We start from the raw sequence: 144,179 nt of genomic DNA, 5'->3' as shown, positions 1-144,179 counted from the left end.
ACCTAAGATGTCCTCTTCTCTTTGACAAATTGGAAAATTTGGTTTTATTTGTTGATATATTTTGCAGTTATTTATATTCTAGCTATTAACCCTGAGTCTGTTGATAACTAGGAAGGATTTTTTTCCTATCCTGTAGGCTCTTCACTCTGTCTTCTTTTTTGTTTTTGCTATATAAAAGCTTCTGAATTTCATGTAATCTAGTGTAAAGACTTGAGATTATTTCCTCTACTATGAGAATTCTTGACAAAACATTTTTGCCTGTGCTTAAGTATTTTGCCTTTGTTTCCCACTAGTGGATTAGACTTACAGGTCTTTGACACACTTGAAACTGATTTTTATGCAGGGTGAAAGATATCAACCTAACGCCATACTTCCATATATGGATATCTGATTCTCCTAAAGCCACTTGTTAAAGGGGCCTTTCCCCCCTAATTAGACATCTTCGTCAAAACTTAAGTGGCTATAGATGTATATTAAGCTTATTCTGTATCTTCTACGCTATTCATCAACACACACATCTGCTTTGGTGCCAGTGCCATACTGCTTTTGTTACTGTAGCTTTATAGTATAATTTGAGCCCAGGTAGTGTGGTATCACCAAAATTGTTTTTTCTGCTTAGAATTAGTTTGATTCTTCAGGCTATTGTATGCTTCATGCCACTTTTGGGTTATTTTTCTAGTTATGTGAATAATATCAATGGAATACTAATGGGAATTGTGTTGGATTTATAGGCCACTTATGGTAATATAACCATTTTGCAATATTGATTCTGAGCAAAGAAAATTCTAAGACACCAGGCCAGACAAGGCTCACTCTATTGAAATGTACAGAATATCTACATTTCCAACTCATTTCTCTGTTCGTCCACAGCGATAATGGTATTGCAAACCTCACAATTTTAGTTGTTGTTTTAACTGGAACAACTTTTCTTAAAGTTTATGTAGTATGGCCCTATTATGGCCATAGCTACTCTGACATGATAAAGAATAAAATACAGAAAGAAGAATAGATAATTGTCTAAATTTTGGAAAATATTAAAGTCAACCAAATTCTTTTCTGAAAGATGTCCTACAGCCTTCAAGATGCCAATGCACAACAAGCCTTCAAGTGAAAGTTGGACATCACGTACCCTTCTCAAATAATTTTTATTATAAAACCTCATACCTGTAGGTGTACATTTTTGGTTTTGAAGTATGAAGATACTTGGCTTGGTACAAGTGTTTAAAATCTACAACTTCTACTGTGCTTCTGACAAAAAGTCATAAAGATGCTGTCTGCACAGATGTCACTGTTGGGAGTCAGAGATGGGCATGAGATATCTGGGAGCAGTAGGGTCCGCAGAAAATGGGGAGTGAGGGCAGTGACTAGATTCAAAATCTAAAACACTGAGTTTCAATGTCAAAGACCATTTAGGCCAGATTAGACAACTGTTACAAACGTATAGTTAACTATAATTTAAGAACTTTAGCAAAACTTAGGTAAGTAGATCAGGGTTACCACTAATGTCAGAAGGCTTAGCTATACTCAGGGATCCCTTCCAAGTGCATTCATATGGCTGTTGGCTTGGGGCTTCCATGGTTTGCCACTTGGGCCTCTATAGGACAACTCACAATATGGCACCTATTTCCTCCAGGGAAAGTGATCCAAGCAAAGACCAATCTTTTATGTTGTTTCTATTCTTCTACAATTATAGAGTAGAGTGCAGTCAACTCCACAGTGGAATACTTTTAAGCATATCATTCCCTTTGCATATTTTTGAAACTAGAAATGCTCTCACACTGCCATCATCTCTCAAATATCATGTCTTTTGAGAGGCCTTGCCCCATTTACCTGATATTGACATAGCTTCTGTCATGTTTTATGATGATGCCTGTTGGACTTTATATAGGAACATGAATGCATAAAATTATTTTAATAATTTATTAATTTCTCTTAAAAATGTAAGACCGATAAAACAAAGCTATTTTTTTAATCTTGATCCTATCTACTTATTTACTTATTATCTATCTATCTTTCTGTCTATCTAGCAATCATCTATTGTCATCCATCAACAAAGATGTTTTATTGCCACATTCCTAATATCTATGTTCAGTATATGGTATCTATTAGGTACATATTTAATAAGTAAGTAAATAATTATTTTTGTGTTTCTATTTCCCTGTTATTTTCTGAACATTGGATATTAGCATTGAAGAAATATCAAATAGATAAAAATTGATACCCTATGTCTTTGGTTATTATTTAAATTGACTTATTTTCTTTTTCATATGTTTTTCAACTTCTGTAGCTCTACATTTCAAAATCTGTAAGAGTTCTTCATGTACTGACTTGTCACTGGCTACATATGTTATGGAGGCAATTGTTCCAAATGAATTTCTTTATCTAGGTCAGCAGTGTTGATTTCCAACTCTAAGATGACAGTGACAGAGCCTCATCGTTTAAATAAGTGTGGCTGAAAGGACCCATTCTGCTCTTACAAGCATGGTTGCCGCTGCTGCTGCTATTTGCAGAATCAGAGCCTTTTGCTGCTCTGAGTCTCCTGAGTTAGCCTAAGGTCTTTAAAAGCACATCCCCATCAGGCCAGTGTGACAAAGCTGGGCCTCATCATCTGAAGCTGAGCTTCAGGGAATCCTTAAAATAGTCCCCTTGCCCCATCCTGCCCACAGACGCCCTACTTTTGCTCACAATTACGCAAGGTCCTTGAGGACCTGGTGGCCCCCTGTTTCCCAAACGGGGCCGTATCCATAAAGCCATGCCAAGATGAATGTCACTTTACTGTTGGAGTCCCTAGTCGGCCCTATCCTCTTTAATAAGTTCATAGGGAACATTGCTGGAGCTACTTGAGCAAGAGGTGAGTTCTGAGGCAGGTACAAACTTGTGACATATCCAGAATACGGCTGTAAGCTTTGAGGCCACATCCTGTCTGGTTTATCTCACCAAGTTAATTTTCTTGGTTAGGCTTTCTTCCCTGCAAACTTGGAAAATATTGAGTTGAAAAATTTTTAGCCAAGTTAGTTTCTATTTCTGTGTTACTGAAGAAACTCTTTAAATGTGGGCAGAGTCCCATGGAGGAACTTTAGCATATCTTGATCCTATCTATCTATTTACTTGTCTGTCATCTGTCTGTCCCCACTTATTCACTTGTCATCTGCCTGTTTGCCTGCGAAGAAGAGGGGATTGGATTACGACTAAATGACAATTGTGAATATATACGATAACATAACTCTGACTTTTCATTTTAGTGATGGGAAATTGTATCACATGTTCCTACAAAGAGCTTGAAATGGCACTTTGACAATAAACTCTTCTTTTTAGTAGAGCAGAGTGAGACTTTTAAAACTCCACACCAAACTGTGGTCCTGGTCATCATGGAGTAGGAAGGTTGCAGCTAGGGAGAGGCAGACTGGCTGGTGCAGGAAGGGCTTCATGTTTTCATTTAATTGGCTTGACCTCATGCTGTTCTCTGAACTTCATAAGGACATAATCACTGTGTAAACCTAGCGCATCAAAAGCAAAGTAGACTTCTATTAAAGTTCTGTATGAGAATACAGTCTTTGCTGTGCTATTTTTTTTAATTGACTTGGCCTTAGTTCAACATGTAATTGAATTGGGCCAGTGATAGACTCTTCTACTCAGAAATGATTTCAAAATTGTTCTTCTGGAATTGTTAATGTTGATGTGAAATTGAGGTCATGCTATTGAATCTTTCTTTGTTGTTGGTTTGATTGAAAACAGTATGACTTTCTGGTATTTTTTTCCAAGAAATAGCAGGGATAGACATAGTCTTTTTATTGCATTCTCTGAGAAAGCACCTTAATTGTGCTCTGGTCATTTTCCTCTCCACTTGGGCTACAGTTGAAGATCTGAAAGTTCACAGAGACCCCAGTAGAAATCTTAGTTTGGAAACAGCTAATACTAGATCTCTGGGCATCTGAGACTTGTCAGGAATATACCCTTGTACTGTCTTGGAAAACATGGCACCTTTTTCTTTGGATCAAGAGCTCTAGCATCTTTTGTAGTTCTGGCTTTATCTTGTTTACAGTGCTGTATTGTAAACAATTGTGCTCCCATAAGCAACTGATAGGATCATTCAGTGTAGGGGCAGAGGACGTTCTATCAGTACCCTATATAATAAAGGCAATTTCTTTTACTTTTTATTGGTATGTGTGTGTGTGTGTGTGTGTGTGTGTGTGTGTGAGAGAGAGAGAGAGAGAGAGAGAGAGAGAGAGAGACAGACAGAGACAGAGAGACAAAGCAGGAAGGAGGGAGAGGGAGAGAGAGAGGGAGAGCAGACAAATTTCAGGAGTCAGTTCTCTCCTTCCATGGTGACTTGCAGGGGATGAACTCAGGTGTCAGGTTTGCATGGCTAGCCTTTTTACCTATTGTCCCTCGTTACTTTATAAGCCACCACCAGGAAATCTCCGAAGGCCTTGGCTTTAAGATGTGCTGCAGTAGGGGCATCTTAAGCTAGTGGGACTTTTCTTTTATCTCCTTAAATGTGCTAATTATCTACTGTACTATGCTTAGTTCATTTCATCCATCAAGACTTCTCTCGCTGAAGTGGACTCCTTTCATCTGTAGTTCCTCCCCGTTCTCATTCTCTCATGAGCATGCTGTGTTTGTTCTGTTCATCCCATTCGGAATTGTTTGAGGGAGGACGCACAACACAAATGACAAAGATATAATCTAGCAGCATTTTGAAGCTAAACAGTGGTTAAGAATGAATGGATTTCCGAATCACATTTCAGTTCAGTGAGCTGTTAAAATATGTCTTGCTCTGGTCCCTGAGAAGCAATTGTGCCAATCTCTTCCTAATTCTACCTTTTCTGGTGTCATATTGGTAGTTTGAAATTAGCAGTAGCTAGTGTCTATGCCATAGAAACTGGCAAGCTGCACACACAACAGGTGTGTTGTTCCTCCCAGGACACTTGATGGTTCAACATTTCTCAACATGTGACTGCTGATAGTTAACACACAGGGGAAAGTTAATCATGAGAGCCAGCCATTGAAAATCGTCATGGTTGGGGATCCTGCAACTGTCGGTTAGGTGACCATCTGGGTAGATGGTCTGGAACTGTCGGGAGAAATTCCTCTGAACAGCTACAACAAAGAAAGGATCTCAAAGCGTATTTTTTAAAAAAGTATGGAAAATGCTGCAATTGTTCCTGTTAGCTGTCACTTTCCAAGTCTCTTCTGAAGTCCCTTCTTGCACCCAGTTTTTAAGGCTTACTGGGTCTATATAGCCTGAATACATACTAAGACATATATGTTAAACAGTTTCCACACTTGTTATATTTTCACCCTGTGGTATGGAGCTGGTGACACGGTCTAGCCATTATTCAATGGAGTTCTCCATTTCTCCATGTTGCTGTGGTGCAATGCATGGCTACAGGCTCTGTGTGCACCTGGGGGCTGCCTCCTCTGAATCCTACCATGGACTACCTCTCAGGGACTAGGTTCTGGTAGATTGGTGTAGGATGTGACCCGGCTGTCTCCGAAAGGCTTCTCCACTCTACTAGTTTTCCCTGATGTCCCTTGTTTCTTTCTTGAGAAGCACTGTGCAGATGAGTCAGCCAGGCTCTGGGGTGGATATGTAACAAAGGGGTGAAACATCAGCGTTGCTCCGTCATGAGTTCACTGCATCTTTGCAAATTGCAAGCGTTGTATTGCCTGCACCTTTGTTTCCACACACTGACTACCCTGTTGTTCCTTCAACCTCGCCACAGATTCTTGTCCAGCTACCCTCCTTTGGATCCAGGGAAGAAAAGTCTGTCTTCCCCATAGGAGGAGCTCCAGAGAGGAGTATGTTTTTTATTAAAAGCAAGGGTCCAGTCCTTCCCTGAAAGATGAACTCTTTGTGGTTTCCATTTCTCATCTTAAAGTGCTGGGGCAGGCTGAAAAGGGGAGGGGCATAGAAATACCTTGTACTAACACCTCAAGCCCTGGGGAGGTGTTCGAATCCAAATTCTCACAGCTCTTTTAGGAACTTAACACTTTTATTTTCTAAGCCAGGGCCAAACCTGTTTTTACAACGCACCTAATACTAGGAATCCTGTTGCAAAAATAGATTTATTTCTTTAACAGTTTTTATGCTTCAGAATTCAGAGATGCGGCAACACCTTAGATGTTGAATTGCTGTGGAAGAGTATGTGGTGAACTGTTGAGTAGGTTTGTGCATGTGAAGTCTACATGCACGGAGACCCAGACTCTACTCAGCTGGTCAGGGAGGTTTCCTTGGAGCTGCTGATGTTACTGTTCACTCATTTCACAGTTATCCCATAATCTCTTGAGGAACACTTCATCCTATCTTGGAGGTTTATCTTTTAGTAATCCTCTTTCGGCTGGGAAAGGACACATGAAAGGCTAAGAAGAGCAGAAAAGCTTTGAGATATTGTGTGATAAGTCATATCCATTCACTTTTATCCTGTTGGGAGAATCCCATTCACTTCCATTGTGCTCCTGATTCAAAACAGGTGGGCCTATTTTTTTTAGAGAAACAGGAGATACATTAGAAATCTGCTTGCTATCATAGTGTTTTCTCGGTAGGTTAGTTTTTAGCATCTGAGGGATTTGCGTTTATTTCCCCTAGAACTAGCTGGGATTTGGTCAGAGCTTCCCCATAGAAAGGGTAGATGGGGGAAAGAACATGAAAGTTGGGAGGTTGAACTGAAGTGGGTTCTTAGGATGGAAGCGATTGTAAACAAGAGCAGGGGAGAAGGGGTGTGTCGAAAGGCAGGATAAGTGAGATGAAGGGCTCATCTGGGAGAGAGGTGGTTAATTAAGCCAAACTCTAGTGTAGTCCTGCGAAGTATTGGCAGATACCGAAGGATGATTGGCTCTGGAAAGCAGACCGCTCAATTAATGATATGAGCTGACTAACACATGGTGAGGGTCTTAGGAACATACCTGACACATCATGCAAACTCAATTAGGGTGCGCTTTCCCTTCCCTTCCCTGTTCCTGATGGTGCTATCAGGTGGCACATAAAACACACGTGCAAGCCTGGGTCAAAGCATCACCGTGACAGTGTTGTCCCAGCAGCATTTCCAGTGTGGGTAAAAGATGAACTCAATGTGTGAAATGACTAAGTGAGAAAAGCAGCAGAGTCACAGGTCAGGATAGAAACCAAACCCACAGCTCCAGCTGGAACGGAGAAGGAAATAATAGCTGTCTAGCATTTGGGCAAGCAAGAGCAACTGTCAGCCCAAAGTCAGCATCCTAAGGGACCAATTGATAAGCTAGTGACCATGACCACCAGAGGGAAACTAAGCCGAGGGAAGAATGCTGAGGTCTCATAAAAACAAGCAGGTACTGTGGGCATTCAGGGATAATGAACCTTAGCATTTGGAATATGTTCAGGAATTAGATTCAGCTCTATCTGAGGAGGTCAAGATGCACAGACTGTAACGAACGGGCCTTGGGAAGGTGGCTGTTTCTGTTGTCCTCTGGGTAAGGCTCAGAACTGCAGAGGTCCAGACTCTCCAGCTAACGATTATGAGCCTATAGTGTCTTGAGTATTTGCATTTCTTTGTAGTGTTTTCTTGTAGATATGAAATTTACATCATTTAGTAGAGGTTCAAAATGAAACTTCTCATTGTACTCAAATACTTAATGCACATGCACACAGACAGAGTGTAGAAAGTCTTTGTATTTACTTGAGCTGAAAGTCCTGGATCGGATGTTACTCTCAGAAAATTTTGACTCCTCCCATGGAGTAGTTAAGCTCCTCCTGGGGGAGGGGGGAGGAGGGAGTAATTTAAGCTCCTCCCCAGAGGTAGTTAAGCTCCTCCCAGGGAGAAGTGAAACTTTCAGAACAGTTCAGGAATTCAGAAAACTGAAGCCTGTGCAAGCCCCTCTTGAAATGGCTTTGATTTCTTTATATTTGTGTTCCTTGACAGGATGGGTCCTGGTTGATTGTTTTATCCACAATACAGTTCCCTTCTGCACCTCATTTTCTCATAGAAGAATTGTCTCTGGGCATGCAGTTTTGGTAAGGCTCCCACGTATTCTCTCCCACTAGTCAAGAAGTGGGTACATAAACAACAAGGATATGTTGACTGAAATGGAACTACAACTTCATATATAAGCAGAATAGGTTTCATAAATAGATACCTAATAGATACCTGGAGCTCCAGGAATTATTTTCAGAACAAGAGTAGTCTATGGAGGGGTCTAATTACCACCAGGAAGAGGAAGAGTTGGGAAATACAGTGCTAACTCCTAATTACTCTTGTAGCTATTGGCTCCAGGAATGTGCTGTCTAGACTATTACAGGGAGATCAGAAACCATAGCCAGAATCATTGGTCCAGAGCTTTGCAAGATGCATAGAGCATGAGTGATCCCTGCCATGCATGCTTCTCATTATCTATGAAGCTAATGGCTGGTGTTGGAGACCTCAGCTAAACCTGTTGCAGAGAAAGCAAACACTCTGACATCCTTGCTATACATGGGATACTGCAGAAACAGCACACACATGCCTCCACCTTATGCCATCTATTGTGTGAGATCAGTTCACACAAATGCCTAGGATTAGTGAAAGATTAGATACATTCTGGAATGCTGATTTTAAAGACGATTGAGTTATAATTGTTACAATATATAGGAAATAATTTTTAGAATTTGTAGGAATATAAGTTTTAGATTTTTATCCCTTACAATGGTTGAAGGGATACTGAAATAGGGGCAGGATGAGAACTGATCGTCCATCTATCACATGAGTAATGGAATTCTCCCCTAGGCTTTGAGTCTTAAGCCTGAAGGGCAGAAGGCAAATGGGTTGGACCAGTTGGTCCCAACACAATGTCTTGAAGACTAACCTCTTGCATCCCCCAAAGTACTGATTCTTGTTGGTTACAGTCTCAGATTCTGTAGGTCTCCCTTTGGGTCTGTGAGTTACATTGCAGCTTTATAATTGTGTTTCATTTCCCTGTGGTAGAAGAATTGAGTTCTGCTGGTGAAGAGGCCCTCTCAACCAGGCTTGTGATCTTTCACTGTCAGCATCCCTACCTGCTTCAGAAGCATTAACTCTACTGTTTATCAGTGTGAGTAGCTCTTAGTATTTTAGGTTTTAGAATTCAAAAGCCAAAGGAAGCCACAGACATCATCTAAGGCAAGTTAACCTTTTCTTTTCTTTTCTTTCTTTTTTTTTTAAAGATGAAGAATGTGAAAAAGTCTCTAAGCTCATTTCTTTTCTTGTCAGAAGCACTCCTGTGTTACTAACATTACAGGGATTTTTCTAGAAACATTTATATAACTGTACAACCCTTTAATAAAATAGGAAGATCCTTGGGGAAAAGAATACAGACAGTTGATTTTATTTTAAAATTTAAAGTAATATAGTTTTAAAAACTCACTTTTGCAATTACACTTTTATTTGTGTGTGTCTGTGTCACGGAGTGCATATAGAGGTCACAAGACAATTTTCAGGAGTCAGTTATCTCCTTCCAACATGTAGGAATTGAACTTAGATTATGAGGCTTGGTAGCAAATGACTTTACCCACTGAGCCCTCTCTCTGACCAGCAACACAGGTTTTAAGTTATTCCTGCCATTGTTATGTAGGAGTTTTATTATAGGAATTGTAGCCAGTTATAAAAAACACCTAAATGTCACTTAGGAATCTATTTGAAACGCATACTCAGTGAAGATCTTGGGTCTTAAGTTCTAAATGGAAAGGTTTTGGGGGTTTTGAGTTTTGAGAGGAAAGGTTTCTTAGCATTTTAATGATTTTCCCCTCTTAAAATTTAAAACTAAAATGGGCCTGGGCCTGTCTATCAAAGTCCACTGGAATATAAATTTTGCAAATGGTCCAGCCACATTTTTACCCGTTATCCAGATTTCATGTGCTCTCCCTGTCCTCCACTGAAATTTATTTTAGTGACCATTATTTAACTGAGTTTTTCATAATAGTGACTCAAAGTCTTCGAAAAACATCCGTAAGAAGCTACTAAGGGATTTCAACTAAGTGAGTTTTAACAGCTGTTTCTGCCACTCTGCCTGTAAGTGGAAGTTGATTTCCCCTGGGGCAATTCCATTAATTTGTTTTTATTATTTTAGGATAGCCAATACGCTTTAGCTGGCTGGGTTCTAACCATGGAAATGATGTGGGTGGCATCGTAGCTCTGCTTCGAATCTGTGTTCCTTTAAGAGTTTTCTCTGAAGACCACCCAGATGGATGGATGAGGCAAGAGTGAGCTGAGTGGTGATGTGAGCAGCTTCTTGTTGCTCACATGCTACACCCAGGGTGAAGCCAACCTGCCAAACGCTGGAAGGGGTGTGGAGATGGGGGGACTTCTCAGGAGATTGGGGCACTCAATAGTTTTCCCAGGTAGGAGAGAAATATTCTTTCCTCTTGATTTCTTGTGTGCAAACCATCCCTCAGGCACTTAAGCCCATACCTATAAGAATGTGCCAAGCTGCAGAACTCTCTTCTTGTTACAGCTCACCTTGCTGAGGCCTGAGTATGGTTTTAGGTTATCAGTAAATTAAGGATAATGTATGTCTGACCATTTTCCTGTGCTAGTGTATGTGCAGTATTAATACATAGAAGTGAGACAAAAACACTGAAGTGAAGTTCTGCTATGCATTTATCAAGCATAGTTTTTAGATTGTTCTTAAATTTTATTTAGTGTGAACAGAAACAAATGAGGGTCTACTATGAAGCTTAACTAAAAGCAAATTTCAAAGAGGCAGTGTTTGGACATTTTCTTGAAATATCCAAGAAATTTGGAAAGCAAGAATTTCCTAAGTGATTTCATTTTAGTCCATTTAAAAATAATTACACAATGGAATCAAGCATAATACACTCAGTCGTTTTTAGCAAATTAATTTGTAAGCTTCTCACACAGTCAATTAAGGCAATCAGGGTGCACTTGAATTGATAGCGAATGATCAAATTAATGCATTTTGGTGTAAAGATATGGTTTTGGTGCGAGTATGTAAGAATTGGATCAAACTATCACATCACCTCTGTGAGGACTGTACCTGATTACATTTTTATCATAATCTATTGCTTAGATGTGCCTGCCTCATAGACTAAGTTTCGGAAGCCAATTTCTCTGCAGTTCATTGTGTTATAAACAGTTTCTTTCTGATTGATTCTAATATGCAAAGCACTCTCAGGCACTGTGCCCATGCCTGTAGGAATGTGCCTAGGAGAGTGCCCCTCCTATGAGCTCGACCATAAGTGGGGCTTGACAACTGAATGAGCAAATGTCTGTCTTCACTGTTATTTCCTTCTCTATAACCCTAGTTGCTTGATGAGTACTGTTGACTGCTAGGGTATGTGGAGCTGGTGAGATGTACATAAGAATTAGAAACTTCCTGATGAGTACAGTTGACTGTTAGGGTATGCGGAGCTGGGAAGATGTACATAAGAATTAGAAATTTCAAAAAGAAACCCCTTCCCCTGCTGTTTTCCAAAATTGTGTATGTTTACTCTAGACAACATGGAACACCACCAACGAAAATTTTAGTTTAAACACATTACTTGATATAATCAATATGTACCAATCAAAACAAAAGGAACATGAAATGATCTACTTGGAAGAGCTCATGTCCTGCTTGGGAGCTGTGCTTGATGCTCAGGGCTGCTGTAAGAGCACAGTCTGGGCTTAAAGGAAGAAATGATTTCCTCTGGGGTCTGGAGACTGGAAATCCCAGATCACAATGCCTGCAGACTCAGCTTCAGAGACCTCCTGGCTTGCAGATGACTGCCCTCTTATTGTGTCCTTAAAAGACCTTTGCTTCATGCATGCTGGGAAAGAGGGAGCCCTGCAATCGCTTCCTTGAGGTGTAAGGTCACTCACTAGTCTTATTGGCTTAGAAAACTTTTTTTTAAAAAACCCAATAAATCTAAGTTGCCTCCTTACAGAAGCTACCGCCAAATACAGACACACTGGAGGTTACAGCATTCAAGTGGATTTTGGCAAGGCATAATTAAACTCATAAGGACCAAATCACGAACATGAGTACCTATTTATTTAACTGGTGCTGTAATAAAGATATAAATAAAATACCGTTGTTGCTTAGACACATTAGGAATTAATTCTGACGAGGGTTGGGGGAAGTGTCTCAATGGAAGCAGCATTTCAGCTTGTCTTGGAAACCCCTAGTCATGGACTCTGGGGTGAGGATTTATACACACGTGCTTTACTGAGGAAGTGCTCTCAGGAGAAACTAGTGAGGAGGTAGGGGAAACATCATGGGGAAGAAACACAAGCAGAAAGCACAGAATGAAAGGAAGCACAGAAAGAGGGCCTGGGGCCACACCCAGCACAGGGGCAGCTTCAGCTGTGTGTTGTGTGGGAACCTAGAGTTTGGTGTCTACCAAGGTTGGCCTGAGTCAGAAGAGAGAGCTGGATGTCCAGACTCTTACACTAAACAAGATCTAAGGGTTGCCCTGGGGCTGGGCTAGGGCTCATAGGGCAAACTATGAACTCCCAGGCCCTCCAAGCTCTGGTCTTGCTTTCACATTTGCTCCAGGAGTTTCAGGGCAGTCCTCTGTAGTCAAAGACAAAAACAATTAGAAGCAAAATCCGAGAGGCGAGGAGAGAATCTCTAGTGGAACTATTTCCTGGACCATTCAGAGGACATGTTCATCTACAGACAATGTTCCAAAGGAGAACACTGTATCTAACCTGACAGCAGCATAAATAAAAATCCTAGACACCTGAAGACATAAGGTCATAACGAAGATGGATGGTAGGAACGCAGGCTGCGATAAAACCGTGAAATGTTTTGGAACTATTGACTGTAGAATCTTAAAATAGCCATTATTCCATGGGAACCTTCTATTTTAAGGACCTACCCTGAGAACAGATATAAAAGTTGGGAGTATACATGCTTGTGACCCTATTTCACCTCCATCCCTGGTCCAGCACTGAGTTTCTTTATGCCGTTAGCTGAAAACCTTATGCCATATTTGGTGTTCTGACCTCTTAAGCAATGGAGTAATGACTCCACCATTTCTCTGTCACTGCTCAGTTGATATGGCCAGGCTGACTCTTGAATCTTAACTAGTTTAGACCTCTTACCTAGCATTTTGAATTTCCCACCACCTTTTAAAGATCAGCTTCCTAAAGTTGGTCCTAAGGATGCCTAAAGTCCGAATTGTATATATAAAGCCCTAGAGTACTGAAATATAATGAGGTTGAGTGAGACAGAATCAGATTAATGGATCTGGGAGGCTTGAAAATATTGTTTATCCTCTCTTCCATCAATAAAGTCCCACGTTACTACCATCTCCTAACTATTTTGAACAATGTGCTATCAAAGTAAATCAAGTAAGATGTAGATTTAATAGTTATGATGATAATCTGAAAACATCAACATGTCTAAAGTAAGAGTCCATTTTGAGATAGCTCTGTATATTCTGTCTCCTAGGTCTTAGAATCACAGTGCTTAAATCCAGGATCCAATTTGTAAAGAGATCTAGGATCTTGCTACACTTTCTGCTTACCATTACTTAAGAAGTAGGTGGGTGGTGGTGGCACATGACTTGAATCCCAGCACTCAAGAGGGAGAGGCAGGTGGAACTCTGAGTTCAAGGCCAGCGTGGTCTACAGAGTGAGTTCTAGGACAGCCAGAGCTACGCAGAGAGACCCTGTCTCAAAAAACCAAACCAAACAAAACTAAAACAAAACAAAAAAAGAATTAGTATATATTTAGCACACTGGCTTCTACAGCAGAAAAGGAGTTGAATATATGGTGCCACGACTCTCGGTTAAACCCCGAGTATGGAAAACATCTTGCATAAGTAGAAAACTCACCTCATTAATCAGAATATCATAAGCATTCCAATGTTTACTGTCTATACTGTGACTCCAAAGCACTAGGCTTATAGGATGTGAACCCTTGACTTAATCAAATGTTGAAAGATTAAAAATAGCATCTGTGTCTGGTTAATTTGGGGTAGTATACCCTCAGCCAGCTGCAAGAACAACATGATTTCAAATAGGTCCTTTCATGACTGAATTTAACCCCAATATATTAGGCAAATCTTCTCAGACACATGAATTCCCCAGCCAATTCAGCCAGGTTTCACCAACCATAATTTTTACCATCATGAATGTCTTCTCTTAGGATTTTTGTTCCTTTTTTGGAATCTGTTAAATTGCACGGTGAGCTCCTTCTGTACCACACACTCACTTGTGGTTCCAGCCCACCGAAGGCCTTGCAGCATGTAGCTGACAAACAAACTCACAAAACTGTCTCAGTGATTTTGGTGATTCGGTGATCTTACATGTTACAGGATAGTTTCAACATGCAGGATGCTATTGGTAAATACTTAGGTTCGTAACTGAATCGCTGGGGGAAAAGTGTAACCAACCATATTATCTTTGCAATCCCAGACTCAGTCTTAGTATATATAGTTCTATTCATAACTCCGTTCCTTTTGGGCTTGTCAAGATATTTATTTTCAACCTGTAACTCCCTCTCCACCCCCACCACGAAGCCTTTATTGTAATATCCTGACTTCATGCCTCTGTGTGAAGTCAGCCGGGCTGCCTTGCCATGTGAAAGGGCTGAATTTTATATTTTTCACATCTCAGCACTCTTTCTAAAGGAGCATGACAGACTCCAATGACCAAAGTGGAGAAATCCCAGCCTGCAGGCAAAGCATGCCATTGTGGTGGCAGCTTCCATGGCTTCCCACATTAAGTCCCATCCATGAGAGGGCAGTATCTGTTCTCTCTCTTTCCAGTTCCTTTCCAAGGGATATAATTTTGTCACATGGGCACTGCCTCCCAAACCAGGTTGAACAGACAGTGAGTTGTATGACTGTGTGCATGGGCAAGGGATGTGAGAGGAATTTGAAGCTGTGGTACACAGTGACCCCAAAGTGGAGAGACTTCCTGGAAACTGAACTTCAGCCGAAACCCAGGAGTTTAAAAAAAGTAAGAAAGTAAATGTCAGCTTACACCACAGGAGTAAGTTATTGACAGTGGATTAGAGGAAAAAAAATCCTAGTAATTATCTACACATACCTATCAACAATGTTTTCCTCATAATTTAATAATATTCCCACTAGCCTCTAAATGGGGTTTCAATGCTCATATTTGTGTGTGTGAAAAGAGACTATTAGAAAATAAAGCCATGAAATATAAAAAGTTTGGTTGTGTTCCTGCTTAGTTTGTTCTCCTGCCCCTGATTTGAATTTATAAATCTCAACAGGAACCCTGTTACCTACTCTATGGAGTGATTTTTGTGACTTTAGAACTGTAAATGAAAGGCACACGCAAAAGATGAACTCCCACTCACTTTTTATCCTTTTCTTTATTTTGAAATTATATTCTTACTTTTAAGAAAGGCTTCTCCCACCTCTTCCTGTTTTACTTTGTCCTGTGTAGGGACCTGTAGGCTTCCCTTCCTCCTCTGGTCTTTCCTGAGAACATGCAGATGAAAGCAGGAGGACATGGGAACCCAGGCCAGAAGAAGAACCCACTCAAGAGATCTGGATTCAAACTCTAGCTCTTATCATTCATTGATTTTGTGGTCTTGGGTAAATCTTTCTGCCTTTTCCTGAACTTAAGGACAATGAAACCTATCTCACAAAGCTGTTTTGTGGAGTTACTGACATGAGGGGTTCGAGACACCAAATAAGCTTTAGCATATCACAAGGATTTAAGAGACCACTGACGTAACACCAGGGTAGGTAAACTCAAAAGGACATTTAGCACACGAATTCCTGGTTTGGGGACTCCAAGTTTGGATACCTACGTGAATAACTTCTTCATTTCTGTTACATGCTCTACCAAATACAACTCGATTAATCTCCACTACACTCTTGGGAAGCAGCTATTACTTTCCCATTTCAGAAGATAAAAATGTTTATCCAGGTGGTCCTGCCTGTATTTCTAGCAGACAGTAGAATTAAGGTTCACATCCTGATCTAAACCATCGTTCTATGCTAGACCTTCACAGTTATCTATAAAATAGATTATGCTCTCCCAAACTCCCCAATTTATCTGAGGGACATCTAAGACAATCTAATAATATTGCCATTTGTTCTGATGGTGAATGTTATAACAGAGATTTATAGAGGTTTTAAGATTCTGAGTATAATAAAATGATAGGAAGTATCCTTTTCGTGCTTATTATATGTTATGTTGCTTTAACTTACTCCTACGTGGTTTTCAGTTAATTCTTTTCACCCATGAAAGTAAGGTGTACTTTAAAACCATTCTTATTTCACAAGCAAGGAAACAATTGTACAAAAAGCTGAGCAAATTGTCAGAGTATTCAGTTGGTGAGGGAGTAAGAGGACCTGATATGTATGGTCTATCCCAAGAGGCCACAGCACCGTGTCCTTGACAGTCTGTGAAAACATATCCACAAAGTACTTCAATCTAGACAATCTATGTTAATACTTACCAATCCTCTTCAAGTCTCAGTAGAAAGAGTTTACATGTTGTATCTCCACATTCATAAGATGCCATCTCACACAATCTGCATCATCTCATCTAAGCCCCTGGTGTACTTCATGTAGGAAATGCCATGAAGATGAAAGAATCCCACAGCCTTGCCTTTTCTCTTTATTTTTGCTTTTTAGGAGTATGTGTGAGTAGAGGGAATGGCCATGGCCTTTGTAGAGGACCATCCTCAAACCCTGGCTGTAGTCAGAGCATAGGGTTGTTGATAATATATGTCTCTAATTCTAACTTTCTCACTCATAACTTAGAGATAGAACACTTAGAGGCTTAAATGAAAAATAATGAGGTGATTATGGACAGTATCTTTTTTAGAGTAGAACATCAATTCCTTCCATTTTGTCTTTATTGGGATGCATTCCAGTCAGCTAATCACTCAAATGCTACATTAAAAAACAAACAAACTCTAAAACCAGGGACTTGGACTAGATTGTGATCTGTACATAGTGATCTGCTATACAGGTAGCTGTAGATGTTATTTGATGGCTTAGAGGCTGGCTTCATGCTAAACCTATCTTAATATTATTTTGACCATTTCAATAACTGACTACTTTAGTTGACATAAGTTACATTTGTTATTAAAACTCTGAAGATAATTTATTTGGATTAATGTTCTATGTCTTGGTTGCTGAAGTCACAGTGATTGCCAAATCAGGCTTTTTTGTTTTTTTTTTCTCCAAGTATAGAAGCGGGGAATGTAAAGGAAAAATTTTTGCTGCTTTTATTGGATGCATCTTTTATTCATTTCCAAGGAAAGATTATATCCGGTCCTGCAGAAAATTCTATTGAGTAGGAAGATAGTTTCTTAAAGAGAGAAGGTGAGGAAGTCTTGGGAAGCTGGACTCCAGGGCGATCTTTGCAGGAATTCGCATCAAGGACTGTTCAGCTTTGAAAGTTTGGGGAGGAAGTTGTCTAATACCTCCTGGCACATTGACTCTCTATTCAGGAAGAACTGTAACAAGAATCACTTTCTTGTTGATTCTGGAAAAATCAAAGAAATTAGATTATGAAAGAGAGCCTGTAGGAGCTGCCGCTTTGCCAGGGTCAGGAGGAATGCAGAGCAAAATTAGAGAATTCCCATGCTGTCCAACCTGCAAAGATAAAAGTAGAGTTTAAAACAAGACAAAAAAGGGAAAGATACTGTTCCACTGCTAAAGATGAAAGAAAGAAAAAGGCCCGGGCCAGAGAAGTGACGAGTATGTGCGAACCGAGCTTCCTCCAGCTAGGGACTGTTAGAGTCAGAACGAAAGCACCAGGAACGTCTACATAACCTAAGCTTGAGGTTAAGGTTGTTAGCTGGGATGGCCAATTCGCAAACGTAGATGAAATTATCTAGGGCTTAATCTGTGTCTCCAAACCAAATAAACCTTGTATACTCATGAACTTAATTAGAGTCATGTAAACGCTGAAGACGTCCTGGAAGGTAGAAAATGGCAGAAACTCAGTTAAAGCCAACACAAGGAAGGCAGTGTGAAGATCTAATCAGGCAAAAGCTGTCCATCTCCTCGAACAACCGCAAGGGGAAACAGTGGACGTTTTGAAGCACACGGCAGCAGGCTCTCAGCACAGTTACAGAGGACGGTGGCGGCAGTGAGATGGACAGGGTTAAATTGTTATTTTTCCTCTTCTGGGCATGGAACAAGGGCCTAGGACATGCCAGGCAAGCATTCTACCACTGATTTACATGCCCAACCGTCAAGACATATTTGAGAGTAAGAAATATCCAAGAGTTTTGTTGGAGCATCCTTGATGAACCTCAATTTTTGCAACATTTTTTCCCCAAGAGAAAAATGTAAATTACATAAAACACTGACATATAAATTATATTTTAGCATATTAATAATACTCTTTTAGAAGTAAAAAACACAAAACAAAGCTTAATTCTTCTAGCAGTTTTCACTAATATTGACTAAATTCTCTATGAAGTTGGGCAATAACGTACATGGTAGACTTTTGGAGGAGATTAATTCAGTTAGAATTAGGATCACAAATTAATTTCCCAGTATGAGAGCAGTAAGGTAACTTAACCAGTTAGAAGTTTGAAAGCATTTTTTGGTTCTAAGTACAACTGTGCTTACATACACATGTGTACCTACAGGCACCCACAGATACACACATACCATACAGACACATAGACACACACATCCTGACACCAACCCCCCCACACCATCCAGACACATAGACACACACATCCTGACACCACCCCCACCATACAGACACATAGACACACACATCCTGACACCCCCCCCACACACACCATACAGACACATAGACACACACATCCTGACACCCCCCCACATCATACACACATACAGACACATAGACACACACATCCTGACACCCCCCCCACCATACAGACACATAGACACACACATCCTGACACCCCCCACACACACACCATCCAGACACATAGACACACACATCCTGACACCCCCCACACACCATCCAGACACATAGACACACACATCCTGACACCCCCCACACACACACCATACAGACACATAGACACACACATCCTGACACCCCCCCACATCATACACACATACAGACACATAGACACACACATCCTGACACCCCCCACACACACACGCACCATACAGACACATAGACACACACATCCTGACACCCCCCCACACACACACCATACAGACACATAGACACACACATCCTGACACCCCCCCACACACACACCATACAGACACATAGACACACACACCCTGACACCCCCCCCACACACACCATACAGACACATAGACACACACATCCTGACACCCCCCCACACACACACCATACAGACACATAGACACACACATCCTGACACCCCCCACACACACACACGCACCATACAGACACATAGACACACACATCCTGACACCCCCCCCACACACCATACAGACACATAGACACACACACCCTGACACACACATGCACATACACATGCACACACACATGCACACGCGCACATACACACACACACACACACACACACACACACACACACTAAAAATGGAGAATGTGGAACTGTAAGTAAAGGTGACTTAACCAGAAAAACTTCTTTCCAGGAGAAGAGGCTACTCATCAAAGCAACAGTTGGCTGGAGACTCACTGGGGCTTCAAGACGCTGCGAGAAACACCTGGACACCCTTTGAAATATTCAGTCAAACCTGACAACCAAGCACACTTAGCACTTTCTGTCAAAAAGTAGGATCGGCCCTTTCAATATTTACCCAGTTGAGGAAATACCTCTGACACGCATGAAATTTAACTTCACAGGACTAAGTGTACTCTGGCAAAAATACTGGAATTTGGAAATGCAGCATTGACATAAAAATAAATAAACCATGTTTTCTGTTGACACGAGGATGCTAGGAGGTAACCTTGATCTGGCTTTATTATAAAGTAGGTCATGCTAAACTTGGACAAGAAGGAATTTTGAAACACATGCTTTAGGCATCCGTGTTTATGGAAAAACCAGGTCTGTTTGAAGTGATGATGGGAACACTACTTCCGACTTCGTCATGAAAACCTAAAAGAAGTAATAAAGCAGTTGTGGTTGGTCACAGATAGCTTATCTTGTAGTGCCAGAGGGATGAAGTGTGCTTTCAGGGCATGTTCATCTCCGCGGGTGTCTGTATGGCGGGAGAGCAGTTCTTGGAACTCAGTGGTATCTACAAGTGTACCCTCTGAAAAACCAGGCAGCAAGCATGCCAAAGGCAGCTTTTGGGTTGTGCAATGGAGTGATTTAGTAACTCAGAACAACAGCTGGTTATCTGACTCTTGATTTCATAGGTCAGAAGCTGGGGTTAGGTTAATCAGTTCCCTTATCTTTGCTGGTCTTTGCTGGTGTTAGAGGCTGGATTATGCCCCACCTACAATCACACCAATTAGGTTTAAGTTCTAAACCCTAGGGCCTCAGATTGATATGTATTCGGGGATAAGGTGGTTTCAGGAGCAACCAAGTTAAAATAAAGTCTTTAGGCTGGCATCTATTCCCAGATGGGCCGGTGTCCTTAGAAGAATTAGAAAGGAGGACACAGATTTGAACAGAGGACGATAATGTGGAGACACAGGCAAGACATCCTGTGAACAGGGGGGTACAGTCGGGAAGCTAAGGCAAGAGGCCTGGAGTAAACCTTTCTCTCTTAGGCTGCAGAAAAAAACTAACTAGAGGGATGTGGTAGCACAGGTCTTTAATTCCAGCACTTGGAGGCAGGTCTCTATGAATTCAAGGCCAGCTTGATCTATGTATCAAGTTTCAGGCCAACCAAAACTACATAATGAGATCTTGTCTTGAAAAGAATAAAAAGAAAACAGAAAGAAAATCAACTTGGTTAACACATTTGTTTTGGACTTCCAGGCTCCCCACCCCCAGGGATAAAATGAACTCTATTTAACTCAGTCCATGGTGCTACAGTACCTATCACAGGAGCATTGGCTCATGAGTATCACGGTTCTCTCATTGCTCTTCAGGCAGCTGGTGTCTGGCCAGCCTGCTGGTTGTTAGGCCTCAGCTGGAATATGTGGAGGACTTGGGGCCTCTTTCTACATACTTGGCCCTTCCAGCCATGTTTATCCACATGGCACTGGAAAACTTCTAAGAAATAAGAACAAGCGCTCTAAGGTCTTATAAGACTCAGAACTGGGATAGTAACATTAAATTAAAGTACATTGCTGTATTTTATTGATCAGAACAAGCCCTTGGACCAGTTAGATACAGCAGGAAATAGACTCTACCTGTTACGGGGAGGAGATATGGGCTATTATGACTCCTGTCCTCTTGCACAATGGCTATTTGACGTTGCCTTACTGTAAGTCTTTCCTAGAAGAGATATGTGGAGTGAGATTATGCTCCACAATTCTGGAAACATTACGAGTCAAAAATATACACATTACTACCCAACAACTAGGACTAGGATGTTGAACATCAAGGACAATTTTAAGAGTATCTATTCTTCATTAAAAATAATGTTTTGCAGGGCTAGAGAGATGGCTCAGCTCTTAAGAGCAGTTGCTACTCTCAAGGAAGACCTGGTTTCAGTTCCTAGGACCCACATGGTAGCTTGCATCAGCTGCAATCCCAATAACTCTGGTTCTGGCCTCCAAGAATAATGTACACATTTGGCAAATACATACAGAGAAAATGTTTATCCACATTTAAAAAATATTTTTAAATGGTGCTTTCTCAGGCACACTGGACATGAACCTACTTCTGGTACAGTATTGAGGACTCATCAGGAAAGTAGGTCTGAGATGACTGATTAAAAAGTGGCCCTAGTGATGAGCAGCCTAAAACTTCTGGGATAAGAGAGGATGGGCAGAAGCTCCCTGGAACTGTCAGCCCTTCTTCCATAACTCTATGGTTCCTTGCTAAAATGACTTGCAAGGCATTTCTACCCATGCCTCTAACTTCATGGTCCCTTAGAGTGTAGCTACCTTGAGTTACAGGAGTACAGAACAGCACAGCTTCAACTGATGAATCCTCTGGAGAAACTCAGCATCCAGCATCAGCTAGAGCACTTCTGGTCCAGGAGACAGGGTTATGTAATTTTCCAGCAGACCCACCTCCCTAAGATGGGATGGTGACAGAAAGGTCTTTCATTGACCTGGAATTTGTGTCCCTCTTCCATGCTGTGCAGGTCCAGGTGAGCTGCGTACTGTTTTAAAAATGGGAACCATGGGAAGAGTAGGTTACTGTGACTCTTGGCCTGTGTCTTGGAGACATCACAATCACTAAAACCTTGGCCACTTGAAGCTAGTGGCCACAGAAACAAGCTAAATAGAGGAAGTAACTTCAGAACCCTGGGTGTGTTTTTAGCCTTGGGTACAGTTTCTTTGATGTGCTATAAATGCTTCCTGTGTTACCCTGATGTTGTCTGAGCGTGTCTCTGAAGCCAAGTTTGATGATTTTGAGGTGAAGGAAGAGTATGATCACACTTTTATTTCACTGAGTTTGAGGATGTCATACAATGGAGGCTCTTCCCTGGGTGATAACCACTGAAAATAAAGATGAAACCATCGTGAAATCAGAAGGGCAGAAAGAAAACCTAGGAGATTTTGAAGATGTAGAAACTCAGGAAGAGAGATTCGGAGAAAAAAGCCATTGGACAAAAATTTGAAGGTTATATAGACAAACTAGATAGGACTGCTAGCACGAAGATCCAATAGTAATCGGTGTTCCTGCATACATCCTGGGGGAATTATTATCTAGACATTTCTGCTTACCTGTGTCATGATCTACATCACCAAGAAAAATAACAACAGCTACTTTGCCCGGGTCTGCTATCACTCTCACCGAGAGCTTCTGGGGAGCAATTTTGCCTTGTGGGTGTTGATGGAATTAACAGAAGCCACAATAAGCACAGGAAAAGTGAGTCAGGAGAATGAGCACATCTCTAACCTGTGGCATTCTGGCCAAGTGTTTTGTAAGGGCATGTTCACCCAACTGAGGGTGTCGGTAGACAAGACTTCTTACTCAGTGTCAAGTGTAAATAAAAGTAGTCATGAATGATGGAGACCTGGGTGCTGCCTTAGAATTACCACATGCACACACTAATTGCTCTCTTCTGATTGCAGATGCAATGTGGCCAGCTGCTTCAAGCATTGCTGTGGTAGTGAACCTAAGGCAAGAGCTGTGAGCCATAATGAACCCCTTTGCCCTTAATTTTGTTTTATAGTATTTCATCACATCAACAGGAAAAGAAACGGCCACAGATACCTACCAGTCTGCTGCCGGTGTGTGAAAAGCTTTGATGCAAGTGTGTGAAGAGATGCAAGGTCTGAATGAGTTTTATAGTGATGCGTTTAAGTTTAGAGCCAAGGAGAGCCTTCTGAGCTCTTTGAACAAACTCTTAGACCCTGATGCCTGAGATGAGAAGGGGCATAAAGTGAATGATGGATGAAAACATGAATTCCTTTCTTGCACACTATCCATCCAATTCATTTTCCAGACCAGTTTTCTAGTCCAAAATCCACAGAGCAGGAAAGTCAGTCTTTAAACCTACCTGCTAAGGGGACACTACTGTTCTAATTAATATGTCTGGCTCAGCTAATGCTTGACCAAAGGTTGTGGTGACTTTGTTATCTCTGACAATCGTGATGGTTTATTCTATTGACAATCCCAACAAGTTTAAAGAAAAGACAAGCAAAAGGGTAAGAACGGCGCAGGAGTACAGGAGAAGTTTGTGGAATTGGCCCATGAACAGAGACGGGAAGCCATGCGGATTCCTTGTGAGGCCAAGAAAAGAGCAAAGAAGGAAAGAAGAAGGACTGAGGAAAGTTCCAGAAATGGCACAGTCTGGAGGAAGCCATTTTGGGAGTGAGACGGAAAGCAGATGTTGAAGAAGCAAATGAAATGGAGACCAGTAAAAGTGAAAGGCCTGAGAAGTCATGCTAGAGATCGAGTCCTGTGGCCACCTGTGAGCATGCTCAGAAAACAGAAGGCACAACCCCACCTCTCATTCAAAAGCTCTCACTCCCTTGATAACTGAGAAATCTTGACTTTATTTTCTATTCTACTCTAGATTTGGAGTTTTAAAGAGGTCGTGAATGTAATAAAAGGGCTCTATTTCAGTCATTCTCTTCCGGATAAGGATATTATTTTGATAGAATTGAATAAAAAAAAAATAGATGGCAAGGCCTTATCACTTGCAGCATTCCCTGAATAAAGCAGTGACAAAAATGGGACTTCAACTTGAACTATGACCTCATAGAACCTTAGTGCAGATCATACATCCAATTAATAAAATCCCACACAATTATGAAAATATCCTTTAAACTTATCATAGCACATACAATAAAAGATTACTCACTCAATACGCCACACTGAGTGGCTAATTAGCAGCTGCTGAATGTGGTTAAGTCCTGGGAATGCCAACTAGAATAAGTTAGACCCCCCCATTACAGTGTAAGAGACAGATAAAAGGACTAGTAAGTTAATTAAAAATAAAAAGCTGTGATCATTAGTTCTTGTGGTGAGTACACGTAGTCCTGTGAAGGAAGTATATGGATCTGAAACAGGACAAAGTTTTTACTGGTTAGGATCTGACAGTGCCAAGCGAAGGTGATACTAAGCCAAGAACTAAAGATGAAACAAATTATCGCTGCAAGGAGAAGTAGACAGGAAGTGCAAAGCCCCAGTGAGTGAAAGATCAGATATGATGGAGCAGGATTTTTAATGGGAGATCAGTGGCTAGTTACTGCTGTAGGGTATGAACCAGGTAGTGCATGAGTCAGACCATGCTGGGCCCACTGAGAAGGCAGAGGACTAGATTCATTCTAATGGATGGGAAGTCCATAAATGATTTTAAAAGTAGGAAGTGATGTGGCCTATTATAGAATACATAAAGAATAGACCAAGAAGATGAGAAATAAGGGCAATGAAAGCAAGTTTGAAGTTGTTGGTGTAATCCATTTACAAATGGATTGTAGAGTAGAGCAGGGCCTCAGGACGGAGGACTAGACCACAGATGCAGGACCTAGGTGGGAAACCATGATGTGGAATAAGAAGTTTGGTTTCAATTGAGGACAACATTGGAACAGGAAGCTTTTATTCAACTGCAAAAGTAAAAGTGAACTTAGCTCTAAGCAGGCCTCAAGTTTTGAAAAAGCCATTGCTCCACGTCCCCCAGGTATCTTAATATAATATCATTTTCACCAGCCAAATAGACAAAAACAAGTGCCCAAGATTCCACTCCCACCTCATGACTCTTCGTGATTTTACCTTTGAACTTTCGAACATCAAATTATTTTAAGATATGCTGTTGATTGTTCAAATGCAGTTTAGCAATACCCCTTAAAAGGGAAGTGGAGTGTTTCAAACAGAAATCAGGCTGCATCCAAGACCCAGGGGTGGTAGTCTAGCGACACTTATGCACTGAACTGTAGGGTAAGTTGAGTATCAGACAGTACCTTAGGAGCCAAGAAAGAACTGTGGTGGTACCTTAGAGAGCAAGAGGAGAGTAGGGGGCCCACTCAGACCAGAATGCCAGAGCCATGTTCAAGGTGTGGGTGTTTGGGTGAGATGAGGCAGGGCAAGCAAGTTTGTAGTCAGAAGCCAGGTCAGATATCTTTGGGAGTCAATTCTAATCAGAAAATGAATAGCTTCTCTACTCTATTTTTCCCCAAATAAATGTATTTTTATACCATGTCTCTGTTTTGACTGGAGAGAGGTAGCGTGGAGAGCTACTTTGTCTGGTGTGAATAAAATGTCAAAAGCAATATATCGGTCTGCTGACTCCTTTTTTGAAGACCTAAAAAATGACATCATTTTTATATTTGGAAATTCTCACTTTGTTCTGACTTGATCTATATGGTTTGCTTTAAAGACAATGCAGCAGAAACTCTGGTCTTACAAAAGCCTTTAACCAAACACATTAAATTCTGATATTGCCTGCAATAATTTAGTTTTGATTATACCAACTCACTTTTTCTTTTTGTATCCCCATTTTTCTTGACTTCCCTATTAGCTGTAAGCTCTCTTGCAGTATCTGAATTGACCAGTCCTCTGCTCCACAGGTTTTATAAGCCTGAGATGAGTAACCCGTTCATCTTCCTATCATGAGCAAAAACACTGAGCCTGCCTGCTCAGTCTGCTTGTGGAATGGAACCCAGGCAGTTGCTGTCCTGAAAAAGGTTGTAGGAGATTTGGGGGAATGGACAACATTAAAAAAGACACCCAGTGTTTAAGTGTCAGAAGGAAGCATGCCAGCATAGATGTGAGAGAGGGAAAGAAGGCTAGTTATACTCAGACAGCAGAAAGAACATCCAAAAGCAGGTGATTTCAGAGGCAAGATAGAGAAGATCAAGTGAGGCAGAGGAAGCACCAGGAAAGGGGGACCAAGACTTATTCTGAGAACACAGTTTTAAATCCTTAACTGTGCCAGATATATCAAGGAAGAGATGGAGCCCAAAGATGAGCAGAAGCAGAGTCCTGCAAGGCTTGTGGGCTGTGGCGTGGAGTTTGGACTTGATTTTGTGTGCAGTGGAATGGGGGTTGGGGTAGGGAAAGATCTTAGCAGAAATCGACATGGTCAGACTTCACATTCTGCAGAGTAAATTGTCTGCACTGTGACCTGTAGAGTGAGGTCAAGCACACCTGCAGGTGGCCTTGTTTAGTGGCCACTGTAATAGGACAGAGGAGAGACGTTTAGGACCCTGAGTAAAGCAGAAGCCAAGAAAAAGCGTGATTGGACCAATTTAAGGGACTCCAACACTGGAAGGTTTAAGACTTGATGACTGAGATGGGAGTTTGCTGAGTGGTGGGCCTTGTGGAAGGCTTGAGGTTTGTGGCTAAGGAGACAGGAAAATGATGGTGTTACCATGAGAGAAGACAGGGTTGCTGTGGGGCAATGGAGCAGACAGACAGCAAAGAGAGATAAACAACCCTTGGAGGGTGAACTGTAATACCTTTAGACATCTAGTTCCTAGAACTGTGAGGCAATATATTCCTACTGTTTTATGCTATCAGGGTAATTATACCATGTTGCTATGGTAGTCCTAGGAGATAAGAGAGCACATGTCTTGGGACAGTAAGCAGTGTAGTAAGCAGTACATAGACTCCCCCTGGGTCCACCTGCCTACGCTTGAGATGCTGTCCCTGCAATGCCTCAGATTTGCTCGTGTGTGTGTGTGTGTGTGTGTGTGTGTGTGTGTGTGTGTGTGTGTGTGGTGTATTTTAGTGTGTGAGTTTACTGCAGCATCCTTGAAGAATTTACAGTCTAGGGACTTTTGAAGAGAATATTTACAAACTCTAGCCTCCTCAGAAATTCAGTCTTGGCCAGTTCATGAAAGAGTGAAAGTCCAGTACCTGCTCAAGTAGCTGAATCATGAAGGCTTCCAGCTCGCTGCAAAGTCCATTTCCACGCAGCGTCACTAACTGATAAAAGCTGTGAGGTGCTACCTAATCTTATGCTCACACATTTAACCTCTTTGTCTTTTTTTCTCCAGCCCTGTGATTTATTCTATCAAAGGCTTTATATTTTATTTTACTTTAATTTACTCTGTAGGTGTTGCAAGGAAAAGGTTCTTGTACATAAGTTATGAAATTCTGGCTTTATCTCAATAATTACTGTATGGTGTTTGACTACATTTATCACGTTTATTTCTTGAACATTGTATTATTTTAGATGTCTTTGCTTTCACAAATTATAGTTTTCTTTACCTAATGTAAACCCATTCATCTCCACCAAAAGAATGCTACAGAGTATTTAATTGTGACAGATAACATGTGCTAGGGGTCATATAGACATGACTTCATTTGTATTCACAAACAGGCTCCGTGAGGTTAGAAAATAGAGGCAGTGACATTGGCATCTGACTCTTTCAGACGACAGAATTAATGGCCCCATCTCTTGACATTCTTGCCAAGACAAAAAAAAAAAAATCTTAGCATTCAACCTTCACTAAATACTTTTTCTTTTCAAAGTTCCTGTAAGCTTTACACTTAATTTTAATTGTATTTAGCATGATTTATTTTAATTATTTATTTAGGTTTGTAGCCTACTAAGTGGAGTTCCACAATAAATATTTCTTTGTTACCTATGTTTCAGTAAAGGTGCGTGGATGGAATTAATATTTACTGAAAGGATCAGCATAAGGCAAATGTCAGAATTTTCTGTTTTACTCTAAATACCTAGAAAACAGAGAACTTGCTTTTTTCTATTTTGATTTCTTAGATTACAATTCTGGTTGTTGAATCAATGGTATGACCAATACATGAATGGACAGTTTCTGCTATTATAAGACCTCTATGTGGCTAATTTCCCTCTGTATTTTCCAGGGTTTTAGAGCAACTGCTAAATGATAAAACAAAAGGGCCTGAAATTGGCCTCATTGCTCTTAACCACGTACAGAGTGAAGCTTACTCAGCTTCACGATGAGGACTATTATCTAGTTCTAAAATCAAGAAAATATAAGTATTACATCTGAGGAAATGCATCTTATTTCACTCATATTTTGTCTTACTCACTCGCACTTGGGAACTGAGAATCCTTCCCATAGCCCAGTGATTCTACACATTTTCTTTATTTTTTTACCTATTGGAAGGTGGAGCTTGGACAAGCTAATTATGCCATTGGCTGAAACTCGGAGACAACCAGAGTGGTAATGAACTTAAGGAATACTTATGACATAAGGAGTAATGTGGACTCAGTATGGAGCACTTCTCAGTGTGGTGTGGTCTAGGAACCATGGGGGCCCCTAGGACATTTTCAAGGCATCTGTGATGGGTAATCTTCATTGTCAACTCAACTAGGTTATGGATTTTCTAGGAGACACTTCTGTGCTTGTCTGTGAGGATATTTCTACCTTTAATATTGGTAGCATCATCCCATGGTCTGAAGTCTGGACTGAATAAAGGGGGAAATAAGAGAAAGCTTAGTAAGCAGCGGACTCCATCTCTCTGCTACCTGACAGAGGATGTACCAGGACAAATTACCTCACACGTCTGCTGGTAGACTGCATTCTTCAAACTGTGAGTCAAAACAAGCCTGTCTACCCTTCACCGCTTCCACCAGGCAACAGCAATGAAGTCAGCATCATGGATCAGAACGGCTGTCCTAACACTGAGAACTTACTTTCTTTTTTCATTCTCAGTGGAGTTTCTCACATACCTTGTGATAGATGATAAAACATTCCATTGACCATGGATATCAATACATAAATCTAGATTTTTGCATCTTTTATCAGGTCAGCCTTAAAGAGATTTACTAAAAAAAAAAAAACAAAAAAAAACAATTCCTCTTTTCATTAATTTTTGGATAACAGCTATTTTTGTGCTCATATGTAACAGTTATTAATAATAGTTATTTAAAAATGAACAAATGTTTATAAAATTTCTTAGCTTTAATTTTGAATATGATAAATATTGATAGACGTAGCCCACATAAACAAAAATATGTAAGGGTCCTTAATAATTTTAAGACTATAAAAGTCTTCTGAGACCAAAAAATCACAACCTCTGAGCTAGACAAATATGGACTCACAAGAAGTTTCAAAACCCACTGTCCACCCAGAAAGCATTACCTCCAGGCGGCTTCAGTCTTGCTGGGTGCATAAGTTGGATGCCAAAGCAGACAGGAAACCCCATCCACACCATCTACCTATATGTTTTTCTAACCCACATCCTCCACAAAGCAATTCCTTTCTTTCCCAAAAACCTGCAACCAGAACCAGAAAATATTTCATCTCTGGCCTAACCCTAAAGTTTGGTGTCTACCATCCCTGCAGCAGATCCCTCAAACTGTTCCTCTCTCAATGCTGATGGACTTCACTTCCCACACAAAATCTCAGGACGTGCCATGGCAATTGGCTCTTGCAGGAGGGATACTAATGACATCATTTTTGAAATATTCTCTTAGTAAAGGAGCTATTCAGTCATGGAGGAAAGTGAAACAACTATTCATTATGGCTGCCTAATTTCTATTAAAAACACACAATTAAAAAAAATCAATGCATGCCTCTTCCATTTTTCTTAAATTTAAACAAAAGTACAAGGGAAAAAAAAGTCATTCATCATTGATCTTACAGCTAACAAACCTACTGATATTCACATAACCATTCAAGAGTGTTTGCTGATGACCCAGTGTGTGTGTCGTATACTTGGCAAATGTCTGTAAACAGCCAGTCCGGATGCTGTGGTGCATCCTTGTGGTCTCTGAAAGCTGCTGACCTTGGCTCATACAATGAAGTAACTAGAGGAGAGGACAATCCATGCATACACTTTATTGTATGCCATCAACATAGGAGCCTGTTTTTCAATAGACCACCCTGGACAGTTAAACTGGTAGCTATTCCCAGTCAGGCTCTCCACAGGAAATCAGATGAGTAAGTTGCAAAGCTGGTAACACATAAGCAGAGGAAAGGAAAACAAAGCAAAACAAAACAAAAACAAAATGGACACCTAAGTGCTGTGGCTATCACTCTGTATGCTGTGAATGTGTTGCTCTGATTGGTTAATAAATAAAATGCTGATTGGCTAATAGCTAATAGGTGGAACAAGGAGAGAAGAGAATTCTGGGAACAGGAAGGCTGAGTCAGGAGTTGCCAGCCAAACACAGAGGAAGCAAGATATAAAAGTACCAGTAAGCCACAAGCCACGTGGCAACTTAGAGATTAATAGAAATGGGTTAATTTAAGATATAAGAACTAGATAGTGCCGGGCGGTGGTGGCACACGCCTTTAATCCCAGCACTCGGGAGGCAGAGCCAGAGAGATCTCTGTGAGTTTGAGGCCAGCCTGGGCTACCAAGTGAGTTCCAGGAGAGGCACAAAGCTACACAGAGAAACCCTGTCTTGAAAAACAAAAAACAAAAACAAAAAAAGAACTAGATAGCTAGAAGCCTGCCATGGCCATACAGTTTATAAGTAATGTAAGTCTCTGTGTGTTTACTTGGGTTTGAGCAGCTGCAGGAGCTGGGTGGACACAGGAAATCTTCAGCTACACCTAAGTTAGGTTACTTTGTAGTACTCCCATCCCCAAAGTCATGAAATGGAAATAATAAGTGGCATTTGACAATGTGTTAAGACAGAGGATTAGTTTCCTCTTAGAGCCTTCCAGTGCACCAGGCTGGCTACACACAGGTCTGGAGATGATTTATGATTTGCTGTCTCTAAGCAGATGGCTCTCCCTGGCTAATGTTATGGCATCAAATGAGTTCATTTAATGGTGCACTGTATACATGGACTGAGCAAGACCTGCAAAACAAATTGACCCAATGAAGGACTGATTCTAAGCAGGATTCTCAATTATCCTCATTTCAGGGAAATATTATTGCTTACTGATTAAATGAAACTTTTGGTGTCTTAGAGGATTTTCTGGAAAGATCAGTTACAGACAGTTTGAATTTGGGAAATGAGATGACTTTGTATCTCCAACAAGGTCCTAATGGATTTAGCTTTTCTTGGTTACATGAAGAGACAAATATAATGTATTTCAAACTAAGGTTCTGCTATCTGACTACCAAGATAGGAAAATAACTGTCCATATCCATATAGTATTATACTCCAGAAAAGCCAGTGAAAGCCAAATAATGGCACTCAAATCATTTTATCTTCCTTATTTTGGCATTAAGTTGACATTACTGCTAATGTAAATTAGTCTGTAATGACAATATAAACAGCATATAAAACAAATAAAACTTCAAAACCCAGCCAGCTGTAAAAATCAACCATGTTGCTCTACTGATTTTCAGGTAGGAATGGGTGTTTCTTTTAAATTTATAGTTGGGAGTGCCATTTATAGATCTGTGGTAACATGCCATTCCTGTTTGTTGGAGCACATGGCAGCTGGGATTCCAAACAGTTAACTCATCTCTTGTCACTGCACTCAAAGACATACCGGGTTGTGGTGGGGAGCACGTTCTCAAACCATGTTGCATTCTGGATGGAAGTTATGACTGAATAGATTTTTAATACCATTCCCCCCATAGATCTTCTCTGATTACCATGAAGGAAAGGTTGGTTTGGCCCCTTAGGAGTTTACAATTTAATCCTACCAGGTACAGGAGCATCTGGATTATAAAACTCTTTGATGGTAACGGTCATAAAGGCAAGGGCTCTGCTACGATCTAACATCATAAAAACAGGCTTGGGGGCACCCCTGATTCTGTGTGAGAAGTGTCTGGAGTGAGTGCATATTTGTTTCTTTTGTTACTCACTCCTCATGTTTAGCTTGAATGCTGCATATAGAGAGGCATTATGTCCTTTACCTTCTAATCCTCAGTGATCTCTTTAGATAAACTTATTACAAGGTTATCATTACCTCCTAGTCCAGGCCAATTAAGATCCCATAGAGGTCTTCTTACTGTGGTGCCCACCAGAAACAGGAGGAAGAGACTTGTCACCCAAACATGTGATCCCTGGACCAGCTACAATGGAGTAGGGAGCCTGGGAAAAGTGCTGAACAGGATCTCAGACAGGGACCTAGTGGATCAGGACCTGCATTTGCACACACTCCCTGGGAAGCACATGCCTATGAACATCAGAAACTTGGGCCTGAGTCCTCCTAAGATACCAGCGTGTTCCTTTGACCTCCCTAGACAAGCTACAAATGCAGCTTTCACACACTAGAAACTCCTGCTAAAGATCTGATGCTACTGAAACACCAATGCCATGAAGCAGATGGTGGCAGAACCATTTTAAGAGTTTTTTTTTTCGGGGAGGGGGCAGTTGGAGAGATGGCTCAGTGGTTAACATCACTGCCAGCTCTTCTAGAGGACTGGTGTTCAATTCCCAGAGTCCACATGGTGACTGACAGCAGTCTGTAACTCCAAGGGTTTGACACATTCTTTTCTGGCATACGTGGGCACCAGGCATGCACATGATGCACAGGCATTCATATCTACAGAGCACCTATAGACATAAAATTTAAAAAAGAACATTCTAGGCCTTATGTATTCTAACCTCCAGAGGTTTCATCTCTGTAGCATGTAAAGCACATTAACATATATTGATAGTCCAGTCAAGATAGCCACATATTTTTAGAAAAAAAATGGAATGCTTTTATAATTAAAGAACAATTTTGATATGACTAAAATACTCCTTTTGTTTCCTGATCTGAAATTGATTATCCATGTTTATGTATGAAATATATATATATATATATATATATATATATATATATATATACATGTACATATGTATGTAATCACACACACTTGAATTTCTAGTTGGCATAATTCATGTTACTCTTGGAAGATAATTCAAACCATAATACTTACTGTTATTTTCACTGTGAAAAGTCAAGGAAGTCAATTACCACAAATAAGAATGATGAAATGAACATTTGAAAAAAGGGATGAAAAATTGGGGCTGTTTCCCTTATAGTTAAGAGAAAGAAACTTGACCAGTCAGTTCAGTAGAATTGTCATGGAATATTTAGGACCTAAATGAGACTGATGGAAGGATTTTTCCTGTTGGGACTGTAATCCTGCCCCCAGCCTCCCATTTCTGAACAGCCTGTACCTCACTGATCCACACTCTCCTGTGCAGCATCCATGGACGTCTTGCTGTTCCTGGAACTCACCAAGCTCCCTCTAGCCATTGCACTCATTTTTTCCTTTGCCTTTTGGCCAGCAATCCTCCCCAGATCATCCTGTGGATGATTTCGCTTCAACATTTCAGCCTCATTCAAATGCTTCCCCTTTAGAGAGGTCTGAGAGCTGCCTCTGGAAGCAGCCCTTCACAGGCAATCTGCACCACTCTAACCTACAGTCTGTATAATACTCAGCCACATTGGAAAGCATGTTTCAGTTTATGTTCTATCTGTCCCCAGGAATTATCCCCTCCACTATTTCTTTTCTTCCAACACACCACTCCCATTCTGCTTCTTACATAGTTGAACGTTCTTATTTGAGTATTTTGTGTCTTTTATTTGTATATGTTTTTGCAAAATAAGCATTATATTTTATACATAGTTAAATTATGTTATATAAAAATTATTGGGCTTTATATACATATCTTATCTCTCTCTCTCTCACACACACATATTTCATGGTTTTAATTTTCTACTATCTTTGCCTTTTCAATATCTGATCTGTTATTTCCAAGTGTTGTCTGGCATATATTCATGAGGGGTGTACATGTTTATCTTCTCAGAGGTAGACACTGAGACTCCCTATTCTTCTAACAAATATAACAAAAGAAGTTATAATAGTGGGCAACTCTGTTTTGGGCCCTTATGGACCTGAGTGAAATGTTCCCTAGGATATACAGCATGTCTAGAAGTAGAACTGGTAGCAGGCTGTGCATATTTTAATTTGAACAAGTTCTAGCTCTCTAAAATGGTTTTTACCAGTCTGATCTTCTCTCATCGGCTAAGAATTTAGGACTTTGAGAAAGGGTTTATATCTAGCTTGTTTCACTAGCCCTCTGTTGTCTAGAAATAAAGGAATGTGAGAAGTAGACTTCCTCCAGGATGGGTAAGGTTAGGACTAAGTACCAAGAGTGTGAATAATGTACTACTTGTTAACTGTTCAGGAACTGAATAAAAACAGAAAATAAGTTAAAGTTCAAGGAAATAGATGTCTCTATAAGATCAGAAATACACAAAGGGAAAGTAACTGAGTAAGTAGGCTTAAAGGATGGAAGGTTGTCGTTACAGAGTAGAAGAGTCTCTTGGCTTGTGTTCCTGAGAAAATAGAATGCAAAGAACCCACACTTACTACCAAGACTTTATGCAAGGGGATTACTCATGGGCAGCAGGAGGGAGGGAGCAAATGGAAGCAAAAAAGTAGCACAGGGTGGTACATTACCAATTTGACCACAGCCTCTCTGCAACAAAGTTGGTTGCTGAGTCATGGAAGAGCTGCCAGAGGTGAAGAACCACTGAGTCTTCGAACAGCTCTTGGGTGGGCAGACAGGCCAACAATTTATCTGTTGTCTTCATCCTGGCTCCTTCCCCTCAGTGGTCAAGGTCAACTCCACAAGGCATGGGCCCCACTGTATTTCTGGGATGTGTTTGGGTCCCCTCCAGCCAACATTGAGGGCAGACAGAACTCCTGTGAGTTCACACAGGTCAGTCCATGGGGCTGGAGTTACTGAGAATTCCTCAACAATGAGTGTTACAGAAGCTGTGTTAGTGTGGACCTCAGTTCCAGGGAGGTTGAATTAAATGGCAATATTAGTCTCAGCATTACAACCATGGTGATAACATGAGCCACCACCAATGCTATTGTGGCTGAGAAGCAGAGCCCAAGGCCCCAGTCATGGAGGGAGATAGGTCCAGGCTGATACGGGGTGCACATAGGCTATCAGAATCAGTCATTTCAGTCACAAGTCCAAGTATGACTGCGGAAGTGGATGGCTGAAGCTGGGTGAGATGTATGTTAGGTATGAGATTATTTATGGGAAAACTGAAGGGTTGAGAGGCCAAGGTATTTGATATGTGGTCATCTGAAACAGTGCAGACTGGTGGGATGCCAGACACTATGGGCCTGATTCAGAGAGTGTGCACAGGCATGTTAGCTACTTTTTGGTTGCTGTGACTAAAATATCTGAAGGAAACTACTTGAAGAAGAGGAAAGATTTTTTTTTTTGGCTCAGCTTGGGTGGAATTGTTTGAATGCTCCATGTGCTCGGGTAAAACTCACTGAGGTAGGAATACATGGCAGAGGCAGTTCTTCACTTCCTCTACAGAATGTAAGAAGGATGCAGGGACAAGGTCCCCACTCCCCAAGGACCCACCTTCAATCGCCTACTTTTTCAAGCTACATTTTACCTTCTGAAGTTTCCAAAACCTCTCCAAATAGCACCATTAGTCTAGAGCCAAATCATGTCCAAACAACTGTGTTCTTTAATAAGTACTCACGACTAGGAAAAAAATCACTCTTTAATAAAAATCAATGCAGATAAAACCAGACAACTAAATTAATTTATAGTTTGGTACTTTGTAGGAAAACTATCTCTTGATTCCTGATTAGGCAGAGTGTTAACTTTCAGATGAAGTAATTATCATTCCAATCCATTGTCTTTATTTCATAAGGAAAATCAAGAACATTCTCCGTATTCTGTAGAATTTGAGAAGCATACGTTTAATTATCCTGGGTGATTTGTGACTGTAGGAATCAGAGTCACGGCTTGTTGGAAGAGATAAAGCAAAGGTGAAGCACATGGTGGCCATGTCCTTAGGTGTTTACAGTCTACCAGAGAGGGACAAACATAGATTGACAATGGTAATACAAAGCAGAAAATGATACATGCCATGAAAAGGGCTGAGATTAAATGCGTTTCTGGGGGTTTCTGAAGGAGGACCAGGTGTCTACAAGCAATGATTTATTATAGAAAGAGGACAGGGCCCTGGGATCTTTCAGACTGGACAGAAATTGCTGTAGTAAAAGGAAGAGATGAGCATTGTCCAGACAAAGGCCAATTTAGGTAGGGGATACAGGAAGGTTCTAGCTGTTGCCTAGGGAGGCAGGAAAAAGTTCACATGTTCCTGTAATTAATACCCATGAAGCTCACCCTTCTTCTCACTGGGATCAGAGGGGAATCCTAAGCAAGTGAGAGGCCTCGGTAGTGTCATGCTGGAATGAAACAATGGTCCCAGCGCTGGGCTTGGAAGAGTATATGACATTAGAAATAGTAATACTTCATTCTCATGGAGGAAGCAGAGACATTATATATATATATATATATATGTATATATATATATATATACATATATATATATATACACACATATATGTGTGTGTGTTTCTTTCAGGTCTTTGATATCTTGGTGAAAAACAAAACACAGGAAGAAGTTTAATTGTTAAAATTATTTTTTTTTATAAAATGAAGAGGCTTGAACTAGGTTGCTTATGGAATTGTAAAGATCAATCCTACAAAGTCCCTGTTTTCAACTCTAGTAGGAGAGGTGAGCAAGTCTGAAACTTGGAGCATCATCTTGCTGTGGTGTCAGAGAGGACCACTGTGCTGCAGTCAGGGGCATCAAGGAGGCATTGGATGGTGGTGTGGGCAGCCCAGAAGTCCTATAGCACAGAAACCAGTAGAACCCATTGCCCAGCTATTTTGTCATGCCAAGTGATGTTGGAACCCGAACACCAAAGCACCAAAGGCACCTGATAGGTTTCTGAGATTAGGAATTCGCAAAACCAGAAGAAAGAAGACACAGTTGGAATGGCTGCTCAAGAAGCCAAATTTCAAAATCGTTTGGAAACAAGTGAAGGAAGAAAGCAGGAAAGGAAGCCATCGCAGGAGATGGAGAGAAGCTTGGCCAATGAGAGGACGCAGTGTGAACCACCAGAATGCTAGTTTTGTTCCTTTCATGTCCCAGAAAGGGCTTAGAGTGTTGTGGATGCTAAGCTGGACTTTGACGCTAGCAGCACAGAGCTGATCCAATCGTTTTTGTGGAAGGGGAAGGAGAGTAACAAGTCTGTGTAATGGATCTTCAGAGGCTCCTCTGTGGAAATTTGTCCCAGGAAAACAGAACTCCATTTGGAAGAGACTGAACAGGAACGTAGTAGTCTTTAGGAGTCTGGAAGTACTCCTAGAACCTGCTCTCAGCTCAGTTTCCAATGTGGCTCTCTGTAGTGGGGGAAGCAGGAGACACTGAGAGACTTTTGTAAGACATGATGGTGCACAGGGACTTCTGTAATTGTGTGTAGAATGAGGAGGTGGGCCTTTTTGTTTTCCGAATCACTGTAGGCTACACCTGAGCTTTGACCTCATGAGGATACCTATTCTCTTGTGACTAGGTTTAAGAGAGGTCAGGGGAGCCAAGTGTAGTAGAGTCACATCCAAGAGGAGAAGACTATTTTTAACTATTAACACCTATTTTTGTGTGTCCAAGGACCAAAGACACACCTCAGAAGGAGCTTAGAGGCAAGCTGCATCCCTCTGTCAAAGGCAGAGACAAGGCAATTGATGATGGCGTTTCGCTCTCTGAGGAGACTGAAGAAGTCAAGATGATTAGCTTGTCAACTCAGTGACAAGAGTCGTTCAACTCTTTGAGCTTGCTTCTTGAGGACCTCCTGCCTGGTGCCGTGAACAGTGTAAGTGAAAAAGTACACAAGCCTTTACCTGTCATTAAGGTCAGACTTCATACCTGGGGAGTCCCTCTGCCGGCAGGTGCTTCTTCCTCACCTCCAACCGATTCTTACTCATCTCGAGTTTGAATGACATTATTTTTCCTCAGTGAAATGTCCCTGAGCTCCTCTAGCAGACCCGACATTGCCTACTCAGTATCATCGCCACCTCCTCCTCTTTTTCTTTTTTTTTTTCAGTCATCCAATTCGAGACTGCAGTCCTGAAGATTTCACGGGCTAATCCTGAAGAACTCAAGTCAAACAACCAAAGTAACATGCCACTATTCCCAGCTTCTGGAGCTGGGCACATGACCCAGTTTTGAGAAATGGAAGGTGAGAAGAAATCTCATTGGAACTTTCTGAGAGAAACTGTCCTGTTCTTGAAAAAGACACTGTGTTGCCTTCTGGCAGGGTCAGAATTGCGTAACTAGAGAGTCTCCAGTCCAGAAGCCATGGGTGCAGCAGTTCTGAGGATAAAGCTGGCGTGCTAGGGACAGCAGCAGAATAACGGAAACAGTTCACAACCCTCCCTGGAATTACTCAGTCGCTGAATTGACCAACTACAGCCTCTTGACCTTGGGACTTCTTGCTGCATGAAACAATAAATGTCCTTATCATTTCAGACATTTTACTTAGGTTATTTATTAATAGTGGCAGACTCACATGAGGACCTCATATTCCCATTCTTTTCTTTCACAGTATTTATCACATATACAGTTATGTGTTTGATGTCTGTGTCTCCCCCTGGATTATAGACTCTAAATTGACAGGGTAAGTTCATTTTGTTCGCTGTTGAATTTCTAGGAGTAAACACCGGGAGTGAGTCCGGGTCTGCTTAAAGCACTCAGAGAAAGAATGTGTGAGAGCCTCAACTTCTAAAGCAATAGTGTTCCTCCTTCCCTCTGCTCTTTCTTCTTCATTGTCCTCTCTTCCCCCTCCTCCTCCCCTCCCCCTCCCCACCTCCTCCCCACCCCCTTCCTGCTCCCAGGATTGTTTGTTTTTCTTCCGTTTCTCTGCTGTCAGTGAAGCTGACCTGAAAGAAGACTACCTGGTTGCTAGGAGAGCACCCAAGTTCCTCTTCAACTCTAGTTCTCCACCGCTGTCTGTACCCCAATAGTGGTTTCCAAGCTTTTACCTCAATGACCAGAACTCCGCTGTTTCCTGGTTGACCTAGAGCCACACACACTAGACCCAGAGTGTTCATGAAACGCATTTACTCCTACTATGTGTCTTTTTTTTTTTTTTTTTTGGTTTTTCGAGGCAGGGTTTCTCTGTGTCTTGTATTCTTTAAACATGGCAGCTTTGACTCAATGTGTCAAGTCTGACTTAAAATCCTTTCTTACCATAATTTACTCATGACTTAATTATTTTCCCATAGATTTCCCCCTTTTCTTTGGAATTCTTCATCTCCATCTTCTCTGGTTAGGCGGTATTGGAGGCCAGCAAAAAAAATGTACCAACGTGTGAAAAAGTACCTGGGCTTATTTTTTCCCCAGTTAGCAGAAAAAACAAACAACCATTTTTTCCTCCTCTGGAACTTAATGGCCCCATTCAACAAGTGTACACGGGCCTCATTCTATGTGGGTTTATGTATGTAATAGTGCATGCTGGAGTTACAGGAGACCCACAGCCTCCTGGTGGTTGATACCCCCCAGGGAGTCGGGTTCTAACATTCTCTGGATACAAATCGAAGAATAGACCCTCACTGTACTGTCCACTCCGCAGAGAAACTGCCCTTGTCCTTGTGAATGTGCCAGGACGTTCCTCTGGGAGAAGGAAGAAAGGGGGACTCGCTGCAGCGGACTCCCAGAACATTAGAGCACAGCGTACTGCGGTGGGTGAGTATATCTATTTATATTTAGAAAACTATAATGCACGCCTCGGGATACTGTGCCTAAAAGGCCACAGGAGAGTATTAAATTACCTGCTTGAATAACCAAGAAAGCTCCGTGCTAATAAAGCCTTACAGATTTTAGGAAGTATACTCTCTGCCCCTTGAAACTCGGTTCAGCCACTGTCCCCAGCATGCATCACGTACAACCGGCAGACTAGAAGCGAGGTCAGGCTCCAGAGTGCTGGAAGAGTGTGCGGCTAAGCAACCCCTGGGTCACGTGTCTTCTAGAAGGGCACCACTGTGACACCAAAGAGCATGTCCAGGATGTGTGCGTGCAGATTTGCGCTCTGGAAAGGAAGGTAGAATAGAAAGAGCCAGCCAGTGAGCTAGAGAGCAAGAGCCTGCAGTAGAGCAGGCTGGAGGCACAGGGGTGGAGAGGGAAGGCGATGATGAATACCCCCCTCAACTTTCCTCTCCCTCGGCCCACACACTTGAAATAGAAATAATAACACAACCAACCACCCGCTTGCATCCACGATGTTATCGCCCTACTTAAGTTGCCTCACTCCGGAGGTTCTAGGTATAAAGTGCAGACTGCTGCAGGCTGGCTCGGGAGTACAGGTTCGCGCCGGCGCCGGTGACCCCACCTTCAAGGAAGCGGGCTCCGGGCTCTCCCACGCCACGCCAGGCTGACCCCCGCCCTCCTCCGTCCCTCCTCTTCGCCTAGCTCCCTCCTCCCTCCCGGGCGTCTCCTTCTCGCAGCGGCCCCCGCAGACCAGCGAGGCGGCGGCAGCACCCACGTCGTCGCCGCAGCTCCTGCCCGCAGCGCGCTCGCCGCGTCCCCGGCTCCCACGCAGCGCGAGCGGCGGCGCCAGCAGCCCGGACCCCGCACGGTGCGCACGGTGCAGCGGGGCAGAGCTGAGCTGAGCCGGGCTGGGGCCGCAGGAGGGCGGCGTGGTGGAGGACGCCGAGACGCTGGACGAGCTGCGCACCTGGAAAGTTACGCGGCGGCCTGGTGAGGCTGGGGGAGCTCGGGCACCCGGGAGGCGCGCGGAGAGGGACGGCATGGGGACAAGAGGGTACTACTGGCCGTGCATTGCGCGGTGTGCGCTTCTCCCACACCCAGCCGGTCTCTCATGCTGTTTGCATGTGGACATGTGGACGCGCGGTGTTCTCTCCGTGTGGCGCCGGTGGCTCTGAACAGCGGTTGGGTTTAGAGCACAGTGTGGCTGCACCATCCTTGAGTTCTGCTGGGGCTGGGGTCTCAGGGCTGCTGTCGCGGTGTGCCATCCAGGCTTTGTTCTCCAAGGTCTGGATAGCTGATTGGGGATACAGGACTCCTGCATGGACTTTTACAAGTGCTTGTAAACTTATTTGGGTGTCCTGTCACTCAGCACCCTGAGGCGCTTTCACGTCTTTGCTTATTCTGGTGAAGAAGCAAAGAGAGCAAACAAACGCCAAGAAACCAGCCACCTTGGAGAGGAGAGAAAAATAAATGGGTTCCAGCTGAAGGATGAAAACTGAGCGCATAGGCAGAACAGGGGAAGCCAGGGCTGAGAACAGAACCAGCCCAGGGGACCCTTAGAAAGGATGACTCCTTGCCTTCTGCGCTTTCTTCTTATTTCCAAAGTTCTGTAGGAAAGGGGCAATTTTTCTTAAACAGAGTACAGCATCCACCTGCTCCCTGCCACACCCCCATACACACAAAAGCCTTAGAAACTGTTTCTCGTCATTGCAAGTTTCTATTTAGCTCAAGGAGAAGGCGATCATCCCACAGAATATACAACAGCTGTTGCTCATGTTCCTGTTGTGTTTCGCAGGCTAGGGTAATGAGGTGATGGGGTGAAGAATCTCTCTGGAGAATTAGACTGTTCTTGGCATCGCAACATGGCATAGCTAAGAATAAACGACTTGCAAGGATGATGCCTGTGAACCCACTTTTAACAGTCCTTGACTCCAGGCCTCTGAATTCACAGGAGAGAGATGAGAACTCACTTCACAGGGAAAGAAGACATGTGCTGCCCGATTGATGCCCAAGCCACGGAGATTCATATGGTCAGATTCCTCCGTGTTACTTTCCAGTTCTCTCCTCTTCTCCTGTTTTCATTTTCTCTAACTTCCTTGGCTCACTATCCTGGGCTTATAAGTACTCTTATTTCTACTATTGTAAACATTCTTTGCATGCTCCATTGATACCATCCTGAAGTCCTTTTAAACGAGGTTCTAGCTTCACCCTTCTGAAATGGCTAACCTCTGTGCTTTCCTCTCTGATCTCATTTCTTTTGATGCTTCTGGGATTTGAGCTACAGCCTGCTGGCCACTTGAAATCTTTATCTCCATGGTGTCTATCAGACTTCTCTTATTCCTACAATTTTTTCCTTATCCGTATCCAACCCAAAATGTGTTGCTTCCCCTTCTCTTCTCCCACAAATTATATTTTCCGCAGGTATGACATATGTCCACACTTGACAATTACAATGTAGGTAATTCTTTCTTATCTCCCTCAGTGGTCTCATCTAGTCATGTGAATTCAAGTCTTACCTCTGTAGAACTGACCTGAGTTTTTCCTTCTTTGCATCTGATGTAGGCATCCCCATCTTGTTGGCCTACGGGCATCCCAAACTCAGTACATCTCCTGTTTCCATAAGGCTCCTTCTGCATGCCTCTTCTCTCCTGTCTGTGTCATGGAGGGCCACTGTAGATGGTGCTCCATGGAACATGTTTCACTGGGTGAATAGTGACACAGAACGGAAGCAACACCTTCCTCCAACCTGTCCACGATCAAAATGCTGGAATTGACATACCCCATTGCCTCCTGTGCAATTAGAGACTCCACCCCAAATTTGACTCTTAATCGCCTCTGTTTTTTCGAGATTATAATGTAGTCATAACATTTCTTCCTTCCCTTTCCTCCCTCAAAAATCTGCCATATATCACGCCTGCTCTCCTTCAAATTCATGGCCTCATTTTTCATTGTTATTGTATGATATACATATCTAGACAGATACAGATATAGATAGATACGTCTCCTGTTTGGTCCATATAATGTTGCTTGTATGTGTGTTTGCTTGTGTGTGTATTTTCAGGGCTGGCCGCTTGGCACTGGACGACCGATTGGTGTGCTCTCCCCTGGGGAGGACCCCCTCTCCTGCTCCCAGCTCTCCTCAGTTGCCTGCAGTTCTCTTTAACATGTAGCTTCTTACCACAGCTCTACTCTGCTTTCCAATCTAGTTCTTAGATTTCAGTGCTACTGTTTCTTCTGTGATCACGAACCCCTGGGACCTTTTTCTGTTTCCACTTATTTGTCAACTACTGCTACAAGTCTTTGTTTCTTCCTGCTATTTGTTTTTCCAGTCCCTTATTTATGACTGCTTACTGCACTCCTGGGCTTGAAATCTACACAAGCCTCTCCTTTTGAGCATGTCCAAAATTAAACTGGTACTCCGCCTCCCAGTTCTGCTCCTCAGTTTGGCTAATGGCATCGACTCTCATCCAGCTGCCACAGGTGACCATGCAGTCTTGATTCTCTTTCTTCCTGCCATCGCTTAAATTCCATTGGCTAGAACGTCCTGGCTTGTGCATACCAGCTCACATTTCTGTGATTATTGTTTATACGCTTGTGTAGCATGGCCGCCTCACCAAAAGAGCTGAATGGAATGCTACTAAACCTTTTAGTATCTAGGATAGTTAGTATTCAAAAAATTCATGATGTGAATTCTGCTGGGGGTGGGTTCGTCCACAGGTTGCTGGTAGTGGCTGATAGTTTGGTATGACAAGCTCATATGGTTGTGAGTGGAGAGGAAAACAGTCTCAACATCGAGATGCTGTGGATAGATAAAACTGAGCCTGTTGGCCACTGTCACAGGGCAGGTGGAAATGGGCCCTGTGGAAATTGTGGCCCTGTTAGGGGAGTCAGCTGTTTGTCATGAGGTCACTGCTGTTTGGGTTGCTGCAGGGAGAAGAAGCAGGGATTTCTGTATCTAGTGATGGTTAATTATTTTCTAAAAGAGCTCTAAAGAGACCAGTAAATGGTAGCCATACAGATACACATCAGTTTCATATAATCTTAGAATTTTATCTAAGGGAGCCAGTACAACCCCCTCCTCCAATTTCAAGCTAAACTGCCAATATGATAATAATAATAATAATAATAATAATAATAATAATAATAATAATAATAAAACCCTACTCTGCTTTCCATGATTTATGGAAGGAAAGGAAATTGCAGTTACCTGTAACCATCCCTTTTGTAAAATCCTCTATAGGAATGTTTTCCTCCTCCTAGTTGCTATGGAGATAGTCTGCATTTTTTCTAGTTCAAGAAGTTTGAGTCATTAGAATAGGTTTGAGACTCTGGGCCGGCTTTAATCTCATAAGCGCATCTCACTTGGACTGGTGCAGCTGCCTTTGTCTCCCTCTCCCGAGGTTCCTTCTCTTGGTTCCACAGTTATTCCAGGAGCATTGTCTTCTAAAGGACAGCTATGACTATACAGCTTGAAAAAGAACTTGGCTTGCATTAAAACCCAGATACCATAATAAGGCTTGTGCATTTTTGGGTTCTTACTCCAGTATATTACTTTTTTTAAGCCTTATTACTCATTACTTTCCTTCCACCCATCATGCATTCCGCCCATTCCTTCAGTGAGTTTTGGGTTTTCTTGCATTTAGTTCATAGTAAGTTTTCTGTTTTCTAATGAAGAGACTCTCTACTTCCCGGCAGTTTTAGAGCTGTAGAAAAGTACAGTAACTCCGTCCCACCCCCACCAGTTTCCTTTGTTCTTAGCAACTTCGAAAATAGGTTTCCTTTTATTTCTAACATTTATTTTCATTTATGTGCATATGTATCTGCATGCATATGTGCCATATGTGTGTGGTGCCCACACAGGCCAGAAGAGGGCGTTAGAGCCTCTGGAGCTGGAGTTACAGTCGGTTTTGAGTTGCTCTGTGTGGGTGCTGAGTACTGAAGTCTGGTCTTTGGGACATGCAGCAAGGTCTGTTAACCTCTGGGACGTCTCTCTAGTCGCAGTTCTTCATGTCTTGCAGCAGTGTGATATGTTAGTTGCAATTGATGAGCTGACATGGATATATTACTAGCTAAAGTCCATCAGTTATAATTGGGTTTATCCTTTGTATTGTATATCCCATGGCTTGGGACAAGTTTGCAATAACATGTATCTTTCATTGCAGTATCGTACAGAATGGTCTCAATGTCACAAACACTACCTGTGTTTTGCTTGTTTATTCCTTTCTCCCCTGCTCTCCAGAACTCTTGGCGGATACTCATCTTTTCACTGTCTGTACTCCTTCTATTTCCCATAATGCTGTACAGTTGAACTCATAGAGGACGTAGGTTCTTCCAGTTGACTGCTTCACTTAGTAATATTCTTTTAAAGTTTCCCTATGTCTTCTCATGGGTTACTACTACTTCTTATTCTTGAATAATATTCTGTTAAATAGATGGACTTGCAGTTTCTTTGTTAACCAACAGAAGGACATGGTTGCTTCCAAGTTGCAGCCTTTATGAATAAAGCTAAAGGTGTTGAGGAAGCCGCGTGACTCATATTGAATAAACACGGAAGCATGATTAACTTAGTGACAGATGACCACTCTGTCTTCCAAGGTGCCATATCACCTCACGTACCCTCTGGTGACCCCAACCTTCCTGCTGGTCCATATCCCGTCACCTCTGTGCTGTGAACGGTCATCACTGTGTCTTGGTATCTCACTGTTGGGTTAGTTTCAAGTTATCTACCCACAGATGACTGTGTCTTCTCCTGTTCTTCTTTGCTGTCTATAAATCTTGGGTGAGGTGTCTTTTCAGGTCTTTTGCCATTTTCAGGTTTGTTTAAAATGTTGTGTGTGGAGAACACCCCCTTCATGTGCTTTCTCCCAGACTATTTCACTCTTCTTTTGCAGAGTTTTAGCAGCAGATAAACTTAACAATTTCTCCTTTTATAAGTTACTTGTGGCCTTTTATTTTAAAAGTTACCACTGAATCCAAGATCACCTTGACTTTCTTCTGTGATATCTTCTAGGTTTTATAATTTTGTGTCTTATGTTTAGGCCTGTGATCTACCCTGGAGTTAAATTTTGTAAAAAGCTGTAAAGTCTGTGCTTATGTGATTTCTTTCTTTCCCTGCATGTAGGTGTTGGGTGCCTGTTCTCCATGGGCTTCACTTTGCTTTCTTCAAGGGTCAGTTGATTGCACAATTCTGGGATGCTGTGTTCCAGTGATCTACTTGGCGATGATTTCACTAGGGCCCTCACAGCTGATTCCCTCCTCATACCCTCACAATGTTTGCAGCTTTGTAGTGAGCACAATGTGGGGTAGAGTAAGGTCTCTGATTGTTCTCCTTTGATTGTTTGCCTAATTTGGTGTCATTTTTGATCAATACATTATTTTGATTGAGATAAGTCATTTCCTATTGGTGAAATTTTTAAGGCCACTCCACGTAGTTAAAAGGGAGGTTTATTTAGTGGTATAACTTACAAATGAAGGGATAGGTAGGTTGCAGGGTCTGGGGAAGACACAGCGCAGTCCAGCGGTGTTCTCTGGAGAACTCTGCTTGGTCTACCTCCAGTGTCCAGAGTCCAGGAACCAAGAGAGAGCAGCGCCTACGGATCTCGGGTCTTCAGGGTCCTCTCTTGGCCCCGCTTTGTAGGCATGACAGTTACCGAAGCCTCAATGGGGGTTGGAATTTCCAGATCAAGGTTGGAATGGCTACCCACTACATCTCCCCCTTTTGTCTAAATAAGAAGGTTCTAACCTAATACAAAACTATATATAAGGAAATGTTATCAAATATTGTCCAGGGGTAAAGAGGGTTAATGACTTAGATAAGATGGAACTACAACCAATGTGAACAATATTAAGCAAGAAACACATACTAAAATCCAGAGAAGCCTAGAGTGTAGGTAAATGGCATATTACAAAGATCATTCCAAAAGGTGTCCTATCTAAAGAACCTGAATCTAATATTTAATATGTTCTACCTAAGATTATATGTGTGTATATATATATATATATATATATATATATATATATATATATATATATATATATATTAAGTTGTAACTGTAACTGCTGGTCTTCAATCCCATCAAAGACCTGAGAAGGAATATAATGGTACCTGAGAAATGGAAGATGGATGCAAGCAACTTTCGGGAATCTTGCAAGAGTAGACAGAGACAGCTGGCAGCCTGGACAGTCATCTAATGTTTCTCAGCATTGTTGGTGCATTCAAATTGGCTACAGGCCTAGAGTATCTGACAGACCATTTTTAGAAGCAGGAATTCTGAAAGACCATCTTACCCTGTCTTGGCAGAGTTCAGAAGTCACTTTTCCTTGTGTCCCGCTTGTCCAGAAGGACAGCACTCGTATTGTCAGCAGTTGAGGCAAGGGCAGTTCTTTGCCCAATAGGCCATTTTGTGCCAAGAAGACAAACTTCCAACTGGAAATGTCTTAGAAGCTCAACATTCTCTCGGGATCAAATTGGTGCAGCCAGGAGCAATTGTGTCTCACGTCAACAGAATTCTAAGTTATTTAAATACCATATTCTCTAGGTCTATGAAGTGTTTGAAGATTACCTGTCCATCCAACCTATGTATCTGTAAATCTGGATAACCTAACTAACGTAACTATAGAGATGACAAGCATAGGTGACTATAAATCTATAAGTCTTATCTACCGAAATAACCTAAGGACTAAGGCTTCACGTAAACAAGGTAAACAGTCTATAAGCAAATGTATGGTAAAGGACAATGACTTCAAAATTGTGACAATACACAAGATATTTATAACAGAGGTAGGAATGTATAGTGCTATACGCAATATGACAATAATCTTAAATATATATCAATATACAGAATATCCTAAACAGAAGTAGAACATACATACAGTATGACAGATAGAAATTTATATTTGTATCAATAAACAAATATTTCAAATAAGAGTAGAAATATATGTACATTATAACAAATATAGTTCTGTACTTGTATCAATATACAAATTATCTTAAACAGGGATATAAAAATAGTTTACATTTGTATCAACATATAAGGATCCATAACAGTGCAAATTATAGTGCAAATTATCTAAGGCTGCTATTTTACTAAATTTGTTTACTAGTATATACAATAATCTACCATAATATCTTATACGTACCCATTCCATTTCTTCTTTTCCCTTTTTTTTTTAAGGAGAATACTAAGTTTAATATTTTCTTTCACCCCAACCCTATAACCATCATCCATAACCCTGAGAATTATGAAACCTAAGGGAGAAGGGGCGTCGTTTTCTTAGAATTGCTTCCTGCTGTTTAGGGGGTGATGGTATCTCTGTTGGGTATTGTGAGAAAGCTCAGATAGTTAAATCTCAGTTAGACTAACTGTAGGTTCTGCAGCAAGTCTTAGAGTAATGGGTAAGATTGTCTGAAATTCTAGCAAGAAGTGTAGTATGATGATGATTACCATGGCATCATTCTGGATTGGGTAGAGTTGCTGTTGTTGGGGCCCCATCTTCCTTCTGGAGACTTCAGAGATTGCTATTGGAAAAACTTATTTTTTATCAAAATGGAAAGTTTGGATTTAAAGAGGACATAACATATAAGAAAGGATTCTGAGAAATCAAAAGTAAGCATGGAGAGAATTAGAATCTTGAAGACAATGGTCCCTTTTTATTGGTTTCCTTCTGTCCCACACCAGAGGGCTCTTCTGATATGGGACTGAAGAATCTCTCAACCTTTTCTTTTAGCAATATGCTTGGGTTGGTTCAGTAACTATTTAGTATTTATTCAGTCATAATGCCATACACCAGGAGCAGTGCTAAATTCTCTGTCTAAGTCATATGACCCTCTAAGAATTCTAAATGATATGCAAATTGTTTTATCTATTTGTCTGTCTATCTGTCTATGTGTCAATCTGTCTTTTCTGTTCTTATCACTGAAGCCTAGTAGCTGTTCTGGGGACACAGGAAAACTGATCAAAAGTACTGAGACAGGAACTCTGGCTCTGTAGCCTTAGCCAGCACTATACCACCATCTCCCATATTTATAGATATGCTTGCAACCATCCTCCCCTCCCCCTCCCTACCTCCCTCTGTATTTCCTGTCCCTGTGTGTGTGTGTGTGTGTGTGTGTGTGTGTGTGTCTGTGTCTGTGTCTGTGTCTGTGTCTGTGTGTCCATGTTCAGTATCTGTTCATGTGGATGAATTTCTATCAGACTCTAGGTGGGTAAAGAGTACATCACATATTATCTAGATCAGAGCCAAGATTTTGTTTTTAAACTCCTCTGGGACTGAAGGAAAAAACAAATTTTGGCTGTACTGACTGCAAGGTGTGAACCAGCCTGAAAGTCCTTCCCAGTCCCTTTGCCCTTCTGTGAGTAGCTTCTTCTGCACAAAGAGAATTAAGATAACGAAGGAAACTATGGTATTCTCCTCTCCTCTTACTAAGTGCCAAGACTTAATCTCCTCTCTCTCCTACCTGACTCCGAAGTGTATTCCCTCTCTAGTGACTAATGCTATGCCTTCAAAGATAACTCAGTGAATCTTTTTGATTTAAGAATTTCACTTCAGCATGTAAGAATAAATAGAAGCTATACTAAGGAGTTGCCAAGTTTAAGGGCATCTGGACATTCTGGATATGATTTTGTGTCATCATTCAAACTGTTTTCTCATCTCCAATTCTTTGGCGGGGCATGTTTAGTTTATTTATTTATTTGTTTGTTTGTTCCACAATGGTTTCTTTTCTCAATAGAACTTAAGGCCCAGAAAGAGTAAGGTCTCCCTCCCACAAGGAAATATTTGCATCTTTAAAGACCTTTTGTTTTCAAGGCATCTGGTTCCTTAGACTTCTGCCTCATGTAGAAATGAAACTGTGTTTTCCTCCTATAGAGATGTATGAGCCCATCTCTAGTCCCATCTTGCTAAAAGAGACACCTATGTACCTGATGGCTCCTATGTGTTTTGCACTGAACAAGGTGCTTTACAATCTTCACCATAACCTCATGATATGGAGGTAAATATACCATTTCATAGATACGAACCTAAAATCAGGGCTGTCATGGAACTTACAGGAGGGTGAGAAAGGGCAGGTAGCTTCCTCTTCTTGAGTAGCCTGAGTCCGTTGCTCCTGTTAAATTGGGCTTTTATCACTAAAGTCATTTCTTATTACAACATGCACTGTCCTTTAATGTAAAAATGATTTTAATAACCTGTAGCTGCTAGACTGATGAAGCAACATCCGGCAGCCCAGTTCTCCTTGTGGCTAGCAATCCATATTTGAGAAATCACTTGCCTTAGTGACGGATAGGAAGCATGCACCGTGAATCTAATCAGGTTTTATGCAGCCAGAGGCTTGGAACCTTGCTGAGGGGCAGCAGAACTTAAACAAGTGAAGTAAGAACTCACACTAGTGTTGAACAGTTTAGTAACTTGTGCAAGTCAGTGACCTGAAAGAGAAGTGAGTTGCTCTCGTTTCTCCCCATTCTAGGAATTCTAAGTAGCTCGCAGGATTAATACAGCTTCTAAAGTGACTTCAGTAAAACAGAGCGTGGTGTTTGGGGCGATTTAACACTCTCTACTTAATTGTGCTTCAGGTTTATTGGATCGGTACAGATTTCACCCTATCCAGAGAACAGAAATGATTCTAGATCTTTTCATACTTAGGGTGTTAGACCGCTGTTCACTGTCAAGTCCAAGTTCTAATCCATGAGACGATATGCCTTGATAGAGTACATGACACTTGGAGCTTAGTAAGCAATTGTTTTGTGAATACAGAGTGAGTCATTAGTTTAATATTACATTTAAATCTGCTTATGCTTGCTGAGTTCTCTATAAGACAATCCCTTTTCCTCCTTGCCTCTCCTTGTTCACAAAGTCTGCCTAGAAGATGGCTTAGGGCTGCATGATAGAAACCTTTGGGAATGCCTTTCAGAATAGCATTCAAGTGAATTCTCAAGTCTCTATCAACATCTTCTGAATGGATAATTCTGGATACAAGTCTGTCTAGGCTCACTTTTTTTTTTTTGGGGGGGGGGGTTTCGAGACAGGGTTTCTCTGTGTAGCTTTGCGCCTTTCCTAGAACTCACTTGGTAGCCCAGGCTGGCCTCGAACTCACAGAGATCCGCCTGGCTCTGCCTCCCAAGTTCTGGGATTAAAGGCGTGCGCCACCACCGCCCTGCTAGGCTCACTTCTTTAAATTCTCCTCTTCTCCATCTTTCTGTGTGAAGTTAATGGGTGCGAATAATAAACGGTGCTGGCTGAACAGAGGCTTGAGGGCTGTGCCTGCTCCATGTCTGCAGCCTGTGAAGGCAACTCCTCACAGGCTTGTGTTTATTAATGGTGGCTCTTGGCGAGAATCCTGTGAGGAGTGGCCCAGTGTTGAAAGATATTTTACTTCTTATTTCTGTCTCGGTCTTGGGCAGCCTCCATTGGCTGGCAGCATCTGTTTAAAATTTGGAGACTGTGTTACATTTTTGCACCTAGCTAGCCTCTGTGGAGGCCACAATTAATCTGGTAGAAGTAATGAAATCAAGTCAAGATCTTTGTTTCTCTCTGAGCTTGAAATCTGGAGGGGGAGTGGGGAAATATGTGTTTGTAAACTTCATTTTTTGATCCTCTGTTCTGATTTTATAAAATCAGAAGTATTTCAGATGATTTTCACAGCTGATGTCCAGTTACCCAGACTATCCCATCCCAAACTGCAATGCTTGGTGTGCCAAGAGTTAGGGCAACATCTGCTGTACTCCAGCTGTGCAAATTTACTCAATAAGCTTATGACCTGCAGGTGATTTCCTTTTTTAAAAAAGATTTTATTTTTTTAAGTTTTAATTATGTGTAGGTGTCTGTGAGTGTGATGCTCATGGTGACCAAAATGGGGAATTGGATCTCTGAGAGCTGGAGTTACAGGTGGTTGTGGACAGTTGGCACTCTTAACTGCTAAACCATCTCTCCAGCCCTGACTTACTTTTTTCAAAATCTACTATTTTTTACGTGGAACTGTCTCAGTAAACCTAAACATGCCACTTACTTTCCATTGAAGTAATAATATCAATGAAACAAAGTATTTTGTTGCCAGCTCTTTGAATTTATAGTAAATGTTTAAATAAATACGTAGCTAAAAAAAATTACCCCTTATAATCTCTGATCTCCCTCTAGCAACCTGAGACTCATTGGATTAGTAATAACTTTGGGGTATCCACAAGGCTACAAGTATATGTGTGTGTGTGTGTGTGTGTGTGTGTGTGTGTGTGTGTTTATGCGCAAGCATGCTCATGCTCGCACATACGTGTCTATGCCTAGGCAGGCCAGAAGTTGATGTTAAGGTGTCATTGTTAATTGATTTCTACCTTATATGGTCTACCTGAACCTAGAGCTCACCAGTTTGGCTAGTCTAGCTACCCAACTTGCTCCAGGTTTCTCCTGTCTCTGCATGCTGGGCACTAGGAACCTAGGCAGGCTGAGGTCCCCACCCAACATTCATGTGTTGTTCCTCACACTTGTGTGGCACGTGCTTGACCCACTGAGCTGCCTTTTGAGCCCTGAAGATTTTCTTAATGAAGGAATAGAGCCTCACACCATGGGCCATCACTATTTACACCACTTGATTTGGGGGACCTAAAGTGAAGGATGTACAAGAAGCTTCACAGGGATGTTTTCTTCTCAGGGATCACAGTTCAAAAGTTTATAACAACTAGCACTGACAGAGAGGCAACACTTAGGAGGGGGCCAGGCAAGAACAAACTGCTAGTAAAGTGATACGAAATCTGCCTCTGTTCTGTGAGGAGTGCAGGCGTGTTATTTCTAAACCAATGGGAGTGGTGGGAGTCGTGACATTTCCCAGCCTCTGTTGCGGTGGCGGCTGCTCCTTTGCATCGAATCTGCGCCCTGCCGACATCCAAAGCGCGGTCTTGTTGGATGCTTTTGACAGTTATCCAGAGAGAATGACCAAAGAGAACAGGTGACACGGGCCGGTTGCAGAAAACGCTCAGGTGCGATGCTTGTGCTGGTGAAAGAACAGGGAAGAAGGAACACAAATGCTAACTGCTCTCCATGGAGGGATAAAGGAACTCTGTCATTAGCTTCCTTTGTGCGACTGGAGGAGTTTATTGCTTATCAAAGGATGATGACTGCTGTGTGTCTGTTTATGAAGCAGACTGGAAAGGGGAGGGCCGTTAGGAAGTGGAACTCCACTTGCTCACTCCCAATTCTGTGCCCTCCCTTAGGCTCCTGAGCAACATGGGAAATGGTTCAGTGAAACCCAAACATGCTAAGCATCCAGACGGCCAGCCAGGGAACCTCAGCACGGATGCCCTGCGGAGCAAAGTGGCAGAGCTGGAACGAGAGCTGAGGAGGAAGGATGCAGAGCTTCAGGAACGGGAGTACCACCTGAAGGAGCTGCGGGAGCAGCTGTCCAAGCAGACTGTGGCCATCGCGGAGCTCACAGAAGAACTGCAGAGCAAGTGTATCCAGCTGAACAAGCTGCAGGATGTGATCCACGTGCAGGGAGGAAGCCCACTGCAGGCTTCTCCTGACAAAGTGCCTTTGGAGGTTCACCGCAAGACCTCAGGGCTGGTCTCTCTTCATAGCAGGAGGGGGGCAAAGGCTGGAGTGTCTGCAGAGCCCACAACCCGAACCTATGACCTCAACAAACCCCCTGAGTTTTCCTTTGAGAAAGCAAGAGTCAGGAAGGACTCCAGGTAAGAAGTTTCTGTGCTCTGGTCATTCAAGTGGCCTACACAGTAGGGAAGACCAGAGAGGTGGCCATGAAGCTTCCCAAACGACCGAGGGCATGGCAACCTCAGTTGTGGGTATGGAGAACTGTGTGGAGTGGGCTTGTCCAGGAAATGTATCTCTTATTATGCAACTTTTTCTTCAAATCTGGAATTGTACTTTACCTGGAGGTTGAGGGATATAGTTTCAGAGACAGGTGCAACTGAGGGGCCAAATTTAGTAGATACCATCTTTGTTCTCTTGACACTCCCAGAAGAGTGAAGATCATTTAGGAAGGGTGCAATTGTCTTCCTGAGGAAGCAGACTTAACAATGTACACAAAGCACAGTGGGGTTGAACAGGTGCAGCAGAGCCAGCTTCCTAGGGGCTGGTCTGTGAGAGTCCTGAGAAAGGGCCATGATGCAGACTCAAAGGAGGATGACTTCATCCCTTCACTGCACAGTCAGGCTGGGTGCTTAAAATAAACAGACACAGATCTCTCCTTCTTGTGTGGAGAGACAGCACATGCAGAGAGACAAATGAGGAGTGTGAGATTATTAATTGGAGTAAATGGCGCAGTGGCTGGAAGCAATGTTGTGGGTGGTGTCCAGGGAGTGAGGGGAAAAGGTAAAAGAAGTGCCATTGTCATGAAGGCCTGGCTGATGGATGAGGTGACCTTTAGCTCAGACATGAAAGACAAACACTGAGCAGAAATTAGGTGAAAAGAGCATTTCGGGTAAAGGGAACAAACGAAGGTAGAATTAATTTATAGAATTTGATCGGTTTCCACTTAAATATTTCAGATCAGCATGTAATAGCGGTGCATATTTATATGTGCAGTGTGATATTTCAACACATGCATACAATGTCCATTGATCAAATTGGGAATTTAGGGTTTCTATGTTCTTAACATGTATTATGTTGGACACAAAATTTTGAATTTTTAAAAGAGAATGTAAGATTTCACTGCTGCTTTCTTCTTAAGTGTATATCAGTGTGTATATGTGGGTATGCTTCTGACTAAAGTTGGATTTCTTGATTAGGAGAAATTGATTAGAAAGGTGAGTCATGGTCTCCTCTCTGCATTGTCTTTCAGTGAGTAAGTGCTTTTAATTGACGTGAGCTTTTTGCCTTGGTAATGTCTCGGTTGAGCCTGTATCTCTGTGCAAGAGCTATGAAATTAAATCAAATTTTAATTTACTCGCAGGCACCAGTAACATAAATCAAGACGAAACATCCAGCTTAAACAAATAGCTGATTAATCTTGACAACAAAGTTATGAAGGGGGGTTTAATTCTTCAGTTTGTTGACAGCAATTGAAACAGTGAATAATCAATAAATATTCGAAAGGAAAAATAGTCATATTGGATTATTAATCATATGATTCTGTAGGTGAAATAAATCTGACTAATATTAGACATTAGTAGAGTTTTGTGAGGCCCGGCGTTTTATTATTAGTTGATTCAGAAAGGTCTTCTCTATTTATTTCTTTCAAAATAATAATTATTTTAGTAGTCTAGATTTATAGCTGTTATAAACATTCATATTTCTCAGAACTTGAATATTATTCACTATTTTTTGCTAGACAATGTATTTTGACATATGGACGTATAATTATATGTTATGCATCATGTCATTATGCACATACACACACACATGCACGTGGGCGTGTGGGCATATGCAATAGATCATTTACTGTCATCCCCAAATCTTCTCAAATTGAATCTGGTTTTATATATGGGACAGTGTATGAGAAAACTTAGTACTAATCCATCTTTGACTTTCTATCCATGTAAGCTACTCCCTCTCATCTTTAAACCAAGGATTTGTTTAGTCACTTTGTCCAAAGACTTGCACTCATCTTGAATCAAAACACTATTCCCCTAGAGCTGAACAATATGAGACAAACATATCCCTTTGAATTGTTTGGTTAGCTTAGTTATTACATGGCAAAGGAAATTGTTATTTATGCACTTTGGCTTTCTAAGCTAAACCCCCATTATTTTTCTTCTGTGTATAGTGAAGAGATCATTGGAAAGGCAGTGTGCCACTGAGTAAGGATTAGCAGTGAGTCTTCTCACCCCCATGGCAAGCCAGACAGCCACACGTCTATGTGTAAGTCAGGAGGAGGAAAGGGACTAATTGCTTTTTTTTTTAAATAGTGCTGGAGACCAAAAGACTAATTGATTTTCTTTAATGATTGGTTCTAAATAGAGCAACAAATCATTCATGCTCTAATAATCCTCATCTGCTTTCACAAAGCCTTGAGGTCATAGGTGAAATACTTAAGTAGGATATGGACCCATCACCCTTTCATTGACTGACTTATGCTTCAACTTCCCTTGATAAATGGACAAATATAATTCTCCTTCAGTCTGAAATAACTGGTTGAGCACCCTTAGCTCAATCCATTCAGAGATGTAAATTTTCAGTTTTAGAAGTAGTCACCACTAACAATTTTTCCACTTCTAAATACTTCTAGTTTTGAAGGAAAAGACCAAATAAATCTGGACTATTCCTTATGCAATTTGTGAAAAATTTTATAAGAAACAATGTTCTAGAAGTCAGAGCACTAGGAATATGGGTTGTTGGTCACTAACAAAGCCTGATACACACAGCCCATTGATTCGGCTGCTTTCCAAGCAGAGTCTGCTTGAGATGTGAGAATGCACTCAGTTAAAATGGCTGTCTGTTCATTCCTAGGCTCTCATAATTAATTCATGGAGCTTTGGTAATGTTTCCTGAATGAATTGAAATCTAAATTTATACCCAAGATACATGTATCACATACACTTTGGATAACTTTTGCTCTCCATGCTTGTTCAGAAAGCCATTGAATATCACTGTGATATATTCTTTTAAAAGAATATCTTTGCTAACAGAGGTTCACAGTTCTCTTAAAATCAAGTCTTAGGGAGCTGACAGAGGATAAAATTTGATGAGATAACAAATTAGGAACTTCGAAATTCCATTTCAATAATCCATGAGGAACTGTCACTCACAGCACTCACACCTGGGACTTTTGAGACCTCCCCATAGATACACTGTGACTGCTGAGTGACCCTCACTGACCTCAAGGCAGCCTCAGCTCATGCCAGCTTTGTTGACCTAGACCCACCGAGTGTACTTTTAGAGTTTGAAGAGGCAACCTGCATAACTGCATCTCTGTGCTTGAGGCAGGGGAACTTAATGGCATGGCAGGGGACTGTGGAGGTCTAGAAATTCTGTGCTACATTTCAAGGGTTTGTTCTTAAGCACTAGGCTCTGGTGTAGTTCAGCTGTCTAGTGGAACTTTGTACAATGATTGACAGGCTCTGTAATCCATGCTGTCCAGTGTGGTAGCCAGCAGTCAAATGTGGCCATTGAATGCTTGAAATGTGGTTAGTGCCTGTAAGGAAATGAATTTTCAACTTCAGCTAATTATGGTTATATATCTACAACTGTTGAAAGACTATTGGTTATTGCTATTCTAGGATATGTGTTTCTTGTAACGACCATTGCCAGTGATAGGACTGTGATCAATATGTGCTTGTTGGGAACACTTTATACACAAAGTAAGGCTAGTATAGGTAAAGCCACAGAAAATGTGAACTATCCTAACAGACTAAGGTGGGCACAAAGCAGAATTGCTGTGAAGCGGCACTGGACTTACATGGCCCTTTGTAATCACTTGGCATTGAGCCTATGGACCAGTTTAGATCTTCAAAGGCAGATAGCTGAGTAGGCATGCAGTCTGCTTCTATTACAGGCACCAGGTTTATGGGAGTGCTCTAACTTGCATGAGAGTTACTACATTCTATTAAGAGTTTTGGTCTCTGATTTAAATGTAATATAGGTGAATATTAGAAGACCTTAGAGCTAGATGAAGCTTAGGGATTATATCATGCTACTCTCTTCTGGGAAGAGTATGGAAAGGCACACATGGACATTACAATATATACCACAGAAGGTGGTGAACTCAGATTGGAATCTAAGATTTGACTTAGAGACCTCTTATATTTAGATCTACCCACAGATCTCAGTCCTACAGTTCAAGTACCAAGGTCCTTTATGATAGCATCCTCTGTTGGTTAGAAATGGTGGTGCTTCCTCCTCCTTCCGTGTGGAGCTGGGTAGGACCTGTATGTTTCACTGATGGTTAACGTGAGCTGTGTCCTAAGCCAAGCCCCATGAGTAAAGGGTATGAAGAGTGGATTTGACCCAAGCTGTGTTGCGCATGGCACATCACATAATGTTATTTGAATGAGTCTTGCGCTTCTCAAGGCTGAAACCAGGGGGAAGGGTTCAGTATTTCTGTCCATGTCAGATTTGCCATGAGTACCAAGTTAGCCAGGCATCCAAAGATCAGACCCATTACTGAAAATAAGTTTTCTGTTTCAGTAGATATTGTTTAGCAAACTCTAGCATTGGCAGAGCAAAATTACAAGCTCATGCTGAATGTCTGGTGGAACACGGGCAGATTTATCAGAGACATCTGGTAAGTGGCTGGTAAGAGCGCCTTTTGCGGGGAACACTTAAACTATCATTTGGAACTATTGTTCTTCTGAGAAGAGGAAAGCTAAAACAAAGACTTGCCATGACTTCAGATGTTGACTCCAGTTTTAGGAGGGACAATTAGTTTTATTTGTCACTCCCACCCCAGGAGCTGAATAGGTAAAAGTGGAAAAATGTTGGTGAGTCACACATTGAAGCGAGATGTGGGAAAGGAGTGAGGAAGAGTATGATGTTATTATTTGTGCTTCTTTTCTGAAGCAGTACTGAGCAGTATGTATGCACCAGAGAAATGTGTTTCCCTTACTCAACAGGAAAGTTCCTATGGGAAGAAATAATGTTGATGTATTAGTAAAGTGTGCTAGTCACCAGTGTGATGCTTCATAAACATGGAGATATGTAGTCCAACAACTCTGTAGATCATTTCTCTCTCACTTTACATATTACAGATGCGCACGCGCGTGCGCGTGCGCGCGCGCGCACACACACACACACACACACACACACACACACACACACACACACCAGCAACTGTGAACTGTGTGCTAGTCACCAGTTTAAATACTGCATAGATGTTGAGACATGCAGTGCTTACATTAGATCATCATATCCCTCTTTCCATTTGAGAAAACTGGGACCTGAGGCATGACATCACTTATCTAAGCTTGCAAAGCTCTTCATTTCTGAACACAGATGCGGTTCTAACTCTGCTACATGCAACCTTTCCAAAATTAGAATTAGAATAGGACTCTTCTTATTTTGGTTGAAAAGCCTTGTAGTAAACTAACTGTTAAATAATTATAACTGGATAGTTTAAATTCTGAAATTAGCAGAACAAAGAAATAGGATGCCATCAAGAAAACCCCTCTCTGCTTTTGTTGATTCCCCATGAAAATTTATACTTCCAGCAAGGGCTTCTCTGAACTGAGTTCACAGTACCAGGGAGTTGTGTGGGGGATGGGGCACAGGGGCTGAGTTAGTGACTTACATACTGCTATCCGAGAGCTTTTAATAGACAACTGGACATGTTGAGAATAAACTGTAAACGTTCACTTGTAAAGTTTGGTAGTTAAAAAGTTGGTGCATGTGCTTAAAATACTGCTGGCTTACCCTCACCATTCATCAAAGCGAACACTGAGGCACTCAGTCCAATGAAGGTACGGGAAAACAGAAATCTAACTGTTTGATGGGATTGCTAGAAGCGATGGGTGATGACTGCCAAGTGCCGTATGTACAGGAAGTCGTCACGCTGTTTGGAAACAAAGGTTATGATTTATAACAATAATGCTCTCATAGACACCCAGATCCAAGCTAGCTGCTGAGGGATGGACTGAGGAAACAAAGTCATCATTCAACTATTAGCTGCTGGTTGTTTTCCATACATTATCTCTTGGACGCTTTGGACTTGCCTAATCAGATACGTGTGATTTCTCCGTTGTACCAAAGGTGAAATGAAAGCTCAGGGTAATTTATCACTTGACTCAAGCTTGTAGTGTTGAGAGATTGTTGAAGCAGGTTTGCAGTTTGAGTTTACCTGAAGTCTAATGTATATTCTCAACTAGATGCAGCCTACGGAATGAATGGCTTCCCTTAAGCTTGTATAAGCAGGCTTGGGGAATTTTAGGGGGCTGGGGTGGGTGAGGGGTAACCTTTAGCTTTAAAGAAAAAGGGAGGGTAAATATGGGGGAGTTTTAAAAGTGTCTAGAATTAAGTGCAGCTGCCTTGTCATCTAGAAGCAGTTAAAAGAATTAATGGCCTCCCTGGTGCTGGCATCCAGCCCCTCTCACACGGCCTCTGCCTTTTCTCTTTCTCTAGGAATACAAGGGCGCTGAGCTCCACACACTCAGCCTCTCTCTGTCTCAGCCCCCAACTCTCCAATGCTCTGCTTTATTCATTTCTACCTTTTAGTTCTTGCTGCGACCCTGACTTCCAGCTGTCAGCAGCTAGGGTTTAGGAAAACGTTTAACGAAGTCTCAGAAAATACCCGTGACTTGAAGTCTGACTGTTTTGGATCGTCTGAAGTTCAAGGGCTTGCTGTTCAAGTGCTGTGAGAACCTGAGGACACTACCCCTTGGGCTACATTCTTAGGAGGAAAATCTCTGATGTTCTTCTATAATCAGTGTATCGATTCTAACCAATAGCTTCAGGTTGCAGGCAGCAGTGGATGGCCCTGCACAATAACAAATTCAAGTCAATGCTTATTTACTGCATGCTCAATCAGTGACGCTCAGTCTTTTAAATATAGTTAAGCCACTGTTGCCTTTGTAACCCTGCAGAGTTCTAGTACCCGAGGCTTAGCAAGCTGCCTTATTCAGAGTCATCATCTCCAGTTTCTTTAAAAAAAAATTATTTGTTGAGAATTTCATACAATGTATTTTGATTATATGCTCCCCAATGCCTCCCAGATCTATGTTTCCCTCCCAGACCCTTCCCTTCTTCCTTCCCTCCCAGATCTATCTCCATATCCCTCCCAGAACCACCTCTACATCCCTCCTAGATCCACCCCTACATCTGCATCTCTCAAAATTTGTGTCCTCTCTTTTTCTTCCTTTTAATAACTCATCGACTCCAGTTTGTGCTGTCCATAAACCCATGAGTGTGGGGCCATGCACTGGAGTGTGGTCATCTTACCTGGAGCCACATCCCTAAAGAAAACTGGCTCCTCTCTCCTCCAGAAGCCATTAGATGTCCATAATGCCTCAGTTAGGAGAGGGGTTCATGAATCCCTTCCCACTCTATGCAAGACTATTGGCTGCCTTGGTCTTGTGCAGGCAGGCAACCATGTCTTTGGTGAGTTCAAGAGCACAGTAGTCCCATTATGTCCAGAAGAAAATGTGTTGCTGTATTTTTCTTCAACCCCTGGCCCTTACAATCTTTCTGTCTTTTGAGATGGCCCCTGGGCTGTGGAAACATGGTTCCAGTTGTGAATGAGCACTCCACTGATGCTTATTCTCTGAGACTTGAACAGTTGTGAGCCTCTGCTTTAATCACGACCATTGTATAAAGAAATTAATCTCATCAGGTCTGAAACTTGCACTAAACTATGGGTCGAGAGGCATGCATTTAGAAGGCAGTTTGATACTATGTACATTTAGTAAAATAATGGTAGTATAATCACTGGGACTTGTGAGCTCCCCAGCCATGGTTTCTTGGCTGGATTTGCAGTACTAGGCATGTGTTTCCTCCTGTGGAGTGGACCTTAAATTCAACCAGAAAGCAGTTGGGTACCCCTATAACATCCATGCCACTATTGCACCCATGGGCATATCTTGACACATGGGTCATTATTGCAGAACACAGGCTGCACAGCTGGGTAAGACAGTTGACTTACTTTCTCTAAGTAGCCTGCACAGCACCTTCCAGAATCTAAAGAATGTGTCACCTCAGCTAGATGTTAAGACAGCTAGAATTTAATCTCAGCAACTTTGACATGTATTTATTTTGCTTTCTGGCTCCTCAGCTTGTAGCTACTGTAGACTCTATTGGTCATGTGGATTTGGAATTGTGTGGACTGGCTTTGAACCCTTGTCTTGGAGGCCTGGAGTGGGAGTGTCTAGATTCCCTTATTGAAATCCTCTCGGTGTCCTCTGAAAGACGGTGTGCCTTTCTGATATAGTCTCTCTTTTATTCCTAATTGTTATTCTAGACACTGTGTGTTTTCCTTGCTATATGCCTGCAGAAGACAGTAGTAGAAACAGTGCAGTTGAGGAGACAGTATCTTTCCTTCTGTGCTTGTTAGGTCAGAATGAACATCGACACAGCCCTGCTCTCACAAACACTGCAGTCTCTGTAAGCCAACACTGCTCCCTGTCTGACTTCTAAGATTTAAACAGCAATACAATTCCCAGGCAAGAAGAGCCGAGACAAGGTCAAACCTCTCAGGTGTCTAGACTGTATGGAAGTACCTTCTTTGCAAAGAATACCTTTATTATCCTATGACTACACCTCTCTCATTTTAAAATAGTCTGTCTTGGAAGTATTTTTTAGTTGTAAATCATTCAGGGCAGTCTTAACTGACAGGTGTCTTCTTTTTTTTTTCTTTAAATCTAGAATCAGCACTAGCTGGAGGATGTTTTAGATATAATTTATATTAAAGTATGGGTGGTCAGGAATCCCTCTGTCTAGTTAAGCCTCCCAGTATTATAGCTTGTCACACCAGTTCAGTTTGGGGGGGTAATTTTCCATCAGCAGTTTCGACAATCTTTTCAGAAGTTATAACCAAGCTCTGGGGGTGGGGAGAAAAGAAGTCTCTGGAGCTGTCCCCTCTACCCCCACAATGAGAAAGAGGGATGGGGAGCTAAGGAGAGACTAGAAGAGGTTACTGTTTGAAATGTCTTGGGACTAGGAGCTTCAGAGAAAACCAAGTAATAGGTTGCTGCACAATTAGCAATGTAAGCAACATGTATTTGCTGCCTCAGAGTGTTCCTGGTTGGAGGCCAGTGCGGTTTGTGTAGGTGGGTCACAAGGCTTCAGTGAAGAGGTCAGCTGGCTGTGCTCTTTTCTAGTAGCTTCTAGAGGAAGGTTCTCTTCCAAGCTCATATAACTGTTCATAGAATTAAGTGCAGGTGGGTACAGGACTGAAGTCCCAGATTTCTTCCTGATTTTGGCTGAGGACTGACCTTAGCAACTTAGACCTGGTGAGAGTCCCCTGTTGTGTGAGCCTCTCTCAGGCCTCCTTTCCACAGGGCACTTCTTTGTGGCAGGTGGGGATTCTCTTTACAGTTGGCTTAGAAACAGTCATAAAACCCTGGGGTAGTCTTCCACTATTGCTGTCTGTTTTGTTGGTGAGCAAAAAATCCTTGGATCTGTCCCTGCTGTATGGCAAGGTGTTACAGAAGGATGTAAAGTAGAAGTCAAACCAAACTCTTATTTCTTTGAAGGGAGGCTCTCTGATCAAAAATGGCCATGTGGGTATGTAAGGCCCACACACAACAAGTTCAGAGTCTTACTTCTGTGTTCATGGCAACATGCATCAGAGCCAAATGATAGGAACCACCCAATGTTTACCAGTGAATGAATGGAGAAACAGAAGGTAATATGTAGAAGGCACACATATGGGATATTATACAACCTTAACAAGATGTTATATCTCATGCTATAGTATAAACGAACCTTTAAGATATCATACAAAGTGAAGTAGATGAGGCTCAAAAGGACAAATATTGTCTAGTTCCACTTATATGACATATCTAAAGTAGTCAAATACATAGAGGTATAAAGCAGAGTGGCGATGGCCAGGGGCAGATGGACAGAGAGATGGAGTAACAGGTGCAGAGCTGGAAGCAGGTGAGTGATGGTCACAGACAATGGGAATATACCTAATGCTACTGAGCTATGCATTGAAAAGTAGTTAAATGGCACCTTTTGTATAACGTATATTTTATCACAACCTGAAAAATATTAGAGTTCTAGGACTGATTGGCAGTGTGCCCCCAAGTGCTCGGCCATGCTTCAATTTCCAGATGTGGGGGCTGGGAGGAGGGAGAAGGGAATAAGGCTGTTCTCATTTTTGTATCCACTTGTTATACTGTGAAAGAGAATGTGCCATATCAAAGTGCTATAGTAAACATTGATTATTAATTAGCTCTTAATTACTCGGTGTTAGCTGATTGCTTGCTTGACAAACGTCCATTTGTTAGATACATTTTTGTTGTTTTATCTACCTTCTCATCCCTTCAAGTGTTGCAGAACTGCTGCAGAGGGAATGATGGCATCCCTTGTTTACACCTATAGTTCTTCAGAAAAAGGGTTCTGTAGCTGGAGTTTTCCTGCCTGGCCCACAGTCAGAACAAATCTCTCTCACCTGCCAGCCCCACAGCCGCTCAAACCCGACCAAGTAAACACAGAGACTTATATTGCTTACAAACTGTATGGCCGTGGCAGGCTTCTTGCTAACTGTTCTTACAGCTTAAATTAATCCATTTCCATTAATCTATACCTTGCCACGTGGCTCGTGGCTTACCGCCATCTTCACATGCTGTTTGTCATCGTGGCGGCTGGCAGTGTCTCTCTCAGTCAGCCTTCCACTTCCCAGCTTTATTCTCCTCCTTGTCCCGCCTACACTTCCTGCCTAGCCAATGGCCAATCAGTGTTTTATTTCTTGACTAATTAGCAACACATTTGACATTCAGACCATCCCACAGCAGGGTTCTACATTTATTTATCCATTTGATGTGTGCGGATGTGTGTGTGTGTGTGTGTGTGTGTGTGTGTGTGTGTGTGTGTGTGTGCACATGTACATGCAACCCACTGAGCGGTGCCACTGTCCCACAACCGTAATACTCTAAGAATATGCTGTAGTCACCTGGGGAATTATTTGTAAAGGTATCTGGGTCCAGCCCTGGGAGAAGCTGCTTAAGTTGGTTTGAAGTGAGAGCTCAGGCTCATCATATAGATTTATAATCATGGCTCATCATATAGATTTATAAACGCGGCTCATCATATAGATTTATAAACACGGCTCACTGCTAGCACTGAGAACCCCTGTGTTACAAGGATGTGTACCTCCCCGCTCTGACTTCCAAAATAATCAGTTGAATGATCTAAGATGGGTGCTAATTAGATACTTAGAACTGTTTACCATTTATACCTAATTACCGTGCCACACCATCAAGGGTGTGCATATCATCAAGTGTGTCAGGCTAACTTCCTTGAACACTTGGATTGTTTTCAACATTTCATTATTAATCTCTGTTTTTAATGCTCATGGGGAAAGAACCATCTGCAGAAACCTGAGAAAGAGACGGAGAAGTGTTTGTTATAAGCAGAAAGTAACAGCAACGTGATTAAATTACAACCACGCCTGATTACATGGGCAGCAGGTATGAGGACGGACAGGAGAAAGTCATGCCTGTTTTCTGATTACCACCGGAATGACAGCATCCCTGTCCAGGCTGCCTTGTTGGTTTATAAATACATGCATTTATTAGTGATCTTTCTGTCTTATCTATCCAAATTTAGGGTGTGGGGATAGGAAACAAAGAGAAACATATTCTGGTTATCAGTTCTATTTGTTTATTAGGTGACTGAAGTCATTTACATCCACTCTTGCCCTTATGTCCATAATATTTAAACAAAGAGAAGGAATTGGAATATTTTCCAGAAATCTCAATTTCATCAAATTCCTAATATATAGCTTGAGAGGTTATGTAATAGGTCGGGGAGGAAAGCATAGCCTTGGTTTCCATGCTCTGAGTCTCTTGCAGGAAATTAAAATGATTTCTGCCCTGGGTGGTGAATACTATGCTGTAAGAGAGGTGCTAGGAAAGAAGGAACAATTCTGTTGTTTTACCTAGTCAGATATTTTGTTTACTTGTTTGTTTTGAAACAAGTTCTCATTATGTAGTGCTGGCTGGCCTGGAATTCACTATATAGAGCAGGCTGGCCTTGAACTCTGCAACCTTCTGCTTCTACTTCCAGAGTGCTGGAATTGAAGGTGTGTACCACCACACCCAGTCTTAAGAGAAAAATCTCAAGTTGGGTCTTAAGGGAGATGTAGACTATAGGGATATAGAGTGGGCTGGCACATTGGGGGACAGTGTAGTTCAGTGGGTGTAGACACCCTAAAATGTGAGGAGACTGGACAATTGGTGGGGTTAAATCATTAGAGTTTCACCAACGTATGGAAGTGATTTCCCTGAATGAATATACTTAGAACTTATGTAAAGAGTATAGAGCTTTCCAGTTCTTCATTTTTAAATTGGTGGTGAGTAGCTGATTCATCATGGTAATAGCTAACTCTTGAGCAGTATACTTTATGTCCCAGGTACTGTTCTAAGTACATTATGCTGTTAACTAATTTAATTCTCCTGGAAATTCCATGACCTGTGGACTGTGTTTATTGTTGTTTTACAGCTTAGAAAATCTAAGAGGTTAGGTGACATGCCCAAGTTTCCACAGTTACCACATGGGAGACCTTGGAATCAAACTCTGACATCCCAGTTCAAAGTCATGTGCTCATAGCAAGAGTGTCCTATGTATGTTTCTTATTTGATTATATAATTAAGCTGTGAAATAAAATGCCATACAACATATAATGTGGACATAGAACTGATGCTTGGTGGTAAGAGAAGGCAAAGGTTGGCCAAACCTTGGGTAAAGAAGCTACCACCAAGAAAGCGTGGTAATGAGGGATATGACCAAACACAAGGCCAGATGTCGCTCACATCTAGGACTCAGGATCCAGGACTGAGAACCCAGCATCAAGAAATGTGGGTGAACTTTGACAAATGGAATTTCCTGAGCCAGCTTGGAAGACGGGAATTTATTGCTTTGAAGAATGTTGATTATGCAAATTGGTGCTATAAAAGGATTATGAAAGGTTGTGATGTTGCCTCAGATGAGTATGAATTTGAGATCCCGCCCGCTAGAGGAGCTTTGAATGGAGCAGAGTTGTCTTGGAAATGCCTTTGTTGCTCTGTGCTTCCCAGAACCTTTGCTTCCCATCAGTCTCCAGAAAAGCATGCTTTAATTACTTGTGTTGCCAACTGCTGATGTTGCCATGCACGGAGGATTTGCTGTCGTGTTGTCACAGTTATATGCAGAGTATGGGTATGGAGCAGGTGGGGTGTCATGCCCTAATCACTGCTGAGAAACCCACAAATCAGAAGGCTAAGCAACTGGCCCAGGGTTGAAGCTGGGAACTCGCAGAGCTGAGATTTGGAGCTAATATTTTCTAGTTCCCGAGCCACATACATTTGAAAATAAATTGGGATCAGTGGTGGTTCTGGGGAGATGGTTCATGGTGTAAGTACTTTCCAGGCAAGCATGAGGACCTGAGTTTGGATCCCTAGTACCCACATAACAAGCCAGGTATGGTAATATGTACCTGTAGCCCCAACACCATGAGGTGGAGACAGGAGGACCCTCAGGACCTTCCCTCCAGCCAGTTTAGCTAATTGAGGGGCTCTAGGTTTAGGGAGTGACTCTGCCTCAAAAAACATAATGTGGAGAATGGTGAAAGAAGACATTTAAAGTTCATCTCTGGCCTCCACACATGTGTGTGCATTCTCACAATATATACAGACTGATTCCTCATGGAAGCACACAAATAGTAAAGTGAATACACCCAAGTAACCATCAACCATTACTGCAGACTAGAACATTATCCCAGAAGCTCCTTGTGCATCTCCCAGTTTTTAATCCATCATCCACTTCCAAGTTACTCTCTCTACTACTATTACCATAAATTGATTTTTACATATTTTAGTCACTGACTTTAATGGAGCTACAGATCACAACTCTACAGTTTCTCTCTTTTTCTTTATATAGCAAAACTCATTTTTGTTATATGTAGTGGTGACTTAAGGATTGTCCTTGCTTTGTGGGGTTTATTGAGTGACCCTGTGTAACTGACCACCTCCATACTGGACATTTGGGTGCTTCTGGTTTTAATGCCTATGAATACCTCTGTCATGTCTTTTGGTGCATGTATGTGTGACATCTGATGGACGTGAACTGAGAAATGAATAGCTCAGCAGTACGGTATTTCTAAGCTGAAATTTAACATGGATGGCTAGTTTCCCCAAGTGGCTGACCAGACTGATATTCCCACCAGCAATGTAAATGTATTACCTTTCTCCCAATTCTCTGCAGTGTTTGGTAACATTAGCAATTTCCCTCTTACCCATTCTGGTGACTATGCTGTAATGGTCCATTGTGGCTTTAGTGTGCTGTTCATTCCCAATTAAAACTGGTGAGAATTTCCGATACACTCTCCACTCATGTCTTGTTTTCACCTGCCACAGCACCGTGTTACAACTACTATCCTTCATCATGTATTTGCACACATCTAGACTGACTTCTGGGCTTTGAATCCTATATAAAAGGCCTTTTTCTCCATCCTCATACCACTGGCATATTATTAGTTATTTTGAGTTATAGTAATTCTTAACATAACGTTTCATTTTTCTTAAAATTTCTGAGGCTATTGTTTGGTCTTTTTATAGCTATAAGAACTTTAGAATCAGCTTCTCAATTTTCAAACATAAAACTATTTTAATTAGAGTTTTATCAATTACAATATACTTGACATCATTAGAGGTTTCATTTTAGGGGACCAGTGAGATGGATGAGTGAGTAAACACACTTGTTCTAATGCCTGGTGACTTGAATTTGGCCCCTTGAACCCACATGAAGGTAGGAGAGAACCAAATCTACAGAATGTCCTCTGACCTCCACTTGGGTGATATGGGGGTGTATTTATGTATTTACACATAGGTATCACACACACACACACACACACACACACACACACACACACACACACTAATAAAATAACATTTTAAAATTCAATTTCTAAATCAATTACCTCAATATATTCCTCTATTATTATATTTTCTTTCCTCTCTCTCCCCCTCCCTCCTTCCCTCCTTCCCTCCCTCTCTCCCTTCCAGCCCCGACTTTTGGAAAGAGCAACATCTTCTCTGGAATTTATTGGAACAAACAAACAAGAAAGTATAACAGACTTTGTGTTTATGGACATTATGAAACCTTTGATAACATACATCAAAGTTAGTACTCAAGACAAATGTTAAGGGTGTTGCTCCAGGCCATGGCAAATATTGATCCTCCACTGCCAGGGCCCACCAGGCAGCCCTCAATTTTAATGGCAAATTTTATTTACTTTTTAAAATTTTCTAATCAGGTCTTTATTTACTTCCTTAACTTTCAAGCTCCAAACTTTCTCAGAGGAAGTAGAAGAAAACCAGTAGATATTATTTCTTTATCATGTATATATCTTACATTATGTAGTATAATAAATACTATATGATTTATATTTATGTATATATGTACATATATATAACTTGTGTTTAATTTTATAATTTTGATTTCAGTCTTACTGATAGTTATATTTTATGTTTTCCCCCCTTTTATTGAAAATAGATTTTTTTTCTCATATAATAGATCCTAATTATGGTTTATCTTCCTCCCTACTCCCTCTATAGCCTGGGTTGTTTGGAGATTTTCGTAGGACCCCTTTGGCCAACAAATTGTATGTAACCCATTCCTAGTACTGGAAACTTCATTTGGTGACAAGAAATGTCCAGTTGGGCTCTGTCTCCCCCATTATTTGCTGCTTTCATTTAGATTGACTTTATATATATATATGTATGTATATATATGGAAGCTTCTACTGTATTAGGTTCACATACTACCCCTCAAATGACCCTTAATTTTAGCTGTCCTTTCTGTTTTTCTCTCCTCTGTCCATCTCTCTCCTCCCCTTCCTGATTCTTCCATTATAGATCTGTGGTTGGTGTGTGTGTGTGCGTGTGCGTGTGCGTGTGCGTGTGCGTGTGCGTGTGCGTGTGTGTGTGTGTGTGTGTGTGTGTGTGTGTTGGAATTTTGATGGAGATTGCATTGAATCTGTAGATGGCTTTTGGTAGGATGGCCCTTTTTACTACACTGATCCTACTGATTCATGAGGATGGGAGATCTTTCCATCTTCTGATATCTTTCTCCATTTGTTCTGTATGGGTAGTGCTTTGATTATTATGTGCAAGGGAATTTCATTTCTGGTCCAGTCTGTTTGGTGCTCTATGTACTTCTTTTACTTTGATAGGCATCTCCTTCTTTAGGTTAAGGAAATTTTCTTCTGTGATTTTGTTGAAAATATTTTCTGTGCCTTTGACCTGGGTTTCTTCTCCATCCTATATTCCTATTATACTTAGATTTGGTCTTTTCACAGTGTTCCAGATTTCCTGGATGTTTTGTGCCAGGATATTTTTTAGATTTAACGTTTTCTTGACTGAGATATCGGTTTTTTTGAAGCTCTGTGGTTTTTTCATGGTTTAATATGTGATCAGCTTCATGAAGGTTGGTGTACAATTACTGAACTTACTGAATGTAGACTGTTAAAATCAGTTGAATCTAGAGCTTAAGGAAACTTTGATGATCAATTTTTTAGACATGGCTTCTAACTGCTGTGTCTACTTGCTTTGTTATTTAGAGAGATGTGTTAAAATATCCTAATATTATTGTAGAAGTTGTGTCAACTTCTGTCTTGAATTTTGTTGTTGTTTTATACACGTTGATACAGTCTTCCTAGGTGCATGCCTATTTAGCATATTGACTGATTCCTGATGCTATTATCAGGAAACAGCATCAATTCTCTTTAACTGGTACTGACATATCATGCATTTTTTCCATTTCCTATCCCATTATCTTTAAGCATTTGATAATGCATAACATGCCTGATGTTTTTGTTTTGCTATCAGTTTGACAATCCTGGCTTCCCAGTGAAATTTTTTCTCCATTGGTACGTGATATAAATATAACAGCGATTGATTTAAACCTAGTATGTCACTCTTTGTTAACCTTCTGTCTCACCTTGTCATTGCCTTGCATTAATTAAGCATATATTTTACTGCATTATTTTAGGATTTTACTTAAACATTTTCTGATTAATCTTGTAGGAAGTGCCCTAAATGATAGCATGCCTCATTAACTTATGAATGCTTCCCATTGGACTTTTATCAATTTCTGGACCTTCTGTTATGTTAACTCCATTTATTCTCCATCTCCTTCACGTCTTGCCTGTTTCACACATTTATTTCATATGTATTTTATGCTCCATAATGTCTCCCTCTTTTGTAAAGGCAACCTTACTCTAGTCTCCCGCACAGCACACTTACTTCCTCTGTGGCTCTTTCTTTCCTGTCACATCTACTGCTTCTCCTCTGGGATTACATCCCTTGGGTCTGGAGCTAGTCACTATTACGGGTCTGTTGCGAATGGAAAAATATTTTGAAAATGTGTTCATTTTGCTTTCATTCTGCAGGCTGTTTTCAGGGCAAAGATATTGAAATGGGCTCTGTGGAGCACTTTGGAGATTTCCTATTGTGCTCTGGCTTCCATTATGTCTGCCGAAGAGTAAATCAGTCCTGTTGTTGGTCATTTGAAGGTTATGTGTCTCTCATGTCCTGCTGCTTTATCCCCTCTTCTGTCATTATTTTGTTTTCAGCAATTTAACTATGGTGGGCTTAGATATAATTTTATTTTACAATTTTTATTTATTATTACTAGTATTGTGTGTGTGTGCATGTATGTAATGTATGTGATGTTTTTTGTGTGTGTATGTGTGTAAGGTTTGTGTCTGTGTAGGATGTATGTGAATGTGGGTACGGCATGGATGTAAAGGTCAGAAGACAACTTTCAGGGCTCACTTCTCTGCTTCCACCTTGGGTTTCTGAAATTAAGCTCAGCACCTTTGTCCACTGATCCATCTGTCTGATACCCTAGACACAATCATAGAGTTTATAGTGCATCTTTTCTGTGGCTTGATGTCCTTCAGTTGATTTAATGGTAGTATCAAATATGATTGTTGTAGTTGACTGTGCTGGCTAGCTTTATGTTGTCTAGACACAAGCTAGAGTCATTGGGAAGAGGGAACCTCCATTGAGAAAATGCTCCCACCAGCTTGATTGTAGGCAAGTTTGTGGTACATTTTTTAAATTAGTGATTGGTACTGGAGGACCTAGTGAACAGTGAACTCACTGTGAACAGTGTCAGCCCTGGGCAGGTGGTCCTGGGTTGTATGAGAAAGCAGCATGAGCAAGCCATGAGAAAAAAGCCTATAAGCAGCACTCTTCCATAGTCAGTGCATCAGGTTCTGCCGCCAGGTTCCTGCCTTCAGTTCCTGTTCTGATGGCTTTGAATGATGGACTACAAATTCTAAGATAAAATAAGCCCTTTCCTTGCCTGTTTGATTTTGCTCATGGTGTTTTATCACAGCAATAGAAAGTTTAACGAATACATAGAGTTATCATGTCTATGACAAAATTACTGAGATAAACAACTTAAAGGAATAAAAGTTGCTTTTGTTCAACATGTAAGACGTTTCCGTCTGTGTCCAGCTGATTCTCTCTCTTCTGGGTGTTCAGTGGGATCAAACACTATGGAAGTATGACATGGTGTAGCCAAGCTTTCCACCACATGGTAGATAGGAAACATAGAACACAACAGAGAGAGACTCTTCCTGTGGAGTCACTGTTAGGTTAACACAGCTCCACTATTCCCAACAGCTGAATCTATCTGCTGTCATCTTTCTATCTGTATGTCTGTCTGTCTATCAGTTACTTATCATCTTTTGTTATTGCTTCATGGGACCAGGGAAAGTTGTGCTGAGAGTTAGCTGGTCTATCACAGCTGTCCATTGAAGTGAAAAGTTCATATTCATGTGTATGCATGTTTGTATTTGTGTGTGCATCTACAAGTAGAAACCAGAAGTTGGTGTTAGGTGTCTTGCACAGTTACTCTCCACTTTTATTATTTATTTAGAGACGGGGTCTCTTCTGAACTTACCAATTCATCTAGGCTGGCTGACCAATGAGCTACAGGGATCTGCCTATCACCCCAACCCAGCAATGTGGTTAAGGACACATGCTAACCCATCTGGCTTTTATGTGGTTGGTAGGATCTGAACTCAGGTCCGTATGTTTTGCACAGTAAACCCTTTACAAATTGAGCCATCTCTCCATTTTGTTTATATTCTTAATGGCTGTTATAGGTGTCCTGTGTAAGTGTTTGAAAAAGAAATTGTCTAGCACAGTTGGTACAAATCCAAGAATCTTGGGGGTAGAAAGGAAGCTTTGTGTAAATTCTGCATCCACTCAGGACCCTGGAGGATTTTTTTTTTTTGGTTGATGAATATGATGTGAGTAGCATGAGGTGAGACGAAACTCATGATGAAGGAGAAAACATGTTCCTCTCTTTAAGGTAAAGTTGACAGAAATAGGAGACAGTAATAGTGGCCTATTTCATTAAAGGATCTGTTCAAGAAAAGACCTATGTTGTAAAAAATGGTGAACAGTACATTGTAGAATATTGATTTCTTCTATAGACAAAGGGTATTTCACACCATTCTATAGGTTTTGTAAGCAGAAGTCACTACAGATAAATGAATTAAAAAGTTTTTTGAAATACTAATGTAAACCTAATTGGTTTACCACTAGACTTTTGTGAACTTTTAAGTTTTGGTTTGTGAACTTCCAAATTTTCTTAAACTCAGGGCACTTTTATATGTGTTGTTTCTAAAAATATGTGTTGTGAAACTGGGGTATGTGAGCATTGAGGAAGCAATAATGAGAAAACTACATGAGCACTGAAAGTCCACTGATGCTCAAGCCTTTTGGATATTGTTCATGTCTAGTACTTGAGCCAAAAAGGATGCCTAGCGAAAGTATGCTGTCAGTATATCAGCTGAGAGAATTTTTATGTTAATGGATAAAGGAGAGTTTGGACCAGACTAAAACATTCAATCATTTTCTTTCCTAGCGAGATTAGTTTCATAATGTAGTACAGGATGAGCTTCAAGGACAGGTCCCAAGAAGCTGAAATCTCAGAAGAGATACTTTTAACTTTGTCCAGAGCTGTAATTTGTTCTTAGACTGTGATGACATCATTGCCAATTGAAAATAAAAAGGACAACAGTGGATCTTTTGTAAGAGAACCAACATATCTAGATGCCCATCAACAGATGAATGGATAATGAGAATTATATTAAAATATATAATAATTGTATATAGTAGAATATTCTTCAGTAGAATAATTGTATATAGTAGAATATTCTTTCATCTTTAAGGAAAGATGAAATCACAAACTTTGCAGGAAACGCAAGGGTGTGAACTATAATATTAGGCAAAGTCACCCAACCCCTAAAGAAAAAGAACTTTGACATTCTCCCTCATTCATGGATCAGCCTATCACGTATGCATGTATGTATGTGAACGAACTATGTGTGCCTACAGTGAAGCACTTAGGAAGAACCGGGAAGATTGCATTAGGCGACGGAAGAAGGGAATGCAGATAAAGGCTACAAAGCTAATTGTTTTTCCAGTTTCAATGCTAGCATGGTTTTTCATGGTAGATAAATGCATGAAAATGTAGTTGGTATTAAAGTCATGAAACCCTGAGTGAAGACCCAGGGCTTCAGAATGGCCCCTCTAACTGTGGATAAGCTCACTGAGATGTACAGTGTTTGGATCTGGGCCAGAGTCTGCTTGAGTGTAGACTTTATTCTAGCTGCGTGATACTTCTATCTGTGACAAATGCAAGCTATTTTTATATTGAAAATAGAACTGACAAGATTCTGTGATGGTTTAGATGAAAGGGGAGGGAGTTCTTAAGATGATGACTCGGTCTGGATGGCTCTGAGGAGGGGGAGATTCTCTAAGAAGGGAGGGGTTCCTACAGAGGAGCTCATCTGTTTTCTCCCTATGGACTTATTTGATGAGGTCATGGGGGAAGTTACTAATTTCAGGAAGTCGTAGCTTGTGTTTGAAAACCATTTGTATAGGAAAAGGTTACTAGTTTCCAAATAGAAAAACAAAATCAAAACAAACTACTGTTAAAGGGCATTTGAATGAATGATGCAGGGGAAAAAAAAGCCATTAAAAATCATACTGGCAGTAAAGGGATTATGTAAAAATTCTGACAGCTCATGGAGCGTCTTTTCCTCTAGCTCAATACTTCATATCATCTTCGATGGAGTATGTTAATTAAATCATTTGAAACACATGGCAATTGAGTAACTATTTTGAGCTGCTTCTTTTCCAACAGAAGGCAGAGGATTCTAGGATTGTCAATAAGTAAGACTTTAATTTGAGCAGTGAATAAGAGTGTGGCACTGGAAACAAAGTTTCTGTCTAGGCTAGACATGCCTAGAAAAATCTCCCAAGCAAACCCAGACTTTCACCCCACCCCATGTCAATCAAACCTAAGGGGTCTGTCTTTGCCCTTGGAAGAGGTAGTGGGATGGAAGGAAGTGTCATAGATGGCAGATTTACAGACTCGGATTTGAAGTCTATGAGGAGTAAATTTCTTCCTACCTCTCATTCTTCTTCTTCATAAAACATGGGAATAGTAATTATTTTATAGGATATAGGATTAAATAAGGTATAAAAGAACACTATCACTGGTACTGTACATGCATGTGTGCATCAATGAAGGGATGCATAAGTACGTCAATAAAGGGATGCATAAGTGCATCAGTGAAGGTATGTATGTGTTCATCAATGAAGGGATGAGTAAATGCATCAATGAAGGGATGCATGTGTGCATCAATGAAGGGCTACTGCTTTCTAATCTCACAAATGCAACTTCTTCCTGTTTTCCAGATCTGTGTCCATATGACATATGGCATGGGAATTTTCCATTGAGAGATGGGATTATAAATGATAATTAAATTGATATCATAATAACTACCAGAAAAATAGTCAATGTATTTTAAGGGTTTGACACATAGTAGATGGTAATTCTATAGGTATAGTTTTTGATGAGACCAGGAAACAAATATGTCTCTGCAAAAAAAAAAAAAAAAAAAAAAACATTATAAGCTTGTAGATCATAATATCAAAACCCAGAATGAAATGAACCATTCATACTGTTCATTAGTTGTAATGACCATTTATTTTCTGTCATTGCATGACAGTGAGAAAAAGCTCATCACAGATGCCCTCAATAAGAACCAGTTTCTGAAGAGATTGGATCCCCAGCAGATCAAAGACATGGTGGAATGCATGTACGGGAGAAACTATCCGCAGGGCAGTTACATCATTAAGCAAGGAGAGCCGGGCAACCATATCTTTGTGCTGGCAGGTGAGTTTTGCACTTTTTTTTTGAGTTCTCATGTGAAGAGTTTTTGATGATTTGGGCCCTTTAAAAAATTTAATGTATTCATTATTTTACATCCTAACTGCAGTTTCCCCTCTTTCCTCTCCTCCCTCCACTCCCCACGCATCCACTCCTGTTTCCGTTCAGAAAGGTACAGGCCTCCCAAGGGTATCAACAAAGCATGGCAGTATAACAAGATTTGATAAGACTGAGCACCTCCCTTTGTACTAAGGCTGGGCAAGGTATTCCAGTATGGGGACTAGGTTCCAAAGAGCCAGCCAAAGCATTAGGGACAGCTTCTACTCTCATTGCCAGGAGTCCCACAAATAGACCAAGCTACACAACTGTCCCAACACATGTCAAGGGCTTAGGTCTTTCCCAAGCAGGCTCCCTGGTTGTTGGTTCAGACTCTGTGAGTTCCTATGAGCTAGGTTAGTTGTTTCTCTGGGTTTTCCTATGATGTCCTTGACTCCTCCCTCTCTTCAGGAGGATTCCCTAGACTCAGCCTAGTGTTTGGCTGTCAGTCTCTGCATCAGTTTCCATCAGTTACTGGATGAAGGCTCTCTGATGACAACTGGGGTAGTCACCAATCTGATCATAGGAGATGGCCAGTTCAGACGACATATTCACTATTGCTAGAGTCTTAGCTGGGGTCACCCTTATAGATTCATGGGAGTTTCCCTTGCACCAGGTTTCTACCTTATCCTCCTCTTCCCAGCCATCTCTTTCAGCACTCTCCCCCTCCACCCCCCAACTCAGTTCTTCAAGTCCCATCCCCATCTGCCCCCACTCCACCCAGGAGATCTCTTCTACTTCCCCTTTCCAGGGAGAGATCCATGTGTCCTCCCTTGGGCACCTAGCCTCTCTGGGTCTGTGGATTGTAGTAAGGTTATCCTCTACTTTACAGCTAATATCTACTTATAAGTGAGTACATACCATGTTTGTCTTTCTGGGTCTTGGTTGCCTCACTTGGGATGATTTTTTTCTAGTTCTATCCATTTACCTTCAAATTTTCTGAGGTCATTGTTTTTAACAACTGAGTATTACTCCATTGTGTAAAGGTACCACATTTTCTTTATCTATTCTTCAGTTGAAGGATGTCTAAGTTATTTCCAGGTTCTGACTATTACTGATAAAGCTGTTATGAACATAGTTGGGGGAGTGTCCTTGTGGTATTATTGAGCATCCTTTGGGTATATGCCCAAGAGAGGTATTGCTGGGTTTTGTGATAGGTTGATTCCTAGTTTTCTGGGAAACTGCCTTATTAATTTCCAAAGTGGCTGTACAAGTTTGCACTCCAATCAGCAATGGAGGAGTGTTACCCTTGCTTCACATCCTCTTCAGCATAAGCTGACATTTGTGTTTTTATCTCAGACATTCTGACAGGTGTAAGATGTAATCTCAGAGTAATTTTGATTTGAATTTCCCTGATGGCTAAGGATGATGAAAATTTCTTTGTGTTTCTATGCCATTTGGAATTCTTCTGTTAGGAATTCTCTATTTAGTTATGTACCCCATTTTTAAATTGGATTATTTGCTTTTTTGATGTCTAATTTCTTAAGTTCTTTATATATTTTGGAGATCAGACCTCTGTCAGAATTCAGGGTTGGTGAAAATCTTTTCCCATTCTGTATACTGCTGTTGTGTCCTATTGACAGTGTCCTTTGCCTTACAGAAGCTTTTCAGTTTCATGAGGTCCCATTTATTAATTGTCAATCGTAGTGTCTGCTACTGGTGTTCTATTCAGGAAGTTGTCTCCAGTGCCAATACGTTCAAGGCTGTTCCTCACTTTCTCTTCTACCAGGTTCAGTGTAACTGGATATATGTTGAGCTCTGTGATCCACTTGGACTTGAGTTTTGTGCAGGGTGATAGATATGGATCTATTTACATTCTTCTACATGCCAACAGCCAGTTATGCCAGCACCATTTGTTGATGCTTTCTTTTTTTCATTGTAAGATTTTGGCTTCCTTGTCAAAACTCAAGTGTCCATAGGTGTATGGATTTATGTTTCAGTCTTTAATTTGATTCCATTGATTAATGTGTCTGTTTTTATGCAAATACCATACTATTTTATTACTGTAGATAAGCTTTGTAGTAGAGCTTGAGATCAGGGATGGCGATACCTCCAGCAGCTATTGTACAGGATTATTTTAGCTATCCTGGTTTTTTGTTTTTCTGTATGAAGTTGAGTATTGTTATTTAAAGGTCTGTAAAGAATTGTGTTGGAATTTTGATGGTGATTGAATTGAATCTGTAAATTGCTTTTGGTAGGATGGCCATTTTTACTATGTTAATCTGATCCATGAGCATGGAAGATCTTTCTATTTTCTGACATTTTCTCTAATTTCTTTCTTCAAAGACTTGACGTTCTTGTCATATGGGTCTTTTACTTGTTTGGTTAGGATTATCCCAAGATGTTTTATATTATTTGTGGCTATTGTGAAGGTCGTTGTTTCTGTGATTTCTTTCTTAGCCCTTTTAGCATTGGCATATAAAAGGGTTACTATCTTGTATCCAGCCACTTCAATAAAGGTGTTTATCAGGTGTAGGAGTTTCCTAGTGAAATTTTTGGGGTCACTTATGTATACTATAATGTCATCTGCAGATAACAATACTTTGACTTCTTCCTTTCTAATTTGTATCCCATTTATCTTCTTTTGTTGTCTTATTTCTCTAGCTAGGACTTCAATTTCTATATTGAATAGATATGGAGAGAGTGGAGAGCCTTGTCTTGTTTCTGATTTTAGTGGAATCACATTGAGTTTCTTACCATTAAATTTGATGTTGGCTGTTGGCTTGCTGTAAATTGCCTTTATTATATTTAGGTATGTTCCTTGTATCCCTGATTTCTCCAAAACCTTTTTCATGAAGGGGTGTTGGATTTTGTCAAAGGCTTTTTCAATATCTAATGAGATGATCATGTTCTTTTTTTTTTCCATTCAATTTGTTTATATGGTGAATTACATTGACAGATTCCCATATGTTGAACCCTCCCTGCATCTCTGGGATGAAGCCCACTTGACCATGGTGGATAATCTTTTTGATGTGTTCTTGGAATTTATCTGCCAATATTTTATTGAGTATTTTGGCATCAATGTTCTATTTTGGCATTTTTGAAACATTATAAAACCAAAACCAAGTTGCTTCATTTGTAGACAATAAACAGATGGACTTCATGGGATGAGGATATTGGCGATGTGATTATGTCAGTGACTGATGTTTATCTAGGATGTTGTATGTATCTCGTATCCCATTTAACACTTGATAGAGAGCTCTCATTTCATTTCTTACCTATCCTCTAAGAACAAGCACAGTGTCTCTCAATGTTATCAGTGGAGACAATCACCCTAGAGGTTAAATAACATAGCCAAGGTCTCAGTGCCTGTTAGTGGTAAGTGTAAAGCAGACAGACCCGAAGCTCCATACTTTCAGTTACTGAAAAGTTTCCTTCCAACTGTGGGTGCTTAGTCAACACTTCTGACAATGGTCCGAGGAGAGTTTGTTTTCAAAGCTTTGAACATCACATTGATTGTAGGCCAATGATTTCAAAGAATAAGTTAGGTTTCTTTCTAACAAATCAAATCAAAAGCCATACTAATTAAACTGGTGTTTTTAAAGCCATTTAGTTCCCATTCTCTGTGATCAATTGAACACTCGTGCCTGGGAGATAGTAGCAGACCTACCTATGGATTTTTAAATGGTTGCTAATTTTTAAATATAAAGAAGCAAGAAATTACTTGGTTAGGGGTTGAGGTCATTGAATTTCATGTAAAATTCTGAGTTGCCTCAACTTTTTGAGTCTTAGGGAAGAAAATTGTACTTCCTTACGTAGGTGGTGTGGCAGCTTAGTTGATGATGTGAATGTCTTCCTAGCAGTGGGTTCCCGATCATCTAAGCAATCAGGCAACATTGCTTTTTCTGTTTCCCATGGCCTTAAAAGTTGCCTATCTAAGCAAGTTAATGAACTTGTATTGTCCTGTTTGTAATATGCCAAGGATTGTTTCTTTGTATTTTGATTCTAGAAGCCTATCAGTTTTTGTAATTATTTGTTTTATTTGTCAGATAATCTTTAAAGGCAACTTCAAAATGAGTCTGCCATTCCTGAGCAATTATTCTACTCTTGTAGTGAGTTATAGTCTTAATTTAGACAGCCTTCGATTCTTACAGGATAAATGACCCACAGTAATACTTTCTTCTTACAACTCTTTTCTTGGCTGTTTCTCATCTGTTTTAGCAACACAAGAGCATTCTGGCAGGAGAAGATAGGTCATTAAGTCAACAAATATTTATGGAACCTGCTAAGAGAGGACAAGAATCTCACGCCAGCCCATCTTGTTCCTTGCCAGTAATTCTGATGAAAGGCTTGGAGAGAGGCATTACTGCAGCCATTGAGACCAGGCATACAGCCCACACGGAAGTGAAAATTATTTGAATTAATTATTGTGGCATCTAAGGACTGAATTGCCTGGCTTAATTATCTGCCCGAGCAAATTAATTTGATAATTAAAGTTCTCTCCTTTATAAAATATAGCATGAATATCAAATAGTACAGCATAGTTAGCTTGGACTCTTGATATTCCATATAATTCTTCGGTATTATTCAAATCCCATGAGCCATAACCAATTAAGAAAAGAACCTTGACAAGCACTAAGATTCAGGATATCAACTGGAGAGCACCACTAAGTGGTTTCAATGGAGTTAGAATTAGCTGTAATAAAAATTATTAAACTGCATATCTAATCTGTGGAATTTAGAACCAAAAGAAAAGTTTTTTTTTTCTTGCTAGAATGTAGTTTTAACCTAGCAAACATCTTTGTTTCTCTTGTCCGGCAATTGTAATGGTTCCTGGAACAATGTCAATTCTCATATCAGGTTTGTTGAATTGAGTGGATGACATAGTGACCCAAGCTATTTGGGAGCAGGAGAAAGAAAGGCTGACATTGCTTTCCCATTTTTCTTCCTTCAAAAATGTAGATGTTTTTGCTTATGGTTTTTTTTGACAAAATTTCATTTGAAGAGGAAAAAAAATGAGGGTTTCCAGGGCAAAACAACTGTAGGAAGCTTGCTCAGTGCTCTGTTTTCTTTGCCCCAGCTTTGTGTAGGTATAGACATGGGCCTGAATGGGAGGTTCAGCAGCAGAGAGTCAAGAAGTGACTTAGCCAAAGTTACACAGTCAACAACGAATGCAACCCAGACGGAGAACTAGGTAGCTTGACCCAACAGCCAGGGCATCATGGCTCTGATAAGTTTTCCTTCCCTCATGGCAACAGCTGTGCAGTGTTTTCAAGACACACTGATTGTTGGGTTCCTAGTAAGGGAGAAATGGTTATATTTTTCATAGGGCAGAATGAATGTTGTTAGTATTTACATAACAGTTAGCCTGTGCTATCTATTGTTTTAAGTTCCCTACATGTATTAACATTTAATTCTCCTGATAAGTGCATGACATACATGTGATTCTCCCCACCATCCACGATGGACAACTGCTCAATGTGAGTAAATGGCAGGTTTGGTTTCAGGCTGGATCTTTTAACCACTCTGATATAATCAGATTCCTAAGTAGCTTAACTAAATGTTGTATGATTTCTGTTTTTTTTTTCTCTATGGAACCAAGACAGATTTTGATGATTTGTGTTTTTCTTAAATTCTACTTGATAGAGGGTAGACTAGAGGTATTCCAAGGAGAGAAGTTGCTGTCGTCCATCCCAATGTGGACCACATTTGGGGAACTGGCGATTTTGTACAACTGTACACGGACTGCCTCTGTCAAAGGTAAGCAGAGAAAAGCTGGTTGGAATCACCACTGCATTGAAGAAGGTTGTCTCCTAAGCCAAGCTTATGCACTTTGCCCCATATACTCTTGTTCATAAAAACACAATTGCAGTAAAAAGATGTGTATGTGAGCTTTTATCTGAATAATTCAAGTTAAAAAGAACTTTCCCTAGCCTGGGGATTGACTCTTAGGCAGCAGTGTCTAAACATCTTCAAAAGATGCACATTCACACCCTTGTGCACACAATACTTTTAACTTCTAGTTACCTGCTTATGAACTCTTTAGTGATTGGATCAGGTACAGGAACACACCCTGTGGGTGTGGTGTATAACTGGAATTTGCAGACCATATAAGTATCATCCTACCCAAAACATAATCAGAAAACAAATGGTCTGCTACCCTCTTCCAAGTCCTGGTAGATTTCAAAGCCAAAGTGGCATAAAATTACCCAATCTTTCATTATTTTCTTTCACTTGCATGTTTAAATAATACATTTCCAATAAACATATAGTCACTGGCTGACATTTTGGAGTGTTTCCTTTTTCTGATGCTAAACACTGTTGTATTATTTTCTCAAGCTATTACCAATGTTAAAACTTGGGCACTCGACAGAGAGGTTTTCCAGAACATTATGAGGAGAACGGCCCAAGCCAGGGATGAGGAGTACAGAAACTTCCTCAGAAGGTAAGAGTAATCATGTGGGGGAAGTGCAGCCATTGTGTGGACATGTTGATTTTTGCCAGAGTAATGATTTCCCTAACAGTTTCCTCCAATTCAAGCAGTTTCTATATTATTAAAGCAAAGAGCAAAAGAATTCCCTTACAGTAAATGGCAACAGATACCCAAAATTATATTTGCTTCCTATTAGCTTATGTGCTGAGTTATTTTCCTGCTATTCCTTTTACTTCTGTATTGAAGGAGCCATAGCATAAAAATATGCAAAAATACCTGAAAAATTCACCTGAGTTTGCTTACTGGGCTTTGAAAAACATTTATGATCTGAGAGAGTACAGCAAAAGGCTAATTCTTCTAATATTAATTTTAGTTATTAGTATTACATTTTTATTATTAATTAATTAATTTACTTATGTGTGTGTGTGTATGTGCAAGTGTGGGCACACACACACACACTGACAGGTGTGCCACATCACACGTGTGGAAGTCAGAGGACAACTTCCAAGAGTTGATTCTTTCCTTCTATCATGTACTTCCATTGGATCAAACTCAGGTGACCAGGCCTGGCTCAAGCCCCTTTATACCCCAAGCCATCTCATCAGGCCAATGGGAATATTAAGGATACTATACATGGGTACAAGGACAGATCATTTTGTAAAATATTCTGTACCTTGGCATCATGAGTGAGTCCATTTATAGGGAACCAAATGTCTGTATAACTTTAAAAGTGAGCTGGAAGAGAGAACTCTTTTTGAGAGTGTATATTCTTCATGTACACTAGTTTTATATCATGTGTGAGAGTTTTGATAGCCTCTGAATTTGGAACACATCATGTGATGAAATGTACTTAGGATAAGAGTAACGATAATTATGAATCGTGTGACTTCCAAAAGTAAATTTCAAGTTTTTCCCAAGTATAGTCTAGTAATTTGATCTTCCATAGCCAGCCTGGAAAGCCAGTTCTGTTAGGTCTGAATATGCCTTAGTGTTTAGTAGGGGCTCAGAAGTACCACAGGAACACACAGTTAATCAACAGAACATAGTCAGCATGCATGTTCTTCTAGAGCACCTCTCTGCCACACCCTCCTAAAGACAACAGTGACTCCTGACAAAGAATTGCAGTAATGACAAGCAGTTGTCTTATCTCCAGGTATTGTGTACCTTAGCTGACACGTGGTGGGATCTACCTAAATATAGGTGATCTTAAAGTTCTACAGCTGAATGTCACAGGTCAGCATTTGAAGTAAATAAGGCCCACTTATGCATGGGGTAAAAAAAAAAAGGGATACACAAATAAACCAGTGGCTACAGGATGTAGTTGATTATCTGAGACAAAACCTGAATCACTGCAGAGCAACAATCCCCTTGGAGCTTTGCCTGAGTTGAAGGAGGCCAAATAACCTACTAGTAGATATTTCTTTCTTCCATCTTCCTTCTTGTTATTTCATTCATTCGTTCATTCATTCATTCATTATTCATTCATTCAACAAATACTTGTAGACATCAAAGATGGTGGATTCAGTGGTGAACAAGATCAACCTGACCTCTGTTCCCCCAGAGGAGAGATGAACTAGATTTCTCTTCATCTGTTTACCTACCAATCCCAATGGTGACAGGCTTTCTGTTCATAGATCCCAGTTTGGACCAGAAGGAAAACTTTCATAAGCATGTGGAAATTGAGTTCTAGTTGCCTTTGCTGTCTCAACAGGGAGGTACTACTCTAGAGAAATGCAGTTTTCTTTGTCTCATCATATATAATAATCTCTTTTTTATATGTACAGTTTTTAAATATGGCATGTAAAATACAAGGCTTGTAGTATGTATGTAAATCACAAAACCTCATAATGCTAACAACTCCTTTACTAGGAATGCATTCAAAGGAAATGAGATCCATATGTTAGAGGAGACATCTGTGTCTCCATGTTCTTTGCTGCACCATCCAGAATAGCTAGGAAATGGATATCATCTAATTGACCATCAGCCCATGAATGGATGAGGAAAATGTAGTTCATGTATAATGGAACAATATTTAAACATAAAAAGATTAAAACTTGTTATTTGGGATGACGTGACTCAAAGTGGAGCCTGTGGTGTTAGTGAGACAGGGTAGGCATAGACAGACAAATACGGCACAGTCTCACTCATATGTAGACTCTGGGAAGGTTCACTGCATAGAACTTGACAGCAGAATGGTGCTTCCCAGGTGCTTAAAACAGTAAGGGGGAAGAGGGATGAAAAACAGTTGACCAGTGGGTTCTAAATTAGAAGTGAACAGGAGTAAGAAGTTGTGATATTGCACCATAAGGTGATTATGCATAATAACAACGTAATGTATATTCTTAAAAGCTTAGGGGAAGAATTTTGAATGTTTTTAACCTTAAGAAAATGATAAACAAACTTTTAAAGAAATATGTGTTTACTCACATTTAAACATTGCAAAATATATACATGCATAGGAACATGGGAAAGTACCCTATAAAGACGTCCAATTTTATATACCTATTTTAGTTAAAATAAATTTAAATGAGCAAATAATAATAAAAAGTGCCCATGAAGTTAGGGATGGCCCCAAAGTGCCTGTGGGCTCTGACATCATCACAGACGTCTGCCCCTCCTCCTTTTAGGTATAGGCTGCTTTTGGAAGTTTAGTGGTTAATTAGCCCCTTGGTATTCATTGTAATTTTGCTTATGGCTTGATTTAACCCATTTTGAACTTGGTAAGAATGGTGTTGTTTTTACAACCCATTAGCTCTTTACCTGTCACCGTGCATTCATCTGTTCTCCAGCTGGGGCTCATTTTGGTGTTTTGAAATTCAATCCACCGGTGCCGGCATTCTTACAGACATCTCCTAGCCTAATGCTGCCTGCTTTGTGTGTGCAAGAGTCTGCCTAGAGCTCCCTGCCTTCACCAGATCTACTCATGCGTTTTGGGAATAGCATAATTTTTCCTGTAAGCATGTCAAATGATAGATGGTAAAAAAAGAAAGTTCTTTTATAGAAATTGTATCGATAGCCTCAAAAATATATAAAATAGAAAGAAATTGCTTTAATAAAACAGTTTAGTCATATTGATTTGTTAATCATACTGAGGGAAATTTCTGATTTTTTAAAATAATGAGTTTTAGTATTCTATTTCACTCTCAGAACAAATGTTCCTGTTACCTACCTCTGGAAACATTGACTTAAAAAGACAGAACAGTAAGATTAATAATCAAAGGGTATGTCACTGGTAGTTTCCACGTCCCTATAGGTTCAGTCTTTACTTAATTTTACAAGGATTTGGATGAAAATCTAACCCTTCACCTTGAATAGAGCTACTCACCCAGGCTCTAAGAGACAGGGGGAAGTGGAGAAAACACTTTTCCGAATGTGAGTCACTTAGAAAACCAACCAAGATGTGCATTGGTTCCCTCTCCAGTAGACAGGATGTGACTGTCCCCTTTGGAGGATCTTGGTACTTTCATTTTTACACCTATGACAAATGCCTGGAATAGTATATAGTACATATGAACAATTTCCAATTGTCAAGAAATTCTGTTATTTATGTGTTTTCAGTATTTAAATGCTTTGGAAAAACTAAAGTGCATTGCATTATAATAGTAAGTGAATGTAAAAATTTAGTGTCTGTATGAAATAGTGTTTTTTTTTTTTCCCCAAGACATAATTAAGTAAAAGCTGGGTGTAGTGTTACATGCCTGTAATCCCAGTGCTTATAAGGCTGAGGCAGGAGGATCATGAGTTCAGGAGTAGCCTGGACTACATAGTGAGAATGTATCTCAAAAAAATTCTTATTAAAAAAAGATTATTAATTTAAGATTTCTTTTTAATTTTGAAGTGTTTCCTTGCTGAAGAACTTACCTGAAGATAAATTAACCAAGATCATTGACTGTTTGGAAGTGGTAAGAAATTTTAAAGTAAAAAATAAATATCATTAGAAGATTTTAGAATCTAGTCATACTGTTAGTACTGTAAATGAAAAAAAAAGAGGAAAAAATTGTAAAACACTAAACTACAGAGACCAGGAGCTGTTTTAGATTGTGAGAAACCTTAGGCCAACTCACACTGAATTAAGGGACCAGCAAGGGTTAGATAGCCTTGGAACTTGCAAAAAGAAATTGGATTTGCATGTGTAAAGTGAAATTTGATTTACATATTTTAATCTTTTTAGTACATTTTATACAACTAATCTGCCTTACTCAAGAGGCATTTGATTTTCTCCAATTAACATCACAATCCCTTGCAGAGTTTTCATAATATAAAGGAATCGGTGAGGCATAATTAGGAAACAGGGTACAAAAAGGGCATGCTGGGGCTGTGGGGGAGGTGTCTGCAGCCAGGCCATGCAGCATGCTATACTCAGCATTCTGAGCCATGGAAACACTTTTGAAGAGATTGCACTCTTACCTATTTCAATATCTAGAGGCAAATGGCAGATTGGAAAGTGTTCAAAAGCTTGTTCCTGGCATCCACAGATGGCTGGTTTTAGTCTAAGACTTGTCAATCCTTATTGCTTTTATAAGTGTCCCTTGGTTTTTAATGATACTAGTTTATGAAAACCCCTTCAGATTTCAGAGATTACAACTCAAAGCAAATGGCCCCTCCCCCTTTCTTGGGGGTCCATTTCATTGAAACCAAAACGACTTTTCTGAAATAAAGAGGAGGTAGGGACTGGTGGCAATGTCATAGCTGGATGTGACGCTTGTACAGAGCTGCTTTCAATAGGGACAAAGTGAAAAGCTCTGCCGGTCTGCTTGCTGATAGACTCATGCCCCTGTCAATCATAGCAAACAATGCAGACTCCTGTTTGCTGAGAAGGAAGCGGTGACCATTTTATCCTAAACCTAAGTGACACCAGTAATGTTTTAAACATGTAGTCATGGAACATCCAATAGTTTATCAAGGACAAGCTATGGGGACACCATGCCTTGCCTCCTGTCCCCTGGGGTTTCGGATGTAAAGTCAGCTTCAACAAGCCTGTGTAGTCTGTATCCCTTTGGGATTTTCTCACTGTAACATTAACCAATCACAGATGTTACAAATTAATAATTCATCCCAATTTCTCAGGGTGTTTTTCTTTTCAGGCCAGAAAGGCACTATAATATACATATTTGTTGTTGTTGTTAACCAAAGAAATCTGTTTTTAATATGCTACTAATAGAAGGGATTCATGAGAGGGGAATCCCATGCTGATAGCAAATATTAGAACTTGATGTCATTAAAAATAAATGGTCAGTTAGACATATTTATAGTGGCCATAAGCAACAGCTACAGGATACATAGAGGGCTGTCTCGAATTATTAATTAGCACACAATTCAAGTTTGTAAGCTTCGTCTTTTAAAACACTCTGGGAAAGCCTGGTTGCATTTCAGCATCTGCAGACAGCAGCACTATTTATAAAGGGCTCTTTATTCTACCTGACAAACAAATGTGTCTCTGTAATGTGTGAAAATTCTCGGATGCGGAAGTGATTAGCAACAGAGTAATGGGATCTGTTTAGTTCTAAGAAAAGCACATAATTTACCAGCAAAGCTCAACTCCTGACTCATCAACAGGGTGCTGACCACAGTCAGCCCCCGGAGCAGGGGGGTATGACAGAGTGCCTGCTGAGTTCTCAGAGCATGTGTCCTGAGACCCACAGTCTTTGAGAAAACAGAAAGTGTCTGAAATGCTGCTTAGAGCTTGGTGGGGAAGCCTTTTTTCTTTTGTGTGTGGGGAGAAAGGTGAAGAGAACGGTTCTGAGTCATCCTATCTGTGTCCCCCCCCTCCTCCCCTCCTCCCCTCCACACACACCAAGCAGTGGATCCTGTCAGGCTCCAAAGAAACTCAGGACTAACCATGAACTGTGCTGCCTATTAGCACCCCAAAGCACACCGGCCAGTGGGCTCGCTATCTGTGGCTCCTCTCTGCTCTTCTCACCCAGCTCCCTACACTAAAACTCTGTAGCCCGGCTTCTCATTCCTGTGTAACCCTGCCATTTCAGCAACTGGCTCTCTTGGTCCTTATTCCGTTTCTTTTCTCCCTTTCTCCCCTGCTCTTGGCTCCTGGTCCCCTCTCTTGCCCCTCTCTCTTCTCTTCCTCTAACTCTTCTGGTGCCCCGCGCCCCCGACCCCCCCCCCCCCCATGGGCCTGCTCAGTCTGCTGGACGTGTTTGGTGTGCTTCTTTCTCTCCCTGCTCTGGACTCTTCCAGAACCTCTGGCTGTCCTCTCCCTCACATCTACAATAAAACCCTTCTCAACCTCAACCATGAGCAGTCGTGTCCTCCTTTTTCATTCAGATCCTATGTGTTTAAGACACAGACTGCTGAATTCCTACACCGAATATTTGGCTCTGATAGTTCAGTTTTCCATCAGCTTTCTTGAGCACAAGTCCCCCCAGAGAATTCCGTTTGCAAGGCAGCTGTCTTCTGGAAGCCTCTGCTCATGTTCTGCCCGGAGCACGAGTGGGGATAACAGCACACACACAGTCACTGCTAGGCTTTAGGACTCAGCTAATGACAGCCATAAAGCAGGGTCTAGGTTTGGAGTGGTGGCAACAGTGGATGATGGACATTCTAATGTGGCTCCTGTCTCCGGGCGATCAGGAAGCAAGCAGACAGGTGACGGAAGAGTGTCTGCTTCCACGCAGACAACAGTGAAAATGTGTGTTAATGTGTGTTCTCCTGAGTTAACTCAGAGATTAAGCAGGGGGTTGCCTGGTTGGGGCGGAGCTCTGGAACCTGATCTAGTGGCTCTCAGCACTGCTGCCCTGCTATCTGTCCACCTCTGCACCTTTCACAGAGCTCCCGTCGTGGCAGGGCTGTGCGAGGCACACTGGTGTGAATGTCTTTCTCCTTCTTCTGGTCCGGGGTGCCAACAGAAAGGCAGATTCCTGGGTACTGTCCCGTGCTCACTGAATCAGAAACTGGTAGAGAATCCCAGTGCCACAGTTCTAAAATTCCACCAGTGGGTTCCTTAAGCTCAATTCAGTTTGAGAAGTACTGGGAGTGGGGGGTGAAAAGGGATTGAAAGCCTGTTTTGTAGAATGTGCCACACCCTGCCTCTTCTTTCCAGAGATAGCCATTTTAAATCTTGTTTTTCAAAACCTAGTCTCTCTATGCATGTTATATGTAGTTTGGGTGAGTGTGTGGGTATGTGTGCGTGTGTGTATGTATAAAGGGACAGAGGACAATCGTGGGTGTCATCTCTCAGGCATCATCCCCCTTTTCTATTGAACAGGGTCTCACATTGGCCAGAACTTACTTGATTAGATTAAGCTGGCTGACCAGTGAGCCCTGGGAATCCACTTGTCTTTTTGTCCCTATTGCTGGAGTTACAAGTACATGCTCCCATAGCCAGCTTTCAAAAATATGGATGCTGGAGCTCAAACTCAGGGACTCCTGCCTGTAAGAAAGTCACTTTGCTGACTGAATTATCTCCTCAGCTCTATAAACAGGTTTTTTAAACAATAAGTTGGGACTCATGGTCACAGAATGGGTTATACATGTGTGCCTATGTGGATGTGTGTGCATGTATATGTTACATCTTTCAGTCATCAATACCTTTTTGCAATGAAAATTCGTAGTGCAATTTCTAGATTGTGAGGAGGTCTGGGATTATCTTTGATTTTTATTCTGGCGTTTCTTCCCTGTTCTTATGTTTTCTGTATAGGAACTCAATTTATTGCCTTTTGCTTCATCAGCACAAAAGGGGTGTCTCCTAACAGTGAGAAATAATGTCTTTAGGGGCTGCTGTCCATTTGTACTGTTTTCTTCTGATCTTACTCTCTTCTGAAATTGATTTCCTTATTTTTATTTTTCACATGTGCTCTATCTTTTCCAGACTTGTAGCCATCTTCCTTTAAAAATTCCTTTTCGGGCCATGGGTAGTAGATCATTACTAGTTCGTGAAACTGTTTTGCAAAATCAAAGTAGAAGTGTAGGCATGGTTTCAAAGTCTGTTTCAATCTTAAATAAGTATCTATGTGTGTGCATCGTTATGGGTATACCAAGTATACATGTAAAATGAACCATCTCTCTGCAGGATAGAGCCCATGGCGTCTTGGTCTTCTAAGGGACCCCTTTGCGATGTAACCACAGGACAGTCCCCACACTGTTTGCACTTCTCTTTTTGGTTGCAGTGGCTGCCCTGGCCTGACTGCCTGCATTCCCCAGTTGGCAAATACTGGGCAGCCTAGCATCATAGCCAGTACTCGCCACTATATATTTTTGGTCTGACCTGTTTCCACAGCCTTTCCTCATCTATGAGTTACTGTCGACACACTGGGAGGTATTATTTGCCTTCCTTCCATGGTTTTGGGTGACAAAGAAGCATCCCTGGGATGGATCCACCGGGGAAGCTGCCCTTTAAGAAATCATAAGGCTCTTTTTCAATGTCTGCTTTCAAGCTTGTCCCCTTTGAACTTAGCTGGCTGGCAGGAATTAAAGCCACACCTCTGCACATATAAGGGGTTTTGTAATAGTTGAAGAACAGTCTGATAGCCCTTCGGAAACTTCTCTTGACGTTTCTGCTCCATGTAGGTGATGGAGACTGAGATTGGAGTGGGGATAAGAGATGTGGAGAACAGATCCTCAGACATAGGTGATCTGATAGGACACTGTAGCTTTACTGAAAGTCGGGTGTCTTAGGTACAGAGGGAAGAAGACATCTTGGGTTGTAAGGATATGGTCATACTTAAGGGTCACAGTTATTGCCACTGTAAAACAGAATTTCTGTATAGTGAAGACTTCTGAAAAATAGGAAGTGAGAAAAAAATGAAGAGCTGGGCTAAGGGAAGTGAGTGTAAAACCTCGTTGTTTGTGTAAAATGGAATTCGTCTCTTGTTCACAGAGCAGTCCAAAGGGCATGTTCTCAGTGAGGTCTACTCCGTCTTCCAGGAACAGAAATGAATGGCTACTTGGCCATTTCCATTTAGCAGGTGGTTTTCAAGGTTCTTCTAGGCCGTACAATTAAAGATGCGCACATGAAACGGTTTGTGGGCCTGGCTCAGAAGTGGGACTCATTGCCTTTGCCTGGTTCTTTAGAACATAAACCAGCTATGTGGCTTAAATTAATGGCAGATGTATCACATCCTTGGGTAGCCACATATGCCTGTGGAAGACTCTGAGAGCCAGTTTGCAGTCTGTTCACAGGCATGAACAGTCACCAGGTGCCTGGTATGTACCAAAAGTTGGACCACGCGTTTCATGAACACTTCTGCTTCATCCTCGGACATTGATTGTTAGGTGCAGTTGATGTGCAGTCTTACTTTGGGGAAGAGGAAATTGAGGTTCAGAGATGTGACAGTGAAACATATACCACTGTCCTTTCCCTTCATGCATCAATTATTCAATAAACACGTACTATGTTTAAGGTGTTCCCAGTATTTCAGAAAACATTGTCTTATGAGGATATGCAGAATTGTACCCCCAAATGCCCATGCCCCAACCCCTGGCTGGCTAGATGAGCTGAATGTATTTATAGAAGCCCTTGAAAGGAGCGAATCATTCTACTTTGTATTGGAAGTGGAAGTCAGCAAGACTCCATGCATAGGAATCCTACATGCCATGACTGATTCTAAGATGTCAGGGGTACCTGACTCCCCACTGATGGATAAGAAGGAAATGCCATCTCATCCCACAAATGAATTCAGTCAGCCATCACAATGAACTTAAAGCAGGTATCCCTGCCTTGAGGTTTCAGAATGGAATACAGTTCCTACTAACACCTCAGACTCAAACTCGAAAGACCTCAAGTAGAGAAATCCTAGCTGCTTGACTCTGTCCTTGGGCTTTCTGACTCACAGAAGCAGGACGCTAATCAAAGGGCGCTGCTTAAAGCCTCTAGGTTTGTGCTTGTTTGTTTTAGCATCTGCAGAAAACTAATGACTTTCTCTAGCTTTGAAGGTCAACGTTCTTAGTTGATGTATTCATTTAAAAGAAATTCCATGTAGAGCTGGGCTTTGAATCTGGTTCCTTTGGTTTCATGGTTCTTTCTAAGAGACATTGAAATGTCTTACTAAGTATATACATTGCTATAAAAAATTAAAGGTGTATTCATTGATATGAGGAGTAATATTCAGTCCATAAATATTTATTCTATTGTACTTTGATCATTTTGCCTAAATGATCAGGAGTATATTAAAAGGCAGACATTCTAAAGTAGTTTAGTTTAGACTTTAGTTTCTAGTCTAAAAGAAACAAATGAGTGGAATTATGTTGTCAATTTTGCCATTTTAAAAAATTAAACAAACCCATTTTGTTAGTATAAATAGTTAAGAAATCCATTTTAGTTCTCTGACTTGAGACAACATCAAATTAAGGCAACACGGGGTGATATCTGTCTGGATGTCCTAAGGTACCGGCTTGCTCCTGTGCTCTGATGAGTGGATACATTACTTTTCCCTGCTCAAGAATTCTCAAATCACACAGCTATGCGGGAAAGATAGAAAAATTAATACAAAAAAAGTGATCATTTGCAGTTCCATGAGGATACATCAACACTAAACCCAGAATTTGCACATGTATGTTCTGATGTCTCTGGGACCGTTTGTGTTGAGAGTTCTTTAGAAATAATGCCCCTGGCAGAGCTACCTGTTCTGTCTGCAGACTCCTTCTCGGTTTGCTCCCCAAAGAGTTAGATGTGAAGGATGCTCTTCCTTATACCCTTTAGGAGTATTTTTAAGTTATCATTCAATTATGCACTTTTTCTGATATGTGTAAAAGTTTTCTGAACCTTTGACCCGCTCTTCAGACAGTTACTAGACATTGCAGTTCAGCCAAAGGCGAGATCACACTGTATCCCTGGACGTTGTCTTGCTCTCTCTTCTCATCATATCTCTGCCCTCCTTAACTAAAATTGAATATTGAATGAGTGAAGTTTCTCAGTGAACAGATAAGAGCAAGCACACGTCTTCTTGCTGACCAGTAAAGCAACTAACTCTCCTTACTTTTGCCACAGTATTAATAGCAAGACAGCTTGCAGGCAATCCACACTCATTTAAAGACACAGAGAGTTCTTTCTATTCCTTCAGTTGTAGACCTTCACTTGATCTGATGTTCTGCTTATATCTCATCCCTATAGGAATACTATGACAAAGGTGATTACATCATCAGAGAAGGAGAGGAAGGAAGCACCTTTTTCATTTTGGCAAAAGGAAAGGTAAATGCTAAATAAAGCTTAAGTCATAAAGACTTCTGCTGTGATTGGTGTGCCATGGATGTAGCAGTGTTCTGCATTGCCATGGAAGAAGCCCCCTGACTGAAAGAGGGATGAGGTATCTCTGACAAAATCTCAGGTGTTCTCTATGAGGCTGCCTGGGTTTGGGGATGAGGGCACAGAACACTTGTGATGGACCACAGCAGACATAGTAGCTTGTCAGTAACTGCACACAGGTTACTCTATTTTCCATGGAAGCCTCACTGTGTGTGATGTCTATAATGGCTGGTTTATTTCTAGAGGCCCTTTTTAGGAATGAGTATGTGATTGTCAATCAGCCCAATGGTCCAAGAACAAGGCCGGAATAATGTCTTTATATGACAGACATGACCCACAGTTTAGGAGTATGAATTCAGCAAGTAAAGGTCTATTCTTCGAAAGAATTCTGGCTAATAAAGAAATTGCATTGTTATCGTTTTAAAATATTTATTCATTGTGACATTCATAAACATCAATCACAAACTCTAGCCATTGTGAAACAGTTATTAACATATTTAACTAGAATAAGTCTAGCTCAAATAGGGAATATTGTATGTTTCAGTTTCTGGGCCTCACTCTCCTTGCCTGTGCTTTGCTTTGAAATGGCCAGCCACCATTTTGCATTGTTTTAGAGGTCTATAAGATATAGCCTACCTATACAGAGACTTCAAATTGATACTAAAATGTATTCTTGATTAAGTTATCAACTCGGTTAGACTTTTGGAAGCAACAAAGGTCCCTATAGGACTCAGATTATCTGCTTTGAGGATCTCTCAAAAAGAATCACTGGGTTTACATTTTAAAAACTGACCTTTGGAGCCAGATGTGGTGGTTCGGGAATATTATCTTAAGTTGTGTTACTTTTGTTTGTGTTGTATTTGTTTAACTCTATGAAGCTATGTTACTGTGCCTGTCTAAAACACCTGATGGTTTAATAAGGAACTGAACAGCCAGTAGCAAGGCTGGAGAAAGGATAGGCGGGACTGGCAGGCAGAAAGAATTAATTGAAGGAGAAATCTGGGAGAAGAAGGAGAAAGAATGAGAGAGCAAGGAGAGGAGGACATCAGGGGCCAGCCAGCTAGCTACACAGCAATCCACAGAGTAAGAAACAAAGAAAGGTATGTATACAGGAATAGAGGAAGATAAAATCCCAGAGGCAAAAGATAAACAGGATAGTTTAAGTAAAGCTGGCTAGCAACAAGCCAAGCTAAGGCCAGACATTTATAAGTAATAATAATCCTCTGTGTGTGATTTATTTGGGAGCTGGATGGTGGATGCCCCAAAAGAGTAAAGAAAACAGCCAACAACACATGTGTTTGATCTCAGCACTTAGGAGGCAGAGGCAGGCAGATCTCTGAGTTTGGGGCTAGCCTGGTCTAAAGAGCAAGTTTCAGGACAGCTAGGGACACACCAGGAAACCCTGTCTCAAAAAAAAACCCACAAAAAAAAAAATTGAAAAAAAACAAATTTAATCTTTGAAAGGTGATTTGGATGGAGAATTCTCCTGTTACACAGGGTTGTCTAACGCCTGCCTTAACAAGAGCAGAGTGGTGCAGTGGATTACAGTAGCAGTGTAAGGACTGAGAAGGTGTAAGGACTGTAACAGTGTGACCACTGTAACAGTAGAAGGACTGTAGCTGCATGAGGACTGTAACAGTGATGCAGCCTCTGATGCAGCCTCCTCTTTCAGATGGTTCTGCAGAGTTTATCCGATGGGTGTGTGCTCAGATCCCTCATTTACTCTGACCTCTCTTTTGAATTGTTTCACTTTGTTTAGGTGAAAGTCACACAGAGCACAGAAGGCCACGACCAGCCACAGTTGATTAAAACCCTGCAGAAGGGGGAGTACTTTGGAGAAAAAGCTCTGATCAGGTGAGTCCGTGGATTTACACAGTGCTCAGAAAAAAGACTTGGACTGTTTCCCATGTCAAAACACTAATTTTGCCCAGAAAATAATTGGAATGTTGCCATGGTTTGGAATATTATCCTACTCAAAAAAATTTTTTTTTAATTTAAATGTGAAGAGAGCTGGCAGGATGGGTCAGTAGGCAGAGGCACTTGCCACCAAATCTAATGACAACTGACTCCCCCAGATTGTCCTCTGACCTCCATATGTGTGTCATGCCATGCAAACACACACGTACAGACACACATCAACACAGAATTGTAGCATGACTCTTAAAGATCTTATTAATAAAAAAAAACCTGAGGCCAGGTATTGGGGTGAATGCTGGAAGATCAGAGAAGCAGAACAAGCCACAGCCACCTCGCCTCAACAGTTCCTCAGCTGATCCTGTTTCCTCAGACTGGAAGCCTCTGAGTCCTCATCCAAAATGAATCTCAGCTGAACTGTTGTTCAAAAGCCTCAAAGCTCAACCAGCCTAGTTCCTGGTCTTCACGCCTTATTTACCTTTCTGATTTCTGCCCTCACTCCCTGGGATTAAAGGCATGAGTCACCAAGCCTGGCTGTTTCCAATGTGGCCTTGAACTCACAGAGATCCAGGTGGATCTCTGCCTCCAGAAGGCTAGGATTAAAGGTGTGAGTGCCACCATTTTCTGGCCTCTATGTCTGTCTAGTGGCTGTTCTGTTCTCTGACCCCAGATAAGTTTATTAGGGTGCACAATATTTTGGAGAACACAATAGCCACCACACAGAATAAATAAGTATAATAAAATTTAAAAATCACAGCTTTTCATACTCTGGGTATCTTTACAGCATCATGTCAAAAATAACCTATTTTTAGAAAAATTTTGTGAGCTCAATTTACAAGTTTTAGCATCAGCTCAATATAATGCATTTGAAATTTCTGTGACCTTTCTACCTTTTGAAGTATAAGTTTATTTACTATTGACCTAAATTATGGAAATGCGTTTTTAAAAGCTAGTAAGTGGCTCAAGGGACAAATTGTACTTCCACAAACAAACAAACAAACAAATAAACAAACCCCATATCTTGAGAAATTCATTTTCCTAAATAGAAATAGTTTCATAAAATAGCAAATAGAGTTCAGAAAAAGACACATTTTTGGAGTTACATATATTTTTAAGTGAATAATGTGGAATTATTTAGGAAATCACTTAGGTTTTATATTACCAGCAAATGGTTTTATTTCCAGTTTGTGTTTGAAGAAAGGAGTTATTTCTGCCCTTTTATCGTTTTCTTAACTTTCACCTATGAAGCTCCAGGTTTGCTGATTTGTATGACAGGCTGCATAATTATAGCGCCAAGACAAAGTGCTCCGAAATTACCCAAAGACGTATTTGATTATCTAAAATTCATACATCTTTTATTTTTCAAAGCAAGCCCAAGTACTAAAACACAATACATTGGGCTTCAGCTATTATGTAAGAAATTTCAAAGTAGAATTTAAAGACGAGCTGAGTTTTTCTTTCTTATTACCCAGCTGGTAATGAACTCATTTTAATAATAAGGAAATTATCTTTTTTTTACACTATCATAATTACCTAAGACTTCTATGTATTTGTTCTTGATATTGGCAGGTTATTTTCTACCCATTTTCAAGCAAAACAAATAAACCTTGAAGATTGACAGGACCCTATAATGCAGGACAGATATTGAGCAGCTCTTGAGAACCCATGTGCTATCTGGTTTTGCAGGACCTGAAGGAATTTGTGCTGTCTGTTGCGGCTAGCCAAGTGTAGTTCTTTTCCTATAGGAAATATGAAAATTTATGTTTAACATAGACAACCAACTCCCCAAAGCTTCTGAAAGCACAAAGATAAAATGAATAGGAAGGAAATATTAATACAAATGTTTCTCCTTTTTTTGCACATTTTTATGATCCTGTTTTTTAGGGCTGCTGACTGTGGCTCAGTCTTGTTTCTATTTTATATGTTTTCAAAATGACATTAAATAGTCTCAGGGGTCCTTTCAGAATTTTATTTATAAAAATAAATCCATGGCACTTAACATACAGTTACTTTGAATGCACATGTGGGAAACTGTGGTGGTTATGGGGTGTGCAAGGAATGATCTTTGTGACATGATAAAGTGGACATGTAAGGTAAAAACCTCAATTATTCCCTTGCTCTGAGCACGTAACCCAAGGTCGTGTCTGTGTCCATGTCCTCTCTTCCCATTTCTGCTCTGCTCATACCTCCACCTCTGCCTCTGCCTCTGCCTCAGCCTCTGCTTTTAATTGCATGTATATGATCCAAAGCTGTCCTGCCTCTGACTAAAAGATCCCAAGGCTCAGTTATTTTCACAGATACCCCCAGCAGGAATCCTACAAACTGAGGACAGAATGTAAACTGCATAAAGTGGTCCTTGGATGTCATCTAGAAAGAAAGGGGTTTCTGGGGCCTACAAGAGATGGGCTGCCTGAGTCTTTTCTGTCCTATCACTAAGAAGATGTGAAGGAATCTACACGACTGCTATTGTTGATGAAATTGTCCAGAGCTGTCCTGTGATGACTGCATTTCATTGGCACTCCTGGGTTACTCTATGTGAATCTCTGAGCACTGGACGCTATGAGGATGTGCCTTTATTTAGTGTCTAATTCATGACTAGTAGAAAGAGAAAATTAACATGTAAGTCAAGGTCACTGAGGAAATGACCCATCACTCTTGACTTAGACAATTCACTACCTTCAGCTCATATATAATGACTCATTATACCTAAGACAGCCATGGTAAAAATCTCCATTGCATTACACACAAGGAAGTTAGCAGTGCTAATTACACTATGATTTTTCATCAACTATAACACAGATACTAATTTCAGAGATTTTACTGAGAAAAAAAATATCCATTTTACATCCTACCTACATGGCCTGGAAGTGTTTCATTAGTCAGCTAATCTGCTGAAATGGCTCTCTACACACGTGCCTGGATTCCATTCGAACTGATTTACTATATGATATTCACTCGATCATTTCCCGGGACATTTCTCTGGTCAGTTGGTTTCTGTGTGCTGCCTCCTTGTTCATTAGTAATTCTTCTTTGATGGGGGAGAGTTATTGTATTCTGGCTGTGAAAAAACACACAATGAAACTCCACATCACAGTTGGTGATTCTTCTGTGCTCCCTGTACAATTACCTTTCCTGAATCCTTTGTGGACATAACCTTTATTGGGACACATTTCAAATCCATTTGTAAAGGGTTGAATATAAAGTACAACAGTATTTGAAAACACTGTTGTCTTTGGATGGTTTAGCTGGTGGCTGTGAATTCACGTAAAATTGTAGGTTCCCTCACAAAACAGACTTTTAGTTTCTAATAGTGGTAAAAGCTGACTTCTCTCCTTCATCTGCAGTGATGACGTCAGATCAGCCAATATAATTGCTGAAGAAAATGATGTCGCGTGCCTCGTGATAGACCGAGAGTGAGTATTCTGATGTTGGAGAATGCAGGCACCTGCTACTTCAAAGACTTGGCTTCTGTTACTCCGATCCCTCTGTTTTCGCATTCGCGTTCATCACCACTTGGAAATGCTGGTCAATGCTCAGCTGCAAGTGCATTCTATTAAAATTCATGAGCAGGAACTGGGCCTTCTGATCAGAATCCATCTCTGTGGTGGCAGATGATGGCAGACTAAATATTTTGTGTGCAAAGTTGATACATAATTATCAGCAATGGACTGATTTAAATTCTGTGTCTTTCAGGGAAATCAGTTTGTTAGTGCTTTCATGGATTTATTTATGTGTCTGTGGGTATGCCATGAGTGTGAGTATCCAAGGAGACTAGAAGAGAGCTTCAGATCCCCGGAGCTGGAATTAGAGGGTGTTAGGATCCACTTGACGTGGGTTCTGGGAACCAAATATGAGTCCTCTTCAAGAGCAGCAACTGTTGAGCCTTCTCCCCAGCCCAGAATCTTCCTGTGAAGTATAAAATAGTCATTTAACTAGTTGTCATTCCAGAGAGGCACGACCATCTCTAGTAATTTTTAATGATATGCATCAATATTGATATCAATATGATATCAATATTGATATTATTCTTGGGTTACTTTTTAAAAATAAGACTCACTTTTTATCCCTCCCCTACTTCAAAGCCCATTTTAACCTGGCCCTTTGGACCTCTCATTAGTCAGTTAAATAGTTGCTGGTTATGTCATCAATCTAAAGAATACAATTCACATAAACCAAAACTGATGTTTGACTATGTAAAGCCACGGTGTCATCAAAGAGTAAGACGTGCTCCTATGACATAGAAACAACATCAGTAAAATGGCAAGGCATAACAGTGGAATATAGTCACTGGCTGATTGATGATAGCATTTGCTGAGCATAGAACCCACAGATGGGAAACACTGGAAAGATTATTAGAACACCAGGAAAATACTTTTTATCACGAAAATTTTCAAACATTGAAAAACAGAATAATACTGTAAACTTCATAATGCAAGTTCATTAGTTACCAACGCATTTCTAATCTACAACCCACTCCACAGATCCATGCCCTCTTTATAGTACTTTCAAGGAAATTTACAATATACAATTATTTTGTCTATAGAATTCTATACTGTCTCCAAAAGAAAAATACCATGCGTAAACCACACAATCCTAATGTTAAGATATCTAGAAAGCTAACTGTAATTCTAATACCCCTCTAAGCTATTCTAATTATTCCTACAGATAAGACACGTGTAAAGGTCTTCTCCCAGCAATGCCCTGTATGACTGAACAGGGGCTGCTGTCCAGGTTCCCTGAGTCATTTCCCCATTCTGCCAACCATGCCACAAGGCTCCCAAAGCACCTGCTCAGAAAGAGTGGCAGTCATGGTTCTGTGAGGTGGAAAAGGCTTTCTTCCATTTATAATCGATGGAATGATCCTTAAAGCGGGACTTTTCTAAGCAAAGAGAAAGTATAGAAGTCACTCTAGGGGAAGTAAAACTGCAGAGGCTGAGGAAATGCAAAGCATGTTTAGATAGAAGCAGTCCATGGATGATGGCTGCTGGATAGAAAATATGTTAGCTCAATATCGTCCCACGAGGAAATTTGTTTTTTTTATGAGTTTCTTAAAAATATGTGCATGTGCTGAATAGCAGCTGTGGTATAATTGCTCCAGAAGCCAGGACAAAATATATGAGAGAGAGAGAGAAGAGTGAACTTCATCTGTAATCACGTATATCAGATGATGTCACTCAGAATCCATGAAAAAAATGCAATAATTTTATGTACTTTACAAATTATTTGTAGGCTTATAATTTAAATGTTTAATTTACGTGCATATTGGATTGAGAATATCCACCTGACACAATGACAAATGAAACATTATATGAATTAGAGGTGAGAAAGATGAACTATCAGATACAAGTGGGTTGACCTACAACTTAGATTTCTGGGACTACTGGGGTTATGTATCTGTGAGTGGCATCTCATTTTACTCTGGAAATTATTTCAGTTTTGTTGATAAATGAAATGATGACTCTAGTTATGACTTACAGAATAGATTAAGGTCCTACAGCAATAGCACCATTCATGACACTCTGTATCATCATATTGATACAGTTTAATTGATTTAACACCTATCCTACTAACTACTGTAAGCCTCAGGAACACAGAAGCATGTCATTTGTCCATTGTGACTACAGAGCCAGCATCTGGCATAGTCCTTGGCGTATGAAAAATGCTCACCAGAAGGTGGCTTGACAAAAGGGTATCGTAATTACTCTAAAATAGAGAGACAGAAACTATAGATCCTTATTTCTTCTTCCCCATTTCACAATTTTAAACAAACTCTTTTGATTATAGTGCAAGAAGAATATAGTTGAGTTACTTTCTTATTTTGAAATTGTGAGGAAATGTGAAATAACTGTAAGGTAATATAAAAAAAAAAAAAGGGGAGGAGGCAGAGAGAGTCATGTCTCCGAGGCTTGCTGGCCAGCCATCCTAGTCTAATTAACAGTCTCCAAGCCAGTGTGAGACCCTGTCCTAAGAGAAGGTGGACGGACAGCCGGACAGCTCCCGAGTGATAACACTCCACACACATGCATATTCCCCCATGTGAACTTAGAAACACAGAGAAATGGGAACAAAGAGTGTCAAATTGCCTGAATACTTTCACAACAGAGCATTTTGTTTTATGTTATGTAGAACATTCAACCAAACTGTTGGGACATTTGAGGAACTCCAAAAATACCTTGAGGGGTATGTGGCCAATCTGAACCGTGATGATGAGAAAAGACACGCAAAGTAAGTGACACAGGGTTTTCTCTGCCAGCAGCGACAGGTGCAGGTGGAAGTTGTGATTCCTGCAGAGTGACTCTCCATGTGCCCTAGCTAGAACATTCTAGGGACACCATTTCAACTCCAAAATGGAGAGTTTTTAAGCCTCTCAGGAAGCCTTTGAGTATTGAGTATGAATCTGAGAGGGAAATTTCCTGATAAAGGGAACACTCTAGAATGCTGACTTAGTTCAAAAGGACGTGGTTATATGTGAAGAGCGGGGTTATAGTTTGAAGTTTTTGAAAATTTCCAAGGATGTGTTTGTGAGTAGGACGGGGTTGAGTAGATCACTCCAAATCTAGTAATAGTGATTGATTTTTTTATCTATAGAGAAATTTTGTTAAATTACAATTACTTGATAAAACATTTAAATTGTATTTGTAATATTAACCCCAGGCCTTTAGACATCACAAGTGAAAGCTGAAGCTTACGTTTATGAGACAGGCTTCTAGAGGTACACTCAACTTTTCTAGAAAGACTGAATTTTGAGTTAAAGTATTCATTCAGTACTTATTTTTTTCTTCAAGATATGCATTTGCAATTTTTTTGGTACCTACAGCCTCTTACAGTAATAGTTTATCTATATATAAATCAGAACAGTAAGTTTTAATTCAAAGACAAAACTTGTATTTGATAAACAGCAATGCTTAGAAGTAAAATGTATTTTCATGTTTCATATAGCAGTTATTCTGCATAAGGCATGAAAAGCTTTGTTGACCAACAGCAGAAATTCTTAGTGTGGTCTTCTGTGAATGACAAAGGAAGTGAGTGGTTTTGTTCTCTTCCACTGACTCCCTTCCTGGGTTATTTATTGACAGCTTTTTTTGAGGTGTGCTTCAAATGCTACAAATCCCCCATTTTACTTCTCACTGAATGTGTTTGACTTTTGTCTAGTCCTTACGTGTGATGTGTCCTAGATTCTATTACTCTTGTCCCAGATATGACCAGACGCATCCCTGTCAAGGTTGAGATAGTCTTTTTTTTTTTTTTTTCACTGATAGGCAGTGTTCCAGGTAGAAATGAGCCCCGGGAGAATAGAATTTGTGAATGGCAGGGTAGCAGCATGGCTCAGGGTGTGTGTATGTGATGTCTCACTTCTTTCTTCAGGCGCTCTATGTCTAACTGGAAGTTGTCCAAAGCCCTTTCTCTGGAGATGATTCAGCTGAAAGAGAAGGTGGCCAGATTCTCCTCAACCTCCCCATTCCAGAACCTTGAGATTATCGCAACACTGGGCGTTGGTGGGTTCGGAAGAGTGGAGCTTGTAAGGGGTTTACGTTTCAAGCATCTGAGCGAAGTGTTTTGACTTTTTTGTTTTGTTTTGTTTTGTTTTGTTTTGTTTTCCAGCTTGTGCTGGAAGAATATGAGTTATCGTTGCTATCTTAAAGTGTTCTAAACTGAAGGAAGTAAATGTTTCAGTCGATTTGTGCTTGCAAATAGTAATTAGATGTCCTGTCAGTTTTCCTACATCACATCCTGTGATGAATTTTTTTTTGATAGTAATCATTGGAGAATGTACCAAGTAAGCATTCTGAAAGATTATGAAATGTAGAAAATGTATTTCCTAGCAACAAATTACGTGTATAGAGATGTGTGCAATCATAACACATTATTTCTCTACACCAAAGGAAAGGAAAATGTGGCCCCAGAAATACCATAGATGGAATCCTCAATGTTATAGTCATATTCCTTAAGCAACCCTACCTCTGTGTCTGCTGTTGGCTCTCATTACCCTGTTTTGGGGTTTTGTAAAATTTTCCATCAGAGAAAAAGGAACGGAGATGAGAAGGCTGTGTGAAGAGCAGCCTTTCTGCAGTCCTCAACAAGACAGCTGGGAGCTCTAGCCTGATTTCCGTTATCTTCCACATCACCCCCTGTCTGGGCTTAATGATCAGCTCCCAAGAAATAGCACAAGTCCTGCGTCAGATCAAGTGTTCTGAGGGAACTGTGGGATGGAAATCTGTGCTCATAATGGGTGCAGATGGCTCTGAGCCCGTGGCAATTCCCAAGCCCTTCTTTGCCCAGCCAATTTTTCACAATTCACTGTACAGTACCTCCAGGAGCTATGTCAATGCTTTTGTCTGCAGGAAGGCTGGGCATGAACAGCCATGCAATGCTGCTACAATACTGTTCAAACTTATTCTAGACCTCATCTCTGATAGTTGAAGGGAAAACACTTTCCTAACAGGGTGAAGAATATTTGCAAAGTGACTTATGCTGTATGCAGATATTCTTCTGAACTGGTATTTTCTGCCAAAAACGCAGCTAAAGGGTTGAATTAACAATGCCAAGATCTGCTTTCTTAGATAGTAATTACTGGAAGCAGTAATTTCCCCACTTATTTAAATTCTATAGACATTACCAGTGGTAAATACAATCAAAATATGGGGTGAAGTCATTTCCATCTACTAAGCAGTTGTAGTCTTGCTTGTCTGCTTATGCATTTTTATAATAACTGTCAGAAAAAAATCTAGTTGTTTTGATCTTGATTTTCTCTTAAGAAAGAGTTCTGAGTTTTGCACACAGGGGAGGCCCTCTCTTAGTGTTCCATACTGATTTCTACTGTGATGGACATGTGTTTCTATGCTTCTATCACCTGGTGTACCTTTTGAGCTTTGGAAATGTGCCTAATACAATCAAGGAAATGAATTTCTACTTTTAATCAATTTAAACTAAAATGACCTCATGCGATTTTTAGGCTGCCCACAGATGTAGAAGTTGATATGAGTTTCTTTGAAAATTAGAGGTGAATATCAAGAAATATCATGTTACACAACCAAAACTGTAAAAATTTCTCCCAATGAAATTTAACGAGATTTTTTTCTTATTTCAGTACAAAATTTTTAGAAAAAGGTTACATGAAATATTTTGAAAATGATTGGAAGTGTGTAAAGCTATATAGAAATCAGTTCTAGAGGGATAAGTGGTTAAAAGCTTATATTCTCTTTAAGTGTAAAAGTTTAACTCTCATTAATTAATGTTATATTGTACATTGTTGTGATACATTAATTATGAGGGTCTTTCATCTCTCACTTAGGTTAAAGTTAAAAATGAGAATGTTGCTTTTGCTATGAAGTGCATAAGGAAGAAGCACATTGTTGACACTAAGCAGCAAGAACACGTCTACTCAGAAAAGAGGATCCTGGAGGAGCTCTGTTCTCCCTTCATTGTTAAGTAAGTGAGCGGTTGCCATTCGGGAAGCACTACTCAGAATTCTCCTAGGAGATCCCGGGTAGGAATTTCCAATCACTTTCATTCTAGGGAAACCTTGTGTGTGTGTGTGTGTGTGTGTGTGTGTGTGTGTGTGTGTGTGTGTGTGTGTGTGTGTGTGTATGGTGGCTATTACGGACTAGTTGGAGCTAATTATTTTATCCATTGCTAATGTAGAATCTGGGAAGAAGGAAACAAGAACCCACAAGCTGGTGTGATGTTAAACTTCTGCAGGGAGGGGCATTTGGGTACACACAGTTACCAAAGTACAAAGCTACAAAGTGATCAGTAGTTACTCTGTTTTTCTCCATACTTGTTATCAGCTTGGAGGAAGTACTATCGAGGCCACACCCTCTTCATCCTTATGTGTATTCATAAGCTACTGACACAAGCCAGTTTAAATTTTCATTTACTTTTTAATGACCCCCTAAGTGTAGTTTTGGTGATTTCTGATGATGTGCAGCCATCGGAAAGACCAAATGCCTTGAGAGAATCCTCCTACCTATCTATACTCCCAGACTCATTTTTTGCTGTTAAAAAAACAAGACTGATCCCAGGCAATGCTGACATATTCATTCAATTATATTTATATTTTTCCAGAATTCCCTTTTAAAATGAATATTCACTAATGAACTGTGATGGGCAGCTTAAGGGTTGTATTCGTTTTTACAATACGAGCTGCTGCAAAGTGCCTGACATGCAGGATAGCAGTGATGGTGTCTAGAATACTATCAGGGAAGACGTTTACCATGCCGAGGCTTACATGGAAGGGACTCAGAATTAGACAGGGATGGCAGTGAGATGATCATGTTTACATCACTGTTATGAGGAAGTGAACCAGAAACGTACATGTGTGTTTTCCAGTAAATGCTTATCAACAGTAATATATAAATAATGTATCATCAATATCTAATTTGATTAATTTATATGTAAAATGAGAAGCCATGGTTGTATAACTGATGGGAAAATAGATGTCCCGTGTGGCATCCAGCCGGGGCTATAGCTCTGGAGCCTACACTCTCAAACACTTTTATTTTCTGACTGGCCTGGTACTAACTTTGTGATCCAGGATAACCCTGACCTCACAGAAATCTTCTTGCTTCTGAGAGCTAGGATTACAAATGTGTGCCACCATGCCCAACTTCTAGAGAGACCACTTCCTGGAGTGTCCATGTCTGTGCATTCTCTGGCATCTCTGCTGACTGCTCCCATTTGGGTGTGCTGATAGTAAGAAAGGGGACTGCGACTTCTTTTTCCCCGTCTCCCATCTCCCCTCTCCCGTTCCTTCCCCATTCTTCTCTTTCTCTCCTCCTATTCTTCCTTACTTATTTTGATTTTAGGTATATGAGTGTTGGCCTGCATATATGTATGTGTACCACGTGCATAGGGGGTGGCCATGAAGGCCCCAAAGAGAGTGACAGATATCCTGGAGCTGGCATTATAGATGGCTGTGCGCTGCCATGTGGGTGTTGGGGACCGAACCTAGGTCTTTTGTGAGAGCAGCACATGCTGTAATTGCTGAGCCACCTCTATATCCCCTGACACAGGTTCTCTTTGAACTCTAAGCACCAGAAAATGTGTTCACCCAAAGTGTTGAATGTGGTGCACTGCCCAGGCACACTCCTCCAGGTCTGAGGCTCTCTTATTCCAGCTTTTGAGTATGGAGGCCTGTTAATTACACTAGCTCTGACCTTCTCAGGCATTGTTTTTAATGATAAGAGCCACTTTACGTACCATCTACTTTCCAGGGTCACCCGAGGGAAGCGGAGCTCTGAAGAGGTAGGCCTTTGTTGACACTAGATCATACAGCAAGCCCCTCACCCAGGCTGGTCCCCACCTCTAGGTGTCCTTGCCAAGTCACTCCCCACCAGCCTCACTACTTAAAAGTCTGTCCCTGAGTCTATTTCCAATACTAGGCAACCAGTTAGGGGACATACACCATGAATATAATGAACTGTTATGCAAGGCACTTATTGAAGTGATACATTCACAGGCCTGTGGCTTTGGAAAGGAAGGACAACCCCTATTTGGTAGTGAGATAATGAGCCACTTTATGATGAAGGTGGCCTTGGTGCTCAGCCTTTCAAGAATGATCACACTTTGACAGTGAAATGGAGATGAAGATGTTCAGTCTGTGCTAAGTAGAGGACAAGGTCAGAGAGTCAAGGCAATAGGAATGATCAAAGAGGGTTCGGTAGCAGCCCTGTGCAGTTGTTGGGTATCTGTGTGGAAATGGGAGTCATTTTTCCAAATGTTGCTGAAGTAACTTAACCAACTTAAAGAGGTTGGGAACTACATTTCTAATCATGTGTTCCTCTGTCTCCACAGATTATATCGTACTTTCAAGGACAATAAATATGTGTACATGCTTCTGGAGGCCTGCTTAGGTGGGGAGCTGTGGAGTATATTAAGGGACAGGTAAAGAAAAGAGATCTGTATGCAATAGCTCTTATCAGCTCACATCTGGGCTGGGCTATGAGGATGGTTCTAGGGCACAATTATAGGAAGACATTGTCACCACATATATGTGCTTACCCCAAAGACAACCCTGGTAAGTAGCAGCAAACCCACCTTTGAGGCTTGGCTCTCCAGGCTTTGGAAACTCGGATAACTTACCTCAGGATACAGAGAGTGAAGAAAACTGAGTTCTCAGGAATCAAACTGAGTTTTCTCTCCAAAGTCATACCTTTGATTATAAAATGTGAGGAACTGATACCACATTAAAAAAATCAATGTATAAAATTAGATAGCATCCTTATATGAAGTAACTCTAGTAAAAGATTAGTGGGAGTCCAACAGGGAAGTATTATGGCCAGCTTTATCTCGGGGTTACTGGTTGATGCTATGTAGCCAAGAATGAAATGATAAATTATGTAAGTCTTGGTCATGCTTTTCATTGAAATAGTTGCAAATCTCCAGAACATGCCACAGGAGTCTTAAAGTCTTCCTTTCTGTTTTGTATATTCATATGCGATTACCAGAAACAAATGCATAAATATAAGTTGTTTTTTATTTAGTGAAATTGTTGTAGTCTTTATAAATCCTTCCCATAAATTTCTTTATTACCTGTACATAGCCATTGGCATGTAAAATATATTTTAATGTTCATGATATTAAAAAAAAAAAACACTGCCAGAGGCTGGGGCAATGGCTCAGGAGGTTAACTGCTACTACATATGAATCAGGACCCAAGTTTGAATCCCCATAACCATGTAAAGCTGAGCTTGGTGCTATGGCTCTGTAACCCCAGTGTGCCCCCTGTGAGATGGTGGGTAATTCCTGGAAGCTTGGTGGCTAGCTAGCATGATGTACGTAGTAGCAATCAACAAAAACAAGACCTTTTATCAAATAAGGGGTAAGTCAACTTTGACACCTGGTTTCCACATGTGCACCATGACACATAGACACCCACAGTAACACACACATCTGCATGTGTGCATTCGCACACACACAGACACACCATGTAAATTTTATAATGTAATCTAGATGCCTAGGACAGCACCAGAGACATATTCAGAGAGCTAAGAAGAAAACAATGTAATTGCAGAGGCAGCTTCGATGAACCCACCTCCAAATTCTGTGTTGCCTGTGTGACAGAGGCGTTTGATTACCTGCATCGACTAGGCATTATCTACAGAGACCTGAAGCCAGAAAACTTAATTCTGGATGCCGACGGCTACCTTAAGTTGGTAAGGCAGGTTTTCTTATTCATAGTATCCTGTGAGATGTTTCTACAACAAAGTCATGCTAGAGTTACAATCTTTTTTTAGTTTTGGTACAACTGCTATTTTTACTCTATGCTTAATACTATGTGCAATGTGATATGTATAGTCTATTTAAATGTTTATTTTTATGTGTATGAATGGATTGCCTGTGTGTGTGTGTGTGTGTGTGTGTGTGTGTGTGTGTGTGCATTGCATTCACACTTTGTGCCTGCAGAGCCAGAAGAGGGTATCAAATACCCTGGAACTGCAGTTACAGTTGTGAGCTGCCATGTAGGTGTTAGGAATTGACCTAGGTCTTCTGCAATATCAGCCAGTGCCCTTAACCTGAGTCATTTCTCCAGTAATTATCTATACATTCTTTTTTGACCCAGTATTTCAACTCTCTCTCTCTCTCTCTCTCTCTCTCTCTATATATATATATATATATATATATATATATATATATATATATATACACATATATGTATATGTAAAACTTTAACTCTTACTGAAGAGTCACATCATAAAATGCCTTTAGAATTTGTTAGTATTGTTTAATCTTTTAACTGTGTTTTGTTTGGGGCTGCATACAGGAACTGCCTTATGAAGAAAAAAGAAGTTAGTGTGATTTCTGTCTTTAGGTATGCACATCCTAAATAGGGAGAGGAGGAAACACGTGACCCTTGGTAGCTGTTTTGAAATCTTTTTGTTTGTTCTCTTAGGCCGTGAGCATTCAGAATCTATGAGAGTGCAGGCTCCATGGGGATCCGCTTTCCTTGCTGTCTATGTCTGGAGTTCCATCAATTCCCAATAGGAATCTACTGCTTATTACACAAGATCATAAAAGGATACCATATAAACTTCTTTCAGTGAGAAACTACTAGAACTTGATGGCCAAACTGAGGGAAAATCAGGGCACTTTGGACCTCAGGCTTCCTGAGGTCCATTCCCATAGCTCCTCAAACAAAGAAATTGTTACCTCTGGGTTTTGATGTAAGAAAATACCATTATTTACTGACCAGTTATCATATGCAGATGCTATGCTAAAACTTTCACAGCGAATCTATTCCATAGTGTATAAGATAAGTTTAATTGGTATAATTGTGAAATTTAGCCCAAGTGATTAAATTTGTTATGTTTAATTTCTAAGAGATCTTTTCCTATGAAGTAAAGTAAGAGTCCTTTCATGTGAAACCTGGCTTGCTTCCAAGAAACATTTTGATCCATTCAAGCTTTATTTTATCCATGAAAGACAGCCTTCAGAACGGGTGAGGTACAAACACAGGGCTTCAATCACTTCTCTTACTCACAATTCCTGTATTGACTATGCCTCCCACAGCTCCTTAGGGAAACTCTCTGGAATATACTAGAAGAAAGGAAAACTGGCATGAGTGCTGAAACTGTTTATTAAATTTATCTTACTTTTCATAGTTGTTCTTTTCCAAAACTTCAGATCATGTATTTAATATTTATAGGAATGGATGACAATGACTCCTCTATTTACCATCATTATCTGGCCTTCTCATTTATTTATCAGCCAACAAAATAAACAGTTAGTGATTTTAGTTATTTTAAAAGTCAGCGTTGAGTTTTCAATTACCAATTACATTTAAAACTAGATATCCTGAATTACTATTGCTACAAATGTTCAAAAATACCAGATGAGACACGAAAAAGAGTGCTAGTGATGTATGAATGCATTCATTAGATGACACAGGAGTTTCTGTGGGCCTGGGAAGAAGGCAGATCAGTGTGAGTGGTGACCAAACCCTGAAAGGACCAAGATGTACAATTGTCTCACATGGGCAAAGCCCCAGGTTAAGTCTTCAGCACCAACATTGAAGCTGCTGACTTGCATGTACCATCAAGTCTAAATGACCTAGAAGTCTGATTTAGTAGTCGTGCCATTGAGGAATGGCAGACCTAACTTTAGATCTGGGCATTGTGGGAAAGTGAGCTGAGGACTCTGTTCAGTGGCAGGAACCACACAGGATAAACAAATACCAGACTTCTAAAGACAGTACATGCAAACAAATATGCTTTTCTCATCATTAGCTCATGGTAGAGGGATGGAAAAAGTCTCCTCTAAGAATTCTTGGCCACAAGCTGCTCTTAATGGAAAAATCCAAGCAAAGATGTAAATGAAAATGAATCCACACTGGAACTATGCCCATGTTCCTAAGCATCACTGCATATTCTTTTAAAAATAATACGCTGTCGACTCAGGACACAAAGAACTTCTGGAGGTGAAGTTCCAGGAAAGACAAGCTCATGTTAAAAATATATTAATAATAAATGTATGAAAAAAAAAACACATAGTAACTACCATGGGCATTAGTTGCCAAAAGAATAAAGAATAGGAGTAGATGCTTAAGTGCCTTGGGACTTTCAAAAAGAGATCTCAGAAGTTTGGAGAAAGATCTAACAAATAAGGTGTCTGCTGAGAAAATACGACTACAATAATTAATTAAATATATAATGGAAGTTTTTAATTTAATGGAGTCACTTGTGTTAGACCATCCTGATACAGCTAATTTATATATAAAACATGAAGGCACTAGAGAGCAATACAAATAAATAAATATCTAAGCCTTGATAAAGGGCATCCTGTTAGGTGATACCCCACATTTAAAAACTGCTGCATAGGTGTTTATTGAGAACTTGCCTCAGTATATAAGTAATTAGGATTAAACCTTTAGTTAACATCCTACCCAATGAGTGGTATTGGACATTCTTCCATTAGATGGAGAACAAGAAGAGATTATTTGATTTTAAAATATTAACATTGTAGTAGGTTTCAGTAAGTGAAATAAACCAAGAAAGGGCAACAAAAGGCCCCAAATCAGAAAATCAAATGAGTCACCTCTCTTTATTTGAATACAGCATGAATTTTTATTTATTATTTTATTATTATTATTTATTTTATTTTATTTAATATTATTTAGAGAAGTCTAGATAATTCATTAAAGAAGTACTTAGAATGGGTGAGTTAGGCATTGTTGGCACAAAATAAATAAACAAGTAAAAATTTTCTTTTTTACATAGTAATGATAAAATCTCATAAATGAAATAAAATAACATAACATCAAAATTGTAAAATATTATATTAAAATAGCATCATCATTGTGAAGAAAAAAGTAAATTGTATAAAGATGTATAATAGCTCTTCATTGGAAATCATAGACCATTAATACAAATAATTAAATGGTACTGTACACTATGTTCATGATTTGTAGAAAGTAATAGTATATAAAGCAGAATTGTCTAAAGATGCCTATGTTTTCCGAGTTGATTTATAGATTCAATGTCAATGCAATCATAATCTGAGTAGACAGGTTTTAGACATGGAGAATGTTTTTCTAAACTCTACATGCAAATTTAGAATGTTAAGCAGAATTAGTATCTACATTTTCAAAGAAGAGCAACAAACCAAACATTACACTTTTAGGTGTCAAGTGTTCTTACAAATCTACAGTGGTCATAGTGATGTGCTATCGGTGTGAAGACAGACATGACCACGTAGACAAAAGCTCACGGATAGACATGCACCTTAGTGAGAGAATAAGGTACTGACGGAACAACTGAGGAACATCTACATGTGAAAGAAGAAAACAGCTGGTTCCTACCTTATACTGTATGCAGTAAGAAAGAAGTATTGTGCTATTACAGCTGGGAATGGCCACAGAGTTTCTAGAAAGTGAACAGTATTATTATTAAAATGGAAAGGATTCATTAGACTCCATAAAAGTCAGAAAATACTGATTATTGGAATATACTGCCAAGAAATCACATAGGCATGACATCAACTGGGAGAAATATTTATGCTTTATTTGCATAACAATGAGCTTGCATCTAGAATATCTAAAGAACTACCACAACTCGTTAATAATAAAAAAGAGCAACTATTGTTTTGAAGAGTCAAAAACCTTGAACACACATTTCATTAAAGCAGACATGGGAAGGATCATTCAGCTCTATCCAGTCATCAAGAAAATTCAATATAAAGCCACAAAGAAATGCCATTTCATAGCCACTACAATTAATATATTGAAAAATAAAAATTACAAGTGCTGATGAAGACATACCCACACGTTTCTGGTGTGAGAAGAAAATGGTAATCCATTCTGAAGTACGACTGGCCAGTTTCTTACAGGGCAAAACACAAACCTGGTCTAAGGTAACAATAAATCTTGGCATTTACTTAGGATAGTTGAAATCATGCTATTGAAAATATTATGTATGATTGTTCAAAACACCTTTGTTCCTAATAATTCCCAAGGTAGAATTAGCCCAAATATCCATCTTCAACTGCACATACTTGTATTTGGTCATACACCAGCATTAAGTGCTTCTTGGTCATACAAACAGATGGATGAGTTGCTGCAGGCAACAACCACGTTGAATGAAGGAAGCCACACACAAGAGACCTTCTCCATGATCACACTGATCAAAGATCTAGGATAGATGGCAAAAATCACAATAATGGTTGTCTCAAAGTTTGTAGGGAACGAAACCCACAGAGATTTCCCTGTATAGTGGTCACGACTGTTTCTGGTGGTGGTGGTGGTGGTGGTGGTGGTGGTGGTGGTGGTGGTGGCTGTGGCTGCAGTTGCAAGAGTTTAATCTTCATCAAATCCAGTGAATTGCACACCAGAGAGCTGTGTGTTTTATTCCATGTAAATTATTTGCCTGTTAGAATAATGTATTTGGAATGCTAAATAGAAAATTTCCACAAAAAGAGAAATCAGAGACTTAAAGAAAATTGACTAATTACAGAGAGTATAACAGAGTCATTAAATGTTAAAACTAAAAAAATTAAAATGAAGAAATTTGGAGAATGCAGTGAGGAAAAAAATGTTTGATTAGTGTTCAATACAGAAATAATATAGAGAGTGGGTTAAAAGAAGTATAAACAAACAAACAAACAAACTGGATAAAAGGCTGCTGGTGCCAAGCCTGGTGACAGACTCAGTTTGATCCCCAGGACTTATGTGGTGGAAGGAGAGAACTGACTCCTGCAAGGTACCCTCTGACATTCACATGCATACCATGATACACAGGTCCCTAGTTGCACACACATGTATGCAAGAGAGAGAGAGAGAGAGAGAGAGAGAGAGAGAGAGAGACAGGCAGACAAACAGACACAACAAGAGACAGAGAATAAATGAATAAATAAATGTAATTAAAAAAATTAAAAGCTGAGTGGTGGTGGCACACGCCTTTAATCCCAGCACTCAGGAGGCAGAGTCAGGCAGATCTTTGTGAGTTCGAGGCCAGCCTGGTCTACAGAGCGAGATCCAGGACAGGCACTAAAACTACACAGAGAAACCCTGCCTCGAAAAACCAAAAAAAAAAAAGCTGAAAATTTCCCACCCACACACTTGTACACATATATCACATACACAAATAACACAGTATCACACATACACACATACATATAAACTGAGTATCAGGTAAAGAAACACCAACATATCTACACTAGGATAAATTGTACTTGTTTGATCTCCTATTTTTTGCAAGTCAATCTAAAATGAATTTAAAATAGTAAGTATTGATGACCTCACAGGCTCTGTGAGCTGGGTCTTTGGAAGAGGATCAGTTAGGGTATGAGCTGCTGTCATTTTTGCTATGACCAATACCAGACACAAGCAATGGGTGGGGGGATAATTTATTTTGACTCATAGTTAGAAGGAATCATCCAACATGGTGGGGAAGTCCTGGAAGTGGGAGCTTGAGGCATCTGGTCACATTGCATCCACAGTTAGGAAGCCAAGAACAGTGACTGCTCTTGATCAGCTCCCTATCTCCTTGATAATGTCCAGCAGTTAGGATGGGTTTTCCTATATCAGTTAACCTAATCAAGACAATGCCTCACAGACATGCTCAGAGGCTAACCCAATCTAAATAATCCCTGACAGGCATGCCCAGAGGCCTGCTCCTAGGTAACTCTATGTCTTATCAGGTTCACAATCAGTATTAACCATGACATGATTCAATATCGCTCATGAAACTCTAGTTAGAAGTTGCCTGAGGCAATGGTCCCTTGAAGAGTTGCAGACTGGATAGGGTAGAGGATCCAATCTATCATGGCTTACAAGTTGGTTCTGGTTGTCCTTGGAGGCCTTAATTCTCCACATGAACCTCTTCATAAGCCTGGTTGAATGTCTATACCACAGGGCACATGGCTTCCTTCAGAGTGTGTCATCCAGGTAGCTTTGGATAAGCTACTTACCTTGTAAGACCTACTCATTGATGCCAGTAGTCAGCACTTTACTGTATTCTTTTGATCACACAGAGCAGGACAAATGGATCTTTGGATGTTGGCTATTGTAGCAGGGAAATAAGAATTTCAACAAAGAAAACCTTAAAAGAGGAAAAGCAGGTAGATGTAAGTGCAAAGATATAAAGGGAAGATATGTTGGGGAGGAGGGGACTTTCAGTAGATAGCTTACCAGAAACAAAAGAAGCCAGAATGCAGCAGAATATCATGCTAGAAATTATGAGCAAGAAAAACTGACAAACTTTAATTATAAGCCCAGAGTAGCCTTCTTCCAGGAAGGGTGCAATGGCATATTTAGACAAAGATGAGAGCTGTTTCCTATATAAAAAGCATATGATTATGGGAGGTGAAAAAATGAACCCCTGTCCCCCACCAAGTGCAAAGCAGCAAGGAATGGTGATCACAGGGCAGTGGTAAATCTGTCAACTCATTAAAAATTGTGGTGTAAATCAGTCATCACTGTAACACATCACACTAAATTGAGAAAATGCTAACTAACTCAACAGCAGCTTCATATACACTTAAAGTAGGAGTCACTAAAATTAAAATAGGAGGATAAAATGTCATCTTCAAAGAAGGCAGCAAGAAGAAATAGGAAATCCAGGGGGTGGGAAAAGAATATAAACTAAGAAATTAGAGAGAAATCCAAGATATGTAAATGAACTTAACTCTCCAGATTAAAAAAAAAGTATTGTCAAATGAAATTGTAAAAATTAAAATCAGCTATATGATGTTTGCAACAGAAAGACTTAAAATATGAGGTGCAGGAAGCTGAAATGAAGTATGAAAAAAGATATGTCTGGAAAATATTGAGTCAGTTCAAAAGCAGGGTTCACCGTGTGACTATCAGAGAAGTATTCCTAAAGATAAGGACATACCATTTGATGAGAGGGTTCATAGGTCATAGAAAAAGCCTGTTTTTTTTTAAAAAAAAATTCCTAATAAAATGCTTCAAAGTAAGCAGCAGACTGGCAGAATTAGGAGGCATGACCAGTTATAGACATTTTAATACACCACTCAGAAATTGATAGAACATTTGGACTATAGATTGCTAAAGCACTAGAAGATGTGTACAACACAGTTAATAAACTTGATCTAATAGGCTTGTGGAATATTGTTCCCAAAAGGTGTAGAAAGCACATGAGCAAAATTTTAGCAGATACTGGGCCATTAAGCAAGCTTCAGCAGAGAAAAATTTAGGGTTTGGGCTATTGGCAGGAAGCCCTGTAGAACTACTTCGACTGAGGGCTCCTGGGATGGTCAAAAGGGATGGGAATGGTGGCAGTACCTGGTTAAAGTATGGCAGGAATCACAAGGTCCTTGTAAAGATGACCTTGGCCTTGTATGTATGTATGTATGTATGTATGTATGTATGTATGGGAAGTTAGACATGTAATGAAGGAAAGTAAGGAAAAAGTTTTCATTAGGAAAATGAAACAGAAATTCTGGGGAGAAAATTCTTAAGTAATAGAAAAGCTTAGGTTTTGGGCTGTGTACTTTAGAGGGTCATAAGAATGTGGCCATTGCAGGTAATTACAGACATTATGTCTGTGGTAGAGAAGACCACATTCTGTTCTTCCTCTTCAGTCATGGGTGAAATAGGCTTTCATTTTGTTTAGTTTGCTACATTGATTTGTTCTGAGTCAGATTCTACCTCAGTCCAGGATGTCTTCACCAGGAAACACTCTGGGTGCAGATGGAAGAACCAAAGGATCATGAATAGTCTCACACGTCTCTCCCCTGACAATGCTGTAATTTCTTAAATCTTGCTTCACTTTCCAAGCCACGGAAAGCTGATGAAGGCAGTAGTGCTAAGAAACCCTTGTCTAGTTCTTATGGACGACTTCATCAAACCACTATTGAAATGTATTGTGCTATTTAAAGCTTAAGGAAAACTCACTCTGTAGATGGAAGTTTCTGTCCATAAGCCCCTCCCAAGGAACCACACAGAGGCTTAATATTAATTATAAATGCACGGCCAAAACTCAGGCTTGTTACTAGCTAACTCTTACATTTAAATTAACCCAGTTTTTATCTATGCCTTGCCATATGGCTTGATACCTTTTCTCAGTATGGTGTGCCCATCTTGCTTCTCTCTTTATTGCTCACTATTCCTCTGACTCTGTCTTTCTTCCTCCCAACATTCTCTGTCTGGCTCTTCCCCCTAACCTTATCCCATCCAGCTATTGGTTAGTCACCTTCTTTATTAAACGAATCACAGCAACATATATTCACACAGTGTAAAGGAATACTCCATGTTTCTCCCTTTTTGTCTAATTAAAAAGGAAAGTTTTAACTTTAACATAGTAAAAATTATATACAACAAAACAGTTATTGAGAATTACAGTTGCAATATCGAGTCCATTTGTATTTGGCAAATTTAGAGAAAATACTCTACTATTTGTCATACCTTTGTGACTTTAAAGTTTTATACCTAATTTACCTTTTATCATAACTAAGGAAAACTTTAACTATGACTATCTAATCTTTAACTCTGTCAAAAACCCCAGAAGGGTGAAATGTTACCTAACGACAGTGACATCTGGCTACCTGGACAGTCACCCTAGGTTCTTTGGTAACATTGGTGCATCCAACTTTAGCCTACAGGCCTAGTATGTCTGACAGACATTTCTGGGAAACAGGGAATTTTGAAGGACTGTCCTACCTTGTCTGCCCAGAGGCCCATATCCCAGGTGATTCTAAATTCTGTCAAGCTGACAACACTAACCACCACAAAGGGTTGATAAAGTTTTAAATATTTTGACTAAAATAAAAGTAAACCCAATGTATCATGATTTGTGTAATCTTCCCTAAAGCAGTGTTTGTAGAGAAACATAAAGCATTGAATACCCGTATTATAAAAGGAGAAGGATCAAAAATCAACCATATATATTCATGACTAAGGGAACACCAAACAGAAACAGAGGCAAAACATTACATTCAAATGCCTACAAGATAAAAAAAAAAAAAAACTATCAGTGTAGAAACCATTACAAATGGGAACAGAAAATCCATAGAGAAAATTAATCAATTTAAATACTGATGCTTTGAAATGCTCAATAAAAATGATAAATCTCAAGTTTAAATAGTAAGAAAAAAAGAAAGGGCTCACAGATTATTAGTATTACAAATGTAGGAGATATTACGAGCTTTGTGAATACTAAGATGCTGATAAAGTAACTCTGTCAATAGCTTAGATGAAATGGGCAAATTCTCTGAAAGGCATATTCTTTCAAGGAAGAAATAAAATGTAGATAAGTTCATGATTGATAAAGGATCAAAGGTGATCTGCCTGACAAAGATAGTCTTAAAATTCAACCAACCAACTAACAAACAAACAAAAGCCAGAACCTGGTACTGGAGTAACTGCATCTACAACCCACCCCAAGTAACCCACACAGAGAACTTGTGCCCTGCACAAAACTAGGTCAAAATCAATCACAGACATAAATATTAAATACTAACTCATAAGACTCCTAGACAATAATGTAGGGGACACATGGATGACCTTGAGAATGGTGATGATTTCTAAGGTACATATGGGAGAAATAATTGATAAACCAGACTTCACTGAAATTAAAAGGAATTGATCTGTTAAAGACAAGCCAAAGTCCAGAGAAAAACATTTTTAAGAGGACATATTTGATAAGAGACCATTGTAAAAAAATGTACAAAATATTTAAAGGAAAATAATAAACAACTTGATTAAAGTTAGGCTAATGACACCTATGGATGGCTTACCATAGAAAATTTCAGATGGGAAGGAGACATATGAGAAATACAAAATCGTAGACTGTTGGGGGGTTAGACACTACAACTCCGCCACCACATGTATGTTAAAGTGGTTAAAGTCTAGAACATGGATGACAAGTGCTCAAGAATTTGGAGTGTTGGGAATCTCATTCAGTACTGGAATAATGCAAATGGCATGGCTGTTTTGGAAGACAGTGTGTTAGTTTCTTAGCAAAGTAAGCATACATTGACCAATTGCGCAATTATATTCTTTGTACTTACTGTAAAGAGCTGGAAACTATGATCACTTAAAGACCTGGACATAAATGTTTATAGCTTTACCATAATTGCTGAATCTTGAGAGCAACCAAGATGTCATTCAGTGGGTTTATGGGTTTATCACAAAGCTGAACTATAGATAAACTGTGGTCAAGGCAAGTAATGGAAAATTATCCAGTGCTAAAAATAAGTGAGTTCTCAAATCATGAAAGGGCGTGCTGGAAACTTTAAATGCTGTTGGTAAACAAAATAAAGCCATTCTAGAAATGTTACATGCTGTATTATTTAAACTGTAAAACATTTTGTTAAAGGAAAAACTCCTGGAGACAGTGAAAACATTAATTATTAAGATGCAGGATGCGGAAGAGGCATCAGCAGAGCTAGTTTTCAGACAGTAAAATTACTCTGTATTGCATACAACTATAGAAACATGGAATTGTATATTTTTTCAAGCCTATTATACATCAGTTGAGTCCTAATGTAAAGGAGGGACATTTGCGGATGAGAATGGGTCAATATGGGTTCATCAGTTGCAAAAAATGCCCTGCTTTGATATAGATAGTAACAGTGAGCGAGGCTGAGCATGAAAGGAACAGGAAGTAGATGAGGAAACTTTACTGAGAAACTTGAAAAGTTTTATACAATGATGTTAAAAGATCTAAATTAATAGAGGATGTGGCTCATTTCCCTGTCTAGGCGGAGGTAGACAACTTAGTCTTCTTTCTGGGTCATTGTGACCAAGTGACATAGCTGTAGCTCATGAAATAATAGCAAAGCTGTTCATCCACTCACAAATCTGGCTTATCAATGTTTTGTGAAGTGGGTCTCTGTACTCTTTCTGGATTGTTGTCAACAAACACAGACAATTAGAGCTGGCAGAGCCATCACATTTGAAGCCTGTGCCCCTGATTCACTATTTCAAAATCCACTTATATCCCAGGGAAATCCATCATGTGAGTAAGAATTAATTAATGGACAGTTAAAACTTTAATATCTTCCTGGATCTATTTTTGTAGTATCTTGTGTTACATATCTCAGCTCAGACAGACACGTCATGTTTGGAAACAGGAAGACTCCTCATCCTTGAGGAAGCAGTACCCTGTAAGTTGATCTACCGTCCTGATAGGCTTCTAATGACATTTCCACCAGAGCTGTTCCTGATGCTTGCCAAGCTGACGCTAGGAACTTATGTTAGAATACTCATGCACTCAGAATAGCCAAGGCATTTATGAGGCTGAATAAGGAAACCCAGGTAGAAAAAAAAAATTGTCTCCTCAGTGATGTGAGCTGATTATAGCTCAACTACTCGCCAGCAGAGGAAGGGTGGGTTGGAACTGTAGTGGTTTTATCCGTACAGAGAGTAAAAGCATGTTAATTCAATGGTATCACAATACAGCAGCAAGCATAAGTAGACTTCATTGTTTGGTAAATTCACCATCATGGGTTTGAGTAAAAACTATCATGTTGCCCCAAATCAGTATAAGATTGACCTAAAGATTAAAAACTAGAAACTGTGTCATATTTGCGAGAGTGGGTATGTGGTAAGGTTAGAAATGAATGGAAACATTGATAGATAAATGTGTGCGTTAGAGTGTGGGTGGTCACTTGGCCACATGCAAGAACACATAGGATAGAACTTCCATCTCAGTTCTCTTCTAGTGACTGAGCTTGTGGGGCACTGGGGCCTTCTGCTTCTCATGCATTTGTGTCACACTTTTGATGTATCAAGTATTTCCTAATGTAAAATATGAAAATAATCACTGGCCTCAACCATTTTCTGCAGATGCAGCATTACTAGCTAAATTACTAGGTGAGAGTTGAACTTGTCCACCATCATTATATCTACCACATGAGGCTGCTTCTGCTTTAAATATCTTCTACCTCAATTTATGTGTTGCAAGAGACTTATCTTTGAATGCTGGATGGGGTCTCACAGAATGCAAGTATGCATGGTGGCTTTTCTGACCACAGTATATCTTATTTAAACTGACCTTAACAATTAACCACCCTTTTCCCCCTATAACAAGCACAAATTGAATACACACCATGTTCCAAACACAGTTGACTACAAAATGGATATGTGAGAATGCTTCTCAATGAGCTAGGTTTAGTGATCCAGAAATTGCTACCCAAAGGCATGTGACCATGAGGTATAAATAGTGGTAAAGAACCTGGAAGGAGAGAGAAGTAAGTTTTGTGACTTAGGGAAGGCTTCAGGGAGACAGTACTGCGAGATGAACCCACAAGGATTTTCCTAGTTTGCCTTTGTAGATAATATTCTTCCCTTTATCTTGTTCAGCTCAGTACTCTTGAGTTTTCGGTGAATCCCTCTGCCTCATCTAGAAGGGGATGTTTCATAAGAGACTCTTCTGCCTCTTCCTCTGTCTCTCCCGCTGCCACTCCAAGAAAAGCTCCATTGCTCTCCGCTAGGGAAGGATGTTCATCAATGGTGTGAGTTGGCAGAAAAAGAATCCATTTCCCATCTCCCAAAGCCACCATGCATATTTGCATTCTGTGAGACCCCATCTAGCCTGAAGTAAAGAAGGTGTCCTAAAAATGCCACATAAATACTTTTTGGGAGTGTTATGTCTCCATGAGTCACCTGCCTTAATTAGACTGGTCACTTTGTGCCCATTTCTTATGTGAATGAACCACTATCTGAGAAATTTGCTACCCCAGAGAGACACTTCTGAGGAGGGAAAAAAAGATCATTGCCGCTGGACACAGCTTTAAGAAGCTACGTGGTGATTTTTCTGTTTCTGAATGATGCAATCATGGCTCCAGGTTTGGAAGTACCTCAAATCCTTCTAGTTTATTTCAGCCATTAGAAATATGTTTGAAAGCTCTCAGCTCAATGTAAGCCATCTTTAGTAGCGGAAATTTAATGCAGACCATTAAAAATCTGTGAATACCTTTTCTAGAGATCCCCAAAGCCTAGTTTTTCAATCAGAATTTGGAAATAAAGGGAGAGGGTGTCAGCTTTCTTCTCCCTATGGTCCCTTGAGGACATGAATCATCATACTCTTTCTTCCAAAGGGCTTTTGGTGGTTTACAAACCCATGTCAGATCTGCATGTCCTTTCTGCCTCCCTTGCCTCCATGTACCACGGCCCAGTCACATTGACCTTGGCAGACCTTGAACTGACCACCAATGTTGGCTTCTTAGACCTTTGTGCTGTCTCTTCCTCCTGGAAAGACCCTCTTCCTCAGAATAGTTACAGAACTGTCTCTTATTTCATTCAGATTTCTGTTCAAATCTGCTCAAATGCTATCTTGTTGAAGTATGTTCTTCTGGTCACTTTGTTTCAAGTGCAGTTCATCTTGCTCTCTGCACCTAAATCTTCTGTGTGTTTCTCCACAGCATGTCTCATCATGTGACATCATATTATTATCATGATACATTTCCAGGCTCACTATTTTTCTTTTCTTTTTGATAGAAGCTCCTTGAGAACTAGAGCGTTGTATATGTCCTGGTACTGGCTATAGGATGATGTTCACTGAGTGTCACTGAATAAAATTAAGAGAAGCTTACCTTTCTACCATCTAGAGAAGAAGGAGAAAGGCTCCCTGGTGTAGCCATGGTGCTGAGATGGGGTGGGGGAGCTTGCCTCTTATAGAAAATGCACAGAAGTTGACATAGAAGTATATTAGTAAGAATTTTGGGTTGCTCTGAATGCCAACTTATCCTGGCTAAATGTATTACATCAAAGTTGGCTTGACTCAAGTAGAGAAAGAAAGTGATACAATTTTGTAAATCTTGGAATGTTAGTATAATTATTACCACCTCATTGAGCCAATATGCAAATATTGCAAGAGCATATCAGCAATTCAAATTAAAATATATTATCCTAAAAATTAAAATAGCTCTCCTAAATAACCAATGAACTTCTAGTAATTCTTAAAAGGGAAATTAAATGGAATTAAAAAACAGTCTAGAAGCTGTTATAAACCAACAAAATGCAATGTTTTGTATATGCATTTATACAATTGCAGCTATAAGTGCTGCGTTTTCACCTCTTAAGTTTCAGTCTTTATAAAACTAGCTGGGGCTTTCATTACTGTTTCTCTCTCTGAGGAATATGTAGATGTTCTCATCTCAGCTGGTTACAGAGTTTAATTTTATAATATTCCCAGACATCTCTCAGATTTAATCTTTGTGAGTCATGCTGTGTAGTTGAAGGCAAACAGGAAAAACTCACTTTGAATTAAGTTGTTTGAATTCCCTTTTTTCAATAAAGAAATCTTTGCCACTATGTGATAAGTATGAAAAAGTCTCAGAAAAGGGGTGGGTAGTTTCTAAGAGATTTCTTTAAGGAAAAACAAACACTTTAAACATGAACATTTGAACAAACACAGAAGTTAAATGTTTTAGTTTCTGGCCCCCACTTTTTGAAGTAAGGGCTGATTCTGATGTTAACTCTCTCCACTTTTTTTTGTTTGTTTATTTTTTGTTTTTTTGAGACAGGGTTTCTCTGTGTAGTTTTGGTGCCTGTCCTAGATCTTGGTCTGTAGACCAGGTTGGCTTCGAACTCACAGAGATCTGCCTGCCTCTGCCTCCCGAGTCCTAAGATTAAAGGCATGCACCACCTCCGTCTGGCCTCTCTTCACTTTTAAGCATAGATTATTGCCATGATATTGAAATTATCCACATACAATCAAGCCATTAAAATGGGCATGATGAGCCCAGGAACAATTTCTATGCCTGTTACCTGAGGGAAGTAGAAAAAGTTAAAATGAAATCTGTGTGCTTTAGAGATGAATAGGTACATGCTCACGTCCGTCCTGTGCAAGGAAGTCAACTGTTGTTCTGCAGGACTGGGTTTCAGTTAGACACACTGCACCATTCAGTGAAAGGCTGAGGAAGCTCTGGCCTCCTTTCTTGTCCGTTCTGCAGAGTTCGTTGGGTAAAAGTTTGGAGAAGTGAGAGATACATTCCAAAAGGCAGAGGAAGGGAGCACTGACTCCCTATCAAGGAAGAGTTCCTAACCCCTAGTCAGGGGCAACCTCGGGTGTCCCCTCCCGATGGCACCCATGCCCTCCCAGCCCTATCTCCCTAATCTTCTGGATGTTAGCTCGTTTTTCTTTTCACTCTGAGGTTATACTTTTTTCCCTGTTGTGTATCATAGAATGCTGTGTTAACTGTGCATGCATAGTTTTCCCAGCACTCAGCTTCTCATGGTGAACTCAATATAATGAGCTTAGAACAAAATCTAAGTCGAAGTGGGTACTGACCCTACATTTTCAGAATAAGTCAGTTAATGCTGGTACTATCTACCACCCACCTTGCTAGTGGGGACCAGAAGTGTTTGGAGCTCAGAGAAAATTCAGGAAAGATGTTGCTCACTTTGCTTTGGGCTGCTGAAATAGACAAAAGGTACACATTATGAAGTTTATCTTTGGGACTAGGCAGAGGTTTTAGCCTCCCTTCTTAATAATAGAGTCTTTCCCAAACTCTCAACTTTGCTATTATTTTAATCCCTGGTGGAGTTTTAAAGGCACATGTTTCTATCATTCCCTGCTTCTCTATTTAAGCCATTAGATAAGCCAGCAAATTAAAATATACTTTAGACTTGTTTGCTGGGATCATAAGAATGAATTTGAATTGTCTTCAAGGGTAATGAGGTATATGTGATGAAACCATCTCTGAACAACTTGATTGACATATAACTTAGAAAGAAATATCTGAGATTGTGTGTGTGTGTGTGTGTGTGTGTGTGTGTGTGTGTGTGTGTGTGTGTGTTTTAAAGGAAAGTTTGGGTTATATGAAAACTCATAGAAGTAACAGAAAACTTAAAAGCAGCATGCATACATTTTATAACATCTTAAGTTTTATTTGACATCCTGTCCCAGGTTGACTTTGGATTCGCCAAGAAGATCGGCTCTGGGCAGAAAACATGGACATTCTGTGGGACTCCAGAGTACGTGGCCCCTGAGGTCATTCTTAACAAAGGACATGACTTCAGTGTGGACTTCTGGTCCCTGGGAATTCTAGTATATGAGCTCCTAACGGGCAAGTAAGTGTGAATCTGCAGTTAGTGCAGTCTTGTCCAGCCTTGTCTTCAGAGCAGCCCAAAATAATTCACTAATGATAAAAATATAAAATTTAACAACCTGGAAATATTTTTTTTAAAGATTTCACATTCTCCTCTGTACATTGCTTCAAATACAGGGCTTGGATAGGAAGTGTAAAATATAGATAAAAGATTCAGAAAGTTAAAGCAAAGGTGTATAGAATTGTTATAGTTTACCTAAAATGGCAAGTTTCATTGTTACAGATAACATATTCAGTATGTGAAAGTTTTATAATCCAGAACAATGAAAGCTTTGGATTTAATGGAATTTCTTTCTTTTTAAATGAATGATGAAAACTGTTTTTCTAGTTCAGTAAAATTTACTGATCAATCACACTAAATTTAGCCAGATCCTTCCATCTCCCCAGATGTCATTAACCAGAAATGCTCAGAGAAAATCACAATGCTGAATTTAAATTTTAAATGCCCTGCCAACTCTTTTCCAAGGTGCTAATGAACAGAGTCAAGACGCAGCATGGGATTCAGCAGTTAAGAGTGGATTGTCATTCCCAAAGAGGTGAAAAGATGAGATGAATGAATCCGCTGTGGTTTCAAATATTCAACACAGTACAGTGTGTGTGTTCACCCACAAATGCATACAGGCACACACATGTGCAAAGAAAATACAGCGTACTCCACATTTGTAAACTACTTCACTGTTGGCAAAGCATATATACATACAACCTAGCTTAGTTTTCACACACTTGTATTGACTAGATGAGGTAGGAGTTTTTATTATTATTTTATGATTCACATTTTTTTGGATTATTTTATGGTTTAAATCATACAGGTTAGACAACTAGGCCACAAAGCTTTCTGCCTGAGATCAGTAATTTGATCCCAGACCTTCTGGCCCTCTCTGTGAGGTACTTTCCATGACACATGCTTGCTTTATGACCCTTTATAGTCAATTGTGCTCAATGTTAGTTTCAGAGAGATTTGCACTTGGAATTTTCTAAGTAATACTGAAATGGGTCCCTTAGTGGGGGGTGTAAATATCAACATACACGTGACAAAACATATTTCATAGAATCTTCTCGAACTTTCTTCTTTTTGCCACAGTAAGGACTTAAACAGGGTTTTACACACTCTAACAAAGTACTCTACCACTAAGCTATGATCTTCTTAAATGTCTTAAATAGTTCAATTTTAGTATTTAACTCAGTGTTAAATTACCCACGCCATAGTTCACATCTTTGTCCACATACACTGGGGAAATGCAAATCTGTATTTTATCTGAGTCAGTATTCATTATCTATAACAATGTTCAAATATTTATCATTTAAGATGTTGAAGGAAAAACGGAAAATTTCCTGGTAATCAGTGAGAAAGACAAGTTTGTTGAGGTGTGGCTAACCCTGGGTTCTTTCCAACTTTTTTTTCCTTGTCTTAGAAATTTCTAGGGGAGAGGTAGTGACATAGTGGTTCTTGGAGCTACTGGAAAGTTCATACGTCAGTCCTTGTCAGCTGGAGAATGTGTCATGTAGAATAGCAAAATAAAATGGGGAAGTAAAGGAGGGAGAGAAAGTACAACAGCCTGAAATTGCTAAGGTGGCCTTGAACTGTCATAAAGGCATTAGAAAGATATTTTGCCAAACGTTTTCAGGGTAGGGCAGTAGAAGTGCTCTTTTAACTGTGTAACCTAGTGTTTAAGGATATAAGGGAAAATGGAAAGAAAGAAAAAGAACCAAAGAAAGAAAGAAACACACTTGTAAATATGCGTGTGTGTGTGTGTGTGTGTGTGTGTGTGTGTGTGTGTGTACTGAAGATGTCATACTGATGGCTTTGTTTCCTACTTCATTTTCTTCACACATGAGGAATTGGGTAGTGAAAAGTTGATACATTGCCTTTGCTTCAAGGCTTTATTTTCCTTTTACATTTTATTTTGTACCAAGAGTGAATACTGTCAGTTTCCAATGGGCAAAAGCATGGTTGAGGTACAGCAGAGCAGTTAGATCATCTTAATTTTCAAAATTTAAATGGCATATTCGACCAGACAAGAAAGTGTCATAGAAATCAAAGTGATATGTGAATTAAAATGTTACCCAACTTTGGTGGCTACATCTCAACCAGGTTTTAACCAGCATTCCTTGAAATACTCTCCTTGGTGGTTCCAGGGCCTCTTTCTCCTTCCTTAACCTGCACAGATAGCTCCTGCACTGTCTCCATTCCAGATTCTTCTTATTTTCCTGATAGATTAACATTAGACCAGTCAATCCTTGGCCTCTTTTCCATCTAACACTCATAGGGTAATATCCTCGAGTCCTGTGGCCATAAACCTTATGAGATGACCCAAGGCATAATTCCTTAGTGTCCTTCCTCAGTGTTAGGCTCATAAATCCAGCTGCCTGCCCAGCAGTTCCATATGGTTCTGGAACACAATCCTGATTCTCTTCCCTGTAACTAGCTGCACTGCTGTTGAGTCACTTGGCTTTCCATTGCTGTGGTGAAATACCAGAGATCATTTATGAGGAAGGAGAGATTTCTTCTAGTTCCTAGTTTCATTCTATGGCTCATTGACCCTGTGCTCCATTATAACAGGAACATGTGGCAAAGGAGTTCTGTTCACTGTGTGGTGGCCAGAACACATAGAGGAGGAGATGAGTACCCCAATATCCCAGTCAAGGTCATCTCCCCAGTGGCCTAACTTTTTTTCAGTATGCCTCAGTCTCCAAGTCATCACTTCCCCATTGTGAGACGAAAAGGGATCAGGGCAATAGCCCAGGTCCAAATGACAGCACTCTCCTCTATCCTAGTTTGTTGCTCTTAATGACAATGATTTCATTCTGTGGGTACTCTGACCCAACATCATTCCTGAATCCCTTCTCTCTCTTTAACACTATATCCACTACATTAGCAAATCCTAAGAGCTTTATCTTCAGCCTTAGTTCAGGGTCTATAACAAAATACTGTAAGCTGGCTGGGTTTATTTATTTATTTTTTTTATTCATTTAAAGATCATTTATTTCTTGCAATTTGGGAGGCTGGAAGCCTCAGCAAAGAGTTTAGTTCTAGTGAAGACTCTCTTCTAGTTGCAGACCTCTGACTTCTTATGGGATGGAAAAAGATGGACAGACAGCATTCCAACTCAGAAGGTCACTAGACCTATTCATTGATGGCCCCATCCTCAACCTAATTAGCTTCCTTAGCTCCCAGGTACCATCCCTTCCACATATAAATTTGACAAAGGGACATAAGTAGTACATTTCATGGTGTAGACAGAGCCATGTTATTTCACCACTTTCAACACTACTTCCCACAGCCAGCCTGCCCGGCTCCCCACCCCATACCTTACTTTATTTCTTGTATTAAAAACAGATGAGTGGAGACGCTGTAAGTTATACTGCTGACTCAGAATGCATCCCCAGTTCCTTACTGTAGCCCACTAAATACGTGTGATGCTGCTATAATCTCTCACACCCCTCACAGCTTACTCACGTCACCACCTCCACTGCCCACTGCTGCCCACCCCCGACACATTCCTTCGCACTTCCTGTCTCAGAATTCAGTGCCCACAAACAAGTGTGTAGCTCATCCACTCCCTCGGTTCAGTCAGACTTCTCTCTTGTCAGCTCAAAGAAGAGGCTTTTCCTACTCACCGTCTTTAAAAAAAGAAAAGAAGAAAGTCACACTCACCCACCTTCTCTCTCTCCTCGGCTTTCTTTTTAGTGATTATCACCACTTGACATGTTACCTGTGTGGATTATTTAAGTGATATGAAATTGGTAGAAGGTTTTACCAAACTATATCCAAATCTGTTGTAAGGTAACTAACAGGGGAGGAGAGGGTTAGAGAGACAGGAAGGAGGAGGAAGAGATGTAGGAAAAGAGAAGCAAAGTTCTCTCAGACACTCGTTGAAATGTGACCTATTTTTGCATCTTCTCCAGCCCACCCTTTTCTGGAATAGACCAAATGATGACCTACAATTTGATTCTCAAAGGAATTGAAAAAATGGATTTCCCCAGAAAGATAACAAGGAGACCTGAGGATTTGATTCGGAGGCTTTGCAGGTGAGAATGACCATCAACAATGCCTCGCATTAGGGAAAGTATGAAGGGTTTCACCTGCTGTGCGATGTGGAAACACTTGACAGCTAGGTTTCTGTGTTTGCTACTTCAACTTTTTATGTTGCTGTTATAACTTAAGAGAGTTTTTAAATTAAAAAAATATTTTTGAAAATTTTGTGTATGTTGACTGAGTGTGTATCTGTGCACAAGTGCATACCTGGTGCCCTTGGAGGCTGGAAGATGTCATCAGATCTGGAACTGGAGTTACAGACTGTTGTGAGCTGTCATGTGGTGCTGGGGATCCAACACAGGTCCTCTGGAAGAGCAACACGTTTCCTTAACCACTGAGCAATCTCTCCAGCTTCTTAATATTCCTTTTCTTTTCTCTCTCTTTTAAAACCAGCTTTCAAGAAAAGATTTATTTATCTTTATTTTATGTGTCTGGGTATTTTATTTGCAAGCATGTCTGTGCACCATGTGCATGCCTGGTGGCCACAGAGGTCAGAAGAAAGCATTGTGTCTCCTGGGGCTAGAGTTGAGGATTGTGAGCTATCATGTGTTGGCTAGGACTTGAACTTAGTCCCCTGGAAGAACAGTCAGTGAGTGTTCTTACTCACCGAGTTATCTCTCCAGGCCCAATAGTCTTTAAAAAAAATGTTTCTCCAGTCTTCTTTTAAATTATTGCAGCCTTCTACTTACTACCGAAAACATCATTTTTCAGAAAAATATTGGAAACTTTCAGAGTTTTTTGTTTTGTTTTGCTTCACTTAAACTGCAATGTGCTGTGGTGCCCCCCTGCTCTACCTTTGAAGAAATTTTTGAAGGATTTAAAGTTAGTAAATCATAAAACCTAGGTTGGGTATTACTAGTAGGGATACCTCCACATTTCTAAGATTGCAGCTTAGATGTAAATGAAACTCTAAAGTATTTCCCAGTTTTCTTAGCTGAGTTAGAAAGATAGTATTGTATTCAGCATCTATTCACAGCTCACATAAAGAACTAATAGATGTATGGACACTCAGCTGTGGCTCCTCTGTGGGAGGGCCATGACTTCCTTCTCTCCCTGTACTCAAGTGGCTGACCCACACAGTGGGAGCTGATGAAAGTTATCGAGTGAATGGATTTAAAAACAAATGTTACTCTCTTATGAAAACCACTTATTATATTATTATTATAAACTTCTTTCATAAATTATTTCAGGCAAAATCCAACAGAAAGGCTGGGGAATCTGAAGAATGGGATCAACGACATTAAGAAACACAGGTACTGATTTTCTTTGTGACCAAGATAAACATAGAAATATACAGAATAACCAAGTGTCTTAGTTAGGGTTTCTATTGCTGTGATAAATACCATGGCCCAAAGCAACTTGAGGAGGAGAGGGTTTATTTCATCTGACAGCTTGTAGACCATCATCCAGGGAAGTCAAAGCAAGAACTGATGCAGAGGCCATGGAGGAGTGCTGCTTACTGGCTTACCCACAGGCCGATCTGGTGGAAGCATTTTCTCAGTTGAGGTTCCCTCTTCCCAAATGATCTTATCTGATATCAAACTGACATACAAGTCACCAGCACCTGAGGTGATCATGACAGGTTCTCGTAGCTGTAAGTTTTCTCAGGGCCCACCTAGCCCTGTGGTCCTGCAGCCACTTATAAAATAATCACTCAGAGGCTTAATATTACTTACAAACTGTATGGCCTATGGCAGGCTTCTTCCTAGCTAGCTCTTTCATCTTAAGTTAACCCATTTCTATTAATCTGTGTTTTGCCACACGGCGGTGGCGTTAATGGTCTGCTGGCATCTTGATTCTCCTCCAGCTGCGGCTGGCGTCTCCCCCACTTCTCCTTTCTTTACATATCTGCTTGGATTTCCCGCCTACCTCTAAGCTACCTTGTCAAAGGCCAATGCAGCTTTATTTATCAACCAATCAGAGCAACACATATTCACAGCATACAGAAAGACATCCCACAGCAGGTTCTCTCAGGAGACCCCCATGCTCACTTTACAGGCTTTCAACTTTTGGGTGTTTCGGTTTTCAGTTTTTTTCTTTGTAGTTTGCTAGTAGTAGTTGCCCAAATTAGTCTCAATATGATTTCTTTAATGATAGAAATTTATGTCAAGAATGAGCAAAGTTATTTTAGAAAGCTATAAAATCACATCTTTCAGTCATAGAAACCGTATATATCCAATGTTATTTTTATTAATATTAACCTAGCTTCTGTAAAGGGATTAAATAATATTTTTGGCATTGAATTTGTAAATAAAATGGGATGTAATTCTCGCAGAGATAAAGAAGAGAATAACAGCTTAATCCACTGTTAAACAACACTGACTAATGAGTTTTTTACTTTATGGTGCTGTGAAAGCAATGTATTAAGTAGGAACTATGGCAGGATCTTGCTCTGACTTCACCTGTCTTCAATCCTGACAACTCCCTTAAAAGAATTCACAAGAGACACATGTAATATAAAAGATAGGGGGAATTTTATTACAGAATAAAGTGGGGCTCCAAGGGATAAGAGTGTGCAGTGGCCAAAGGGACTATGGCAGAGCAGAGCACTCTTGTGTCACAATGAGAATAGACAAGGTGAGCAGGACCATTGCCTAGGCCTTTATATTTAGTTAGGTTTTATAATTATCCTATAAGCCTGTGAACAGGCAGCTTTCCTGAGGGGCATGTTCCTGTCCAGATTGACAAGCTTACTTGGGTACTCTCTTACAGGTGGGGCAATGGTTTGTCAAGGCTCTTGCTAGACTGCAGTCTTATAAGGCTTGGGGCTTGCAGGTGCTGTTGTAGATAGTATTGATGGCTTTCTGGGCAGTTCAGGAGGTCACATCTCCAGGGCCAGAGAAATGACTCAGGTCATCTAAAAATAATTGAAGTCCTGCAGCTTCAATCCTTGGCGTTCCATGCTGTACTCTGTGAGGGAGGGGCCCAGGGCCAGTGTCTTTAAAGTCTGCTAATGTCTAAATAGCTCACCACAGAAACCATGTCCTGACTTTGTAAAATCTTTTCTGCAGCGAGTAATGAGTAAAGTACTCTCTTAAGATGTCAGCCTGCAGCTGTGACCCACAGTGCCCAAGACAGGGAGAGTAGCTGACTGTGTTCCTTATGGTGTTCTTTATTTTAAGTTGTTAAATCTTTTTTTTTTAATATATTTTCAAATTACATTAGTTTTTGTCAGTATGTGACTTATCATAAGTCACCTGTATTCCATTTCAGTTTTAAATAATATTACATATTCATTTAAAATATAATGTCCTTTGAATGTTTCTCTAAGCTCTGAAACCTCAATTTACTTTTCCTTTGAAGTACATTGATTTTCACAGAACTGCAATAATGAGTCATTCTCAGGGGTGATCTATCATTCCCCTTTAATGGCTCTTAGACCCCTGATAACTTCCCTGACATCCCCTCTAACTTGATTAAATATTCAAATGTGGCACTTTAAACCTTTAAGATTTATGCTTTTTACAGAGTCCTTGGCAAGTCCTGGAATTTTCAGGATGTTTCCATTTTTGCTTACAATTTGTAGGCAGAAAATATCACCTGTAGTTATACTTTAATGGCCCCACATATAAGTGTGAGAATTCCATTATTGCAAGCCTTTGAATATGCTGATGTGTTCACTTTCAAAAAATAAAAACACCTCTAATGTTTTATTCCTCTCAGATGGAGGGGTGGTGTTCCTCTGTGTGTGTGTGTGTGTGCTGGAAATCGGAATAAAATCTAGAGTTCTATGCATGCTAAACACATGCATGACCAAGCCACACACACCCCACCCTCCAGTGGTGGGAACATTAGCAGTATGAACCCAGGAGGCGGCATGTGGACGCTCTCTGTTCTCCCTAACAGCAGCTGCTGCAAAATGAGTGAATACATAAATAAATCCTCAACTGCCAGCCCTGCTGTATGAATTCATGATCCCCCTGGCAATCAGGCCATGTGTTCACCATTGTGAAGCCAAGCTCCCCCATAGGGTGAATTAGAGAGAAAAGGAGGGAGGGAGAGAAACAGGAGAGAGGGAGACAGAAGACAGGCTCATCTGGAACTTTACAGACACTAAAGCGCTTGTAATCCTTTATTCTTTGTCATCCTCTGGATTGCCTTCAACTGCGAAGCTCACTCTTGGTCTTAAAATCCAATTTACCTTCTCCTTTGCACCTCATACTGTTACCACAGTTTCTTTTCTCGTTATAAAATGACATATAAACACACCATTCATAGTGACAAGCGTCCCACCAATTAAAGTAATTCTTACTGTATTGTCCTCCTCTTCCTCATTAAGGAGTTGCCATGCTTTGTTTTGGGGTGGTTGGAAAACAGAAAGGATCTAATTGCTGAGAAGCTCTGGCTTTAGATTTTTTTTTTCTTATTTACCTGAGGCTCCTTCAAATGTAGCAGTCAGATTGTGGCAGGGTACACATGCAAATGGATGCTGCTACTTGACTTTTCTTCCCCATGAGGGCTGATTTGTCCCTTCTCTGTAACAGGCAGAATTGCTGCCACATACAGCTTCAGAGTCAGAATGCAGGGGGACACCTGACAAGAGACAACAGATTGCATGGTGCTCTCTGAACTAAAAAACAGAATTTCATTCTGTTCTTTTCTCCTGGCTCTCTTCCTAAGCTATCAAGCTAGGGGATAACTTTAAGGTGTTGGTGGAGAAGTCTCTGTGTGTCTCTCTAGATAAAGGGGTCTTTAAACTTCATGCAAATCTCCCAAGTCTACACTTTCCTTACTACCCTGTGTATTCTTAAAATTCAACAACAGAAACGTTCTTTTAGGGCCTGGAGGGAGATGGCTCGGTGGTTAAGAATGAATACTGTTCTTGCAGAGTATGTGAGTTCAGTTCCCAGCATCCGTGTCAGAAGCTCAGAACTTCCTCCAAGTCCTGCCCCAGGGGATCTGACATCTTTTTCTTGCCTCCTCCCTGGGCATCTGCACTGAAGTGTGTGTACACACACTGCGGGGGAGCACACAGACACAATTTTATTGTTAAAAAATAATAAAGTAAATCTTTTTAAATTTCATTTAAATAACATTTTCTTCATTTATTTTACATACTGACCACAGTCCCCCCGCCCCCTGCTTCCTGCCCCTCCCAATTCCATCTAACCTCTTCCCCATCCACTCCTCCATCTTCATTCAGAAAGGGGCAGGCCTTCCATGGCCTTGAACAAAGCATGGCACATCAAGTTGAGGCAGGACTGAAATCCTCCCCTTTTGTCAAGGCTGGCAGGGTAATCCAGCATGGGGACCAGGTTCCTAAAAGCCAACTAAGTGCCAGGGACAGGTCTTGATCTCACTGCTAGGAGCCTTACAAACAGACTAAGCTACAAATACTGTCACGTGCATGCAAAGGGCCTAGGTCGGTCCCATGGAGGCTCCCTAACTGTTGGTCCAGAGTCCATGAGCTCCCAGGAGCTCAGGTCAGCTGTCTCTGTGGGTTCCCCCATCATGACTCCCCTGGCTCTTACAATCCCTTCTCCATTTCTTCAGCAAGACTCCTAGAGCTCAGCCCAGTGCTTGACTGTGGATCTCTGCATCTGCTTCCATTAGTTTCTGGATGAAGGCTCTATAATGACAATTAGGGTAGTCAACCAATCTGATTACAGTAGATGGCCAGTTCAGGCACCCTCTCCACTATTGCTAGGAATCTTAGCTAGGGTCATCCTTGTGGATTCCTGGGGTTTTTCCTGACACCAGGTTTCTCCCTAATCCCCAAATGCCCCCCACATCAAGATGTCTCTTTCATACTCCTCTGTCCAAAATTAATTTTTAAAAGAAAACTTTTCATCTTAGCTTTGTATTTAAAAAAATATACCTAAGCTTAGCAGCTATTCTTTGAATATGCCCAATTTGTGCATTCTTTATTAAATCATCCTTGCCCCCTTGTTTATTAGCTAGCCTAGAAATGAGGCATCAGTCTTCTCTCTCAACACCTATTTGAAAGGAAGGCTAGTGAACCTGGGTGCATATAATTATCCGTTTCCTGACAGGAGGAAATATCAAATGCTTTACCTATTCATTACTTTTGAGAATAGCATCTACAGATCTCCTGAAAACAAGCAGTTTCTCTGCTGTTGATGTCAGTGATTCTTTGCAGAACGGTATTCACATATGAGCATGTTCTGGCACTTGCTTTGCATAACATGCAGCCAATCTCAAAGGGCACTCCTGCTAAGTAAATGTCATCGTTAGTCAAATTGCCTCAAGTACACTGAGAAATGCAAGGCGATTTTCTTCAGTAGAACTACAGTGATGGTTAGCATTAATATTTCCGGGGTTCCTTGGATAAAGAGCATTGTAAGAAGTGTTAAGAGTTGGTTCCTGTATTTGGTGGCAAAAGAAGATCCTGCAGAAATGTGTACCCAGAAATGTCAGAAGAGGGTGCCCTACACAGTGCCTAGACGGACAGGTGTGTCCTGGGGCAAAACCTTATGGCTTCACACAGGGACAGAGGCTAGGCAGGCATCAGCTAACATTGTTGCTTTTTAACGAGAATTGTAGGAGCTTCTATCAAAATGGCATCTAAAGTGGAACGCAGTAGTTCCCAATCCATTGCTAAACTTAGGTGTGGATTGGGAAATCCAGTCAATGACTAAATGAAAACTCTGAAGCGAGGTGAGGCTTTGAAATGAGGGAAGAATTAACTTCTGGCGTGGCTACAGGAGGACTGTGACAGACTCCTAAAGGTCCCCTGCCTTTAGCTGCCACCACTGCACCGCCCTGCCCCTGTGGTCATTCACTACATGACCACAGTTACCTTTTGAGAACTAGATCGAGTTGTTTCTTCAACATTTTGTAATGTGTTTCTGTCGCTCCAAAACTTACTGTGCCCTAAACTCTAACAAAGCACCCGAATAGGATCAGGCATTTCACTGTTTGATGTCTTTTATCCTTTTTGTTTTTAAGATTTACTTTTCATTTTTTAATCATGTTTTTATTAATTCTCTGAGAACACCATACAGTGGATTTTGACCCTATTCACCACTTCCCACTCTCAAATCCACCTCTGTACTGTGAACTCTACCCACCCAGCTTTGCGTTTTCTTCTTCTTTTTAAACCCCTCGCCGCCAAATTGTGCTTCCAAACTACTCTTGGTAGGAGCAGCCCCTGAGTGTGGCTGACCCAAGGGGTTCACACTATGGAGGAAAGCTGGCTGTCTCCCAGTAGCTATCGTTTGCTAATAGCTCCCCAGCTAACGGTGAGATTTCTTCCCTCTCTCCCTCCTCCATGCTGGAATTTGTCTGGTTTGAGCACGCACAGGTCTTCTGCATGCTGTCACCATCGCTGTGGGTTCCATATGTACAAATGCCCTGATGCACTATTTCCTTGAAGTTACTCACCACCTCTGGTCCTTACGATCTTCCTGACCCCTAGATATCCTTTCCTCCCTATTTTATTTGCATTTTGTATCTCAGCTGATTCCTTCCTTTTCCATCTGGGAGGTTCTTGCCACAGAATTTTCCATGGCTTCTCCTTTCTCTTCATTCTTTAAATAGTACCCCAGTTCAAAGCAACCCTTCCAAATGCTCCCCCATTTCAGTACTATCTACCACTTATTCTCTTTCATCTTCCTGGCACTTGTTAGTGTCTAAGTTTAGATTAAGCATTTATATTATTGGCTGTTTTTTCCTATCACCTTACAAAAATAAAAAGACTTTTTTTTTTTCTATACCTGGGTCCAAGTTGTCTTTCCCTAAGTATTTGTTGCCTGGCTAAATTGACCTCAATGTCCCAATTAAAAATGATCAATAGATAGAGGATGGTATTGTCCCATGTTCTTTGTAAGATCCAAGAGATGGAGCAGACTGTCTTCAGAAGTGAGGCCTCCAGATGTCTGGCATTACACATATGCAGAAGACCAGAGTCCCCTGTTTAGATTAATTAATATGGATTAATGATATGAATGAAAGAAATTCTGACTGCCAGCTGGACTCAATATTCTCACAGGTCACTGTAGAACACTTTCTCGTTGGAACTTTTTAGACACTAGAGGAGAAGTTCTGTGTAAGTCTGTTCTTCTACAGAGTTGTTCAGTCATCCAACAACATTTCATTAAGCCCATTTCTGTGTCAATCCCTGTGACATAAAAAGAGAGGAAACTGATGAAACTCTCCACCCTCGAGTGGAGAATAAACAAGATCCTTGCATCCTCGTGTTTATTAGGTAATAGTACATGTGTCAGTTTATACAGGAAATGAACAAGGCAGGAAGGATCTTAAGTATGAAGGAAGAGGGGAGAAGGTGAAAAGGGGTTTAGACGAGCTGGTCAGTTAAGGACTGGCAGAGATAATCCTTGAGATAAGACTTGAAAATACTGCCTGAGTGAATCATGTGGAAATCCAGAGGACAAACAACCCAGCATTTGGTGCAAAGGCCTTAAAGAAGAAGTATCCCTGGACATTTGAAGTAATGGCGAAGAGAGAAACGAAGTGAAGGAGAAAGAGGAGAGGAGGGATGTGTGACGTAGTGGAAGGTACTGGAAGAGTGACTTTTGTAAGGCTGGGAAGCTTCTTCACCAATACAGTGAGGACCGCCTCTCCCAGGGAGTAGAATGGACAATACCGAACAACTTTTAACAAAGGCGTGATGTGGCCTGGTGCATTTAAATAATTACTCTTGTAAAGGAGACGGTGAACAGCGGTGGTTGATGGGTTTTTTTGTTTTTTTGTTTTTTTTTTTAGTCAAAATTTGGGGCTCATTGGTATAAAATGTTTTTTAAATCCATGAAGCAGAATGGAATTACCTAGGGAAAGAAAGGAGGTTCAAGGAGTGGTCTGTGGAGGGCATGCACCTCCTTAGAAAATGGCAGTAGTAGAGGAGGAAAAGCACTCTGAGGGCCAGAAGAATCTCCAGGCAACAGTGCGCACCGGAAGCCAAGAGAATAAAGAGTCACAGGAAGTGAGGCTCTGATGCCACTAATAGGCCAAATATGATGAAAACGGAAACATTTAATAATTCAACAGGGCGGAGGGAATTGAAACAGACTGCAGTGTAGGCAGGAGAAAATGGGTGTATGGAATGATGAAAAACCCTTTTCAAGGACTTTTTCCTCCAAAGCAAAGGGGAGAAGTGGACTGAACTGGAGAAGAATTTGGGTCAAAGGACGTGTTCTGTCGTTAAAAGAAGTCTTTGGGGTACAGCTCAGCGGTTGAGCATTTGACGGCAGCTTTAAGGTGTTTCTCTACAATGATCTAGCAGGGTCGACAGTGATGATAGTGCATGATAGTGCAGGGACAGGAGAACTGCAGCAATAAACCAGACAGACAGGATGGGGTCAAGCATGTGGTAGAGAAACTGGCATTAGCAGGAAGGTAGGACGCTCGTTTAGGGTCCAGGAGAGAAGGCCATACAGGGGTAGGGGGCAGAAGAGCTGGAGAGAGACTATGACTGCTTTTTCTTTCTTATGGGTCACACACACACACACACACACACACACACACACACACACACACACTTCATATCTCTCAGTGAATTAAGAATCAAGCATAGGGTCTAAAGCAGCAGTTCTCAACCTATGGGTTGTGACCCCCTTGGGTCAAACGACCCTTTCACAGGGGCCACATATCAGATATCCTGCGTATCAGATATTTATAGTATGATTCATAACAGTAGTAAAATTACAGTTATGAAGTAACAACGAAATAATTTATGGTTGTGGTCACCACATGAGGAACTGTAGTAAAGGGTCCCAACATTAGGAAGGTTGAGAACCAGTGAATGGTTACATGGTTTAAGAATACTTTATTGCTCTTGCAGAGGACCTGGATTCAGTTCCCAGCACCTACATGGTGGCTCACAACTATCTATAATTCCAGTTCAAGGAAATTTGACACCCTCTTCTGACCTCTAGATATGTACATACATGCATGCAGGCAAAAAACTTATACACATAAAATAAATAAACCTAAAAATAAAAATAATGAAAAGAAATGAGGGTACCATGCAGACGGGAATAAAGTTGTGAAAGTCTGAAGAGGTGATACACTATAAATTGTGAATCTAAGTGTGGCAGGGAAATACTGAGGATGGTTGCTGGGCTGTGTGAGTGCCCACTAGGGTTTAACATGAAATGGGTCAAAACAACTTCTTCCCTGTTAACTTCCAGGTGCTTGCAGCAGCACTTTTGGAGGTAGGGAGTGACAAAATGGATTGATAGATATACTCTGACGTGCTATTCATTTATTACATAATGCTGTTCCTTTATCATGTGAGTAATATCCTTCATATTTTCCTCATTTTAGGTGGTTAAATGGTTTCAACTGGGAGGGCCTGAAAGCGCGGAACCTTCCATCCCCTTTACGAAGAGAGGTATGGTGTTTGCTGCGACACTCCCTTGATTAGTTTCTAGAAGCTAGTTTTTAAAAACAGATTTGAGAGAGGGAGAGAGAGAGAGGGAAGGGAGAGGGTGAAGGAGAGAGAAAGATAGCATGTACGCAAGAGACTTTAGGTGCTTTTTTGAAATACTTCTTATTAGGTGAGTGTCCTAGTAATTATGACATAGGGACTTAAATTGTATTTCTGGGGCTGGAGAACAGGCTCCGTTGGTCAAGTGCTTAGCACATGGCATGAAGACACTATGATTGGTTAAAAGCTGTGCATTGCAGTGTGTGCATGTAATATCAAGGCTGGGGAGACAGAGGCAGGAGAATCCTTGGAACTCACCAGTGAGCTATTCTTACCAAACTGATGAGCTCCAGGTTCAGGGAGAGACGCTGCCTCAAAACATAAGGTAAAAAGTAATGAACAATGGCACCTGGCATCAGCCTCTGTCACGCACAGGCATGTACACACATGTGCAATGTGTAGTGCCCCCACAAATGCATAAAAAACACACATATGCTCCATGAATACACACAAGTAAAAGTAATAGTATTGCCTATTTGATAATCACTAAGGTCACCTCCCGGGAATTAGTTATATGCCAGTGTCCCCTAAATCCCAAAGTCATCAGAGTTGCTCAGGTACACAGATAAAATACAGTTTATTCTTAATTATAGTAAGAGTTGTAAAATATTTGTCATCTGACAACACATGCTACTAAAAATGAAAATATAACTATATCTAAAAGAAATGCTTACATTATTATACAAATAGGAAAAAATAAACTAAAATATGGGGCATATAAAGGAGTGATCAAGAACAATGATCAAACATAAAACTTTTCCATTTAAAGAAAATTTTTATAGATAGAACAGAATGGAAAAGGAAGAATAAGGAGTGTTGTAATATTGGTGTGTGTATGTTTTAAATGACCAAGAGATGTCAAATGTTCTTCTATGGTATTTAAATTATAGTAAGTGTAGTCCAAAAATTTTATTTATGTGACTATATCAGACTAGAAATTTCATCCTCTACTACTGTTTAACTTTTGTGAAAACTGAGCTACTGATGTATGGGTGTGCAATGGAAGACACAGCTTCCACAATTCTTTCAGACATCACTCATACACATTTGGTAGAACGTTGACCTCTTAGTTCTTGACACACTTCTCTCAAGTCATGTGATGTTCCACTTTTTCTTTCTTTTTCTTTTTTTTTTTTTTTTTGGTTTTTCGAGACAGGGTTTCTCTGTGTAGCTTTGTGCCTTTCCTGGGACTCACTTGGTAGCACAGGCTGGCCTTGAACTCACAGAGATCCACCTGGCTCTGCCTCCCGAGTGCTGGGATTAAAGGCATGCGCCACCACCGCCCGGCTTCCACTTTTTCTTAACCTATGCTGTCCAGTATAACAACCAAGATGCATAGTTGTGACAGTCCCCGGAGCTGCCCCCAAACTCCCAACACATCATAATAAGTCACAATGGAATCATTAGTGGGTTTTCATCTGAGCATTTAATTAGGTACTGTGTAATTTAAGTAAAGAGTTTGAAACCACTTGGTTACAAAATAATTTAATACCAGAGTCATTTTATTTTCTTAGTGATATTTCAGTGTCACTAAGATTTTGGATTGTCCATTTGCTTACTATGCATACTTTATAAGGATGAATTAACTGTTCAAATTCAATATTGGTAAGAAACTTAAATGTGAGAGGAACTCTGATAAATATTGATTTTTAAAAATAATTTGTTTTGAAAATATTTCTTGACTTGATAAAAGAAGGTAGGTAGTACTTACTTCACCTTTTCTTTAGAAAATACTTCCTCATGTTCTGTAGCTCCTAATGAACGTAACCAACAACAAAATCATTTGCTTCGAATGGGATGGTCTCCTGAGCCCGAGACTGTGACGTGAGACAGATAATTGGCCATCTTTTCTCATATGTAATGTGAAAGGAGCTCCAGTGCGATGTTAGCACTCAGGTAGAGCAAGCTTGACCTGGGTGGATTGGTACGCTTGGACACCTTTGTCCTGACCTTTGCTCTATCCTTTCTCCATTAGCTCAGTGGCCCCATAGATCACAGCTACTTTGACAAATATCCTCCTGAAAGGGGGGTGCCTCCGGATGAGATGTCAGGCTGGGACAAAGACTTCTGACAGAAGGAAAGTGATGATGTGCTACAGAAAAGGACTGTGAGAATCAATGACACAGTGCTGATGAATCCTCTCTTCAGAGCATTGGAAGATCTCTTGGAAGATCATCGGGGAGAAGAAAATCCTGGCTAGTCAGGGCAGGAGAGTGGATAGATGTGGTTCTGGACGAGAACGTCTCCTTTAGATGCTGTGAATTATCCCTGTATTCCATTCTGTACTTGTCTCAGACAGTCCCCTCCCCTTTACATGATCAGATCTAATTTTGTTGGCATAACATAGTTTTCTCTGAAATCTGTTGCTCCCTTCAACTCACACTCTCCTGCCTAGAATCTTAAGAAAAAAATTAATATTTTCTTCTTGAGCACCTAAGTCATTGAGATAGAAGGAAGAAGATGAGTATGGACCACTTTAGAAGAAGCTCTCCAGGGTTCAACAGACACCACAGATATATTGTGACATCCCCAAATGGTGGTTTCCAGACATCTTGGGTAGTCAGTAGAAGATCATGAATTTCCTTTTCTTATAACCTAAAAATAGTCCAAATTGTTTTTCTGATGCCATCTAAGGAAAAGAAAACATTTGAATATTAGTGATACCAGGTACGAAAGGAAGTAAGTTAATCAAATCAGATAATTACATCATTTTTAGTAACTTAGAAAAAATTAGACAAAAATCTTTCTTTTTTTCCTTTGGACAGTTGTAATACTCAGAGATTTTTCAAAAACTTCATTAAAAATCATTTAGAAAGTAAAACATGACTAAATATTGGGCCTTTGTGAAGGTTTTACCTTTTATTAAAAAATACTTTCACTATCAAAGTAGAAAAGATAGTGGAATAAAAGACTAAGGACATTTCCTTCCCACAAAGACAGAGCACCATGACCCCCAATAGGGAAAGGTGCTGACTCTCTCAATCTCTGAGGTCTGTTGCTCAACCCTATCATCACTGTTCTTAATGTACACGGAGAATAGAATGAGCACCTTTAATTTTTATTGAGAAGCCCATTGGCAGGTGTTGATACTTATAATCACTGTAGAGTGAACGGCTTTGTTTAAAGGCATTTGAATCATATATGTAATTATAACACAAGCTACTGGGGATGTGATAGAATTTTAGAAGTAAAAGGAACACTCAGAACCTAGTCTCTTTCTGTTTCCTTTTCACAGTCTTCCAGATAATGAATAGGGGAGTTTCAGAGCATTGAACACCCTGAGAATTTTACCAGTGAGTGTTTATAGATGTTGACCCCAATCACTTCCTCGCTTCCTTTCAAAACGATGACAAATTTTTCTCCATCTTTTTAATCCTGGCAGGGTAGAAACAACATCCTGTGTCATTCCTAATTCCTGTATCTTTCAAGCTTCTGACTGTATTTTCATATGATAATATTCTATGTGAAAAGCAAACCTCACCAACTCCACACTTGTATTTTCATTCTTTAGAGAAAGTCAATCTATTTCCTGAAGATTTAAGCCAGATAAGTGAGGCCCAGAAAAAGAAAGTGCATCCTTAATAAATTATATTTACATATTTAGAGTCCTTTTGCTGAACCAAAGAGTTTTGTTTCTTGGGGTAGATTTTTAAAGATTATGTATTGTATATAGAGAAGCCATTTTTACTAGGATTAATATAACATGCTTTAAGAATTTCTAAAGCCTAAAAATATTTTATTTGCATTTGGTTTGTATGTACTATATGTTTTTCCATGTATATATTTTATAATTACCAACATATACAGGTAGAAAATGGATATATTGGATGGACATTAGGACTGTACTGTTATAACAATGATAGTCTCAAAAGTGTTCCATTATTGTAATTGGAAAGAATAAGACTACGTGTATAGAGTTAAAACCCAACTTAGAGGTTAATTTTTCCTGTGAGTGGTCATATCATATGTAATTCCCATATGATTTTATTGTGTTTCCTTTATAAAGCTGAAGATATTTAAGACTTAATTATCATTTAATCTCAGCTGATTTATAGCTCAGTGACCTTGAAAAAATGATTTGCCTTTGGGTACTAGCTTCTCACTTGTAGAACAAAGCTGAGGTACAGACGGATCCTTACCTGGTATCTGTGAAATGATCCTTGCTGCATAGATGGGAGCTACTGTTACTATCTCTATTGAAATTAAAGCGGCCTTATTAACCATTTAGTTCTTAATCATGTGTGTCAGTGGTGTCTGTATGCAGAATTGTTGAGTTAAATCAAGTCTCTGCAGTAAAAATGGTTGATCAAACTTCAGTGTATAAGAAGTGTTCATCATCACCAAAATGAAGTGCTCTACTGAACTGACCTACATTTAAATATTTATGAATAAAAGATACATAAACGTGTGTGTTCATGTGCATGCATTCACACGTGTGTGTGTATGCAGACACACAAACGCAAACACATACACATGCACACACATACAGAAGTATGGAAATATCCCTGTATGTGAAAACCCATCATATTTTTAATTATTTCTAATTTCTGTTTTCTAGGATATAATATTAATTTTTCATTCATCAGATTTTTTTCATATGGGGTCAAATTTTCATCATGATAGCTTATTAATTTTTACCTAAGTATTAAAATGTCTTAGAGGACAGAAAAATGAAGTTTGTAGAAAAGAAAGAGATGAGGCCCAGATTTGCATGAATTTACAACAAATCACATCCTTGTTTCTCTATAATTTCTAAATATACATTTAAAGTTTTGAAACATTGGACCTAAATATTAGTACTAGCAGGTCATAAAGAATAAGCACTTAGAAATATGTGCATGTGTTTCTTTTGAAATAATAATAATAATAATAATAATAATAATAATAATAATAATACATCCTGTTTTTTTTTATTGCCAGACATCATGCTAGGAGCACTTACACCCATTGTTTCATTCAAGTAAGATTCTACAATTATATGGAGCACCAACTGTTGACTGTTCCCAAAGCCCCGTATTGGCCTTGAATACATATTTCATTCCCAATTTAGTTGTAATGTTTTTGCCTGG

General features: G+C 40.4%; 1 protein-coding gene across 2 annotated transcripts; it reads left to right on the top strand.

Annotated features, from left to right (window-relative positions):
* The first annotated feature begins 53,021 nt into the window (after positions 1-53,021).
* Prkg2 (protein kinase cGMP-dependent 2) lies at positions 53,022-142,879 on the top strand. Of its 2 annotated transcripts, none has more exons than XM_059275242.1 (18): positions 53,022-53,482; positions 75,418-75,584; positions 81,261-81,374; positions 81,954-82,059; positions 85,886-85,949; positions 93,110-93,187; positions 95,001-95,095; positions 98,500-98,568; positions 101,282-101,380; positions 102,521-102,587; positions 104,448-104,584; positions 106,949-107,038; positions 108,168-108,309; positions 124,465-124,628; positions 128,573-128,695; positions 129,893-129,955; positions 138,948-139,014; positions 141,086-142,879. In XM_059275242.1, the coding sequence occupies exons 1-18, from the start codon at positions 53,022-53,024 to the stop codon at positions 141,179-141,181; spliced, it is 2,202 nt and encodes a 733-aa protein (XP_059131225.1). In that variant the 3' UTR covers positions 141,182-142,879. The 2 variants fall into 2 exon arrangements, with proteins under 2 accessions (XP_059131225.1, XP_059131224.1); XM_059275241.1 differs by having other exon boundaries at positions 102,521-102,674.
* The last annotated feature ends 1,300 nt before the right edge of the window (positions 142,880-144,179 follow it).

This window comes from Peromyscus eremicus, chromosome 10, assembly GCF_949786415.1.
Source record: "Peromyscus eremicus chromosome 10, PerEre_H2_v1, whole genome shotgun sequence".
In the NCBI taxonomy this organism is placed as follows: domain Eukaryota; kingdom Metazoa; phylum Chordata; class Mammalia; order Rodentia; family Cricetidae; genus Peromyscus; species Peromyscus eremicus.
This window is presented reverse-complemented; position numbering and strand designations above follow the sequence as displayed.

Excerpts from the sequence above, each read along its gene's own strand:
- Prkg2 (XM_059275241.1), top strand. The coding sequence starts at position 53,022 with ATGGGAAATGGTTCAGTGAAACCCAAACATGCTAAGCATCCAGACGGC. Across the intron at positions 85,950-93,109 it reads TCATTGACTGTTTGGAAGTG|GAATACTATGACAAAGGTGA; the intron begins GTAAGAAATTTT and ends TCATCCCTATAG. Across the intron at positions 129,956-138,947 it reads AACGACATTAAGAAACACAG|GTGGTTAAATGGTTTCAACT; the intron begins GTACTGATTTTC and ends TCCTCATTTTAG.